Source organism: Trachemys scripta, chromosome 12 (genome assembly GCF_013100865.1).
Source record: "Trachemys scripta elegans isolate TJP31775 chromosome 12, CAS_Tse_1.0, whole genome shotgun sequence".
NCBI lineage: Eukaryota > Metazoa > Chordata > Testudines > Emydidae > Trachemys > Trachemys scripta.
The window spans coordinates 18,950,165-19,093,412 of NC_048309.1; the positions used below are offsets into that span (position 1 = coordinate 18,950,165).

Here is a 143,248-nt window from a genome sequence, read left to right on the forward strand (position 1 = left end):
TAGGGTTGTGCATGAATAGCCAGCCGTCTGGATAAATAGCTGTGTCAGAGCCTGAGTCTTTAGACTATGTAGGAAGCTGTCAGCATCTGGAAAAGTTGGTCCAATAAAAGATATAACCTCACCCACCTTGTCTCTGGAAAAAAGAATCAGTTCAGAAGGAGATGTCTGTCCATCTGTCTGTCTTTGCAGACATGAGGCAGAGGCTGTTCCAAAGAAATAAGATAAGGGCAACTCCATCCACCTCTGCTAGGGACTCCAGACACCCCTAAAATCCTCATGATCAATGGCATCAAAAGCTGCTGTCAGATCTAAAAGAATCAACATGGGCTGTCTCCATCCCTCATTAGCAAGAGATCAGCAACCAAAGCGGGCAGTGATGTCTCAGTTCAGAGTAGCAGCCGTGTTAGTCTGTATCTGCAAAAAGAACAGGAGTACTTGTGGCACCTTAGAGACTAACAAATGTATTTGAGCATAAGCTTTCGTGGGCTACAGCCCACTTCATTGGATGCATAGAATGGAACACACAGAAAGAAGATATTTATACATACAGAGAACATGAAAATGTGGGAGTAGCCATACCAACTGTAAGAGGCCAATCAATAGAGATGAGGTATCATCAGCAGGAGAGAGAAAAAAACCTTTGAAGTGGTAATCGAGGTGACCCATAGAAGGTGTGAGGATATTTTAACATGGGGAAATAGATTCAATTAGTGTAATGACCCAACCATTCCCAGTCTCTGTTCAAACCTAAGTTAATTGTATCTAATTTGCATATTAATTCAAGTTCAGCAGTCTCTCTTTGGAGTCTGTTTTTGAAGTTTTTTTGTTGCAAAATTGCCACCTTCAAGTCTGTCACTGAGTGAGTGGTTAGAGAGGCTGAAGTGTTCTCCCACTGGTTTTTGAATGTTATGATTCCTGATGTCAGATTTGTGTCCATTTATTCTTTTGCGTAGAGACTGTCCGGTTTGGCCAATGTACATGGCAGAGGGGAATTGCTGGCACATGATGGCATATATCACGTTGGTAGATGTGCAGGTGAATGAGCCCCTGATAGTGTGGCTGATGTGATTAGGTCCTATGATGGTGCCACTTGAATAGATATGTGGACAGAGTTGACATCGGGCTTTGTTGCAAGGATAGGTTCCTGGATTAGTGTTTATGTTGTATGGTGTGTGGTTGCTGGTGAGTATTTGCTTCAGGTTGGGGGGTTGTCTGTAAGCAAGGACTGGTCTGTCTCCCAAAATCTGTGAGAGTGAGGTATCATCTTTCAGGATAGGTTGTAGATCTTTGATGATGCACTGGAGAGGTTTTAGTTGGGGGCTGAAGGTGACGGCTAGTGGCGTTCTGTTATTTTCTTTGTTGGGCCTGTGATGTCTCAGATCACTCACTACCCAGGCCTGAAAACCTGATTGACTGAAGTCAAGGAACTTTAGCTGAGGTGCAGCCAGGCTCTTGGGAACACCTTTGGGGAACAGTATCACCATTGGGCATAGAGGAGGAGGGGGAAGGGGAAGAGAAGTGATGGGGATTCTAGGCCTAGACCAAGCTCAGGGTTCAGTGGATGCAAGGACGTGGGACACCCAGCAATGCAAACACTCGCCGACTGATACCATCTGTTATTTAAAATAAAAAGCGTTTATCTCAGACAGGCAGTGGCAGGGATTTGCTACACTTCTCAGACACAGAAATAGATCAAATTCAGACAGCTGCTCTCAGTGCCAAGCCCCTTCCGAATGCCTCATAAGTTCTAGCCTGCAGCTAGTCCTTAGTCCATCAAAGGAATTAATTTGTCAGCCCTGGGCATCTGTGAGGGGTTTTGCTCATGCTGGAATGCACATATTCGCACGTCGCCTATGGCTGCTGTTTGTAGTGCAGAGATCAGATGGGGGCGGGGCTGTCAAATTGAAGGGGATGAGCTCTTTCAGCAGCCATAGCAAAGCAGCAGGTATCACCACAAGGAGCACTTCCCTTCTCCCCACCTCATGGCCCCCGGAGGATATGGCTGAAAGAGCAAAGCAATCCATCCATTTCATATTTACTGTTATTCTTTGCGTTACGGTGGCATTGAAAGGTCCCAGCCGAGATGAGGCCCCCTATGTGCTAAGCACTGTACATACACATGGTAAGAGACAGTCCCTGCCTAGTGCTGCATTTCTCTACCAGGGAAAGCTAACAGGGGAATAAGGTGTACCCAGATTTGAATGTATGGCTCTGGGGAGCCTAGGTTTTCTGAAACTGATACATAGGCCACAAAGCCATCCCCCATCTGCCTCTCCAGCTGCCTGCCTGATTCCAGCAGGTCTGACCAGTACCACTGCATACTGGCCCACTCTGATCTTGCTGCAGGCACACTTGTTCCCCTACAGATCGACTGCTCGCATGCTGGCAGCCCTGCACTGGCAACTGGAGAGTTGGCACCTCCAAGGTAAGTTGATGTCAAGCCAGGACTCCCTTGGTGGCTGATTATTGTGTTGTAGCATCCATGGGGTCATCTGTTCCCAACCCTAGTCCATAGCAGGGGTGTGAAAGCAACATTTGCTATTTCTCTCTTCTCCTTGTGGCTGCAATCCTCACCCCTTCCACCCCGTTGCATTTGCAGGAATTTGATGCATGCTCCAGTTGGCTCCTGTGGCTTCTCCTGCTCCCTCCTCCCTCACACGCAGCGGGAGTTCTGTTGTTCCAACTAGTTGCTCCTGCTGGGGATCTCTGGGCATATGTCTGACGCCAGGGCTGTCAGCTCTGAAGGTCTCCAGGGGCTCCTTATAAAGTCATTAGATGGGGCCAGAAATAGCTTATTCTGTTTATAAGTTAAATCCAAGAGGAAAAAAACCTTAGATAAACATGGACTGAGTTGCCAAATGGAACGAGGACCATGATGGAATCTCAGGGCTGAATCCTGCTCTGTGCTGGGCAGGTGGGAGAGGTGGGAGCCCTCTTCCCTTTTTCCTCTCCAACCTCCATTCACAAGAGAGTGCTAGGAAGGGAAGCTGGCTCTCTGGCCCCCTGAAGCACCATGGCCTTGTGAGGGAAGGCGTGGCCTGTTGGCTAGATGGCATGGCCAGGCCCTTGGCTGGCCAATGCTCATGTTGCAGCTGGCAGCACGTTAGCAAGGGAGACATCCTGCTCCTTTACAAAACAAGTGCAACATGCACTCCCCCTACGCCCTGGGCCAGCAATCACCTCCTTGCACAAAAGTCTGTCTCCGGGAACATTAAAAGACAAAGAAACAAAAACATGATCTATCTCCTGCCTTGTCTTCATTCTGTCCCTCCATCCCCCTGGCCTGTCCACATCCTCCTGCATGAGATTTCTCTGGACACAGTGAGCTGAGCTGTGTGCTGACTCCCTATCTCTCAGCAAGTGGTGCCTAGCAGAGCTGGGTGAAATGCTTCAGTTTCCCTTACAGGGGTTTGTGCAAATTATTCTCTGTGACTTTGTTCCACCTGGGTTTGCAGCAGGATTCTCTTTTCCTCCCCCTCTTTTCATCACCCATCCCTGGCTCATGTCCACTGAAGTTTTACACTGTGTCACAGACCCAAAAAACGCAATCAAAATTGTCAAGATTCCCCAGGATTCATGTAGCAGCCAGAAGCGGGTAGGATGGAGAATTTCACCTGGTTTGTTGGGGATGTGAAACTAGCCATCAGCCCCAAAGGCCAATCTTTTGACAAACCTTGCCTGGTCTGTATTAAAGTTTATAACAGAACAGGAATTCAGGTGGGGTTCACATAGTTTTATTATAAACATTCCATAGAAACAAAGAGACAATAGGCCCAGGCCATCTAGTCAGTAACCTCTCTCTGACAGGGGTCAATGCCAGATGCTTCAGAGGAAGATACAAGAAGCCCAGACATGGATGTTTATGGAATAACTTGCCCATGTGGGTAAACAGCTCCAGGGCTTAAGCTCAAGAGGAAGGACTGCACGCCTGGGACTGAACGACGCTCAGGTCAGTTTGTTTGCAGAGGTCCAAGAGCTGTTCCATGGGGCACACTGAACAGCCATTGCCTGCACTGCTCAGTGTGTGGAAGGAGCCCTGGCTTCCATGTGCTGGCTGATCCCTAAGTTGCGGCTGTGATTGAAGATTCAGGGCAAGTCTACACTACAAAATTAAGTTGACCTAAGTTACATCGACGTCCAGCCACCGCAGGAATTACGTCGCTTTTGCATGTCCACACTACACTCCTTGTGTCAGCGGTGCACGGCCGCACCGGGAGCGCGTGCACGGATTTAACTGTCAGCGTGGCGCATTGTGGGATGGCCTCGGAAAGGCAGGACCAGTTGATGTAAGCAGCGCAGTGTCTACCTGGCACTGCGTCGACCTAGCTACATCGACCTAAGCGCTACACCTCTCACTGAGGTGCAGTTAGTAAGTCAGTGTCATGGGCGAGTTACATTGGTGGGAGCGACATTTTAGGGTAGACACTTACAGAGTTAGGTTGACTCAAGCTACCTTATGTTGACCTAATTCTATAGCATAGACCAGGCCTGAAAAATCAAGATGGCAAATCTCTCTCTCTCCACAGTCTATATCCTTAGTAAGTATTTTAAGCTTTTTAAACAGTGGCACTCATCACTTGTGTCCAGTCTGCATAGCTCTGCTGCACTGAGCTGTCTGGCTGGCACAATCCACCCTATTTCCATGCCTACAGGCCCTGCAACTGGCAGCTTCTTTAACTGCAGCATTTCGGATGGAACTGGGCAAGGGTCACTTTACAGCTGCAGAGCCCTTCGTTATCCACTTCTCAACACACCTTGACTTTGCAAGGCAGAAGGCGTTCCAGACTCTCTTGGGAACATCCTCACTGGAAGGGAAGGGCATCGGGATAGCTCCTCTGTGCAGTGCAGCCTTAAAGCTTTGATTTTTAGCTGAAACAAAATCACTACAGTGGTTCAGCTAGTGCATATAGAGAATATGATAGATGGGCCCAATCCTGCCCCACTCAGACAAAACACCCCAGTGACGTCAATGAATCAGCACAGTTTAGTGGAGAGCAGAATTCGGCCCCTTGTAAACGGAGGTGTTTGTCTGCAAGGAGCAGCCCTCGCTATTTTGCTGGCCAGGGCAGAAAAATGTTTCTGGCACCCCCGCCCTCAAAAGCTCCCCCCGCCCCCCAACAAAGATTGGGCAGTACAATGCCCCTCCCCCTGGAAGTTTCTGAGTGGTACAGTGGCCCCCTGTTCACCTACCCCTAGGACTTCTTTGTATGCGTGTTACTGTTGGGGTAGTGGTGTTTGTGCTTGAATCTGTGTGTGCACCATGAGCATTACAGAATAGGGGACCGATTCGCCACTGCATGGCACCTTGGGTAAAAAAATCAGAAGTATCTAAGTGACTTAGGAGCTCAGGCACTTAGCACCGGATTTTTAAAGGGATTTAGGCACCCAAAGAGGCAGATAGGTGGAGAGTGAGCTTTTCAAAAGCAACCTAAGCAGGTTATGCACCTAACATGTACATCTCTATAAGCAGCATCTGTTTGAGTTTTGTTGATACCAGGGCTGGGTAAGATCTGAACAAAGTGTTTCACCTGGAGTATGTCAATACCCTTTTGAGTTTTCTTTCTTTCCTGGGTTTTCTGTTGAGGTTAAGGTTGTTGACAGGCACATGCACGGAAACAGCAACTTTTATATGAATACCACAGAACATTCATAGACTACAAATTCCTACTTGCAAGTGTTCCAACTGGAAACCTGATTCTACGAATTACATTCATCAAGTCAGGGAGCAGAGACAGGTCATGTGACCTACTTGTCCAATCATAACAATCTGCCACATTAATCTGCCAGTGGTAAACGACTAACGGCTGTTAGTCTATTGGTGAATAAGTGAAGTACTAGAGCATGTCAAAAAATGGAATCTTGTGTCCTGTGAGAAATTCCGAGGTTTTTAAAATGTGGTTTCATCCCAAATTGGGACAAATGTCAAAATCTGGAAATTTTTTGCTAAACAAAATATTCTGAACTGTTTTGGTTCAACCTTATCGAAATGTTTCATTTCAATGTTATTGTCTAGAATATTATATTATATTATATTATATTATATTATATTATATTATATTATATTATATTATATTATACATGTTTTGATCATTTCCTACCCAAAGTTTCAATGAAATCAATACATTCCCACTAAATGTTTCAATTTCATCAAATCAGCATTTTCCGACAGGGGGTTGATTTCGGCCAGCTCAATAAAGTACCTTGCTATGATTTTCTATACTGTCTGCTGCCTATAGAGGGCACTAACTCCATGTTTGTTCCCTCATTCCCTTTATTGTCCCCTCTGAGTAAAGAGCTCACTTGCAGAATAAGAATTGTTCGCATTTCAGCTAGGAAGAAGAAGTTGGTTGTTTTAGACATGCATGTTGGAGGAGAAGGCACTGGCCTGTGGCTGCTGAAGCTCAAATGCAGCTAGAAATTCCACTAAAGAACTGATTCAATAAAACAAGTAGAGATGGAAACATGGCAGCGAAAAAGCCTTTTCTGTGAGCTTTAGGCATGTTCAGAATCTCTTGCCGTGCAGCCCCAAGACATACAAAGCTCAGAGCCGGAGGTGGGCGTTGCCAAAGTTCCTTTGACTCTGCTGAAAGCCCTGCTTAATGAAGCAACAAAACTACTGGGCCACCACCACCATTCCCAACACTGTCACCTCAAGCCTGGGTGGAACTGTCAGGATGGGAAGTGACTTTTCCCCAGGAAGTTCCAGTCATGGTGATCAGAAGACAAATTCCCAGCCAATTACAGCATCACTAGCCTCATCAGCTAGGTCAGCCACCAAGCAGCTGGTCAGACTTTTGGTCTCAAGCAGCTCAAGGTGAAAAGTGAAGTTCTAGGGGTTGTGGCCCATCACTCAGGGTATGTCTATACTACCCGCCGGATCCACGGGTAATGTTCGATGTATTGGGGATCGATTTATCGCATCTCGTCTAGACGCGATAAATCGATCCCCGAATCGACGCCCGTACTCCACCTCAGCAGGAGGAGTAAGTGGAGTTGACGGGGGAACCGCAGCGGTCAACTCGCCGCCGTGAGGATGGCCAGGTAAGTCGAACTAAGATACTTCGACTTCAGCTACGTGAATAGCAATGAAGTTGCGTATCTTAGTTCGAACCCCCCCCCCCCCCCCCGCCGCTAATGTAGCCCAGGCTCAGTCCTGCAGGGTCACTGCTCACTGAAGGACAAGGCTGAGTAAAAACAAAGGTGAGGAGAATGCAGATGAGATGGCTGGCAACTTAAATCGCTTCCTGGCAGAGAGACCTTTCCAAACATGTATGGGCGGGAGAGGCGGGGCTGTGGGGTGTAGCTGGTTTGGGATAGGGAATTAGTAGCATGTTTATAAAAGGATTGAAGGCAAACAAGAAAAAGAAAAAAAGAAAAACCTGCCAGAGGCAGGGCCGTCCTTAGGATTTATGAGGCCCTCTGCAGTATTATTAAACTGGTGCCCCTATGCCCGACGGCTCGCGTGTGTATTTTAGATAAGGGTGGACTTTTGAAGGATTTATTTAAAAAACTATATGTGTGAAGATCCAAGCATTTAAGGCTAAAGATCAATACTCAGATTGTGCATCTAAAAATCTATGCAAGACTCACCAGGCTTCAGCAGCCAGCTGTGATGGGAGCCTGCAGGAAGGGTCAGAACAGGGATGGGAAGAGGAGGGAGGGTGGACACTAAGACCCAGAGGTGCCCCAAATTTTTGGGTGTCCTAAGCAGCTGTGTGTGCTGCATATGCCTAAGGACAGCACTGCAATTTGAATTACGTGAATAGCATAACTCAAGTCGACATAGCTTAGATCAGTGGTTCTCAAAGCCGGTCTGCCACTTGTTCCGGGTAAGCCCCTGGTGGGCCGGGCCGGTTTGTTTACCTACCATGTCCGCAGGTTCGGCTGATTGCGGCTCCCACTGGCCGCAGTTCGCCGCTCCAAGCCAATGGGGGCTGCGGGAAGCAGCACGGGCCAAGCAATGAGTTAGTTGCCAGGAGTACAGCGATGGTGTGGACAAAAACAGCAGCCATCTTGTGCTGAGAAATAGCTCACATGCACCCGAGGCATGGGAACTTGTTAGGTTTTGTGAGAGAGGGAACATTGGCTAGGACACTGGGTTTATCCTGATTCTTTCCGATAATTGTGGTGAAAGCTTTTTCTTCCAGAAAGCCAATGGGAAAGAAGCAGAATCCCTGTAGCAGCCCCACTCCTGGCTAGCCTGGAGCAAGCAAGTGGATCTGGGTTTCTCTACAATGTAGAGTATTAGCTGCATACCCAGTGGGGATGCCTCCGAAAGCCAGGGGACTGGTTATGAAAAACATCTTCTTCAGGCCTTTTATGCAGCTGGAAACAAGACAGAAAAGACTCCTGTGTCTGCTGAAGCTTTGATGTTACCCAGCCTTACTGCGCAACAAGAACTGAGCATGGCAAATTCCTGGTTTAATCTCTGACTCCGGGTGTGGGGAGAGGATGCTTTGTCTGGATTTTTTATCCTGACAATTTAAGAGACTGATTTCTAGAGCAGCCAGGAGGGGCTTTGGGGAGGCAGGGCAAGGCAGACATTCCTCTGTGCTCAGTCACTTTGGAGATGAGCTGTTGGCACCCAAAGCAACATAACCTCCCTGAGATGGGCACGATGAGCTCTGCTGGAGGCTACCCTTGACGACCATTTGAGGACAACCCTACTGCAGCACATGACTATTCAGTTAGGGCCTGAGCCAGCTCCCATAGAAGTCAATGGGAGTAATTCCATTGGCTTCACTGGGAGCTGGGCCAAGCTCTTCAATAGCCATCTGCTAGGGTTACCATACGTCCGGATTTTCCCAGACATGTCCGGCTTTTTGGGCCTCAAATCCCTGTCCGGGGAGAAATCCCAAAAAGCCGGACATGTCCGGGAAAATAGGGAGGGAGGGCCCGGCGGTGCAGGGCCGGGGGCCGGCGCGGTGCTCGGCAGGGGCTGGGGCCGGGGGTGCGGGGCTGGGGGCCGGCATGGGCACTCGGCCGGGGGCGCGGGCACTCGTCCAGGGGCCGGGGCCAGGGGCGCGGTGCTTGGCCGGGGGCACGGGCACTTGGCCGGGGGCTGGTGTGGTGCTCGGCCGGGGGCTGGGGGCCGGGAGCCGGGGGCCAGGGCCGGCGCGGTGCTCGGACGGAGCTGGGGCTGGGGGCGCAGGCACTTGGCCAGGGGCCGGCGCCTCAGGGCCCGAGCCGGGCGGGAGACGCCGGGGACAGAGCCTCATGGCCTGGGCCGGCCGGCCACTGAAGGGAGCCGCTCAGCCAGGGGGGCTGGACTGGGCCGCGCCGCACCCCGCCCCAGCCCCAGCTTACTTGTTGCCTCCCTGTTTCAGGCTTCCCGCGAACATTTGATTCGCGGGAAGCAGGGGAGGGGGAGGAGCAGGGGGCGGAGCGTTCAGGGGAGGGGGCAGAGTTGGGGCGGGGCTGGGGGCGGGGAAGGGGAAGGGGCAGAGTTGGGGCGGGGCCAGGGCCCCGTGGAGTGTCCTCCTTTTTAAAAATTAAAATATGGTAACCCTACATCTGCACCATATTATCCTGTTCTCCAGAGAACTGGCCTGCGATTCACTGCAGCATGGAAGCCAAGGGGGTTGATTTTTCCCTGCACTAATGCCCGTATATGCCACTCCGGTGGCAGGCCCGTTCCTTGGAAAAATGGCCTCTGCATAAGGGACCTCTCTTCTGGCACCGAGCTGCCAGAGTAGCCCTACATCAGCCCAGCCCTAGCCTGCGATGTAAGGGGCATGTCAGGGAGGGAGGGGGCAGGTTTAATAAGATAAATAATAAATATTCATTGTTTCCCATGGCCCTTATGCCACAGCTCTACTGACGTGAAGGACCATGTCTGCCCCAGCTCCGTTCCTGTGCTTAGTTCAGGGAGTAAGTGACTGGGACTGAGGGCCGAGGAGTGGATACTGCTATGTAAGCCCCTCAATGGATTGGTCCCAAGAAAGACCAGCTGACACATGTGTGTCATGTGTCACAGAGGTCAGCTGTTGCATTCCCTAGGTTGGCTGCTCAGGGCAGGGCATTCTCAAAGGACAGCAGCTCTGACATTCACCCCACCTGGTCTGAGCCAGACGCTGTTGACCTTCCCAGCTCTCGCTTGCTGAACTCCTTGCTCGCCTTCTCTTCGAGGTGGCACAGTGGCATGAAGCAGCATGGGTGAGCTTGTCCTGCAGCCCTCAGCTTCCAGGGCTAGAACCCAGGACTGATTTCTAGCATGAAAGTCACAATTTTTACTTTTTAATTATTAGCAGTTGTATAGCAATTTTTCACTGCTTTAGTAGCAAGCTCAGTCCCCACTCCCCTGCCACCCCCATGCCCTGCCTTGGTTATGAGGAGTGGGAGTGGCTCCATTCACCAACGTGTGATTTATTAGGTGCAGCCCAACTCATATTACTGAGCCCTCCCCCAACCCTTCTCACATGGTGTGGATGAATGAGAGGTGGCTGGTTGCTCTGTTATTCCAAGGCAAATGCTCCTGAGAAGGAGAGAGAAATGATAGTTTCATGCAGTGTGAATGATTTCCTCTCCTCTCAATCTTAATTAGAACATCCATCCTCCCACCAAACCCCCCCACCAGCACCCCTAAGGCTTTCTGAAAGCTGCATGTGCACCTCCCTCCCTGCACAAGCTGAGCCTGTGTCCTTAAACTCAGGCGGCATGGTTACTCTGTCTCGACTGGCTGGTATCCGCGTCGGACACTCCAGAAATAGAACATGAATCTGAAGTTCCAGCTACTCTGGATTCCTCCACGGCTGTTAGCTGATCAGCCCCTGGTGGGCCCAGGAGGGCGGAGCTAAGCATTGCTCTCCTTCCTCACCCATAAATCTTCCCGCCATCTTCATGTTGATGTCATTGTTGCTTGGAGGGTTAGCAAACAATTCACAGCCATGGGGTTGTTTGGCAGATTGGTGTAAAAACCATCTCCCCAAGAGGAGCTGATATAGCGGCGAGTGCGGTGCACTGCATGGACTAGATTCATCACTGATTTGGAGATGCCTAGTAAGAGCAATGGTGATATCCTGTTGATTATTAACAGTGCAGATTTGCCACTGGACCGAAGCCAAACCCCCACGTCCAAATGCTCAGGACGAGGGTATGAATTCAATTAGCTCTTCCTGCTGCAGCTCAGTTCCATCTTTGTTTGCAGAGAGAGCCATGTCGGTCCCCTGGCCTCACAGCACTGCACTCACTCACCCCGCCTTTCCCTGCGATTTCACCCACTGCTTCCTATGCTGCCCCTTGAATCTGTCTGTTTGGTGGCCCCTGGTGTATACGCTCAATGTCTGCCTAGCAGGTTTGGGGCTGTGTCTAACTGGACTAGGTGGAACACCTTGAGAAGTTGGCATGCCCTGGACGTGCATCACAGAGTTGCATGCCACTGGCTGAGGGTCGAAAAGCAGAACAAACACATGGTTGCTAGGAACCAATGTGAGACTGGGCAGGGAAAGGAAGAAGCAGCTTCTCCCACTTGCTGGTAGAATCAAGGTACCACTATTCAGTGATCAGAGCAGGGACTGGGAATCAGGGTTCCTGGGTTAAACGTCCAGCTTTTCCACTGATTTGGACACCTTACTCGCTCTGTGCCTCAGTTTTCCCATCTGTAAAAGGCCAGGATAAGGCTCAAATGTGGCCGTCTTGCACCCGATCACACCCCTGTCTTGCAGCTGCTGGGGATGCTATGGCATTAGGGCAGGTTGTCCTAAATTGAAGACTGTCCTAAATTGTGTTCTGATTGTCACAGCCTCTGTGGGCCTTGGAGAAGCTGAGGAATTGGTGGGGTGTAGGAATATCCTGCCCAGGCCTCCTCCTGCCCCTGGTCTGCCCCCAACTCTCCTTCACTCCCAAGCCAGTCCATGCACAGACATATACCCTGGGACAGAGGTGTGATGCCAGCTCATGCCAAGTCCCCAGGCCTCACTGAACACTGACAAATGCATAGCTGGAACCAGTCTGGCTCCCCGGTGGGTTAGTATAGTTACAATAGATATTAGTTTTATAAGAATGTGTTCAGACTTTATGAAATGTCTGTAGGTTGCTGCATGTGTTAATCCTACTTATAATATCTGTATCCAGTGCTATAAGGTAATATTTAAATGTTTGCTCTGTAACTTTAAAAATGTTTGCTAAGACTGTAAAACCCCCACAGTCAGGGGAGAAGCATTTCCAAGAGTGAAATACTAGTTTACCACAAGAGGTGTCATCTCCTCCCCAACAAGAGAAGGTCTACAGACATCCGACAAGCCATTTTGGGCCTAAGACTTTGTTGATTGCTTCCCCCACACACCTGAAGAAGGCATGTGCACAAACCCTCATTCCCTCACAACCTGAACACTAGGGGAAGAGAATAAAAATGCCTGTTAAGGAGAAATTGTTATTCTTATGCTGCTTGAACTCTCAGGGGTGAAGATTTCTAAGCGTAAGCAAGGGATCTACAGCTATTAAGCTTGGGTTAGCCCTCAAGGACATATAAAGCTTGCATATTATAGCAGCTATTATCATCTTTTGGTACCTAAGACTCTATCTCATTTGAGTGTGTATGTTTACCTGATTTAATCTTGTAAATAATCCACTTATTTCTTTTACCTAGTTAATACGTCTTTAGTTAGTTTGTTACAGGATTGGTTACAAGTGTTGTCTTTGGTTTGAGATCCGAGTACAACTGACCTGGGGTAAGTTATTGGTCCCTTGGGACTAGGAGTAACCTGAATACTGTTGTGCTTTTTGGTGTAAGGGACCATCTATCACAGAGACAAGCTTGCCAGGATGGCAAGATAGACCGGAGTGCCCAAGAACAGTGTCTGTGACTCCATGTTAAGGCCATTAGCGTGCTTTAGGAGTTCACACTTGATACTTGGTTGGTGAAATCTAATTATAGAACATAAACCCAGTTTGGGTTTGTGCCCTGTTCCTGGACAATCTGCCCTGAGGTTGGCACTCATACTCCTGAACCACTCCAGACAACATGACAAGAGGGTGGAGGGGCAGTCTTACAACTGTTTTGTGGCTCCTTTGTGCTCACATCGCCTTCACAAAGGGGCCACAGGTCACCAAGGACCCAAGCCATAGCATTATTGAGCACTTTACACTTTCTCACCATACAAATAATCACTCATTCATGTTCACAATCCTCCGGAGTAGTACCACAGTACGATTATCCCCGTTTTACAGGTGGGAAAACGGATCCTGGAGAGGTGAAGTGACTTGCCCAGGATCACACAGAGAATCTATGGAAGGGCCAAGAACAGAATCCAGACATTCCCATTCCAGAGCTTCTCTCCACTAGACATACTGCCTCCCTTGCATATTTGCAAAGCATGGAGGGATGCTCACATTACAGACATCTATGCAAAGTGATATTATACGTGTGTGTGTCGGGAAATTTGCTTCACAGCATGTTCAGCTATTGAGTGGGAACATTTGCTTAATGACTAGAGTGCATGGTGTTTGGGCTGCTAATGCATCCTAAATCCTAGCAGCTAACTAGCTGTTGTTTTTAATTGCCATTACAGTGGAGGTAATTAAAGCAGTGGGTTCAGATGCTAACCTTTACTCCAATACTTTTAGAATAAATTTGTTGTTTTCTCTCCCTCTCTCGCCTTTGTTCTTTTACATTTCAAAGTCTTTCCCCTGCATTTGCTGCTCACCTTCTCTCTTTCACAAGCTTCCCCAGGGCCCTGCGGTGTGACTGCCTGTCTGGGAAAGAGATAAAGCCAAGCAACCATGAGGAACCCAAACTGCCAGGTTTTTCTTAGCAACAGTTACATGAAACATTCCACTCTTTCCTCTGTATTTCTGATCTCTTGGATGGTGCTGAGATATCAAGGTGATAGGTACCTTAATACTCTAGACAGAAAGGTTAGACAGACCATAAATGCAAGTGAATTATCCATGAGAAAGAGGGTGGGTTGGTTTGTACCAGTGCCCTGATTTCCCCTAATTCGGACAATGCCTGTTAAAGCTGAATGAGGAAGAACTTTAGGTACATTTTAAACATAGTGAATAATATTATCATAAAATGTTAACAATATTTTGCCCTTCTACAGCACCTTGCATCAGAGGCTTGCAGACTTAATACTCCCAGTACAAGCACTCATTAACTTGAGGCAATTGATGAAATACATTTCAGAGCTCCCCTGTGAAGTAGGCAAGCTTACACCCATTTTACAGAGGGGAAAACTGAGTCATGCAGCAGGTAGGGCTCCCATTTTCATAAATGGCCACTGATTTTGGTACCTCCATTTTTGGGTGGCTAACTTGAGACACCTACAGCCTGATTTTCAGAGGTGCTAAGCACCCACTGCTGGCTTCATTACAAACAAAAGCATTGCCTGAAATATCTTTAGTGACTAATTAGTGCCCTAAATATGGCTATAGTGTCTTTAAGGAAGCACAGCCCCCACCTACTGTGAGGGGCTAATTCCAGGACAGTTTATTAGTATGGGATGGGCAGGCCTGTTGTGTGGTGGTAATGTTGACTACTTGAGGAACCAAAAGTAGATGACAGTTAAGGGTAGCACTTGGCAAAAGTCTTCACTGAAGTGTCTGCACTGAAGCTCTACAGTGGTACAGCTGCAGCTGTGCGGTTGTAGCTTTTTAAGAGTAGACTTACCCTGAATTGAACACACCAGCCTTTTGTCTTGCAAATAGGGTGACCAGATGTCCCGATTTTATAGGGACAGTCCCGATATTTAGGGCTTTTTCTTATATAGGCTCCTATTACCCCCACCCCCTGTCCTGTTTTTTCAAACTTGCTGTCTGGTCACCCTACTTGCAAAACACATGACCATGGATGCTTTCCTATTGCAACCCTAAGCCTAGTCAATCTAGCAGATGAGCAGGGGTTTGCCATGAATTGGTCTATTCACCACTGGGAATGCAGGTGTGGATTCCAATAAGCTCTTTCAGAAAGGCATCTGGATAGTTCATTTTTCTTCTCATTCATTCCCCAGTTGTTTTACCCAATGTTTAATTAGTTCCCTGAGTCATTAGTTTTAAGACGTGGCTATACACCATTTCCTGATGCAATTCAGCAAGGAAGCATCAGAAAAAATGTTATTAACCCATTGACAGCTCTGGAGTCTCTTCAGTCTGTATGTCACAGAGACTCCCTCCTCTTCCTTTGTAACCTAGGAAACAAAAGGATTCCAGTTTCCCTTTGGTGGGCACTCACACTTCCACCAGTACTTTGCAGGTATATAACATATGCTTCTGTGTATTAACATCTGTTTGCACCGTAGTCTAATCTTAGAATTGAAGGGGATAGCTTTGCAGATGCAAGTGCTAATATTTCTGTGTTTGCAGCTGTTGGGCTGTAGATGTTTAGCAACAAGTATGTCTGCATACAAAATTGGGCAGTGATGTGGAGTACAAGTAAGGCCCCCACTGAAAATTGACCTCTTTGTCTGTCTTTCATATGAGATGCAAGACTGAGGCGCTTTTCACGAAATGAGAAATGTGAGCAAGGCTAAATTCCAATCAGGTAATTACATTCTGCTGACCTGCTTTCTCCCTGATTGAAACTATCAAGGAGATTATTTTCCATTTCCCCTTGTAGCAACAACTGTGTGGTGAATTCTTGCTATACTTCACTCCAGAGGATTGTGAATTTCAATGGTGAGTGAATAGTCCCTATCTATATTGTGTGTAAAGCACTTCGTGATCTTTAGAATGAAAGGTGTTATACAAGAATATATATATAAACTGCTATAATTTAAAATTGCAAGTACTGCAGGTGAAATGCAACCAGAGCATATGATTTCACTAACAAGTCTTGAAGGTGCATTGATATGAAATTCTAAACTAATATCAAATCTCCGTTCCTATCTGAATTTGACCAATACAGCTGTCTAGTTGGTTGTCAGTACTAGGGTATTGACTACATCATAAAGCCCTTAAATCAACCCACAAACTGGCTTTAAGGCAGTAGTTCAGAGAGAGAAAGAAAATTACTGTTCCACTTTATCTCTTCTCTGTAAATCCAGAGAGATTATGGAGACGAAGGAGTAAACTGAGAGCCAATGGTAAATTCCAATGTAATAGAAACCAAAGCACAAAACTGTCTCAGGAAGCCAGAGAGCAAGATACTCAGGAAACCGGTTTATCGGCTTTGGGATTGTTCAGTCCCCGCGGTGCAAAGAGGGATTGATGCTCTATTTAGAGCATTCTTCAGTCACTGTCCCAGAATTATACATACGTGCCTTTGGCCCACATTTATTCCTCCCAATTCAGCAAATCACTTCAGATATGTTTACCTCCTATAAAAGCACACATATAAGTGGTTTGCTGAATGGAGTCTAGGAGCCCAGTAGCAGTGAATATGAGTAGCAATTTTAGATGTCGACTCCCACCCGTTCTGCCAATGATGCCAGCCTTCATTGCCCCTTAAAACATTTTTAAATCGGCGCTTTCGTGCTTTCTCGCATGCTGCCCGTCACGTCTCCCTATGAACATGTGGAAAGCCACCTCATTGTGCTCCTTAAAACCCCTCCAAAAAGCTCTCCTGAGCAGGGATGCCTACAAAAACTTGGCAATGGTTAGACAGCTGGTTTGCAGAGACCACTGCTTTTCTCCTGACCAGTATTGTCTTTCTGTTTCCTTGTGCTCTCCTGTCTATATGCACCAGCTGTCTCTTGCTTATACTTAGACTGTAAGCTCTTTGGGGGCAGGAACCATCATTTTGTTGTGTTTGTACAGTGCCTAGCGCAATGGCTCCTTGGTCCATGACTGAGGGTCCTAGGTGCTACCATAATACAAATCCTCTTCTTTCGTATGTGTCACAAGTCGCTATCTAGACTGATCCAGCAGTCAGATGGCTGAGCATCGAGAGCGGCACAAGAGTGCAGTCCACTCATCTGTCAGGTTGTGTGTGTTCAGAATAGGTACCAAGGAGCTGGATGTAGTGTCAGGACCGGGCCAAGGACAGTGCTGAAACTGAGGCCAGGGGACAGGCTGTGGGTCAGAACCTGGGTTACCCTCCATAGACAAGCCAAATCGGAATTGTAGTTTGGAGTCCAGATGCAGGCCAAAGGTCAAAACCAGGTTGGAGTCAGTCCAAGGGCCTCAGGGTCAAGAGCTGGGTGCGGGGCTGGAGGGGTTCAGGAGCAGGGCTGGAGCGAGTTGGAATAGGTCCTGGATACGGTTGAAGCAGGCTGGAACAAGACTGAGGTAGGATCAGGGACAGGATTGAGGGAAGGCTGTAAACCTAGGAAGTTTGTAACACCACAAGGCAGTAGGAGGGTTCCTAGCGGAGTGGTGCTATTGCACAGACTAACTCATGGTGCTGGCGGTGAGAATGAAATACCTGTACCTGGCGGGGGGGGGGGGGGGGGGTCATCTGATCCAGGCCCTGCCCAGGGATAGGCTGCTGCAGCATGTCTGAGGGATGAGTCACTGCAGGCTCTGATGGAGGGGGGTGAGTCATTGAAGCTGAGTGAGCAGCCCAGTTCTGGCTGCAGGTTTGCCTCACACCTTCAATCGTACACTTCTCCACCACATGTATGACTGTCTGCATTGCTACCATGCAGTCAACAGGGGTGAATGAGCTTCCGTCAATCAATGTCTACGAGCCTCCATCCAGCAATACAAATAATTAATAGTAAATGAACAGCTGCAAGTGGCAGCATTAAATAATGAGAGGCTGTGAAGTAACCATCATCTTCTTAGGGTGTGGAAAGATCCTGGGGACTGGCAGCACTTGCAATATCAAGATACTTCCAATGAGCCTCTCCCTGGGACACATTCCTCCCAAAGACTCATCAGAGAGACCAATGAAGGAAGCTAAGGAATGGCCTAATATTGGCACTTCACCAAGCAGGCAGAAGTGACAGAATAGCAACAATTGCAGAATAAAAGGAGACAAACCAACAGGACTCCGTCTTTACCAAGATTATATGAACCGTGCCAAAGGCAGCGCATCGGGACTTCACAATATGCAACTGAGCTTGTGAGGCCAGTGTGGGAATGCAGATGTTAGAAGTAAAGTGCTCACGACTGGCACTAGAACTGAGAATCCTGTCTTTGATAGAAATAACTCCTGTGGGGGAAAAGACATTCAGACAAGATTTTCCTTCTTTAAGCTTGTACCTTGTACAATGAATAATAATTAAGGCTGAGTGTCTGTCATGGGGGTTGTAGAAGTCACGGATTTCGTGACTTTCTGTGACCTTTCTGACTTCTGCAGCAGCAGGTGCAGCTGGCTCTGGGACTCCCCGAGCAGATCAGGCAGCCCCTGGGCCAGCCACACTGGCTGCTGCTGGGGCAGTTTGGGTGGGGGAGGGGGCTCAGGGCTGGGGCAGGGTGTTGGGATGCGGGGTGATGCTTACCTCGAGGGGGGAGGGGAAGGCTCCCCGGAAGTGGCCGGCATGTTCCTGCAGCTCCTAAGCAGAGGGGCCATGGGGGCTCTGCGCGCTGCCCCCGCCCACAGGTGCCACCCCCGCAGCTCCTATTGGCGGGACCCCCCTAGCCTTTCCCCCACCCCCAGGAGCTGCAGGGACATGCGGAGCCGGGTAGGGAGCCTGCCAGCCCCACCAATTCTCCCCCCCCCCAGCACCAGCGGGGTTCCCGGGCCACTCCCGAGCACCTGGGGTGCCCCTGGACTGCTCCCCCTCAGGACACCCCTGGCTCAAGTTTTAGTTAGGGGTATAGAGTACAAGTCATGGACAGGTCACAGGCCGTGAATTTTTGTTTACTGCCCATGACCTATCCATGACTTTTACTAAAAATACCCATGACTAAAACATAGATCATTTGACACCACATCCATTATTATTAAGGCTGTCTTCTCACAAACTCCATTTGTGTTAGAAAAGGCTATGAAGTCTATCTGTGCAATGTGTGGCTGTGAAATCATAGAAGCATAGAAATTTAGGGCTGGAAGGGACTTTGAGAGGCCAGACCACTGTGCTGAGGCAGGACCAAGTACATTTAGACCATTCCTGGCAGGTGTTTGTTTAACCTGTTCTTAAAATTCTCCAATGAGAGGGATTCCATAACTTCCTTTGGAAGCCTATTCCAGAGCTTAATTAGTTAGGATTTTTTCCTCATACCTAACATAAACCTCCCTTGGTGTAAATTAAGCCCATTACTTTTTGTCCTGTCTTCAGTGGACATGGAGAACAATTGATCACAATCCTCTTTATAACAGCCGTTAACACATTTGAAGGCTGCTATCAGGTCCTCTCTCAATCTTCTTTTCTCAAGACAAAACATGCCCAGCTTTTTTTTTAATCTTTCCTTATAGGTCAGGTTTTCTAAACCTTTTATCATTTTTGTTGCTCTCCTCTGGACTCTTTCTCCAATTTGTCCACATCTCTCCTAAAGTGTGGCGCCCAGAATTGGACACAGTGCTCCAGCTGAGGCCTCATCAGTGCTGGGTAGAGCGGGACAATAACCTCCTGTGTCTTACACACAACACTCCTGTTGACACACCCCAGAATGATATTAACCTTTTTTGCATCTGCATCACACTGTTGACTCATATTCAGTTTGTGATCCACTGTAACCCCAGATCCATTTCAGCCTAGCCAGTTATTTCCCATTTTGTATTTGTGCATTTGATTTTTCCTTCCTCAGTGTAGTACCTTGCATTTCTCTTTACTTAATTTCATCTTGTTGATTTCAGACCAATTCTCCAATTTGTCTGTGGCTAAATGCTAGTACTTCAGAGAACTTTCTTTTTTTCTGCTCTTCATATGAAGTGGTTGGGCTGTATAAATGTTAAATAGACATGTTCTCATGAATCATCTGTTGATTGTCCACACTGCTCTCCTGTCCCATCAATTAGATTCTCCTGTAAATATGCAAATGGTGGTGTTAGCCATCCTTGAAGACCACATACCCAACTGAATACATTAGCAGTTTAACACCCTATTAAAACCATTATCATCCACAGAGTGGTAAGAATTGAATGACAACAGAAGAACAGTGAGGTCTGAAATATTCCTGTTATGATGGAGGAGGGGAAGTGAGAATGACATAGCTGAAGAGAAAGATGTATATGGTAGAGCTAGTGAGAAAAACTTCAATGGTGCCATCAAAACTAAAATGTTTCATGAAATTGTGTCAATTTAGCTGAAATTTTGTTTTGGAAAAAAAAATGGAAAAAAAAAGTTCAGAAGGATTTTTCAATATTTCATTCTAAAATGACTTTTTGATTCTTTATTTTTTCATTTTGTATGATACTATATACTATTATAATATTAAAATTAAAAAAAAGTCAAAATGAAACATTTCGGTTGACCCAAAACAATGTAAAAATAAAGAAGAACAGGAGTACTTGTGGCACCTTAGAGACTAACAAATTTATTAGAGCATAAGCTTTCGTGGACTACAGCCCACTTCTTTGGATGCATGCTGTAGTCCACGAAAGCTTATGCTCTAATAAATTTGTTAGTCTCTAAGGTGCCACAAGTACTCCTGTTCTTCTTTTTGCGGATACAGACTAACACGGCTGCTACTCTGAAAATCTGTCAATGTAAAAATAAACCCCTTTTGCTTTGCAAAGAATTTTCGGGTTTCATTCTGATTTGGAATGAAGCCAAATTTTGAAATGTCAAAATCCTTCATGAGATGGAATTACCATCCTCTGCACAACTCTAGTATATCTGTATCCAGAGTTATAGCAAATGAGTCTGAACATGGGTGGTTGTGGCTATGCACACACAGCATGATATGATATTTCCACTGTGTATTATTGCTGTCAAATAAATATATATATATATATACACATGTACACACATTTGTGAGTGTGACATTGCACCCCATATTCTTCACAGTGATATTATGATATGATTATGGCATAATTCTGATGTATTTTATGCAAGCTGGGTCATGTGAGATATCATTGGAAAGGTTATGATTTACTGAACATGAATTTGTATGCATGTATCATTTTTGTATCTGAAGTTAGGAATATTGACTATATATCTGTATTACAAATGTGTTTACATCTGGGGAATGCCCACTAGGCAAAAGACTCTCAGGCCTTGTCTATACTGCCACTTACAGTGCTGAAACACCCCTCTGAGTGTTGCAAGTTTCAGCGCTGTAAAGTGGCAGTGTAGATAGTGCTACAGTGCTGGGAGCCATGCTCCCAGTGCTGGTAGCCATGTTCCCAGCGCTGGTAGCTATTCCCCTCATGGAGGTGGTTTTATTACAGCCGCAGCAGTGCTTTAATGTCAACTGTGTAGACCAGGGGTGCCCAACATGGTGCCCGTGGGTGCCATGGCGCCCGCCGGGGCATCCAGGTGCACCCGCCTACTGGCTGCTGGACAAGCAGCTGCCGAAATGCCGCCGAGAAGTGGCAACATCAAGAAGCCTTGATAACGCTGCTTCACGGCGGCATTTCGGCGGCTGCTTGTCCGGTGGCCACGGTCCTCGGCGGCTAGTCGTCCGGCGCCTGCCCTACAGAAAAGGTTGGGGACCACTGGTGTAGACATAACCTCAATCTAGATGGCTGGCTGGGAAGGGCCCATTCAGGTTAATGAGCCATTAGGAAAACAATAGGCCTTAGAAGAAGCTTATATTCCTGAACCTGGGGAGTCTTTCTGAGGATGCTACAAACAGCCTCCGACTCATGGCCGCTGTGACACTACCAGATCAACTGGTGCCGGACTCCATCTTGGAATACCAGTGTTTTTCCATTATCTGGCGTGGGAACCAAGCTTTGAAACAAAGAGTTCCCACCATATGCAAAATCTATATAAGGCAGGGGAGTGACATCGTCAAGGTTCTTCACTGACTCCCCACCCAAAGAGACTCTTGGCAACACCTAAGGAACAGAGAGACTGAACTGGGGGATGTGCTGGACCCAGGCTAAAGGGATTTTTAGCATGTGAATGGAACACCTGGGGATTTTAAGCTGTAAATTAGTGCAGCTTGCCCCTTAAGAATCTGCAGTCTGCTGGTATCACCACTTAGGGTGAGAATCTGCTATTCATATCCAGTCTCTTTAGTATGTTAAGCTTAGTTTGTGTGTTTTGTTTATTTGCTAGGTAATCTGCTTTGATCAGTTTGCTATCCCTTATAACCACTTAAAATCTATCTTTTGTGGTTAATAAACTTGTTTTTGTTTTGTCTAAAACCAGTGTGTTTGGAAATTATAACTCGGGGCAGAAAGCTGTTGTATATTTCCTCTCCACATTGAGGGAGGGGGTGAATTTCATGAGCTTATCCTGTACAGTTCCCTGTGCAGCGCAAGATGGTATAATTTTGGGTTTACACTCCAGCGGGGAGTGCATGCCTGAGTAGCTGGGAGGTTCCTTAGCTGAAGCCTCCACATGCAGAGCTGATTAGAGCGTCTGTATGTAACTGCAGCTGGGTGTGTCCCTACTTGTATGTGTGCTGGTAAAAGTGCAGGCAGGAACCTGGGAGAGGGCTCGGCAGGCTGGTCACAGCAGTACAGTGTAAAGGCAGCCCAGGCTGGTGGATCAGGGGGCTAAGTGGTACTCCACTTACTTGTGCAGATCAGCCATGGGGGCATGTGGTGGGTGATTAGACCTTTAAACTGTTTGCATTTGCAAGTCTCCTATGAAAAAAGGCACATGGAGCTTGGCTCTCACTTTACATTCATGGTGAAGGAGGGAGAAGGGAAGGAACGGGTGTAAGAGTTAGAATGAGCTTTACAGAAATGCACAGTGGACAAGTAATAAAGCCAAGTAACTGTAACAGGGAATGGGATTCATGACCTAATTACAGGCCTGTTTCAGAGCAAAATAACCTGGATCAAGGGAGAGCTGTAAGTTTACCCTGTCTGGAGGCTATGGTGAGCTAGTCCCAGGAAGGTGTTGCTAAGATTCTGATTCCACTCAGCCGTTTGGGTTGGAGAATGTACATACACAGTCACAACTGCTGCTGAGAGAAAGCCACGGGGCAAACATGGTTACTCTTATACATGAGAGGCTGCTGCCCAGAGACACCTGTAGGATAGAATCTGCTGTAGGAAACCAAGGTTCTGTACATTGGAGAGCGCAGTCTGTGCACATCTTGGCTGCAAAACATCCTTTGTGCCACCCTGTGGCAAGGAAGGAGAAGAATCCAGCTTTCAGGCCAATGATTTCAAAAGTCAAGCAGTGAGCACAGGGTTTGCCAGCGGCCAGTGTGTGTATGGGAGGAAGAGAGGTCATCTTTTCAGGGAGTTAAGGATGGAAGGTCAGCCTCAAAAGTCACCATCCAGTTCCACCTTTAACATTACCCTGTGTTGTTCTGTTTGTGGTTTTAAGGGGTGATTTTTCAAAAGGCCTGAAGCCAGGCCACCTCCCGTCATGGGGGTGCAATGAATTCACACCCATCGTCTTCTGCTTGCAAAATGAATTGTGAGTGCCAATCAGACCACCTGCACTGTGCAGTTTTTATAGCCTCTTTAGATTCAATTTAAAAGCCTACAGGCAAGCCCTAGGCATCAGGACAATGCGCAAAATTCATAGTCCAGTTGGAATGATCACCCAGCAACAGAGCAGCCTTCCCATCAAATAAAGCAAATTAATCTCACTGGAAACGATGTCGTGAAAGGAGCAAGTGCCCAGATTTGTTCCTTTAGGTACAAAAATGTGGGCCCCAATTACACCCACAAGAAGGGAGGTGGGGCCTCAGCTCTCCTGAAACTTTGGTCCTACAAATAAGTATCAGAGAAGCCTCCGTGTGTGTCTATGTGTGTATGTTAGATATTACGAGAAACATCAAGGACAGTTCTGCACCAGAATAGGTTGCCCAAGGAGGCTGTGGGATCCCTGCCCATGAAGGATTTTAAGAACAAGTTAGACAAACACCTGTCAGGGATGAACTAGGTTTACTTTATTCTGCCTCAGCATGGTGGGCAGGACTAGAGAACCTCTTGAGATTCCTTCCAGCCCTACATTTCTATAGTGTGTGTGTGTGTGTGACATATTTGTACAATTGTGTGTCTGTATACCCATTGTCTGTGTGTCTCAATGTACAGGACGGGTTTGCATCTATGAGTGAATGTCCTGTGCTCATCACTGTAAAGTTGAACTTTATTGCATTTCCAAACCACAGTATATGAGTGTTCCAATTATGTTTACTGGCTCTATTCTTATTCTAGTCACTACTGTAGTTCTCATTCTAAATGTAGGAGAACACTGAGCTATATCACATCTCACTGTGTGGCAGTTGTTGGTAAAGGCTGACTTTTCAATGGTGACACGGCTGTTGAAACATATGCATGTGCACGTGGGTGCGTCTCTATGCATGGACGCATAAGACTAGCAACAAGTGGCCAGGATTTAGACAGCAGATAACTTGTTCTCCCATTGTGCACATTATGTGTATAGCCAGGACTTGTAAGGAATCCAGAAAAGGCAGCAGGAGGGGCTAGTGAAATCATCTGAGAGAGGCGAGGCACCAGAGCCCAGGTATGAAGTCTGCAAAGGTGCCAGCTCACAGCCTCCTCCCAGGGCTGCTGATTGTGAAGAGGCTGCACTATCATCTGTCACCTTGACTAGGCATAGACGCTGATGGCCAGGTTTTCAAAAGTGCTCAGGTCTCCGTCCCCCATCTGAGAATGATGGGAGCTGCTGTATGCTGAGCACTGTTCAAAATCTGGCCGTAGGGTTTTAATCCCACTCACCCACTCTTACCAGGATCAGTTCCCATTATCTATGACCTCACCATTTCCATTAGAATTCTGTATAGCGAAACCACGCCCAAAGCCATATTCACACCCTGCTCTCGTCTTAGTGTACATTCTTGGTCTGTGTGTATCGCCCTTTAGTATGTAATGGAATCACTTTTCCAGCAGAGGGTTCTAGCGCTCCAAATATAAGGGAATAGGAAGACAACTGCTGCCTTTGGTTGGCATGATCACTTTCTGCCCGAGAGTTATTTTACAGCTTCTCCATTCTATACTGGAGCTGGTATTTCTGGGCTGGAATCTCTGCGGGGTATTAGGTTTGGAATCTTTCCCTTGCAGTAACATGCATATCGTCTCACAGCTTTCAGATATGTCTTGATGGGGATGAGAGTCTCCTTTATTTCTCCCAAACTGTCCCCCTCCCAAACCAACAACCCGCGTTAGGCTGAACCAACCCTTCAGCTGAGAAAGGCAGCGAGTGTTCTGGAGCCAGTGAATAACACTGCAGGGGAAACTGAGGGGTGTGTGCGGGCCAATGGGCAGTGTAGGCTGCCTCTGTAGTGCTCCCAGGCCATCCACCCCAGTCCCCAGCCCTTCGAGTGACATTGCCGTTCTGGGCTGTACTCAAAGTTGCCCATTTTTTGAAAAGTTCTTCCTTGAAATTAAAATCGGTTCCATAAGTACAATGACTTCCCCTCTACTGTACCTGTAGGTGTTCATAAATTGGTTACTGTAGGTTGCTCATGAGCAAAGATCTGCACACACTAGCTTGTTATTTATTGAAGGGTCTCTTCCCTGAGTGCTGAAATGTTGTACTCTTATTTGTTACAGTGTTGTGGGGTCACTCATAAGCAGTGGGGAGCATGCCCTGCTTTGTTATTGTAGGATCTTTGCCATAATGCTGAATTGTGTGCGCTGATTTGTTACAGTGTTGTGGGCTCACTCGTGAGCAGTGGGCAGCATGCCCTGCTTTGTTATTGTAGGGTCTCCGCCATAATGCTGAATTGTGTGCGCTGATTTGTTACAGTGTTGTGCGCTCACTTGTGAGCAGTGGGCAGCATGCATGGGTTTTTTTAATTGTAGAATTCTAAATGGGAGCTGGGCTGCTGACATCAAAGTTTTTAAAAGCCAGAATTGACACGTGTTTTGAAAAAGCATTCCTTAAAAAAGCCATGAATTTTTCACACAGATGTAAGGGAACGAAGTCAGGTGTTATAAGTCAAATTCTGGGCCACACAATCCTAAGCATTCCTTTAACAAATGAAGTAAGGAAGCCACGTTACCATGTCCTAAACACACCCTCCCCGGTCTTTGACTCTAAAAATACACAATAAATAAAGTGAGCAGATAACTGTTTATTATTGCACGTAATCCAGCAGAACTGACTTAAAATTCTGGCCGGTATTACACCGATCATGGACAGTACACATCTTGCAAAATCTGTGAAGAAGGCAGTCCTGTGAAGAATGAAATGTATCTCTATCTTTGTAAGACCTGAAAAGTTTATCAAAATATCCTAGTCATTTTTGAAGGCATGCAGTTTGAGGTAAATCTGTTACTTTGCAGCTAAAGAAACAAAAGCCCTAAGAGGCTGTCTCTCTCTCTCTCTCTCTCTCTCTCTGTGTATATATATATATATATATATATATATATATGCGCATGTAGCCCCTTAGGGCTTTTGTTTATAAAAGCAAATCTATCTACTTTTCTCAGAACATTACTGGGAACAAAGCACATTACTGAGTGCACATCACATGCATACAAACTGGGAGAGAAATCGCCTTAGCATTTTTTACAAGATCCGGTTTTGTGCTTAGAGATAAATGAAGATCTCTTAGATCTCTCAATCATATATGTGGTTAAAAAAAGCAACAGGCATATTGAAACGGTACAGCTGGCAACTAAGTGCCAGCAAATGGGTCATAAAATTTCAAAGCAACTGAGCCTGGTGTTTACAATACATTTATATTTAGAAAAAGAAGACAGGTTCAAAAAAGATGAATTGCTGCCCCCCTGTGCTCTGTGAAAGTTCCTAAGAGATACTTCTCTGCTTTCTCAGGGCTGGAACAGACACATGGTTTCCAGACAGGGATCAAATTAATTTCTCCTCCCACAATTAATACCATGTAAGTGCTACTGTGGCAACATTCCTGAGCTAAATATAGTCACAAAATAAATGTGGTCGGGGGAGGGAAGGGGGAGAAAAGAACTATCACTCCTGTTTATCTGAATTTTATCTTTAACAACTGATAAATTATACCTAAACTGCACAGAGGATTTTACCCCCGTGTCTCCAATCTGTATTAACCCCCGCACATTTGCCACATTGTATCTCAAATCCTTACAGATTGGCATTTGGAACTGTTTTAATTTTTCCATTTATCCATCAGTTTTCTGCCATTCTTTTCTCTCTCTCATTTTCTCCCAGCTGGTACTGTGCTGTGGGACTTCAGGGTACATGAGGTGCATGATCTACTGTAAATACATTTTTAAAATACCTTAGAAATTGATACAAAATACATATTGATTTTAAAAAGAAAGAACTGTCCAAGCACTCAGTCTCACTAAACTGTAACTTCATCTGTGCCATCTTTGTATGCTTGTATTGCTAAGGGTCAGAACATATTGTGAAGGAAATATCTCATTACAAAAGTACAGTCGGACTGTCAGTTTGTAATTCTTTGTAAGGATTATTACATATCGCTAAGGCCTCTATGTCTAGAACACCAGAACAACGCCTAGAATTGTCCCCTCTTTATTTTATTGCTGGTTAAAGCCTATGTGCTGTGCCTTTTTCAGCCGGAGGCCCAGATACACTGGAGTCTGACTGGATCCCTTGTTTTGTTTTCTCACAAAAATACCTGACCTCTTTCATTTGAATGGTGCTGCATATGATTGTTTGGAAAATCCATTCGCTTTTGTTGGAACAACAAGGCCGGAAGGCCATGCCTGCAGCCCAAGGATGAGTGAGAGAAGACACTGGACTGGAGATGCGCAATAATGGCATCTCTGTATTTGGCAGCTAGTTGCCTCATTTAATAGCAACTTACATCAGGTTCTGAATGCAACATTTAAACTGGGGTTTGTTTGTTTGTTTGTTTGTTTGTTTGAAACAAAGGAATTCAGGCCAAATATTTCTTCATAAATTACAGCTGTGGAGTAATTTGCTGCAAAATGATCCTATCTAACTGCTGGTGTCGTGGACATCTCTCAGCAACAAGACCCAGTGTGTGCTGCATAGTCCTTAAGCGGACATGGTCTCCATCTGCTAGTATTTGCCCACTCAAGTGCCCACTGATTAGCCCATCTGTCAAGCATGTACAACGCAATGCAACCTGCCTACTGGTTCTTCAGCAGCAGCGTGTGTGATCCAGCTATCTGGTCTGAGGATGCTAGCTGGCTTTACACTCAGCCCAATTTCAGTTGCCCCTCAGCAGGAAATTATTACGGAAGCCAGGAGAGGAAACACTTTTGGTTTCTTCACCTTGGATGATATTAGATTCACTGCCTTCCAACTATGGGTTCCCTCAAGGCTATGCCTTGTTAGTAAATACTTTAACTCCATTTCTGTAGCAGCAGGGGAAGCAGCCTAAGGCTTTTGCTAACAGTGGATTGATAATACTCTTGGATTTAGGGGAGTGGTTGAACATCCCCAGCTCTGGCTTGGCTGTTATGACTGTTCCTGGCTAACGTGTGCATTGTATTATCTCCTTGCGTTTACTGACATTCTCTGGGAAAATCTCTGACGCGGGGTCCCTCAAGGGAGTCAAAGAACACAGGGCACTTAAATGTACATGCTTCTACAACTACAGATAAATCCCTCTTCCGTGGCACGATCAGTGACTTTGGTGAGAACACTTTAAGGCAATGGCTAGTTCCTACAAAGGAAAGAACGAGGAAGGGTTGCAAAAATCCCAGGCTTCTTTTTGTTGGACTGGAGAGTCACCCACCAACTGGGAGCAGTGATGCTAACCAGATAATCTGAAAGCTTTATTTTAAGGTTCATGTTTATGGTGCAACTTTAGGTTCTAAAGTCCTCCTCTTTGATGTTTCCATATGTCCAAGACTTTAATCCCTGCCAAGGTCCATGGTCTACATCAATGGTAACACCTGTTCCGGGCAAAGATCAATGGAAGAGTTAGTGAAGAGCAATATGTACAGCCATTCCTAGGTATGTTGTATGAGAGCAGGAGGAGGTTCTGGTCAGAGGGAGTGTGCTAGGATCGCATGTCCCTTTCTGCCTGGATCCTTTATAAGGGAGGAAGCTAGGCTCAGTCCTTGAGACCGAAACACATGCTTCACATGTTGCAACTTGTCTGTGGGCAGATTTGGAATGAACTTGAAACCTGGCCGCTAAGAGCTGCTGTTTATCCTATTGCAAAAGGCAGTAAAGACTATTAATGTATTTCCCCCCACAGGTTTCATTCACACCGTTGGAATAATGATTAATACATTAAGCTAAATAAAGCAGAGTTTAGCTGAGCTGTTTTAGCTACTGGTCGTCCCAACAGAACAGGAGCTTGAGTCAAACTTTGAATGGGCATGAGCTGAAGAAGGGCCTGTGAGCATTAGTTCAGGCTTGAGGCCAAGTCAGGACTAAGGTTAGGGTGAAAATTCAATAGTTTTCTTGCACATTTTCAGCCCAAGATGATAGAAAGCTTGTGTGAACTTATGAGAGATTTACAGTTTGGGCCTGTAGCCTCACAGGGACTGTGTGCAAGATTTTAATGCCACCAAGCCTAAGCTAAACCTTCATCCCCATTCAGTGTCCAGACCAGTCTCTGATCCCTAGTTTAACCCTAATCTGAACCAGGCTAGCTCTACCACAGCTGGAAATCTTACTCTGTAAGTCATGCTCATCTAACTGGGGTGGGGGAAGGAGGTTAAAAATATATCATGTGACTTACACTCAGTCAAAACAGTTCAGATTTGAATGTTGAAAAACAAAGTCCCACCCCCATGAAAAAACAACTGACCAAAAATTCTTCAACTAATGTTTTTGATAATGAATACATTTGAGAATCCCTATTGGTTTGCAAACTAATTGCAAACACAAAAAGAGGCGACACTTATTGAATAAATTATTGGCTGTGAATTATTGGCGCAGCCGGCAAAGTTGGCCATTTTAAAAAGGAAGAAGTTGGAGTCTTTCTTTAAGGAAATATATTCAAAACAGGAGCAGGGAATTTTTTCCCACTGAACTCATTTCAGTGTTTCATTTCCATGTATATGTCGATCTTACCTTGACTGAGGAGCACATCATGTCAGAAAATGTACAAATAAGATGGCCAGACCAATATTCAATAAGATGACCATGCAGATCATGATTGTGTTAGGTCCCTAAGGGAAAAAAACCAAAGCAAAGTATTAACCGCCATGATTCAAATGCAGACATATCTACAGTTCCCTGAGCTACCACCCAATTCAAAAGACACTTTTAAACCAATTTCTTTCAAAAATGGGTGCCTAAGTCTAGACATCTAAATAACTGGCCTAATTTTCAAAAGTACTGAGTATCCAGCAGCTCTCACTCTTGTCCTTTGATTAAATCTTCTTCGCTATGTGACCAGCCTGAAAAGACCATGTCAGTCTCTCTGGACTTGTGCAAACAACTAGTACAATTCATTTCAAGTTGTTTTTCAAAATTCCATTGCCTCTGCCACAAATTGTCCATGTTTGCAATGTTGCTGTTTTTAAGAAGAAAAACACTTTATTTTTGTTAGATTGTCTTAATTTGGGACTAGAAGAGAAAATAGCATGTTGAGAAAAGAAAAGCCATTTTCTTGTTATATTGATTTTCCGTCATTGTTTTATTGTATTATTTGATGTTCCAACACTGCCATGGGGCTGGGCAAAAACAATTTTAATTTCCTTGTAGGTTGAGAGAGAGATGAAGCACACGCTTATTTTACACACCCACATCTGATGTGTGAAAACTATTCCAGGAATAGAGAGAGACAAAGGAACATTTTAAATACAATGTTGGACAATAATTTTCTGTGTGACAATCTCTTTTTCATCCAGAGGCAGGACTGGCTGTGAAAGTTACTTTGGGAGAAAAAACAAACCAACCCCTCTTACAAATGGCTATGAGATCCAAAAGGGAACTGGATGCATGTAAATGATTACATTGCACAAAAGCCAGAAGTTGTGGATCAATTTTGGTCCCTTTAGTGTCACGCGTGTGAATTGCATAGCTAGACTGCAGCAGCAGCTGGGGTTACAATGACCGGGGAAAGGAAGGTCATTACCTGAACTGGGGCAGGAGAAAGCAGCTGCTAACGAAAATCATCAAACTGAATGCATATTACTTTCAGGCTGAAGAGTAACTGGATTCCTTCTCACTTTTATACAGTAACCTGAGGCTGTAATGATCAGTCACCCTCACATGCTTGTCATCAGGGCTGCCTCAGACTGGATCAGAATAACTTTTAAACTTCTGCCTTCAAGCCATGAGCCCAAACCACAACCCCAGATTCAACTGCCCCCAGGACTTGGGATCCTGATCTGCTGGCCAGCGCCTTCCTCTCTAGTGGGCAAACTTAAACCTGGCATCAGAACACAATCAGGAGCTTCAGGGAACATTCAGAGGGATGAGGGGAGGGATAGCTCAGTGGTTTAAGCACTGGCCTCCTAAACCCAGGGTTGTGAGTTCAATCCTTGAGGGGGCCACTTAGGGATCTGGGGCAAAATCAGTACTTGGTCCTGCTAGTGAAGGCAGGGGGCTGGACTCGATGACCTTTCAAGGTCCCTTCCAGTTCTAGGAGATGGGATATCGCCATTAAAATCCCAATTTCAGGGCAGGGGGCCTGTCCCACTATCAGGGAGGAATGACAGTCCAGTGGTTAGGGTGGTAGCCCAGAGCACAGAAAACCTGCATTCAATTCCCCACTCTGCCACAGACTTCCTGTATAACCTTGGCCAAGTCACTTAGGCCAAGATTTTCAAAAGCAACTAATGATGCTGAGTGTCTGAAATTTGGGGAGCCTAGCTTGAGATACTGGAAACAGGCCTGATTTTCAGGGGATGAGTGTTCAGCACTTTCTGAAAATGAGGGCCCTTTACATTATCTCAGGTTGAGGCACCCCAAATTGAAGCATGTGAAATCACCAGTTACTTTTGAAACTCACAGTTGGTCTCTCTGTGCCTCAGCTCCCCATCTGTAATAACACAGAGACATTGGGAGGTTAAATATAGTAAAAAGATTGTGAGGCGCTCAGGTACTATGGCAACAAGGGCCATAAAAGTACCTTAGATAGATTATGTGGACAGGGGTTTTGTGATGTGGGCATCCGTCCACTAGGCCACTATGGCGGCTTTAGACCACGGTTCGCTTGATACAGGCCATCAACCCATCTGGTGGTAACAACGGCTTTTGATTAGGAAGAGGTAAGCCAATGAGGATAAAATAAGAACCCGCCCTTTCAATCACCCAAACCTTGAGGCAGAAAGTCAAACCCAAACTTCATATGACAGTCAAAACAATTAATATTTGTAACAAAAGATTCCAAGCACCTCCTTCACCTGAGACTGGAAGCAGAACTATCTTTAAATCAGATGAGAAACACCATCTTTGTGGTATTACTGGTCCAGCTTAACCCGGCAGACACTGGGAAAGCCGCTTCTTATGAGGGTTCCAGCCTAATTTTTAGGCCGTAAAGGTTTGAAGAAGCCTCTGAAACTCTAAGTATCTAAAGCTTCAGACCCTTTTGAAGTTCACCTGTTAATATTCACTGCCCAGTTGTTCCAGATACAAACCAGTGAACTGGAGGTGAAAGGTCAATTCCCAATCTCCTGAGCCATCCTGGTCGCTAGCGAAAACCTTGCATTAGGCATGGATAAAACGATCCCAGAGATCTTTCATAGTTTCATAGATTTTAAGGCCAGAAGAAACGCTGGGGCAGCTGGTCTCATCTAAAGTTATATTACATTTAAATTACCTCCAGTTAACCAAGATACTGGCAAGATGCTTCACTAGAAGTTGAACTCTCAAACCAGCCTTCCAAAATGCATGTGCAGATTTTGTACCCACACTTGCACATGCAAATTGGTGAGAGGTGTGCAACCACCCCAAGAGAATGCACAATTTCAAAGGCAGCTTTGAAAATCTGGCCCCACACGCATAAAATTCCCATTCTAATAAGGCTACCATGTAACATCACCTCTTCAAATTCATCCACTTCCTGCGTCACTGCTTCAGGGGAAGGCTCCTTCTTAGCTACCACTGCAGGTTCAGGTTTAGCCAGAGCCTTGGTCTCAGTCTTTTGCTCAGGCTTGGCTTCAGTTGTAGCTTCTGTTTTCACGGCAGCCTTGTACTCGGCTACATGGTTTTGCTTCAGCTCTTGTTTATGTTTGGGCTCTGGCGCGGACTGCTCTGGTTTAGATTCTACTTTGGGCACTGGTTTCTCTTCAGGTGGTGGTTCCTGCTGAGTGATGGGTGTACCTCCCCTCCTCTGAAGTTCGGCTTTGTGTTCAATAGCCCTCACGTCAGTTCTTGGCTCTGGGGAGACCGACTTGGTAGGTGATTTGGGGACAGGGAATGGTTCTTCCTCAAAGTCCAAGGGGGGAGTGACTGGGGAGGTCCTCACTGCATAGCTGTGATAGCCTTGGTATAATTCGACATCAGGTTCTTGCACTATCCTCTGAAGGGGCTTGATCTCCATCTGGTCTGCTGAAGTCCTGGTATTGCTGAGCCGAATGGAGTTCTGTGAGGCAGGTCTGCTACTGGCTGCTGCCTTCTCCCCATGTGCCAACAGTGCATTGGATGGTGTGCTGGGCCTACTTCCTGTGAGGCTCCCGTCTCTGCTGTGATCCCCATTCCAGTTGCCAGGGCTGAGGAAGCCATCCCTCTGTGAACTCTGCTTTGCCCGCTTTGCCTCCGGCGGCGTTCCAGCAGGACTCGGAGATGGCATTCGGGCTGGATTTTCCTTGCGGTGGTCAGAGTCTTTCTCCTGGAGCTGAGGGTTTTCTGGAGGGGTTGACGGTGGTGGTGATTTGGTTGGTGGCAGTACTGCTTCCATGTTCGCCACATTCTCGACATTCTCAATGATCTCCTGGAGCAGCTTCCTCTTCTGGTACTCAGGGCCTGGAGGAGAAGAAAGGAAGAGATGTTCAGCATCCTCTATGAGTAGTTGGTCACCTTCTGCCTGCCTCTTGGTTCTCATGAGCTAAAGGGTCTACGTGAACACATGCTTAAGGGCCCCTTCCCATTCTTGTTATCATGTGGGAACACAAGGGACCTACTTTTCTGGTGCTCCATGACCTGGCAACTGTTTTTGAGGGTGCAAGTTTGTGCCTGCATAAAACTGCACCTACATTTTTGTGTCTGCACTTCACTGCAGGTGCAAATACTACACATCAAATGACCTGATTTGTAGGTACAAACAGGAAGTTAGATTCTCTCTACTAATATGCATCACAGACCCAATTTTGCACCTCCCAAACTAAATATCTGAAAATCAGGAACAGAGGGTTTTCAGAATCATAGACATTATAGATGGGAAAGATCCTGTAAGTCTAGTTGGATTGGCCAGGATTGCTCTCTTCAGTTAGAAGCAGGACCTGCTCACAGACTGTAATGTCTACATTGTCACTTTGCCAAGATCCTAGCCTAGGATAAGGTAAACAAGAGAGAAAAAGTGGGTGGGGTAATATTTTTTATTGGACCAACTGCTGTTGGTGGAAGAGACAAGATTTTGAGCTATACAGAGCTCTTCTTCAGGTCAAGGTAACGTAACTCACTCTGCGTGTGCTGGATGGTTCCTGCAGGCCTCCTGCCTGTACTCGGCCATGTGCCGTTTCTGACATGGACTCTATATAAAGCACCAGGTTCAAGTAACTAAGCTTTTACCTTAAAATATTCAGAAGCCCACTTATGGGGACTGTCTCGTTCCATGGGAGACTGTCTAGGACAATAGTTTGGATGTGACCCAGCAGGAAGATTGTGTACCACCCATACTATATTTTTAAGGACAGCCCTGATTTTATGGATTCATCCTGTGTTCTTCAAGGCCAGTCTGATACAGGCACCAGTCAGTGATTCAACACATTCCTATCTGAAACCGGCACACAGACCCTGCAGGGTTCCACTGAAAAAATAGATAATATGCAGAACGACAAGAAGGTTCTTCCCACTTAGAGAATATTATTGTATTTCATTCAAGTTCCTCCCAAACCGGCCTTTTGTTGCATTTCCCAGCAGCTAAACAGTCCTGCTGCATTTCTCCGAGTGACTTAACTAGCTGGGACTTTTACTGAAGATGACACCCTGTTCCGGGTTAAAGGAAACACTGAAAAGGCCAAGAGAAGATTCTCTCCCTCTCTGTTAATAAACCTGTCAACTAAAGAAAAATCCCTGCTATTCTAGGGAGAGGGAAATAAAAATTCTCCCATACACCTTTGTAGCTCCTTTCACTCCTTTCACCCAAGAAGCAAAATATTCTTTACAAACAATCAGCATCACAATCGCAGCTCAGTCGAAACACAGTGAGGTAGCTGCTGTTCTCTCCATTATGCAGATGGAGAAGCTGAGGCATAGAGATACAAGGTGATGTTCCCAGGTCACACAGTCAGTCACGTGAAGAGCTGGAATAGGATCCCAGAGTCCTGACTGTGAAGAGTACATACCCACTGGTTTGTACTTGACACGGCTCAGCTGTGCCTTGACTGCCGCTACTAGCATGATGACAGCAAGTGTGAGTGGAAAATCAGTGTAGACATAGCCTCAACTTCACCTTCCTGTCAGATCCCTTCACTCCCCTCCTTCTGAAACAAATGTGAATGTCTCTCACTCTTATATTCTTTGTTCTAGTCACTTGCCCTAGAAATGTGTTCCATGCATTGATTTCCCTTTGCCTAAAGAAAGGACTTTCTAACCATCTCATGTGAAAAGAGCCAGGTTGGATTTTCTGCAAAACATCTAAACTCCTAAAATCACAGTATGTTTTCAGAAGAGATTCACCACACATTGGAAACAGACACTTATCTCTATCTCTGACACTGCCCTTCAAACAGGCAGCTAAGGGAAAACTGAGACAAGGAGCAAAACAGGTCAAAACAAAAAGTCATTCCCTGGCTGGACTTCCCTGCACCTGTACAGGGAAAGCCAAATGAGTCATCCAGGCAAAAGGGCCTGCTGTGACAGCCAAGTGTGTAGATGAAGCCTGGCTCTGCAGACCTGTGCAATGTTCAGCTAAGTGACCTCTGGCACGGAGATCCTGTTCAGAACAGCAGAGCAAAGACCCATCACAATTCCACAAGGTGACTCCGGGCTTTAGATTTCACTCTGACGTCTGACCTCATCTGACTTGCTGGTGTCAACACATCTTAGATCATTGTTTGGCTATCAGTAAATCTTTGCTTCTCGGTAGCCCTGCACAAAGACTGCACAGCAAGTCCCCACCAAACAAACCTGCTTACATTTTGAAGTACAGTAGTACAATCTGGCCTCTTTAAAACAAACAACAAAACCCTACCAACCCAACATGCCTTGCACACGCTTCTCCCTGTGGGGAGATGATGAAAAAAACAAACAGCAAATAGATGCGTGGTCACATCGCTTAAAGCACTGCTGGAAGGTGCGATACCGGGGGCAGAGTGCAGGAATCTGAACAGAATAGGGCAGAGTCGTTGGCCTATGCCAGTTGTCAAAGGGCAGCAGGCAAAGGTGAGGATGCAGGGATGGTACTTTGGCCCCTGGTCTACAGGAGGGTGGTTATTGTTACTGATATTACCGTGGTGCCTAGAGGCCCCAACTGAGACCAGGGCGGCATTGTGCTAGGTGCTGTACATACACATTGTAAGAGACGGCCGCTGCCCAAAGCACCTGCAGTATAAATAGATAAGACAGACAAAGGGTGGGAGAGGACACAGAGGCACAGAGAGAGGAAGTGATTTGCCCAAGGTCACATAGCAGTTTAGTGGCAGAGCCCTAGTGCCCTATGCAGGAGACCACATCATGTTCCCACTGGTTGCAGCTTCCTTCCTCTCCACATGGTCCCAATCCAACACCCCTGCTAAGAATCCTTCTGAGAGGTAGTGGAGAAGATGGAGTCTGTTTCGTCTAGTACAATTGCCAAAAAATCCTGCCTACACTAGAGCAAACAACCCGGATTTAATTAGAGGTGGGTGCCTAAGTGAAACATGTCTGTGGCTATTCATCTGAGTAAAAGACTCTATTCACTCTGAGTTCACGCCCTTTTGTGGTCACTTTCTGCCAGTATTTCAGCAAACAAGTGTGCTGGCCGAGACAGTGAATTTTAAGGGACTATTCAAGCATATCATTCATGTAAAGCAAATTTTACATTTGTAATCCCGACTATTCAGACCAGAAACCTGATTCCAAGAGCTCTGCTTAGCTGATCAGGGAACAGAAATACTCCAGGGGTCCAGTTTGCATTTTGAACGTCGAATGCAACATGCTGCCTGTGACTGATCAGCAGAGCAAGAACCACTGGCAGTAATTACTTGGCTTGCTTTTGGCTCCTGTTCAAGCCATGCCACCTACAACTGCTGATCCTGAGAGCTTCTGGGGAACACAGAGATATGTAGCAGAGTATAAAGAACAGGAGTACTTGTGGCACCTTAGAGACTAACAAATTTATTAGAGCATAAGCTTTCGTGGACTACAGCCCACTTCTTCGGATGCATATCTAAGTCTCTAAGGTGCCACAAGTACTCCTGTTCTTTTTACGGATACAGACTATCACGGCTTCTACTCTGTAGCAGAGTATGTGCTCCAAAGGAACAGGGCCTTTCAGTCTCCCTGCAGTGGACTATCTAGCCGTTCAATCTCTTTTTCTCCCTTCCTCCAAGTATTAACTGAGGTTTTGAGCCTGGCCTGGAAGTTGATTGACTCCTGCTAAAAAATCAGTGGTGTGAGCAGTATGCTGCTAACTCTGGCCTGTATAGGGTGACTCCTACCAAAGGTGGGGGTAGGAGAGAAGTATAGGATTTATTTTAGCCACCCTGCCCTGCCTGCACTCTCCTGTCAATCATAAAGAGACCCATTCAGGACCATTTATTTCTGGCTGCAACTAGATTATTTGGAGGCCATTTCACCAGTTGTTCAGTCTCCTCAAAATAGCGCCCAGCGGCCTCCCCACCCGCCTTGGGTTCCTCGCCTCTCAGCTGGTGCCGTCTTCTCCCTCTGTGAGATTGATTTTTCTTGTGTGAATTATTCAAACATGCCGGCACTCCCCACCTCTCTCACTCTCCGGCGTTTGCTCAGCCTGTGCCTTGTCGCCTGCCTCTAAGTGGGACATTTCAGCGAGGCCCTTTCCCTGCAGGATTTTTGCCCCTTTTAGTTACACCCGTGATACTGGCTGGGACACTGTGCAGAATACTTACTAAAGGGCTGGTGCGATTTGCACTGGCAACGTAGGCACTCTTTTTGCACCCGTCTAAATGAACAGCACTTTGTATTTCTAACTACTTGAGTGGCACCCACAAAAGAGGGGCCGCCCTCTTGGGGTATGTCTTCACTGCACAATTACCAAGGCCCCTATGTGGGTTTTAGCCCAAACCCCCCAACTGTCCACACAAAAAAACCTCTGACCTGTGTTTGGAGGTGCTTTAAGTCTGGGCTGGTTGGCCCGGTTGAGAGTGTGGGTTAGAACCTGGGTGCTTCACTCAAGCTGGAAACTGCTCACCTTGTAGTGAGGATGCAGGCAAAATCACTCAAGTAACGACAGTCCTCCGATGCTTTCCCACGATTCCACCCAGGGAATAGACAAGTTCTCACACAATTGACATAATTAACTGGGAATGACTCCTAGAGCCTCTCAGCACAAAGAAAAAAAGGTTACCTGCCTTTCGTAACTGTTGTTCTTTGAGATGTGTTGCTCATGTCCATTCCATTCTAGGTACGTGCGCACACATGTGCGTGAACATCAGAGATTTTTGCCTTATTGGTACCGGTAAAGCCGGCTGTAGCGCCCTCTAGATTGCCGCACTTATGCCGCGGTATATCCCTACACCCTCTCAGTTCCTTCTTGCCGACAACTCCGACCAAGGGGCAGGAGGGCGGGTAATGGAATGGACATGAGCAACACATCTCGAAGAACAACAGTTATGAAAGGTAACCATTTTTTCTTCTTCGAGTGCTTGCTCATGTCGATTCCATTCTAGGTGACTCGCAAGCAGTATCCATGGAGGTGGGCTTGGAGTTCATCGTCATGCAGCTTGTAGTTCAGCTCTGCCAAAGCCGGCAGACCTTTCAGGAATCGCCCCTGCTGGGTCAGTGCGTAGTGCAATGTGAACGTATGGACGGATGACCAGGTGGCGGCCCGACAGATCTCTTGGATCGGCACCTGTGCCAGGAAGGCCACCAAAGACGCCTGAGCTGTAGTGGAATGAACCGTCACAACCACTGATGGGGGCACTGTCACCAGCTCGTAGCGCTGGCGGGTGCACGCCGTGATCCAAGACAAAATTCTCTGGCCTGACACCCGGCAGCTCTTCATCCTGTCCGCGACAGCAACGAACAACTGCATAGGGAACGGCCGCATTCTATCGATGTAGAAGGCCAGCACCCGTCTGAAGTCCAATGTATGCAACCTGTGCCCCTCATCTGATGCATGAGGCTTTGGATAGAGGACTGGTAAGTAACTGTCCTGGCCCATGTGGAACTGGGAAACAACCTTGGGCAGAAAAGCTGGATGTGGGTGCAGCTGGACCTTGTCCTTGTAGAAGACCGTATAGGGCGGCTTCGACGTAAGCGCCCTGATCTCGGACTCCCGCTGTGCCGACATTATAGCGACCAAGAAGGACGCCTTCCAGGGAAGGAGCAGGAGGGAGCAGGAAGCTAGGGGTTCAAAAGGAGGGCCCGTGAGCTTCAAGAGCACCAGATTCAGGTCCCACGGGGGAACCGGGTCTCGGACGTGTGGGTACAGGCACTCTAGACCTTTCAGGAATTGTGCCATCATGGGATGGGCAAAGACAGACCTGCCCTGAAGCGGAGGGTGGAATGCAGAAATGGCCACCAGGTGCACCCTGACCGAAGACAGCGACAAGCCCTGGAGTTTTAGATGCAGCATACAGTCCAGGATGTCCTGCAACGAGGCCTCCTCAGGACAAACACGCTTATCCAAGGTCCAACATGCGAAGTGTTTCCACTTGGCCACCGAGGTAGCCATGGTGGAAGGCTTCCTGCTGCCCAGCAGGACCTGCTGGACCGCTGCAGAGCACTCTCGCTCATCCATGCTTAGACACAGAGCAGCCACGCCGTCAGGTGCAGCGACGCCAGGTTCAGGTGCAGCAGATTGCCGTGGTTCTGGGATCGCAGATCCGGACGGAGAGGTAACTGCAGCGGGTTGGCCACCGAAAGACTCAGCAGCCTGCCGAACCAGTGCTGGTAATTCTCATTGCCACGCGGGGCAATGAGAATGGCGCACGCTCTGTCTTGCTTCACCTTTAGCAGGACGCTGTGGATAAGCGGCACTGGTGGAAAGGTGTACATCAGCGCTCCCGACCATGGGATCAGGAAGATGTCCAACAGGGAACCCTTGTCCCCGCATATATGAAGCAGAACACGTGGCACTTCCTGTTCTGCCTGGACATAAACAGGTCCACCTGGGGAGTCCCCCATCGTCAGATTGACCACCTCCGGATGGAGTGACCACTCATGGTGAGAGGAGAAGGCCTGCTGAGGCGATCTGTCAGGATGTTCCTGGTTCCAGGTATGTTAGCAGCCACCAGGTGGATGGCGTTCTGCATACAAAGGACCCAGAAGCTGAGCTCCGCGTGCCTGTTGATGTAATACATTGCGACTGTTGTCCGTGAGGACCTGCACCACCTTGCCTTTCAGGTGGGACAAAAATGCCTGATAGGCCAGGCGCACCATCTTGAGCTCCCTGACATTGATATGAAGAGCTAAGTCGTGCTGCATCCAGCGACCTTGGGTGCTGAGCTCGCCTACGTGGGCTCCGCAGCCCAGATCTGACGCGTCCGAGACCAGAGTGAGCGACAGTGATGGGGACACAAAGGGAATCCCCCGCAGCACTGACTTGGGGTCTAGCCACCAGTTCAAGAGCGAGAGGACGTGGTCCAGCACAGTGACCGCTCGGTCTAGGGGATGCCTGCTGGGAACGTAGACTGTTGCTAGCCACATTTGCAGGGGTCACAGATGAAGCCTGGCATGCCTGACCATGTACGTGCACGCTGCCATGTGGCCCATCAGCCGCAGGCAAGTGAGGGCCGTGGTGATCGGATGTCTCCTCACGTGGGCAATGAGATCCACCATGGCCTGAGAGTGTATTTCCGGAAGGAAGGCCCGGGAATTGAGAACCACTCCAATAAACTCTATGCACTGGACCAGTATTAACGTGCACTTTTCCGTGTTTATCAACAGGCCCAGGTCGCTGCAGGTGGAGCATACCAGGTCGAGGCTTCTCCGCACCTGTCCCAGAGACCTGCCCTTGATGAACCCATCGTCAAGGTACAGAAAGATCTGGACCCTCCAGTGTCTGAGGTAAGGCGCTACTGGCGCTATGCATTTCGTGAACACCCTGGGGGCTGAGGACAAGTCGAATGGTAGCACCATAAGCTGGAAGTGGCGCCCTGCCACTATGAAATACAAGAACCGTCTGTGTCCTGGGAATATGGAGACATGGAAATAAGCGTCCTTTAAGTTGAGAACGGAGTACCAGTCCCCTGGATCCAGGGAGGGGATAATGGAGGCCAGGGAGACCATGTGGAACTTCAACTTCTTGAGAGACTTGTTGAGGCCACGCAGGTCCAGGATGGGTCTGAGGCCCCAGGATGGCCTTCGGGATTAGGAAGTATCGGGAGTAGAATCTTCTTTCTTCCATGTCCTGAGGAACCGCCTCAACTGCAGAAGCTTGTCGATCTCCTGAACCAGGAGTTGCTCATGAGAGGGACGGGGAAGCAGGGGAGTGGGAAGGAGGGGTATTGACAAACTGCAGGGTATAGGCCTGAGCTACTATGTCCAGGACCCAGCGGTCCAAGGTAACCTGCGACCAGGCCGAGTGGCAGGGAGAAAGGTGGTTGAGGAAAGGATGGGCAGGATCCGCCCAGCTGACTGGGGAATCGCTCTCGAGTGCATCCTCAAAACGATCGTTTTTAGCCCCCTCGGGTGCTTAGCAGGTCCGGGTTGGGCTGGTGAGAGAGAGGAGGAAGGGCGGCGACGGCTAAACCCGGTGTCCCTTCTCCTTGCATGCCCAACGAACGAAGGGTAGCCTTAGTGTCCTTCAACCCATGTAGCCTGGTGTTCATCTGATCGGAGAAGAGCCCAAATCTGTCAAAGGGGAGGTCTTGAATTGAGGCCTGCATCTCCTGGAAAAGGCCCGCCATTTGGAACCAGAAGTTGCGTCGCATAACCCCCGCCAATGCGACAACCCTCACTGCCGAGCTGCTGCGGTCCCTTCTTATACCAGGGTACCAAACTCCTGAGTCTGATCCCAAGGAAGGGAGTCCTGGAACTTCTGGAGGCTGTCCCAGTGATTAAAATTGTATTGGCCCGGCAGGGCCTGATGGTTTGCCACCCAAAATTGTAAGCTGACTGTTGAATAAATTTTTCTGCCAAATAAATCAAGTTTCTTGGCTTCTTTGTTCTTGGGGGTAGAGGTAGGGGGGGACCTGCTTGTCCTTCTCATTGGCTGCTGACACCACCAGCAAGCACGGGGTGAGGGTGGGTATACAAGCACTCGAAACCTTTGGCCGGCACAAAGTACTTTTTCTTGGCCGTTTCGAGGTGGGTGGGGTAGAGGATGGGGTCTGCCACAGAGCCTTAGCAATCTTGAGGACCCCATCATGTACAGATTGGGCAATCCGGGGGAGCATAGAGGCTGAGAGGACATTGAAAAGGGTGTCCTCCTGCTCTGCCATCTCCTGCACTTCCAGCCCCAAGTTCTCGGCCACCCACCTGAGAAGGGCTTGGTGTTCTTTAAAGTCATCTGGGGGGCTGGCCCTGGAACGTTCCACGACCACCTCCTCCGGAGAAGAGGAGGCGGCCCTGGCTACCAGTGGAGGCGCCGAGGGCTTGGCAGCCACTGGAGAGGGAGGTTTGGGGGTGGGCACCGGATCCTCCACCCTGACCTCAGAGCGAGCTTCTGGTACCGGGCCTGGTGCTGGTGGGGCTGTCGATCTTCGCTCTGACACGGCCACTGATGCATGCTGCGAAGGAGGCATTGTCATCACCAGAACTCCCCATGCTCCCCAATATGGCCACTATGTTGGCCACTGGCCTTGCTGCCACTGCGGTGCCGTGGATGGCAGAGCAGTTTCCGGTGCCCAATCCCATCATGGAGACTGAGGCAATGGGCTGAATTGGGCCTCTGAACCAGAGGAACCACTCTCCAGCGACCAGGAAGGAGCCGTCGACTCCTGGGTCTGCTTGCTGTTTGTGGCTACTGATGAGCGCTGGCCACAAGTAAGTGACCGGTTGTTATACTGGGGAGAATGGTCCCAGTACCGGGGAGAACTGGCGTCGGGGGGAATGGTGCCACGGAGACTGGTAACACAAGGGGGAGTGGTCCCACGCTGCCGGCAACCAAGACCGACGTCTAGATGCGGATCAGCGAGAGTGCGAACTGTGCTCTCTCTGCGCCTGGGTTTGGGATGACGACGGTGCAGGCAGGATGGTGGGTCCCAGTCTGCTCACCAGAGTCAGTGATGGACCTTTAAGAGGGCTAAGAGCTCCAGCTGCAGAGGCAGGCTTGTGTTGCTCTGGAGAAGGTTGGCGGACAGGCCTGGTCTCTCTACTGGATAACCCCGGGCCTTCTTGCTTGGCACTGGCAGGTGCTTCTTTGCCTTCTTCTTCAGCAACAAGAAACAGCAAACGTTGCCAAGAGGAGCTGGGCACCGGTGGCGCACTGTGCACAGAGGCCGAAGTACTCAGTACGGCCTGTGCAGAGGGCTCGGAAGCCGGGCGGACAGCGAACTCCATCAGGAGAGCCCTGAGGCGAATGTCCCTCTCCTTCTGGGTGTGAGGCCAAAAGTTCTTACAGATTTGGCAACGCTCCTTGATGTGTGATTCCCCCAAGGCAGCTGTTGGGGGGGTCACTCACAGGCATAGGTCTGCCACAGACCGAGCAGGGCTTAAACCTGGGAGCTCGGGGCATGCCCCGCTTGGGGCGAAGTCCCCGCTGAGACCTTAACTATCAGCTAACTATGCACTTAACAACTACTTAACACTAACTACAATCAAACAAAGGCCTGAAGGCATGAAGTCCAATGGGAGAAACCGCTAGCTCTTGACAAGAGAGGTGCTCTGGCTGACCACCATGGTGGTAAGAAGGAACTGAGAGGGTGTGGGCTGGCAGTGCCTGATAAATCGCGGCATGAGCATGGCACTCTAGAGGGCACTACAGCCGGTCCTTTGGGTACCACTGAGGCAAAAATCTCTGATGGCCGCGCACATGGGCGCACGCACACCTAGAATGGAATCGACATGAGCAAGCACTCGAAGAAGAACCACGGGATATGTCCCCAGGGATGCATGGTCAAGTGCAGAACCAGTGAGGACACAGTAACATAGGTGTAGCTTTGCTGTGGGGATGCTAACAGCCAGGCTAGGCTAATCTGGGTGCTGAGACTTGCGTCCCAATCCCCCAAGCTAACTCTGCAGTGAAGACATACCCTTGGGAACATAGCTGTGTTCAGGACTCCTCTCACAAGAGCTGGGCAAATAATGGCCTTTTCAGTTCACTGATAGTTCTGAAAAATCAGGACAAAAATTGTTTCAAGTCTAACCAAAAATGAAATTTTTTTGAGTTTTCAGTGAAGCAAAGTAAAAAAAAAATCATTTTGGCTTGAAAGAAATATTTTGGTTGATCCAAAATGAAACGTTTGGTTTTTAATCTAAGCAGTGCTTGTACGTTTTTGCATTTAAAAAAAAATAAGACAGAATTGTTGCAATAAAAAGTTATTTTGACTCCAAAAACTCAAAACATTTCATTTTGAAAACATTGACGTAAAAGGTTTCGACTTTTTCAGATTTTTTTCCATCTGAACCAAACTGACAAAACTGACATGAATTTGTGAAACTTTTGCTATTGCCAAAAAGTTTCATCCAAAAATTTTTACCCAGCTCTACTTCGCACCCATAACAGAGGGGGAAGGATGCATCTACAATGAGACATCACACTGCCAGATGTGTGCAACCAATCATGGCCTGAATCCGGAGGAGACAGCACTGTGAATAGAAATGACTGATGTGTCACATGATGAGAAGTCATGGGAGTTACTGCCATGGGTTGAAACCATGCAAAAGTGAATAAATGACATTTATTTTCTCTTTTGTGTACATGTGATTTCTGGGTCTTTATTTGATCCCCATAAACTCAAGTCTGCAGATAAACTGGAGGTTGTTGTATTATTTAAAAATCACGTACTTAAAATAAAACTCAGTAAAAGAGAGAGGAACAGCTTAACATAAGAAAGATTGACATGAAGGAATTCCATTTGTATAACACTTGGTTGGAATTTGATTGCTAGTTGGCCAGATTCTCAGTTACGCTACGTTTATGCCCTTTTAAACTGGCAGAGTGGTATAAAGGGATTTGAATGTAAATGAAAATTCAGGCCATTACAGTTTTGTTTACAGATGCATGTTTTCCTGGTAGTGTTGTATCATTTTGCTTTTCTGTACTCCACTCTCTCAATAAAACATAATTTGCATTAAAAAGAGAGAAAAGAAGGAAAACAGGAATGCTAATAAAATATTAGAAGATGCAAGAATCTGATGTAACTCTAAATTCAAAAGGCGTTTAGCTGATTCAAGCATTTGAGGTTTGAAGCAGGAATGACATGCTGTTTCAGCCCAGGGGGGGTGGGGGGGACATTTTGCAAAGAGTGTACAAATTACATCATGGAATCACCACAGATGCAAAAAAATCTAAATATATACTTAAAAAAATCCCACACTGGGAATTCCAATTTCCTCTTACATGCATGCTATAAATACCCTGGTGTGTGCTGGGTGAATTGTGGAACCATAAGTGACAGCTGACAGTCTCATGCTGGGATCAAATGAGCTATTGTTAACTGAAGCGTCATATGTTGGCTCACAAACATGCCAACGTGTGATGGTGCTTCCCAGCTTAAAGCCAGCTACAACAGAATTGACCATGCTTTGGGTACCCAGGAAGTCCTCCCACAGAGTGATGTATCTCGGCTATTATAGCCAGGGACAACAGAAGTCTGCAGGGAATTTGGACGATATCTGTGGGGATTTTTCTCCTTCAACCTGCAGAATTTCTCTCTGTGTTGGAGAGGAGCAATTTTTCTTTCCTACTGTGTGTCCTGTTTTCATGTTAATACCAGAGATCAGTGTAATTCTCAAGGTATTCAAACCAAAGGAGAAGTAAGCATCACAGCCTACTGGTTAACGAAGGGGATTGGGAGTCTGGACACTTGGGTTCTATTCCCATCTCTGCTACTGATTTCCTGTATTACCTTAGGCAAATCACCAAGCCTCTTTGTAAATTCAGGCACTGAGAGGTGGAGTGACTTGCTTGAGTTAACAAAACAAGTCAGGAGAAAGATGTCAGAGTTAGGACTGCAAGTTGTCTGCACTAGCCACTAGATCTGCTCCCTCAGTCGACAAAGTCAGGTTTACAAAACGTAAGAAGAATTCATTTCCAGTTGGCTGTAGTTCGGGAAAGTTTCTGGCATTTATGACCAAGTTCTAGTAGTAAACATCACATCTATTAACTCCCTACTGCTCGATCTCAAGAAATAGCCTGCCAAGGATTTTCTTAACAGAATAATCTGCATCCGTGAGAAGAAATTAAATAGTAATGAATGATAATATTTTGCAGTAGTAACTTTCTCACCGCATTTTATAGGCATTAACTAGCTAAACCTGACAACCCCTGTCCAGTGTGGAGACACATGAAACTATGAATTCCTCTGGCAAAGCTGGACCAACAAAAATCAAGGTAAAGCTCTTCAAAAATGCAGGCCTGCATACGATGAACTGCTCCAACACCCAGTGCACAAGCAGTGGGTTATGGGAACACAATTGGGGCCCAGAAAAATCTGCAGCCAGACCTATAGAAAGGGCGGGGTGCGAGCACCAATTTCTTTAATTCTTTATTTGCTTCTTTTCCTCCAAGTCATTTCTAGCCCTTGCTGACCTGGGGAGCAAAAAGCTTTTGGGAAAGTGTCTTGGGTCAGTATCACTGAGTAAACTGGCCAGTCCACATTGTACCAATGGGCAGCGTTCGACCCCCTGGGAAATCGCAAAACACTCCTCTGCTCTTCTCAGCCTCGGTACCTCTTGCACCCTCCCTCTCCCTGCTGATTGGGGCACAGTAGAAGTTGCTCCCCCAGCTTACCTGGCTGATAGAAGTCTGGAGACAGTTCCCTGGCCATAGTCCTGGCTACGCTCGATTCACTGTTAGCTGCCTGAGCTGCTTGCTCAGCTCCATCTGCCTTGGCTTTGGCATGGGAGGTCCTGTGAAGAAAACACCACCACGACATTAAGTATCTCCCGAAGCTATGATCAGCATGGCCCAAGCACATGGCATGGGCTACACAGAGAACACTGAAGAATTAAAAATCTGGCACCTCATTTCCCAATAATCCCTTTGACAAGTGGGCTGAAGGAGCAGTGAAAAGTTTACCAGCCAACTAGTCATTTTCCTAGGATGTTTCCTGCCACCCCTACTGCCATAAACCTGGGCACCATTACGTAGTTAAAAACAGACATGATTGTTACCCATCGACAGGTGGCAAACTAGCACTGCACTAAGCTAACCCCACCTGCCAGCAAACAGAAGCCACCCAATGGAAATGAAAATCCACAGCCTATGGACAGCCAAGCAAAACGGAACAGACTGGCAAATAAGATAGTTGCACAACTGCTTAAGCATAGTGTGCGTCCACGTGCACACCTACCTGTGCATAATAGGGTAACAGTGCTTGCAAATGTGCCTAATTAGCCAGTAATTACGCTAACAAACGTCACAGCTCTATTGCATGGATTCCACACCTTCAACCTTGGGGACTTGGAGCAGGAGTGCCCCAGCCAATTACACCTGCTGTAGTGGGACACGGAAGGAAAGGCCCTCTCCGAGATGTAGCATCCTTGCATTCTGTAGGATGGGATTCCATTTCCATACCCAGGGAACACCAAGGAACACTCCTTTCCCCTACCTTTTGTCAGTTTGTTTGTATTTAAAATTATAAGTTCTTGGGGCAGGGACCATGCCCTCATATGTGTCTTGCATAGTTTGGGCACTTATACAATGTACATGACAACAACATTATGGCCTAAGGGCCAATTGCAGCCTCAAAAATCTCAAGTGTGGTACACAGAAAATTTCATCTTTCCTGAATAGGAGCAGGCTATGGAACTGCAGATCTCAGCATGAAACAGTGGGCAAAGTTTGGCAAGTTCTGTCCTGAGTGCCTCTCAAGTGACCATAAAAGAAACAAGAGTTCAGTCTTTCAGGCAGATTCCCCTATCCATACCAACCTCCAGAGCTGCCCTTGTAATATGAAAACCACCACGGTGGCACAGATGTCTCCTCTTCCATACCTTGGCTTCTTGAGTCCTGTAGAGAAACATCTCCTGCTTGCTTCATAAGGCTAACTAAGTTATCTGTCTGTCTGTGATATTGCTAAGATACCTAGCATTTTGGTCCCTATGATCTTCACATGAGAAGTTAAGCTAGCTTTGGAACAAAGATGCCTGTTTAGTATGAATAGGGTGACCAGATGTCCCAATAAAATCGGGACTGTCCCAATATTTAGGTGTTTGTCCCAATATTTCACACTCCAGTGAGGTTTTGTTTTTGTTTTTTTGCTCCGCCGGCAGCACTCCGTTTTTTGTTGTTGTTTTTTTCTCCGCCGGTGACCCCCTCCCTCCCATGTGTCCCAATATTTTCTTCCTCTCATCTGGTCACCCTAAGTATGAAGCTGACTTCAACAATGAAATTGAGCCTTCAGAACAGAAGAGAACAATTCTGTGCACACACAAGCCACCTTGTTCCATCCAAGGCTAAGAATACTTGTTTTCCTAACACAGTCATGAAGACCAGATTTTCAGCAGCTTCCAGAATCACACCAATCCATATTCGTGGCTATGTAAATGTGCATATACAAAACCACATGTATTTATATGCATAAGGACAGTTAGATGTATGATTATCGATCTGTATGTGTAAACATGAATACTATTAATTACAAGCATTAATTCAGCCTTGCAATAATCTGTGAGCTAGTTAAGTGACATGCAGTGATCCTTTTCCCCACACTGATACACAGACCCCTTTGGGGTGAAGTACAGATGCTGTTTGATGGCACACAATGGTAGAGCAACATCTCAGAACTGGAACTGAGGAAAGATACTCTATTCTGCAAAGGGAATTTTAGATAGAATGTAATCACCAGAGTTTCAATTTAGCCAGGACACCAGGATTAATTCTCTTTCACCAAATACCCATTTACATATGCATGAGGGGGGAGGGTGTTGGCGCACACAAATATTGCTGGTGCAATAAAAGAGGCTGCTCAAATTTTGCCCCCAAGTTTCTTTACGATGAAAAGCGAGAGAACTTCCATGATTCTTGGTTGCAAAGATTATGGAAAAGAATTAAATGGCTAGCATGTTCCCAAAACTTCATGCTCAGCAATGCTGTAAAATACCTGTGAACTAGAAGGACATTCTGACTCTTAACATGCAAATGACCACAATATACATCCCCCCTATGCTTCAGAATTCCTGTATCTGGAATCATCTCCCTTTATGTTGGAAACAGGAGTCATCCTATTGCTTACATTTACCCATCATCTTCCTTCTTAGCTTGTAAGCTGAGCTGTCTCAGATAAAAATTGTAGAAAACTGTTTTTCTGTCCAAAATTATTAGAGCTCCTGAAACATCCAGAGACACTAGCTGATGAGACAGAAGTCTGCAATTTTAAACCTCGACTGCATGCAGGAGATCACAGGAAGCTGTAAACAGAGAAAGTGTCTCCTTTTTTGGTAGCATATAATCAGTGTGATTAATTCCACTACAATCTGGGGAGGGCCTAGTGGCATATTTATGTGCTTTTCGTGCCTGGGGAATCGGGGTGGATTCACAGTGCTCAGCGCAGAGCCTGAAAGCAGCCTTCACCTTGCAGAGAGGTGCTCCTTTTAACTCTCCAAAGTAATGCTCCGGGAAAGAGTGCAGCTTGACAAACACTAACAGTTCCGTTCTTGCACTTGGATCCTGGAGGGGGCAATCCAGAGAAAGAAGCCCGGGCTTTAGCTACTAAATTAGGATGGGAATCTCAGCACTTGCCCTACAGTGTCTGAGGATGTTGTCTGCCCCATTGATCAAGTGGTTGAAGTTGCATGCTTGGGGCTAGAACGGGCCACCCTTGTGTGTGTTGGTGAGCGCTCATTCCCTTGTTGTCCCATTGAAGAGGATGGGCCAGATCTTCTGTTCCTCTAGCATAGGGACAGAGGGGTTTTAAGCCACCATTGCAACTTCCACATTCCTGAGCTTCTCTTGGCCCTTGTTTTAAGTCAGAGCTGCCTCATGGCCACCCTAACTTATATTCATGCTGTGGCCATGTCCCCTTCCTCCCCCAACACACCCTCTATGCTGGGGGCTGTGAGAGAGGCAGTGTAGAGCCATTCTGAGGTACCATGATCCCCAGAGGCCATCTCTGCTAGGTTTATTGCTGGTAGAGTGGCATGAAGAGGCTGGAGCAGAGCAGAGACTCTGGTCCAGTGGGACCACTTGTGGGAGCACGTGCTTGCCATGGCTAGGAAGGGCTGCACAAATCCAGCCCTTCTTGTGGTATCTGGCTCCTAAACCAAAGCCCAGGGTTTGTGAAGAATGGGGTATTGGGATGTTCAGTAGCAGAATGTCCAAGGGAGAGACATATGATAGAATAAGAAACAAACATTCTCAGACTGGGAGACATCAGGCAGGCACATTCCTATTTGCAGCCACCTCAACTTGCCATTCTGGGGCTAAATTGGATGGAGGGTCACCTCCCTATCATCAGGCTGCTTGCCTTTAGTATATTGCGGTATGGGCTAACATGATAGTAGGGCCTCGCCCTTAGGTGATTAACTTGAATGTACTTTTAGGGAACTAAAACTAGGAACCAGCTCTGGATGCATTAGGGCTTGTCTACACAGGGACATTGAAGATAATTAATCCAAATTAACTAAAGATCTGAATTTGAAGTGGATTAGTTAAACTGCATTAAAAACCCTGTGTGAACATCCTCATTTAAAATTAAAGTCGCCTTAATTCAGTTTAGTTTAATTCACTTCCAAAGTGAATTATGCTAAATCGAATTAAGGCCACTTTCATTCTGAATAACTGCATCCACACCGGAATTCAATGCAGTTTAACAAATCCACCTCAAATTCACACTGTTAGTTCATTCAGATTTATTTTCCTGGATGCCCCTGTGTAGACATGACCTCAGTCTCTCCCTGAAGGGCAAAGAGAGGAAGTGATTTGCCATGTGAAGAGGTACCATCTTATTCCCTTTCTAGAGTTTGCAAATTGACAAGGCCTGAGACATAGTTGCCATCAGTCATGTCACATACTGATTTATGGTGAGGTGTGGAAGGTCAGAGCTTTCAGATCTCCTGTCTCACTCAGCCTTGGTCAGCACAAACACCCCAAGTGGGACATTGCATGGCTCAGTTATTAGAACAAGCTATTCAAGCAGAGGATGGTAAGGGACTTGGAGCGGGTGCATACGGCTCTCTAGTGGGCGCCTGGTGCCACGTTGATACCCGAAAGTGGGCTTCCCTCCTCACTGGTGCGTGAGGAATGCACACGCTAACATGTTAGCAACAGCCAGTGCAGATACCCCAGCTCATTCCTTAATGCACCAGGATGAAACACAGCTACGCCATGGCCTGGGGGGTTACACCAGACAAGACAACTCCTGATTACGCTAATCCTGTGGCAGTCCCGGTTTGGTACACAGAGGCTTTCCCTCCTCCTAACAGGCTGCTGTATCTCGTGCTTATCAGGCTGCTGCGTGGGGCTCTAGTGATGCTTCCTCTGAAGTAATACAGTTCCTACAGGCCAAGACCCAGGCCAGGCAAGAACAGTACAGTAAAGGCAGCCTGAACCATGTGACCTAGTGCAATGATCCTGTCAGTCCTCCCAAGCTGAGCACGGCTGGGCTGAGTTCAGTGCTTGGATGAGGAAAGCTGCAGGGCCTGGTGATGGCGATCCAGACCTAACCCTAGCATAAGCGGGTGCAACACCTTTGAAGTCAATGGAGCAACTGCGGAGTTACACTGGCGTGAGAGCAGAGCCTAGCTACTTCCTCAAGGGGAACTGCACAGGAGTTCAGGTCTGGAAGAGAAGGAGAGCACACTACCCAACTGAAAGGGCAGCAGGTCTGTAGCTCAGCAGACTGTAGTCGCCTCACTGGGATGTGGGCGGGGCCAATCCTGAGCTCAGTTATTGCAGACGGTGGAGCGAATCTGGATTCTCAACACTGTAATTGGTGATCTGCCCCCCCTTCCCATAGTCTGAGTTTGGGGTCCTCCAGGTGCTGCGTAAATAAGAGATATTGTTATGCTGGCAGCTGATTCCCCTCGCTTTGCGAGGCTGGCCTTTGCCTCACTCCCACTGATGTAGCATTTTCCTGCAATTCTTCTAACACCATGAGCTTGGGGCCTAGGGCTACAACAGCGGCAGCATGCTCTGGAACTACTGCTTAGAAACTGGCACCTTACTCGCATCATGTGTCGAGACTACGAGTCTATGATCTGCCAGGCGCTGGGAGCCTGAGCAGCTGAGTCAGCTCTCAAACCTGTGCCTATGCAACTCAAACAAGCTCTCGTCCCCACGGGCTTTTGTCCACCGCTTCAGTGTCTGATTACCCCACACAGACATCAGGACCCTGCTCCCACCTTAAGATGCTGGCTCCCTGGACTTGTGGGCTACCGTGATTTAGATAATTTATTATAGCACAGGTTCTGGGATTAGTGCCTGGATTTTGCAGACCTTGATGGGCTTTGGAGATAAATATGTTGCATTCAGCTTCCACCGACCGCGTGCTCATAGCCAGGTGATCCTGGGACTGTAGCGGCCAGAGAGATATGAGTGGAGATTGCCACTGTTCATTACCATCTGAGGGGGACCGCTAAGGATTTATTAACATGCTGGACTGGTGGGTGGGGTGGGGAGAAAAGGCACAACTCTACAGCAGAGGAGCTTGTATTCAGCCAGCTGCACTAGGATAGGAACAGGCATGCAATCAGAGTGTTTGTTGGCCAGTCAGATGCTGGTTAGTGATTCTGAATAATAACAAAACCTAGCTCTTACAGAGCCCTTCTGAAATTATGAATTCTTTGTATTACCATAACACCCGGGAGCCCCAGGCATGACCAGGCCCCCATCGCGCTTGGTGCTGTACAAACACAGAACAAAAAGATGGTCCCTGTCCCAGAGAGCTTCCAATCTAGGTACAAGACAAGAGGCAACAAGTGGAGAGACAGATGGGAAAGCACCAGGAAACAACGAGACAATACTGCTCGCTCAGCAAGACGGGCAATGGACTCAGCACACCAGCCGCCTAACCATTGCTACATTTTTTGTAGGCATCATAGCCAAGGAGAGTTTTAAGGAGGGATTTGAAGGAGGACAAAGAAGTAGCTTTTCAGCTATAGACCTCAAAGTGCTTAAGAGGCAGCAATTTCCCCCAAGGCCAGAGCTGGTAAAAAACAGGAACACTTTTTGCAAAAAAATGTAGAAATTTGAATTTTTTCAGCCAGCTCTTTAGCTGGTCAAAAACAGGGTGAATTTTTCCTGAAAAAAGTGACGTTTTTCTACCAACTCTACACAAACATCTAGTGCCACACCAGGGAGCAATTCAAGGGGCAGACAAGCAGGGCAGAGTATTTGTGTGGGAAGGAAGGTGCTGCAGGGACTGGCACCTTTGAAAATTCCACTCTAAACTTACCAGTGCAGAAGTCAATAGCTCTTCTTCAAAACAGAACTACACAATCCACAATCCACATCTAATGTGTAACAGTAAATGGAAAGGAAGGAAAGGGCTCCTTAAAAATCATGACAGAACTCTCTGTCCCAACTAGGAAGGCAGTGATCTAGGAATGTGCCCCTGGGGACAGCCAGCAGCAACCTACATATTAGGGAGCACAGACTTCAGGTTGTAGCAGTGGAGAAGTTCTCTTCCTAATTTCAGCTTCCCAGTCGGCACAGTTAAAAATAGCTTGCATGAATTCTTTGGAAGGGGAGCACTCGTCTAAAGCAGAGGTCAGGAGGAGATGTGCATGTGATGCATGCTGCACACTGCCCATTGCCTCTGGAGTGCACTGCCCTGTATTTTAGTCCCCCTTTCTGGTGCTTTGGGGAGCTGGCATCCTACTATTGATCCAGAATCACTCTGTCCTGTATGGTGATGCTTTTTGCTGCTCTTGAGCCACCAGCATGGCTTGAGATTTAGCTAGCACTCCATTTGAGAGAGTAGAAAAGCTCTAATGCTGTAATAGTTTTTGTACAAGCGCAGGGATACAGCACCATTCCTCTCTCTTCTGGCTGACTCCCAGTAGTGCTGCCGCCCAATCCATTCCTCTGATTGCTACTAAAATCCTCTGAGGGTATCGGAGCTGAAGTTGAGCCCGATCACTAACAGGTGAGCCCATAAGCCAAGCCAATAAACCTGTCTTCTTGGACTGTTCTTGTGTTTTGCGCATCCACATTTCGTTGGACTGTAGATGAGATTAGAATGAGTAGAGCATACTGCAAATGCCAGAGACAGCCCGAGAGCCACTTACAACCTACAGGTGCTGAGTTGACCTTGTAGCCAGAAATAGTGGAATAACTCAGATGCCTGCCCCAACTATTTCACGTTCGGTAGGGAGAGTTATTCTGTGCATGGTACAGGAAGTACAGCCCCATTCAGCACAGCTTTTACCACTCAGTGTTTTGCCTTATCAGACTGATTCAGAGACCTCCATCAGGAATGACTAACTGAGCCCCTTTTTCCTGATCATTCCAAATATCACTGGTTCAAAAATGTGACATGAATTTTCACTAATTAACATGTTAATGAAAGGCAACTTGGCTTCTCTGATCAACCCTGTTTGTTCTATTGTTACAGTCTATTCTCGACACACACCTACCCCGTTTGTTTCATCAGCTTGTTGTGTCCTGTCTCGTAAGCTCTCTGGGGCAGGACTGTCTTCTTAGTTACTAGTTTGTATGGTGCCTAGCACAATGGGGCCCTGGTCCTCTCTGGGATTCCTAAGTGCTACCGTAATACAAATAATAATATGAATGCCTGTATATTACATGCATTAATTTGACAGGTCAGATAACCCTACATATCATGCATGTAACATGTTTGTTGGCCTTTGGTTTTCAGAAAAGTTGGATGTGCAAAATGAAGATAGAATTGCACATCTAACTGAATGCACAATTGCTGCACTTGCAAGTCCAAACTCGATAACTGTATATACAAATGGCTGATTATGTTCATTTTGAGTGTGCAAGTACCTGATTTTGCATGTACAATCACTCTAACTTCACCTGCAAAGTGCAAATCTAACTCTTCTAAAAGTCTGGGTCTTGATGGCTGCTGTCCATTTAATCAATAAATGCCATATTTGGTACATTGCAGTAGTAGTGTATAGGGGCGGGAAAGATATTGTATATTTCAAATATCAAGTCTATTGCATTTTGTCCTTCCCAGGACAATGGGAGCTACAGGAAGCGGCGTGGGCTGAGGGACGTGCTGGCCACTACTTCCTGCAGCCCCCATTGGCCAGGAGTGGCGAACTGTGGCCACTGGGAGCTGCGATCGGCCAAACTTGCAGACACGGCAGGTAAACAAACTGGCCCGGCCCGCCAGGGGCTTACCCTGAACAAGTGCGCCCCTAGTTTGGGAACCACTGGGCTAGATGGCAGCCTCACTATCCGCTCATCCTTTGCATATCAACCTTGTGTGTTTCGTATCTATCCAATTTAGACTGTAAACTCCTTAGACCTCCATCAGGAATGACTAACTGAGCCCCTTTTTGGTCCTGCTAGTGAAGGCAGGGGGCTGGACTCGATGACCTTTCGGGGTCCCTTCCAGTTCTAGGAGATAGGATATCTCCATTAATTAATTAATTAATTAATTAATTAGGGCAGGGTTTTTGCTGATAGTTGTTAATGCTCATGTACACCAAGGGTGCTGTGTAAGTAGTAAATACAATACAATCTAGCAACTACTTAATGCAGGAAATATACTTACTGTTCTACAGCATGTCACTGTATTTTAAAAAAAGATAAAACGTAATAACCTTGAAATTACTTCGATTTCCAATATCATTTCTCAAACAACCCATTTGTGAGATGCACTGGGATTTTCACTCAGTGGTACCAGCACTCAGCTACTGAAGTGATTGGCACTGTGTAAATACCTATGCTAGCTAAACAGTACCTTCTCTCCTTCCTTCTGGCATAAAGGGTAATGCCCAGACCATCTTGTTTTGGAAAAAAGCATTGTTTTTTTAGGGAATGCTTTAGGAGCAAGGAATTGTTGTCAAAGTTCACTGAAATTTAACAAGCTCAGCGAGCATTAGTCTTTATGATTACCTGGCGAATTTTTAAAATACTGAAATGTTATCCTCAGCCCTAAATAGCTCAAAGCCATTTGTATCCTTCAGTGAATGATACTTCCTCACAGAACAGTTAAAGCGATATTAATCTTACAGCAGACGAGTCGGCAGCTATCGTCATCAAGGCGTCTACCAAAGGATCCCCATTCTGAGCAAGGTAAACTGGTTAGCTAAACATTCTAAGGTTTTCTAATTCTCAGTATTGCTTTCTTGCTGCTTCATTAATATACCATGTTCTTTAATGCCGCAGCTCGGGCAGCTATTGACCCAGATGAGGGGCCAACATGAGCAACTGTCTGGGAGTCAGCTGCCGTTCTCTTTCATATAGAGATGCCGCTAATGCAGATTGCAGGCCCCAACATGCAATGCCCAGAGGCAGCTCAGGATGGAACGCTGCCTACTGGGACTTGCAGGCTCCATACGCCACACATATCAGAGATAAAGCCGGCTGTATTAAACAACTACATGGGCCTTGTTTGCCCTGCAAGAGTGGAGGGCCTCAGAGATATCAGTGTAAGGAATGTAACAAATGCTTTAACTCTTACTGCTGTCATCTCCTGCTCCAGGAAGAACACAGAGCCCTGAACTAGAGTTTCAGCTGGTGAAAAGCTTTTCCATTCACCCTCCAACCTGGCTGGAAAGTATGTCATGACAAAGTCAGTGCAGTTCTCTGCAGACAGAAGGGTAGATTCAGTCTCTCACTATTAGCTGCTGCACTTCCTTTCGCCCGATTTCTTGGCCTGCTCCCAGGCTGTTGTCTGCTGCTTTGCCTATTAGCATGAGTATATAACTTCTTTCAATCAGAGTGCACAGCCCAGCAACCCTATGATAACAAATCAGTCTGTGCAGCCCAGTGCCTGCGATCAGCCCCACAGTAATACGCCAAGGCACACTGCCCTCATGCTGTGAACAATCACTGCAAACGCTAGTGATTTAGATTGATAAATTATATAAAAAGATGCTCATCTCATGCTCTGGACACCCCTTTTATAATTATCTTTCACAGTAAGATCAAACTGGATGATGCATTCCACCGACAAATACATCAAAGACAATAAAGCAAAACCCCTTGACAGAAGTCACAGCAATCAAGCTCTTCCAATCTTCAGCCCACTCCCTCCCTGGGATGCATTTGGGCCTAACAGCATGCACCTTAGGTTGACAAATGTGGACTATTCCATACCAAGTGCACACACACGTGTGTGAAGGGGGGTGGAGGAAATCAATTCCAAAATCAAGGATCCCACATGGAGAACACCCTGCCAGCAGTCTCCTCTTGTTCATTTCAAGTGCAGTCTGACTCAGGGAGAAAGGTGGGGTCACAGGACTAAATAGATTCCATGAATGATGAAGAGAGCAAATTTCTCAGTGGTACCAAGATTAAATATGTTGCATTTATTAGTAAAGGTATGTTTTTCTGACTGACAGCCCTGCAAACTACTTGGGTTCAAGAGCTAATCAGGAATGGGTATTTTTGCCTGAGGAAAATGTTGATTTTTCATCAAAAACAAAACCCACATATTGCTCAGTTTTTGGCAACCATAAACCAAAAATATTTTTGGCCTAAAACTGTGAAAAAACAAAATATTTTCAGTATGGGTTTTTCTATTTTCCAACCAACAGAAAAAATTGGAAATTTTCAAGGACATCAAAAAGTTTCGGTGAAAAATGTTCCATTAAAGCAAAAGGGCAATTATTCATTGCAAATAAGCTTTGATACAAATTTTTCTACCAGCCCTTTTGGCCTCAAGGGTCAAAATTCACAGATTGTAAGTCCAGAAGGGACCATTATGATCGTCTAGTCCAACCTCCTGCATAACACAGACTGTGGAATTTCATGCAGTTCTGGGTTATCTCCCTCACAGTACCACCACCAGTCAGAAAGGTTGTGCAGTAAATATAGCCCCTCAGTGACACCTTGCCCCCTCCCCCGCCCCATTGTCTTTTGTGGGTTTTCCCAAGTGTCACTGATTGAAACTCAGGACACAATTCTGTTAACGATGCACATTAAAGACTAGAATCCAGCTCCCTGTCTTGTGTGTGGAGGCTCAGCAGGGCTAACTGGAATAAAAAAAGAAAAATCTCATGTTTGTCAGAAGCACAGTGGCTTTGGCTCTGCATACACACACAGCAGTTCTGTTGATCAAGAAGCTGACATTTTTACAGTCACTTTTCAGAGCGAAGCTGCATTTGGATTTTCCTGTATTTTTCCCCTTGAGATGAGGGATCTGGAAAACTGACAGGGCTGTGTGCAAATGCCTTTGGAAGATGAAATCCTTCTCAGTTTAAAAATGTGCTAGGCCAAAAATATATCAACACCTGTGGCTTTGATTCTACAGAAGCTGCGGCTAGTCTGCGTTTTAGATGAAAGCTCAGTTCTGGGGAAGATCTGAAAAGGGCAATTTGTATCAAGTGTCTTATTTACATGCATTTCTCTGGTGTTCATAACTATAGTATCTTCTCACACATCAAACATTAATACAACCCCTGTATTATCAGCCCCATTTTACACATGGGAAAACTGAGGCACACAGGAAGTATGCAGCAGACCAATCAGTAGAACCCAATTCTCCTGACCCCCAATCCTGTACCCTAACCCCAAGACCATATGTCCTGCTCACAGCGTAGGTGCATTGGAAAGAATGGTTAGGCTAACCCAAATTCTACCCTTTTATTCCCAGAATAACTATCTGTGAAAATAACCAAAGGGAATCTCACTTCTCTGCTAGGCTACCAAAGGAAAAGGAGAACAGGTGAGAGCAGCAAGGACTTTTTGTTATTCCATTTCCTTAGTACTAAAAAAGAAGTAGTGTCATTCCAGGATGACCTCTATGAGAACCCAGTTGGAGGAGAAGCCTCACTGAAATGATGAGCCTGCAGTAGACTACAAGGGATTCAGTGGAAATGGTCCTACAGGCCCTGGGCTACAATGGTGATTAAGGGAGGTAGGCTAAATGCCTTGGGGATCTAGTCCCTTTTAGAGAAGGATTTGTTCTAGCCACTAACTGTGCTACCCAACTGTTACTATTGAGAGGAGCAGGGGGAATCTCATCTGTGTGGCATTGATGGGCCCAGTTGAAGAGCCCAGATAGAACAGGGACGGGAAGGGATGGGAAGATACGACACAGGGTCTCCCTTTCAGAACACACCCACCCATGTCAAATGTCTGAAATCAGAGGAGCCTGGAGACCTCAGCTTCCCTCCCAGTCCACCCAGAACATTAAAGTTCTCCTATGAATATTTACTACTGCCACCAAGAGCAATGAACCCCACACACTGGGTGTCAGGACTGTGCTCATTAGGCACCAGAGAGGCAAAGTCTAGGAGCCCTGGGATGAGCACTCAGAAACTGTTAACACAAAGGGAAAGAGCTTTAGCTGCACCAATGGTAAAATATCACCCAGCCAAACTGCAAGGAACAAAATCCCCTTCAGCTACAGTCAGATGTGTAATGTTCACCCCCTGCCCACGTTAGAGAACCTGCATAAGGTCAGCTTAAGCTAGTGGTGTAGAATAGCAGCAAACACAGCAGTAACCCCCTCAGCAAACCTACTTTCTGTACAAACAGTACTAGTGCACCAGCTGAAGCTTATATGAGCCTGCAGAGTCCACAAACCAGGTGAATGTGATTTCCTTAAAGGGTCTGCTCTCCATTCACCAGGTTCCCTGCGGCATCATTTACCACACACACGGAAGGGAGTTAGTGTCATGCAGCCATCCTTCCTTCCAGCCCTGAATCAAAGGCATTCTACAGGCGAGATCATAGCTAGCTCAACTATCTGAGAGCAACTGGCACCTTCCAGAAACACTACAGTCCCTTATGGCCAATGTGAAAGGCATTGAGATGCCTAAAGATACAGACAGGCATCCGGTGGGATTTACAACAGTGCCTAGGTGCCCAACTCCCATAAATTTCAATGGGAATTAGGCACCTAGGTGCTTTAGAAAATCCCACTGGGCACCTATCTACATCTATTGGTGCCTCAATACCTTTAAACTCTTCATCCTTATCAATGCAAGCGAGATTCAAAAAGGAGAATAGAAATCCATGATGGTCTCAGTCCCTCCTTACAAAACCCGATTCAAAAGAAAGAAGCAGACATTACTGTAACCTGACTAAAACATTCTGCCCTTCTTCAGAGCTGTACTGAAGAACCCTTCGGTAATGACTAGGAAACTGCACTCACAAACACTGCCGACTTCTAATCTCATCTTTGACACTGAATTCCTCTGACACCTGTGGGCTCAGTCTCCCCAGGGATACTGACACTTCCTTCACAGTGAGGAGAGAGCAGTTGAAGTTTCTACAGTGCTTTGACACACACGGAGCATTTTATAAGGGCTCAGTATTGGTGTCTGGGAGCCGTACTGAAGAATACCAAAGTATTTCTTGTAATTTTTTCTTTAAGAAATACAACCTACTTCTGATTTAACTTCCAGCATTTTTGTAGCGACAACTGCCCTGCGCCGTCTCTGCAAACACAAGAATTGTTTCCCTGGGGTTCTTGGCTAGGTGGAGGGCCACACTCTTTGGTTAAAAAAAAAAAGAAAAGCCCAAACCAGCCCCTATAATTCAGGCTCATGAAGCTCAAGTGACCAGCTGAGTAGTTCCAGGACACGAACTGTGTGATAAGGGCCACTAGATTGCTGATCTGCCACTTTGGGGGAGTAGAATTGGGTAGGGAGCTCAACAGATCCTGTTGAAATATTCCTCCTTCTCTAGTAATCCCAAATGATGCAGCCAAACTTTAACTCACGATGGCCTTGCATATTCTTTTTCCAAGTAGATTTGAGGCAAACAGTGGTGCAAACTCTAGGAGAAATGTCACTTCAGGGAGGGGAGATAGAGAAGGTAGACGTGAGAGGAAGCACCAGAGAAAAGCAGGCCAGCAGCACGTACTGCCTAGCAATGCAGCCTGCGCTGTCCCGATGCCAGCAAGGTTGACCTCAGCAGAGAGTGTGACATTCACATCCATTCAACCACACAACAGCCTGGAAAAACAGAGGCAGGAGCTTTCTGCAGCCATCACACACGAGAGGGAAGGACTGCACCCACCCCAGCCAACACGGCTAATGTCCCAGCGGCAGCAGAAAATTTCAGACCACACGGTCCATGTGTGTGTCTGTACCATCCCCCCCACTCCCCGAGAGCTAAGAACTACAGCCCAATGTGTCTCAAGGCCAGGTCTGGCACAGGCAGTGACAGGACAGGTTTCCCCTGCACTGCTCCCCACCAAGTGCTCTTCATCCCTGGCTTGGAGGAACAACCTCTAAGGGTGAGAAAGGAGCGGAGTCGCCCTGGCCTATTCAGTGCTTGGCCTCTCTGCTGAGCTTTCTAAAGAAGGGACCAATTACTAGAGATAGCTGTCAAGGAAGTGGTGGAAAATGTTTCTTCAATACACATCAGAGCTCATCAGATCACATTCATCTATGTCAAAACATGCAAGGTGGCCTGGCTACTCCACCCATGACCACCGCAGCCAGTCTTGTTTCCCAGCTCTAGTGACCAAACCAATGAGCGGATTCCTCTAGGCGTTCCCGTGCTTGGCATCAGGCTTCATCCATGCTAGCAGGCTAATGGACTTTCCTCATGTTTTGCAGACAGACCCATTTTATGAGTCAGCCTGGAAAGGAAGTTATGGTACGTGAGACTCTGAGGCACGGAAAGCAAACAGGAGCGTGGAAGTGCTCTCTTTCTCCAAAATAGACACTGTGAACTACAATAACCCACTACGGTGCAGGCAGTAGATTCTGTGAAAGCCCCTGAGGTCTCTCTTGTCAGTGATTCCCCAGCCAAAGGCTCCCTCAGGCCATATGTCACAGGAGGCTGGTGATAGGTCAATAAGCTGAATGCTATGGCTGTTGAATGGGGTTGCCAACCCTCCAGGACAATCCTGGAGTCTGCAGGAATTAAAGATTAATCTTTAATTAAAGAGTATGTCATGTGATGAAACCTCCAGGAATATGTCCAACCAAAATTGGCAGCTTGACTGTTGAAGCCCACATGTTCAGCAAGCCTCCCTGTTCTGCTTGTGTGCCCTCCTTTGTATGCATAGCGCTTGAGTTTGCACCGGCAAACAGCACATATAGGATCATGTGTGCTAAGCAGCCCAGCTCATGGAGACAAACAGCGTCATGCACAGTGCAGGGCTCTACAGCTGCAAAAGGAAGAACATTCCTCGTTCTGCTTCATGTGAGAGAAACAAACATTTCTGGGGCCAGTGCAGCTGTAGCATGCCTATAAAAAGCCACAAACCAATGCAGTAAGGCCCCTGACTTCAGCTGGTGCTAAAATAAAGGCAGGTGGTTTGGGGATATCTGACTTTATGATGAATTAACAGGCTTTATTTAGTGTCACACCATTTTCAAATACATGGAATGTTAATGGTATGGGAGCTGTCTCATGGTACATTGACACTTCAAGCTGGAGGTGTAATTTCCAATGTGAGGAGACCTACCTAAAAATAAAGTGTAGCCATGGAGCAAGACCAGTTAGCTGCCCTGAGTACATACCTAGAGCCTCAGACAGGATCGTCCTTGGGGCAGCTAGCCTCTGCCACCCCTTGCGCTGTTGCTCGAGCACAACTAGCACAGGTATGTTTCCTCAAGCCGAAAACAACACCCCTGGTTCGACGCGTAGACATACACTCCCTCGGAAAAGAGAGTCTAAGCAGCTTCCCTTAACCACTGCATTCAGGATCCCGGAGTCCTGGGGCGTAGCACACAGGGTACAGGCGTGCGGGTCACGGGTACGTTCACATCTCCCTGCCCATATGTACAGTAACTCCCATGTGTTTGTGTCTGCTGAGCAGGGGAGATGTTCGTTCATTTAATTCCAGATCAAAGGACCCGTGGACAACCTGGCTGATTAGTGGAGGCTGAACATGCTGCTGCGTGTGGGATTTGAGTTTGGCTCCACAGTTCAGTCACTTACTCCCCCGCACAGCATGAGCTTGGGGTGCCTTTTGCAGACCTGGAGTGACTCCCCCTCTTACTGCTTCATAGACTTCAAAGCCAGAAGCGACCATTATGATTAGCGAGTCCGGCCTCCCTACGTAACACAGGCCAGAAAATTCCACCAAGTGATTCCTGCATCGAGCCCAATGACTTCTGGTTGAGCTAGATGGTATCTTATAGAAAATGTAAAGCTTCAAGTGATGGATACTCAGGGAAGCTTTAATGGGCTCTAGCGGGGAGTGTGCATAACCCAACTTGGCAAGGAGAAGGGTTCTTCAATGGAGCAAACTAAAGGACCGGGAATGATCTCTCCCTCCTGCCTTCTCAATGTTTCTTTGCTCATACTATGGAAACGGGCTGGAATGAGAGCGTGTGCCATGATGTGACCTGTGTCTCCTCTCATGGGAGCAGTGGGGACCGGTGACCACTGACTGCGGAACCGTAACTGGCAACAGAACTTTATTTCGGTCGACTCCTTTTTTTTTATTAAGGGGTCTGATCACGTTACTACGTAAATGCTGTTCCCAAGTATTCTGCCTCCCTTGTAACCCTATCTGGGAGGAGTATTATATCAAATGTCCCATGTAGAACTCAGCACGGGATTCTGTGCTTAGTAAGCAGGCTCACTTTAGTTCCTCCATATTGTCTTCTTGTTACATGGATAGACCGCAATTCTATTCATTACACATCCACTATGTGGTATCCAAGCCGGGAGTGAGCATTAAAGGCCACAAAAATCAGAACAATGCAGAAGGGCCCAGAGCCTTGTCTAAACTTGGGGAAACCTCCCTAGTACTGATGGGCCAGAACTACACTCCAGCATTGCCAACTCTTGCAATTTTATTATTAGACTCACAAGGTTTGGTTTTTTTCTCAAAGCCTATGTGAATACTTAGCTGTCATCACTATAATCCTAAAAAAGTATGTTTCTACCCTTCATGGTTGTGGAGAAGAGCTTACACCATGACCGGATTGCACACTGAACACCCACAAACCAGAAGGGAAAGAAAATGAACCCCAAATGTACTGTTATTAAAAATCTCTTTATTTTAAAGCCAAATTCACAATATTGAGGCCCAACAAGTAAGTTTTGAATGCTTGGGGCTGGCAATACTGAACCTCCCAGATCCACACGCTCCCCAGCTTTGGGGAAGTTTACATACAGATACAAACTTTGCAGTTATCACCTGCCTATATCATAGACTGAACTGGAAGTCCATACTCCAGGACTAGGCATCAGTTTGGCTCCAAACATCACAGGTGAGGTCCAGCTCTTTGAACATTATGTATGGAGTTGCTTTGTGAAAGGCTGTGAGCCATTCCTTTTGCTGTTTGATTTCTCTAGTGGCTGGTGTAACCCTTTCAAATACCCCAGAACAGAATGGATGGTGGCTCTTGAACTGTCAAAACTTTCTCAAGCCACATCCAAGTATTTTATTACTGGAACCATGAAGCTAAGGTCCACCTGAGTTGGCTCAAGTTTTATTAGCTAAGAGTCACAGGCCTTGGCTGTCAGCTGTTGCATTCTCCTGTAGCTCTGATAAACCATTGCTGTGCATTCCCTTATTTAGTCAGGGACTCTCTGCTGACTCCAGTGCTTTCAGTACGTCATTTACACCATACACGACGGTCCCCTAAGGAGACACTCATTCCTGCCTAGGTAACGTAAGTTTGAAAGGCTGAGCACTTGGAGATAGAAGTAACATTGCTTAAGAAAGTGAACAGGCAGAATAGTTCAGAAAACTGATATGAGAGTTTCAGTTCACATCTCAGCAAACAAGTGAAGGGAGAGCTCAGAAGTGCCCCACAGAACACAGACAGCAAGGCTATTTAGAATTCAAAACCTTGGAGTAAACCATTTAACTGGCAAGAAGAGAATCTCACACACAATTTTAATTGAGGCCAGGCTTTGGGAAAGAAAATCCCAGAGTGTTTTCCGGTACCCGCAACTTCATCCCATTTCTGTTATGCTATTTATACACTGCCTGGCCTCTCCTTAAATTATTTCAGTGTATTCTTGAGAGTTTTTCTATTATGTATTAAAAGGACAATGTGGAAGCACTTTGAATCTATGTTATAAAGCCGGGGAAAGATGTATGGTCAAATAGTAGATACCCTACTGATTTTAGATGTTGTATAGCCCAAACATAAAGCTGTGCTAATTTTGATTTGTGTTTGTCTCCAGTAAAAAATCCTGGTGCTTAGATACCTCCATGTAAGGCGCCTATAGATAAATCAGTAAAGTGTGGCGATGATTTCTTCCTGCTGTCGCATATCTGGGTTTCCTGGTGATAATAAATACTATATGTCACATGACAGCTATATTCTGGAGGATATTTGTTAACACAATATACAACTTTCAAGGTGTTCAAAAGACAGGGCGAAAGCTACAATGTACACATTTACAGAACACATGGAAGTGTCCCTTTAAAAAACGCTGCTTTCATTCCAGTTGGCTAAGAAGTGCTAGGATTTCGTTTGGCACAAATGCCAAATTGCAGAGACTTGATGGGGTCACGGAGAGCTGAGCGTGACCCAGAGCGAGAAGGGGTTGCTGAATTTTCATTGTAGATCTTGGCCCTTTTAAAAGCCTTCTTAGGCAAAGAAGGAAATTCACTCTCCTTAGCAACTGTAAGGACTGCTTTGTAGCTAATGACTTGAGGGGGTCTCAGACCCCCAGCAAACCAACCGAGCCGAATCACTCAAGTCTTACCCAGATCCAGGCTCCGGTCCTCAAAAAGCAGCCAGGCTCTGTGCCTCCTCTTGGGTTTTTATTTTTAAGGAGATGAAAGCTGTCCCTCAGCTGCCTGTTTTCGAAGGGATCATTTACCCTCTGCTTGACCAGTTAGCACATAGCCTGCATTCTAGCACAGATGCCGTCAGGTAACCGCACAGACATCAGCCTTCCTAATTGCACAACTCTCAGTAGCTCTGAGTTCTTTCTGCTGACCAGAAACCACAGGAGCTTCTCAGGGAAGCAGAATGCCAGCCTGACACATAAGCCTGTCAGCAGCTGCTCGAGGCCTCATGTATTTGGGGCCTCTACTGCACAGACTCAACAAATCTCGGGCTGGCCTAAGGGGAGGGCAGATTTCCAATTGCAACCTAGCAGCCTGGAGAGCACCTTTCACTAGGGTCACCCCAAACTGAAATACTGGCCTTAGATGCATGTGTACCATAGTTATTTCTCTCGCCTTAGTACTATGCCCCATGCAGAGGATCTCGCTCTGCCAGTTCACGGGGGAACATACGCACAGAACAAAGAAGGGAAAATCAAAGGCCACTCTTTGAATGGGCAACATTCCCTGGCACTGTGATTCCCACTTGAATGAAACATCCCAATACAGCTTCTTGCCATGTAGGCCTGTGCCTTCTTAGTTTATATAACCTGGTCATTTGCCTCTACAAGAAATTTTCTTTTCACTCCCCCTAACATGATGCTTGTCCTGTAGCCAACAGTTCTACACTGGTAATTGACAAATAACTTCCCATGTGCTATCTCAAGATCCCATTTGTCATCTTTCCTTAGCCACATTACCCGCACTGCATTATACATTTTCACTTGACAAGCCCCCCAAACTAGGGTAACTGATGAATGAAGAGGGCCGGTTGGTGCACAGCAGTTAGTGAATTCATGCTGTGCCACACCGCACCAAACATCTGGGTTGCAAGCCAGCATGACGGTCAATCTAGTTTGCACTTGACACTTGGCAACATCACAAACACATTAACTGGGCTTAACTGAGAGTCTCTGCTCATTAGACTGGCTGCTGTAGGTCTTGAACAAGATACACTGGCAAAGCTGTGTGGCAGATCCAGGACTGGAAAGGCAGGGAGGCAGCCAGGTAGGAGGGCAGTGCCCTTACAAAGCTGCGAGAGGGAAGCCTGCAAATAGCCCGTCCACACTTAGCCAGTACATTCAGGGTTACACTAACATAACCTCTACAGTTTTTTACTAAAATCATGAAAAGGAAAATCAAAATTTCTGGGAATACTGCTGGATTTCTAATTTAGAAAGAACTATAATGGGACCTGTCAGGGCCAAAACAATACAGTTCTGGAAGGAAAACACACTCAACTGTGCCATATTCTGGCAGGAGATGCTCAGAAGCACATCTGAGAAAATCCACTGCCAGCAGGGGGCAGAAACTGCAACCCAGTTTCTGTTCCCTTTGAAACTGAACAGATGCTGCTACAGAGACATTTCACAGCAAGAGACATGGAAGAGGTGTGACCCAGGGGTAAAGTGGTCTATGACATGTTTGTCCCCTGATCTGTCAATGCTTGTTACATGTAGATTATCATGCTCCAAATAAAGGTTTGGGTTTTTGATCAGAATGTGGAAGCACATTTGGGCATAGACTGTGCAGCATAGGCGTGGGTTTATCTTTCTTCACACCTCTGCAGCTTGCCTGAGCCGCCAAAGCTGCAAAGAGCTGGGGTTTGGGCAGGTTCTAGCATTTTGGGTTTGTGTTTCGCTGGTTTTACCATGCCTCAAGGAACCTTTCATGGGGCCAAAAAAAAAAAAAGCGAGTACTGGTCTTCTCATGATATTTCCCTTTCTGAATGGTGGAAATGCCAAGAGGAGGCCAGAACTTGCTCCTTAAATGGCTCCCTGAGGTGTAAAAAGCCAGTGAAAAATCATGATCATGTACAAGTATGCAGATGCTCAGATTTATTCACGTTCCTGCAGAATCTGACTGCTTGGCCCGAGTAACCAGACCCTAATGATTCCCACATTCCCACATAAAGATGAGCACTATCCTCTAAATAGAGGAGTCATGTAGCCTTCCCATGCAGCTAAAGACATTTCCATAAGGACCAGAAGCCAAGATACTGTTCATCAATTGGAACCAGGGTTTTGTGCTGTAAATTCTGCCCTGAGGTAAGGCCAAGCAGTTCCATTGACTTCAGTGCACTTTTATATCATGATTCAAGTGGCTCATTCTGTATTTTGATCCCCCAGCTTCACTACCCTAGAATTTGTGCATTAAAGAAACTATTTTACCACTCTGAAGCCACCTTCCCATTTCTGCTAAATTCCAATGTCGCTTCCTTCATAGTCCACAAATTTCAGCCGTTAATTTGCAGAGCCGTATGTTCCACCTTCGTAACATCAGCACATTTACCCAGGCTTTCCCCAGTTTGCCTCATTGGCAAATGCTCTGCTACACTCCCAGATGAGGGGGCTGCTGGTAGTTCCCTCCCTATACAGGCAAGGGGCCAACTCCCCTTTCATCACACACAGTTTTGTTGGCAGTGCAACTATCCTGATAGAGTCATGAGAACGTTCTTGTCCCAGGACATGCCAAGGTCTCCTGCTTCAGCAGGTGGTCACACTAGGCATTAGGATGGAGGATTTTGGCCAGAGTGTTATGGGTCACTACTGGCTGGATAGGGAGGTTTCCCCAGGGACCAAGAGTCTCTGGGTAGCTCTGATTGGAGATGAGGGATTGGAAATTCTCTTAATACGGAAAACAATTCCTGTCTCTCGAATGGTTTCGGGATGAGCTCCAGGAGGGGATTGTCTAAGTCACCCAAACACCACGTAAGGTCCCTGCATTGGTGTGGAGTCACTAGGGGGACACACAAAGGGAAAGGGAGTTGGGACAGGGGCTGTAGCAAGAAGCCAGCACTAGCCCTGGCCCTGACAGGTTTCCAAGTGAGGGAGGATGGTCCAGTTGCTAGGGAGCTAGCCTAGAACTTGGCAGACCTGCATTCAAGTCCCTGCTCCCACAGACTTCCTGGGTGTCTTTGGGCAAGTCACTTAGTCTCTCTGGGCCTCAGTTCCCCGCCTGTAAAATGGGGATTATAGAACTGCCCTGCCACACAGGAGTGCTGTGAAGATGAACACATTAGGAATTATGAGGTGCTCAGATGCTCTGGTGATGGGGGCCACATAGGCTATGTCTACACTGCACTTAAAAACTCACAGCTGGCCCTTGCCAGGTGACTGGGGCTTGGACTAAGGGGCTGTGTAATTGTCGTGTAGACATTTGGACTCCGGCTCTAGAACCCTGCGAGGTGGGAGGGTCCCAGGGCTCAGGTTGCAGTCTGAGCCCGCATTTCTGAACGTCTACATCAGTTAAACAGCCCCTTAGCCTGAGCCCTGCAAGCTTGAGTCAGCTGGCATGGGCCAGCCACGGGTGTCTAACTGCAGTGCAGACATACCCATAAATACCTTAGCTAGATAGATAGCTCCACCTGCGAAAGTGTACAGAAGCCCAGTGGCAAGACTGATGAGAGGAGAAACACTCTATAGTTAGAAGAAAGTGAATGATTACCTAGCACTTTATAAATATTAGTCAACTAGTTCTCATGCCCTCAGAAAGGCATTAGACTCATTTTACAGGTGGGGAAACTTAGGCAGAGAGCAAGTGTCTTGCCCAAGGTCACAGAGAAAGTCAGTGGCAAGGGTAGAGCTCAAAAGTTTCTCCAGTCAACACTCCAAGCATTAGATTTTCTCTAGCCCTCAAAGCTGAGATTAAAGGAGGGGGAAGGGACACTAACAAAGAAGATGCTGTGAGTAGGGATGCTAGCCCCTAATGAAGCAAAGGCAGCAATTATGGCCCCAAAGGTAAAAATTCACTGAAACTGTGACTTGATTGTGAAGTGAGCAGAAGACAAAGCTCTGCTCCCCCCCTTTCTTGAGTCACCACCCCCTCCTCGTCTGCACCCCCACATCCGGGCTGGATCGCCTGCAAGGCCAGTCCTCCCCTTGCAGCCGCTCGAACACAAATTTGCAAACAGAACTCATTGCAGGCAGGAGTCGGAAGCCTGGCTCCCTGAGCTAACTGTCACAAGGGCAAACCCAGGCACTGCAGGGGTGAGGCTGAAACTGCCACGTACAGACTAGGGCAGCACACGAATCTTGGCAGGTTCTGATCGGCGCTTTCAGTTTAGGAAAGGACATACATTTGGTTTTAGATCGGCGCCCAGCTGGAGAAGCAGCGAAACATGCTCAGAGGCAATCTATCCGCTGGCTCACAATGTACGAGAGGGGAGGACTCATTAAGGAAAAGGGCTGTAATGCCTTATTTCCTCTGACTCAAAAGTTCCCTTAATAGGAAATGGTTTCCAAGCTGTGCTAGCGAGGATGCCGGCCCCTGTGAGAGCAATGGATGCATTCCAACCCCTGATGGAAAACACCACCGAGTCTCCTTTGGATTTGAAGTGTAAATCGTATCTACTAAAAAGGGCCTTATATAAACTGACCAGTGCTTGGGGAGCAGCTTTGCCGCTCTAACAGCATTATTTATGGCCTCGCTGCTCCTTGAATGTGCCTTTTCCAGTACACTACAAAGCCACACAGGAATGAAGAGAGCACCAGGCCTGTCCAGATGATGTAACAGGGAGCACCTTGTGCCAAGACGAACATGGCCCAGTGCTGCTCGCGAGCTCAGACAGCAGCATGGATCTGTTATTCTGATCATCGCCGTCGCCGCAAGAGACTCTTTCGAAACTTGCCGATATTTTTCTGACAGTCTCCGCACTAACCGAGCACGCTAAAAGCAGCCAAACTCAACATTCCCTCAGGAGCCTTGGTTCAAAACTTTGAGCTGAAATATTATTGGGCAAAGGATCTGCCTAGCTTCCAAGGGATGTTGATGGTTTTTAAACGGAGGCACCGTGCTGTATTTCACCAGGTATTCCTCGCACCTGCCTGGCAATGAGGCAAAGTAATCAAAAAATAATCTCCTGAGAAGCTGAACAAAGTTAAAAGGGACAAGTCAAGAAAGAACCATGAGCCACCTCCAGGCCAAACTTCCATTGATTTCAATAGCCGTTTGCCTGGGTAAGGAGTGAGTACAAATCTAGTGCCAGATCCTACCACCCACACTCGCACTGAGCAGTACATTACTCATGCCACTGAAATCAAACTGGTAACATACAAAGGAATGCTTGGGTTTTTTAAATACATAAGGCCAAATCCTTTGGTCCTTATTCACGGCTAGATTCCATCACCATTACTCACACTGAAATCAATGGGACCCCGCCAAAGTAAGCAACTACTTAGCGTAAGGGTGGCAGAACCTATCCCTCAGTAAAGACCTAAGCACCTGGCCATGTATATTTTAATAAAATCCTCCTATTCTAGATTACCAATAACTCTTTTGATCATTAAAGCTGAACAAACTTTCAAAAATCTAAATGCCCTTTTTCACCACTGCTGCAGGTTCCCTTACACTTCACTCAGCTTGTCAGGTGAAACTAGATGGGTCAATTCCATCTTCTGTTTATAGCCCATTTCACTTTGCAGCTCTTCTCTGCCTTTGGTAGCATGCTGTTATGTTTGGGTCTCTAACAGTACAGGAAGAAAGATCAATTAAAAAACCTCCAGTTATTTTAAATGTTTGCTATTCTCTGAGGTTTTGCAAGCCCCATCTTTTTTTTTTTAAATACCAACCTAAATTTATGGCCTGAGCTACTAGCCAGTGTTGCTTTAAGCAAAGAGTCAGAAGTATTTATTTACAACCTGCAGAGGTATGACAAAATATTCTAAGTGCACAGGCAAAGCAGAGAGAACCTAGCCAAAGTATTTCATATTATTACTTTCCAGCGTATCTTAAACCAGTCTGAGCTGAGAGAGCAGTTTCCAAGCTGTCAGTAGTAGAGTTTAGCTGACTTCTGCTGCATGGCCCGTGAATCCTGGTAAATCATTCAAAAACCTGGGTGAATGTAAAGAGATCGCTGGAGCAGGTCCCTGCTCTCTGGAGTGATACATGGACTAGCAGTGGAACTCATTGCACCAGTCTGCCACCTCTCACTATTCAGTATGGTTCCCAACTCAGGGACCTGCCTCCTGAGTGGTGAAATCCAAGCAGAACCTGGCTTTAGCCCTTGATATTGTTTGGCTTGTTAAAATTAGGTTACAACAATAATCTTGTTCCCCCAAATCACTACATGCCCTGAACCCTTGTGGCACTGTGATAGGGGAAGGAGTGGAAACCAGGGTACAGCACACACTTCTCAGGAAATGCTGAGATGTCTGTTTGTAGCCCAATGTGACAAAGTTGTGACTATGTGCCCAACAGATGGAAAGCCCTCATTAGAAGACCCACACCAGCTGCAGCAGCATTGTACATTATTGACCCCGAATCCTGCAGTGACTCTACTGTAAGATGGAATGTTTCTGTAGTGGTGGTTTTGTTGTTGGGTTTTTCTCTTCATAAAGAAGGGGTCACCCAATTGCAAAACTGTCCCTATGCAGAAGGCTGTCCTGATTTATCGTAGCCAAAACAGACTATTTTTCATTCTGCCCTAGTAATAAAAAAAAAAAAATCCCCCTGCTCCAATGTGTTTCACTGGGGACTAAAGGCGCAGCCCTATGTTGTCATCTCCAAACATTTCTATAAATGCTTAAGAGTATTGGCATCTATTATGGCATCGAAGTTTCACACAGTGGACCAGATTCTCAGCTGGCATTGTCCCATTGGATGTCAACAGAGCCATGCAAATTTACAGCTAAAGAGCAGGCCCAGCCACCCCATCCTTTTCTGTCCTGTTGAGGTTAGTGTTAGTGGCTCACTAGCCTTCCCCCACCCGCTAGGTCCGGCCTCTGCTAGATTTGGGGGGAGGAGGGGGAACAGAGAAATCTGAAAGGTTCACAGGACTTAAGTAATTGAGCTGCGAGATGCTCAGACCAGAGCCAATCTTTCTTCCTCACCCCCTCCCCAAGTCTGTCCTATCAGCTGCAAGGGTTTTAAGTGATCAGTGCAAGCAGCTCTATGCAGCAGAGAGGAAGCATGGTTCAGTGGTTAGAGCATTAGTCTAGGACCCTGGAGATATGGGTTCAAGTCCCTGCTCTACCCCAGACTTTCCTGTGTGACCTTGGGCAAGTCTCTTAGTGTCTCCATCTGTGAAATGGGGATAACAGTGCTCCCCTAATGCACAGGAGTGCAGTGAAGATATCCAGATAGTGAGGTGCTAGATGCTACTGTTATGGGAGCCAAACAGACACTGCAACTAGCTTGGCTGCATGCTCCAACATATCGCTCTGCTCTGTGAAAAGGAGGATTCCTAGCTACTCTTCTATAAAACTGCAATAACAAACAAACATCACAAGCAGTAATGAAATCTGGTGCGTCTTTAGTGCCTTTGTCAGAGCCGGAGCTCCTACCTGGATACTGCAATCTCAGCCTTCTGCCGGGCGATAGCTGCGGCCCTCTGAGCCCCTTCCATGCTCCTGTCCACCTTCTGCCTGATCTTGGAGCTCTTCAGTGGTATCACCCGCTTCTTCATACCTTTGATCAGGACATTCTGCCGGTATTTGCCTTCCTCCTTCTTGCCATCTGGCAGGGTGGTGCAGCCGTAGCCGTGCCGCACGTTGTCCAGCCACTCGCCCTCGTACTTCAGGCCGCTCGACCTCTCGCTCACCCCGAAGCCCGAGCGCTTGTCGTTCTTCCACTCGCCCATGTAGGACTCCGTGGTGGTGGCATCAATGTCAGACTCGAAGGGCGGGAACTCCTCCCCTTCCGCCCCTTCGCCCAAGCTGATGGTGGAGGTGGCATCACTGGCAGCAGAGCTGATACCACTCTCGCTCTTGAGGAAGCTGACTCGGCTCTTCTGGCTGGCCAGGGAGGTTTTGGACTCCGATTTCTTCAGTCTCCCCAGCAGAGAGCCCCGTCTGAAGAGGCCCCCTTTCTTCGGCTTGCTGGCTCCAGCATCCGCATACAGACTGAGGGCAAAGCCTCCCCGAGTGATAGTGGGTGACATGAGGATGCTTTCTGGGCTGCCCGCCGGCGAGTCCTGCTGTGGCAAGGTGCCGTTGCTGTGCTCGCTACGGAGGGAAGAGAGAGAGGTTCGGAGAGGGGAGCGGACCACAGACGCCATGCCGTATGGGACGCTCTGACGGACGCCGTATCCGTGGCGCATGCCATTGGTGAACTGGCCCTGGTACGTTCCTAAAGGCAAGAACAAGGAGCTCGTTAAGCATGACACTTGTTTTCCAAACCGATGCCTCGATACAAAGAACGTGTACAGCAAATCAAACCACCGCAAGACATAACAGTTGCCCTCGTGCCTGTGCACCAGCTGCTGCCCTCTGCTGGGAGGGAAAGGTCAGAGCTGCACAAGTGATTCACATTATTGTACTGCAGACGGTGAAAACGACTAATGTTGTATACAGCGAACGCGCTCTCCCCAGGGACCAGCCACACATTGGGCTGCCCAGCAGAGGTGGGAAGTTAACTGAAGGTTGGGAAGAAGGATGATCTTGTGGCTGAGGCACTGGGGTCAGTTTTTGGCTCTTCCTGCGAGTCCTTGGGCAAGTCACTCAGCCTGAGTTCCTCATCTGAATAGTGGAGATAACGACACCCTCCTACTTCACAGGGGTGTTGAGAGGCTAAATACATTAAAAGATTGTGAGATACTAATATGGTTGGGCCCAAAGAAGCATCTAAATAGACCAAAACTGGCCTCGAAATGCTGGGGAGACTCTAGGAGACAACTCTAAAAGCGTCTGTCTCGGAGAGCAATTCCTGCAGCCCTTGAATACGCTGCCCTTCACTGTTCCCAGAACAAAGCCCATAACCTATTGTTACGATGGATAAAGCGCCGAGCTTTAGGGATAGGTAGAAAAGAGAGGCAGCCACACCTCAGAAGCCCTCCAGCACTGACCCAAGGCTGGGATGTTTGCAGGGTACCTCCTCCCTTCCCCTCACCCCTTTGAAGGATTTGCATTACACTACGCTTCCCTCTGGTTGAGGAGAGCTGAGGGTGACTCCCTCAGCATCCCCATGTGGAAGGGGACAGAATGGGGCTCATCAAGAATGACACCAAGAGCTCCCTTCCAGGGCCGGCTCCAGGGTTTTGGGCCATCACGATCTGCAGTGGCAATTCGGCAGAAGGTCCTTTGCTCCGAGCGGGAGTGAGGGACCGTCTGCCGAATAACTGGACCTGCCGCCCCTCTCCAGAGTGGCCGCCCCAAGCACCTGCTTGCCAAGCTGGTGCCTGGAGCCAGCCCTGCTCCCTTCCCAGTCAGGAGTGAGCAGGCTGCCTCCCTAGCACGCCCAGCTTCTGCTGGCCTGGGAGGCCAGTTTCCCCAAAGCAGCTCTCTGCTTGGCAGTGCTATGTGATTAGACGCCTGACCCAAAGCCTATTGAAATCAGACTCCCCTTAGTTTCAGTGGGCTTTGGATCAGGTTGCTAGGTGCTCTTACTAGACAACCAGGGAGGCCCTTACTTGTGGTCCCTTCATTTACAAAGCTCTGGATACATTCAACCCAAAACGATTCCGCTGGGGAGTTAAAATGTCCCTTCTGTAGCGGCCTCCCAGTCAGTTTTCCTCCAGCCATTTGAAAAGATGCCCTCAGATGTGCAGAGTTCAAAAGGCTGCCAGGAGCCAGCCATTCAGAGCGGAAGTGACTTGGCAATTCATTAGCAGGCGGGTCTGCAGTGGCGGGAACACAGTGTGGACTGCAGCCATCCCTCACTCATTACCTCAGTGTAGAGTCAAACTGCCCCTTAGATAAGCTACTGTCATTGAATCAGAGACATGTAGGGCTGGAAGTGATCTCTTGAGGTCACTAGTTCATCCCCCCACACTGAGGCAGGGTATATACCTAGCCCCTCCCTGACAGGTGTTTGTCTAACCTGTTCTTCAAAACCTATAGGGATGGGGATTCCACAGCTTCCCTAGGTATCCCTGTTCCAGAGCTTACCTATCCTTATAGTCAGAAAGTTCCTCGAATGTCAAACCTAAATCACCCTTGCAGTGAACTAAGCCAATTTACTTCTCGGGCTGCCCTTGGCAGATATGAAGAACCACTGATCACCATCCTCTTTGTAATGATCTTTTCCATATTTGAAGATGGTTATGTCCCCCCCTCAACGGTCTCTTCTCTAGACTTTGGGGAAGTCTCTTCTGCTCCTGTGCCACAGTTCCCATCGCTGTAAAACAGAGACAATAATCCTGCCTTCTGTCCTGGGATGTGAGTGAAGCTTAATTTCCTAATGTCAACCTCCACCCTTGGGAGGGCACTAGAGAAGGGTAGCATGGGCTACAGGGAAAACCTTTGCTTTTTGTGTTGGGGGCAGGAATATCATTGTGGAGCCTCAATACAGAGCGATCGGAAAAAAGCAGTTTCACTGCTACGGCTGCTTTGGAGGTTTCCCAAGGGGGAGCCCGTTTCCTGCCCGGCCAATACCCCAGAATGCTAATTCTGCTCACACCAGAATCCCTCTCTCCCTGGATTTCCCTCACTCTGTTGATACGGTTGCCTCAGTAACTGGCAAGCCACCAAAAACAAAAGCAGCATTCAGCTCTGCCTCCATTCGTCACTGAGAGTTCGGAATGGGTCATCCCTTTCCAAACCACAGTGCAGAACACGGTCCCCCACACCATGCTGCCCTCGATCAGCAGATGAAAGGTGCTAGGGGAGTGCAGATGTTAAATACCATTGCAAAGCATGACCACTCGCTCCTCCTAAGGGCTCAGTTTCTCATGGAAAAATGGCCAGCTGTGTCGGGGACAGTTATCAGCATCTGTTCTAAATGGGCCGCTTTCCATGAAATTGGGACAAGATACAGTGTCAGGGATTTACTGGCAGGTAGCAGAGTACAGTCACCCTTAGAGAAGCAAACCCTACACAGAGAAGGACACAGAAAGCATCCTCTCTGCCGTAGCATCAGTTACTGCATGATCCTCTGCAGAGGGTGCAACCACTGCTTAGCTAACTAGCGTCAGGTGAGGGTGGTGACAGCATGTGTGTCAATTCCATTCACTTTCCCTCCCTCCCCTCTCCAGCTCTCATCCAAAGGGAAAGATCAGCCTGGTTCCAAGAAATTAAATTCCACAATCTATTAGTCAACCCCAGGATAGTCCTGCCCAGGAGATGGTTTCTGATTCCTTCTTTGGCAATAATGGGAGTGAATATTTTACAGTCTCCCTGGCCAGTTCCGCCAAATAATCTTTACTCCCAAGCTGCCGGTTTCATTGAAATCCTCTTTGAGCCTGTCAGCAGGGTGTTAACTTACACACTCCAACAGGGAACAGAAGAGGTGCCCAGGTGCAGCAGCAGCACAAATCCCTCCCTTGTACCTCTCTCCAGCTATCTACGTTCTCACATTGTACTCCTCAGCATAGTGCCTGAACACCTCAACCCTGAGCTAGGAGAACCACAAAGGGAGGGGGGGAATCCAAACTTCACTTGGCTTTTGGTTTCTCTGTTGAGGCCACTAAACAAAGGGCTCAGTTAGAGCGAAGAGTTGGGGTGTGAAGTGGCCACCTGCCGAACGGGAACAACCTACCATGGCAAAATTCTCTTCATGCTGTTTCCTACCATGGTTTGGAGAAACTGCTTTAGAAAAGAGACAGCATGGTCTGGTGGGTCGGGCATGGATTGGGAGTCAAGAGACCTGGTTTCCATTCCCTGCTCGATCACTCACCAGCTGCGGGGGCTTGGGCCCCTCTGTAAAATGGTGACAATGATCCTTTATCAAGTTTTATTACTCATCTATATAGAAGTTCACATTCTGTATATGGATGGCCCTTGAACTCAACCACTTTGTCTCTGCTTGTGCTGGGGTTGCAGCCGGAAAGCGGACCTGACACATAATATGGAATGACATTAGAGACCTTTCTGTAGGACATTAGTGACCTTCAGCCTCTTTCAATGCCTTAAGGATAGCAGACTCCATCCAATATTGGTTCAATATTAACGAGCTTGAAACAGAATTCTAGCAAGTTGCTGAGGCCCAGAGAGTTTAAGCAACTCCCCCAGGGTCACACAGTGAGTCCGTGGCAGAGGCAGAACATGAACACCTCCTGCCTCTGCCACTGACAAGATCCCCTGTCTACAACTGTGCCCTGACCACTAGGCAATGCTACCTCCCAGCCACATTCTGTAAGCACCTGTCCACACTGGAGGGGCAGGATTTTTAAAAGCTCAATTATGTGCCCATCTCCTACTGACTGTCAAGGAGATGTGTGCCTAACTCCTATAGGCACTTTTGAAAATCCCACTCTGGGTCTTTAAGTGTGTTCACTGGATCATTTTAGAGCTGGTTTAGAATGGTTCAGCCCACTCGATTTACATCTAGACTGGCCGGCCAGTGATTCTACACTCAGTTTAAGCTGGTTTTGGTGCTGACCACGCTTCCCAGCCCACTCTTGTTAAAGATGAATTTGTTTCAAACAGTTAAGCTCACGTGGCTAAATGCCTCTTGTAAATGGGGCCTGAGCACAAACCCCAGACCGAGCAGGCAGAGAAGATAAGGCACTGAAAGTCCTTGACTGAGCTCACAGCATGTTTTTGGACAAACTGATTCCCTGTAAAGTGCCTGGACCCAGCTTTGTGTTTTTCCATGTCACTTCCTAAACCATGATTTATAGCCGCTCTCAGAGCTTCCACCCTCTTACCCAGCAAAAGCCATAAAACAAACTCCAGAGCCTCCTGGGCAACTGCTGAGAGTAGTTAGAAAGCCTGAGGTGGCCACTGCTGTGTAGCACTGAATAATGAAGTCAGTGAGCAGCAGAAAGACAACTTAGTCCTGCACCAGCCAGCCTGTCACATAGCAAAGGACAACATATGGGGATCAGTCCAGGAGACAGAGATGCCCATATCCTCTTCCTAGCAAGATCCCCGATCAGTGCAAGGGGAGCAGGGAGAAAGCCAGGGAAAGGAGTGTTGACGAGATGGAATCAATGTTAGGGTCAACCTTTACTCACAGCTCACGAGCCTGTAAAAGACACAATTCTCCTCTCACACTAGTGAGAAACAGAAGCAGATTTCATTGCAGTCAGTGGAATTACAGTGGCAAAAAAGCAATGTTATAGGAGAAGGATGCCCAGCAGTTAGCCCAGGCCACACAGAAAAGGAGGTGTGGTCAACCATGAGTAGGGGTGAAAGGGAAACAGCACTGAGTCACCTAGTGACCTTGTTACTTACCTCGCTGTAAATAACCACCTTTGTGACTGTGAAGACAAAGCCAACATGGACCTAGCTAACACGTATGTAAAGGCTAGTCTGGGTATTTGCCAAATGTGTGTTCCAGGCTAACGTTAGGGTCAGCCTATGGTAAGCCACGAACACCTGGAGCCTGGCAATCAATTAACAAGGTATAAAACTATAGTGAAGACATGCCCTAAAAAATGAGGCAATGTCTTAACTAGGGAGGAAGTTTGTAATTTTAATCCATAATAACCAATATGGAAAAATCTTAGTGTAGACAAGATAAGCGTGGTTTTAACATATGTTAGTGGGACTCCTCTTTAGGGTTTAAACGGACAAACTAACGTGCCAGAACTACAACTGCCTTCTCAACATTAGGATTTTAACACATGGAAGCTACTCTGGGTTAAAAATGCACCGACCTTTTATTTTCCTAGTGTAGACATGTGCAGAGTGTGCAGACAGGGTTTTGTCCTGGTTTAACTAAATTGGTTTAAAAACACACCTTGCACTAAATTGCAGCAAGTTTGTACAGAGCCAAGCCCTTGGCTAATTAGTATGTGTAAAGCCTTTTAAATTCCCTGGATAAAAGGAGCTGTAAAATGGAAATATGTAACTATTTATTCGGAATCATTAATACATGTGGGATTAGAACCATGTACAAATCAGCCATCTTCCACTTCGTGAAGATCAAAGCTGGTTGCAGATTTTTTAAAAGTTAAAAAAATTAATTACGAATAGGGGTGGGTTGGAGGTGGGGGTGTGGACAAAGTGTGTAAATTTTTTCCTAGATATTTCCCCCTATTCTGGCCAGCTTTAGTGAAATCCACATTCAGAAATAGCTATCTGTCTACACTCCCCACAGCAACAGCTTTCCTCCAAGGAAATCACAATATTGTTCCCTCTGCCTGGGCTGAGCAGAGGATTTGTACCTGACCAGGTTAGACATTTTAATGGGAAAACTTCCTCTCCTCTTCCTTCACCTTTAAAAAAAAAATAATCAAATACACTTTTTTTTTTTTTTTTTTTATGGTCACAGTAACAGATCCCGGCCTCTGAAATCTCCCATTTGCTTTCCCCCAAAATCAGAGGCAATAGAACAAAAGTGCAACAGTTTGGAGACCCCTGAAAATGTGAATCTTGTCCCTGATGGGGCAAAAGCCTTGAGTACTCTCATTAGAGTCAGAATCATAGAAATGTAGGGCTGGAAGTGATCTTTTGAGGCCACTAGTTAAGAGTCAGAAGCTTGGTGCTGGTAACCAGGGATTTAGAGCTGGCAACAGCTAAAAAAAAACCTAAAAGTCTTCAAAGCGGTTTTGAAAAATGCTGCTTAGTGGCATAATCTTCTTGGTATGAAAAATTGTCTAGAGTTGGAACAGTAGATTCCCCAGAGGTGAGTGGAGGCAGAAGGGAAAGGAACAGAGACCTGAGCTGGAAATCACATCTGAATAAAGGCACAGCCCTGATGCAGTCAACCTGGCCTCTTTCCTCAGATCCACAGAGCTGGGATAATTCACACACACTAGTATGAATGTGGAGCATCTCATTCCACAGCACAGAACAGGCATGCCTCTCTCCACTGCTCCCTTGAGAAATACAACTGTTCACAGGACCAAGGGTGGCCGCAGGAGAGGAGCAATGAAAGGAGACACACAGCTGTGTTCTGTCCAGCCTCGCTAAAAACACCCACTCATCACTGAGCTGGAGAGAAAGCAACGGCCCTCTCCTGCCAAGGCCCATCAGGACAAGCCCAATGATGCAAAGCAGGGAAAGGAATGTACAGAGGCAAGTGGGAGTGGGTAAACAGAATCAGATTTTCTTTAGTTCTTCTTAATGGCTTGTATAAATTTGTGAACCTGAATAAGGGCACTGGCCAGAATGAGATCTGGTGCAGGCAGCTATTGAAGTCTCCACCAGCAGAGCTTCGCCAATGCATCTTAGCCCTGACATACGGTAACCTCTGCTACTCCAGTCCTGAGCCCCACACAGATCCACCCTGACCCTCAGCTACTGCAGCCCTGGGCCCCAAAATCTCAGCCAACATGCAGTGTATTTTGTGATGTGGAAAACCCTGTATTTAGGACTAGGATGGGCCACAGCCTCGCTTTCCCTTGTGACTTAAGTCAAAGCTGGAACACACAGATCTGCAGAGGTGAAAGGCCAAAATGTTAATTTGCAGAGTCACTCAATCGCCAAGAACGTCCCATTGGTATTAACTCCCCCGTTAGCAGGGCCAGGGCAGAGGGCTGATAGATGAAGTAACAGGGTGGATGGAGAGACGTGTAGATTGGAAAGAAAAATAACAAAAAGCCAAAAATGCCCCTTTATGTCATCATCAGTGGAAAGCTTTGCTGTTTTTTTAATGACAAGAAATCCTATAAAATGCCCGCCTCCACTCTTACACAAAAGATACCATACCTGGCTCTTAGTAACTCCTGTTAGGAGGCACATATGGGAGTCCGGCGGGTTTCTGTGTTTTTGCTGTGTTTCTAGAGATTTCTGGGTCTGCTCCTAAATGGAGCTGACCCTTTCTATTTATATACGCACAAGATGGGAAGGATCAAGTTGCAGAGCGGATTAATCATAGTCTCTGGAGACCTCAGTCTCAATCACTCTGATTCACAAATGGATTGTGTGTACCCTCCGCTTAGGTCAGATAATATATCACACCTTCCATAAGTAGCTGTGGTCAATTAGTACAGAGGCAGGATGATCCACAGGTCATTGATGGGCTCAAAGGCCAGAGCTGAAATTTGAGTGTCACACAGTGTATCTCACTTCATGAGCCAGGGTCCATTCTTCAGGAGACACCACCCTCTTCCCTTTCCACACTGGGCATAAGGAAAAAAACCTCTCATTGTAGTTTTAAAGAGCTTACTTGCCAGCTTACTGGCAACAGCCAAAGTAGTATCCCTAATTCTTACAGTCATAAAGTTTCATGCACAGATACCATGATGATAGACATGTTAGAAATACTTCGTGTGATGGACAGACAGATTAAATAGACACGCAAGTAAAACAAACTAATGAAAACTTAGTGCTTATTGTTAGAACAAGTCATCTGAGTGAGGATTGATTTAAAAACGGTGCATAACTAAAAAGCATCAATTTGGGGGCCAAATTCAGCCTTGGTAAAGCTCTGCTGGAAAGACAACATGGGCTAGTGGACAGGAAACTGGATCCTGAATAGGGCGACTGGGAGTCTGTTCCCACCTCTGCTACTGACTTGCTGCATGACCCTGGGTGAATCTCTTATCCTCAGTTAAAGGGTGATGCTTTCTTTGTAAAGCACTTTAAGATCTATAGAGGAACTGTACTATATAAGCCCTGTTATTGTTATTTTTGGGGTCAATGAAGTTACACTAGGGCTGAGTTTTGCCCAAACTTCCAAGTCCCTTAGCTGTCTCTGAGGACTGTAGCTCAGAAGCAGTAGGAAGCGTGAAGAATTCCATATACATTTGCTATCTATTGTCTGCACTTGGCAATACTCAGAACTAGCAGCAAAATCATGGTTACTCCCTCAGCGCCAGCTCTAGAGAAATCCTCCTCTAAGCTTCAGTCCCCTCTCAGCTTGATTACTGCTGCTAATTCCCTCTTTGATGGCTTCCACATGGCCCAGGTGCTCAGACTCCCGAATATGCACAGCCCTACTGCTGCTCACCATCTGGTACACACGAAGAAGCACGGCTCTATCACTCCTTGGTTCCCTTTCCAGGTTCCCCATTCACTTCAGGGTCCAAAAAATTGCCCTCCCTGTTTTTAAAACTCTGCACAGACTCACCTTGGCCAACCCCATAGACCTTCTCTCTTTTCTTCTCCAGCCTCCTCCTCTCAGCACATAATTTCACCACTGTTGGTGCAAGAACCTTCTTCTCTGCACCTCTAATCAGCTGAACAGCCTTTCTTTACCTCTTCACCTCACTGAGTCTTCAGCTCATTTCATAGCTCACCTGAAACTCGCCTCATCATTTCTTTTCACCTCTCCCACTGGTCTCATGACAACTGAATTTAATTATTTTCCCATGAGATGAATTTATACCAGTGCTTTCTCCCAGCTCCCCAGAAACAGTCATGCACTATTTAATACTGTTTTCAGGCCACAGCTTGAACGAAAGACATTTTAAAAAGTTATACAATCATTGTATTGCAAAACAGGGGTTGAAGACCAGATTTTTACATTAGCAGCTTCTTCTGTGTGGTTTAGTATGATCAAACAAACACCCAGAGCCCCTCCAGACACCCCCAACTCTTCCTTGCACAAAAAATGATGGGGTTTGGAAATAATGTCAGAGACTGAAGCTCAAGCAATCATTCACTCAATGCTGTAACATGCTTAGCTTATTCACACACACACACAGGGCATTCCCTATCCTAGATCACCTTCCCCTTTACCTATAAAGCACTATTCTCTTAAAGGGCTCCAGTCTCACTCTTTGTCAACAGAACTATATCATGATGTCTTGAGTTAACCACATTTAAAAAAACCCAAACATTCATGTTCTTATATGTGTTACGGATACATTAGGTGGCACGGTTCCTAATGAGTCTGGGTTCTGATTTAATGTTGAACCAGACCCAATGAGTGTAAGGCTTGGTCTACACTACCCCCCCCAATTCGAACTAAGGTACGCAACTTCAGCTACGTGAATAACGTAGCTGAAGTCGAAGTACCTTAGTTCGAACTTACCTTGGTCCACACGCGGCAGGCAGGCTCCCCCGTCGACTCTGCGGTACTCCTCTCGCCGAGCTGGAGTACCGCAGTCGACGGCAAGCACTTCCGGGTTCGACTTATCGCGTCCAGACTAGACGCGATAAGTCGAACCCAGAACTTCGATTTCCAGCCGTCGAACTAGCTGGTAAGTGTAGCCAAGGCCTAAGTGACACTACTCCAGGGGAAATTCTGTGCCACTGTGCACACGCAGAATTCATGACCCCCACAGGTCTTTCCTCCCCCCCCCGCACAGAAAATGGATTCTGCTGGGGAAGCACTGCAATTATACCTTTCATTCACCAAGGGCTGCTGTGGCACCAGAAGAGAGGGCAATTGGCTCAGGTCCAGAGCAGCCAGCCACGGAGAAGGAGGGGTCAGAGGCTGCATCCCTCAAAGTGCCCTGCCCATGGGCCCAGGTGAGGAGGCACAGATATGGGGGGAATGGACAGAATGGGGACACAGGGCTCCTGGGGAGTCACAGACTGGGGTTCAGAAGGGCTACTGGGGGGAGACTGGTGTGGGGACACAGGAGCTAATGGGGTGACAGCATTGACCCCAGAGCTGAATAGGAGTGGGAGTGCAGGACCACATGGGAACAGAGAGGAGGAGGTGGCTGAATGGGCATGCAGGGACACATGGGGACAGGGGGGAGGGAGGTGCAGGGACACATGGGAATAGGGGGAGGAGGGGTAGCTGAGTGGGGAGGCAGGGACACACAGGGATGGGGGGAGTGCAGGGATACACAGGGAAGGGAGCAGATGTGCCTGACTGAATGGGAGATGCGAGGGGGTCAGCCAGGCTCTGCATGGGAGAGGCTCCCCACCAACTCCCTAACAATCCCTTTGCCCCTCCCCCCCCAAAAAAACCCTGTTCCACACTTCTCCCACCCACACCCAGCAACCCTCCAGGTTCACTCCCAGGCTCCTTCCCAGCAATTACTTGCCACTCCCTCAGCTCTTCCATTACTCCTGACTCCCCCCAAGCCTTTGAACTGCTTTTAAGGGGAAATCCATTTCTGTATTGTAGTGTACATGAATTATTACTCAAAGTTCTGTATTAATATGCCTAGTATGTTATTTATCAAAAAACATTTCCTGAATCTTTTCTGTTGTCTGTACTGTTACAGACATACTTGCTGACAGGTATTTTGAAATAAATGACCAGAATAATTGAAACTGGCATGATTACATTGTGTTTTGACAAATAAAATATGCAGAATTTTAAAATATTGTGCACAGAATTAATTTTTTGGCCCAGAACTCCCCTGGAGTAAAAGTGAGCACTATCGCCAATAGAGGGGTTTTGTACATGCAAGAGTAGGGAAGTGTTCAAGTGTTAAACTCCAAGTTTTGTGCCTGCCTAGATGCCCTTCTTTTGTAGTGCTAATGTGAGCTGTTGAATATCTTTTTAATATATGGAGATATACCTACCTCATAGAGCTGGAAGGGACCCTGAAAGGTCATCGAGTCCAGCCCTCTGCCTTCACTAGCAGGACCAAGTACTGATTTTGTCCCAGATCCCTAAGTGGCCCCCTCAAGGACTGAGCTCATAACCCTGGGCTTAGCAGGCCAATGCTCAAACCACTGAGCTATCCCTCCCCACAAAGGTAGCTGTATTTCACTGGTGGATGAAGCAATCAATGGGTATGGTTTAAGGCAGTTTGACATCCTTCAGAATGAAAGGTGTTATATAAATGAAAGATAGTAGCTGGACAACAGCTGTATTAGTGTGTCATTACACTAAACATATATGTACTTTACAAATGACCTAAAGATCCTCATGTCAATAGTTCAATTCATTACAAACACATAGTTTAGTCCCTGCTCTCTTTTATCACTGTATAGTAAACTGCATTGGATTATTTAACAAATCACATAGCCGGAAGATAGAAGAAGGATGAAGTTTAAAAAAAATGGACAAATGAAATTGGTCACCTCTAATCTGCAGCTTTAACTGCAACTTCATGTGCCATAAGTGTAAGAAATTCACCACTTGCTTAAAGTTAGGCATGTGCTTAAGTAACTTGCTGAATAAGGGCACATTAAAGCAAAGCCCTGGAAAGCCAATACTGTAGTTTGAACTCTCCTATTATTCTAAGGGGTTCTCACAACAATTTTTTTTTCCTCACCAACAAAACTCTTGCTGGTGGCCACTCAGACAATTTTTCCTAAAATGCTTAATTAACTTTAGGAAAAACAAATACATATGCACATATATGTGTCCCAATCATTGTAATTTATGTATGTTGGGGTTTTTGCAGACTCAATAATAAAAATAATGTACAGTTGTCTCTATTCTTTACTGGTCCTAAACAGAATAGAAACTCAAATAAGGTGCTTTGCGTGTTTTGCTTTTTTGATTGAATATTTTTTTTTTTAGACTTGCTAGCTAGTAAGTCTGCTACTGTGAAAAGCAATATTTGTAAATATCATTTTCACAGCAGACTTACTTAACCCCAGAAAGCTGGGTGACCAATTAAACCCTGGATGGGGAGTTGGCTAGGGCGGCTGGGATACCAGGGGTGATGTGGGGGCTTGAGGTGGCAGTGGGAGTTGGGGCAATGGAGGGCAGAGGTGAGCCCGGAACCTGGGATCCCGCTGCATGGCTGGAGACTGGAAGAGGCAGGAAGGGCTGGGGTGACGTGCGGGGGGTGAGCCTGGGACCGGATCTCTGGGGCCGGAACCCAAAGCCCTGTGGCAGGGGGCCAGAGCCTTATGCCACACGGCCAGCAACTGCCACCCACCACGCCAGGGCTGAAGCCCAAGCAGCACCGCCCCTGGGAAGATGGAGAACTCACACTGGTCACCTGATCCTACAGTGGTTGTGCCTTCAGAAGGGGGCATGGACCAGCACCTGCTGGTGACACTGGGAGAGGGATTGCTGCTTTGCCCCTCCCCAAATCGGCACCCACGAGGCTGTGACTGCAAGAAAAGCCCTTTGTGGCCGCAGTTGAGAAACACTGTAAATGTGATATGCCTTTTTATTATGAAGAGATACATTTCTCGAATGATTTTTCTTCATAAATAATTGGCATTGTGGGTCCTGAATAATAATAATGAAGTGCAATCCTCAGGAATATATCCACGAGTACTCCCCTCCCCCACAAATCACCCTCTTGACTAGCCATACGAAACATGGCAGCACGCACTGTTCCACTATTGAAGAGTTGCAGAATTACTTGCACAGGATTCCTGTGATGTTGCATTATGATTGTTCATCAGTTTCAGAAGCTTCCCACCTCATCTAATTAGTTTTTTTCTTTACCATTCAGAGCATTTGCAAAATGTCTGACGAATACTTGTATACTGAGTGCCTCTGTGCGTGAACACGGGCTGAGATTTTCAAGGTCTAGGGGATTTATACTAGTGGGAGATAGGTGACTAAATTCTCTAGACAGCTTTGATAAACATTCGGGTTGAGTTTTAGTCATACACATGTTCAGTGCATTCATGCAATTTGGTATTTAATAAATAGACACAGAACATCAAAATGCTGTAGATGATACAGTGATGTATAAGGCAAAAACATTCACAACTCTTTTCCCAATGAGAATTAATTCTTATTACTTTATAGATTGCTGTAGTCCTGGGCCCATAATTCTTCAGAGGTCTCATAATATAATCCAGTCTTTCACTAGCCTCACGCTGTAGAAAATAAAGTTTTGGGGGGGAAAATCTATAATCAAGACATTTGAGGAAGTTTTTCACATAGAAAGCATAGTCATCCAGAAGCTTTACAATTATTTGAGGTCTGTCTCATTTTTCTGGTGTATGGAAAAGGGAATGTGTGTAGATTACTGAGTGTTGCAATCTTCCAAGGGGCAGCCAGACTATAGAAATGAGGGCCTAAATGCGAGTAGATTAAAAAGATGTCACACACAAAGCTCGCTCACACACAGAAGTATATGAAAATATATGGTAGAGGTAGAATGTTCTAGTAAAGTGCCTTGATTTCTCCTCCCCAGCTTTTGCTACTGGTGATCTGACTTGAACTCCCTCTCTCCTGGGATGATTTACAGTCTCTGGATTTACAGGTCAAATATCATGTTGCTCACTGACCTGACCCCAACTGGTCCCTCCAGTGTCACCCTTACCTCCATCTGCGTAAGTCTCAGTGCCATAACCGTCCTGCAGCCCGTAATTCCAGGTGCCTTCGTACTTTGCTCCACTGCTCATGCTCTGCCTTGTCCCATAGCGTCCCTTAAAGCCATGGGTCCATTCGCCTTTGTAAAGCCACCGTCCTTTAGTCTCGATCCCCAAACCGTGCCTCTTGCCTTGCGACCAGTAGCCTTCATAGGTGTTGCCACTGGGCCACGTGTATATGCCCACCACTTCAAAACCATAGTTCCACGAACCCGAGTACTCCCCTTGGCCCTTGGGACCAGTGCAGATGCCATGGCCATGGGCTTTCCCCCCTTCCCAGCCCCCACAATATGCTCCTCCATCATCAAAATCAAACCTTCCTCCACTCATGGTGCCATCGAAACTCAGCAAGCCGGAATCTCCACTTTGCTCCTTTCTTCCTTCCTCTTTCTTTCCCTCTTTCCTTCCTACTTAGCTGGACTGTTTTTCATAAGCGAAAATTTGGGGAGTTTAAAATGTTGCCACATTTCCAAATTAAACATGCTCAAAGCAAGGTGCTGCGCCAAGGGGATGATTGCCTTGTGCTGCCCAGCCAGAGGATAGAGGGAGGGAGGGATTTGGGATGGGATCCTGTCTTGGAGAAGGATCTGGTGAGGACACTGCAAACACTGTGAACGCCACAGGGACCTTTCTGCAACCCAGCACCCACCTGCCACCTAGGGGACTGGACAATCAAGCATGGACCATGCTGTGGGACTGGGGCAGACTAGGGGGAGAGGGATAAAAAGTCTCAGTTGCAAGATCTGACTTGTATCTCTGCAGGCTTCGCGTTTCCCGGACAGTGCATTGGGGAAGCGTCCGGCCCCTTTAAGAGGCTCTTCAGGAAAGGGCGGGGGGGGGTCCGGGCTTCTCGGGGGGGTCCCCCTTTCCTGATCATACCCGCCCAGGCTGCTATGCCCCACGGCTCCTGCTGCTGCTCCGGCTGCCTGCAGAGTCCCTCCCTCCTCAGAGTTCCATTGTGTGTGTGTCTGTCTCTCCTTCGCAGCCCCTTCCCCCTTCCCTCTCTCCTCCTCCTGCCGTAGAAAGGTCAGCGCTGCCCTAACAAGGCCATCGGATCCCAGGAGCTGCTCCCAAAATAAACCCCCACAGGCCCAGCCCCTGCTCCAGGGCCCTTTTATGAAGGAGGAAAGAGACACCCCCCCACCCCCTTGGGCAGGAATCCAGAAAGAGGGGAGGGGAGAAGCTGGGAAAGTAAGTAAGTGCCTGCTTAAAAATAGACCCTGGGAAGTAGCTAGGGGAGGTGCGTGTGAGAGGGGGGAGAGCTTCTGCTAGTTACTTGGGCATTTTTCCTCCATTGCACAGAGATCTGCTCAGTGGCTGGGGCATGTTTCCTGATTTGGGGCAGGGAGGAACTGGAGGATGTAGGGGGCAGGACATGGACAGATGACTACAGGTTTGTTCTCAGAACACAGTCATCCCACAACAATGGCTAGGACTGGGGGCGGCGACGGTGGGGGGGGGGAGCAAAGGGCCACCACGTCCCCCAAAAAGTCAGTTCTGAGGTCCCAGCTGCTGCTGTCCTGCTTCCATCCTTATGGGGAGCAGAAACACCACAGGCAAGGCAAAAAGCTCATATAAAGCTAGTGTTTGAGGCAGCGCTGTCCCCCCAACATGTGTCTGCAAACTGCTCCCACGCCTTCCCCGCTCACTGAAGCAAAAGGATAACAGCTTTCTAAATATCCCCTCCCCTCCTTTTTCCAGCACAGTTGAAGAGCAAGAACTAGACTCAGACCAGTCCCACAATTCTCAGGATAGGAGGCAGCCTTACAAGACCTCTGGCTGCCTCTCCTGCTAAGCTGGACACCATAGGACCTTTACCATCTGCAGGGAAGTAGCTCAGGTTTCCGTTACCTGCCAATTTCACCCATCCAGTCTTTGCTCCCCAGTAACACCATTCCTTCCACCAAAGTTTGACATAGTTACGTGAATGGGGCAGAGGCCACATTGAACGGGCAGTTGTGTTCAGATGACAAAAACTTTGGGGAATGAGATGAAGTATGCTGCATGAAGCACTAAAATTTTAAATTAAAGCCCATTTATTCACTCACAGGCAGTACTGGGGAGAGGGGGGCAAAAGGAAGACAAGAATATACACATTAAAGTGAAACCCCAAGAAAGGTTTTGAGTTACAAACATTATTTGAAATTATGCTCATCTCCATCACTCATGCCAAGGGGTGTCAGTTGCCCTGCTGACAATGCAGTGTCTTGTCACCAATAGTACAGGTGTAATTGAGCACTGCACTTTCCCATTTTCATGCTGTGATGCGTAGTACGAGCCAGGGTTCTCTTAAGCCTGTCTGCATTGAAAAAAATCTAGTTTATTCAAGCCACTAGTGTAGATGTGTTTAAACCAGTTTTGCTTGTATCTGTAATTTACAGAATTAAACTAAACAGATTTAAGTAAGGTTTAAAAGCAGTTGAGGTGGATCTAGAGTGGGAGGGTTTGCACGTTTTAACATCAATTTTAAATCTCTTTAGCTAGCCAGTGCATGTTTTCAAATATAGACAAGCTCTCAATGAACAAACAACTGTAAATGCATGCGAAGCATCTGCTGAAATCAAGTTTGCACAGAAGACGCATTCGTCTCCAAAGAGAGGTTGCTGGCTGCCCCAATGTTCCCTACCTACTTCAGATGGGCCATAGACCTACTTTTAAAAAATAAATAAATCACATGTCTGGAGGTGTTTAGCACATAACTCCCATCTTCAAATACAAGACTGGTGAGTACACAGGAACGAGAGGGGGAAGTTATCGCAGCATGTCACACTGATCCAAATCTTTCCCTCCTTCAACCTGTCCCATACTCCAAGGAGATGCTTAGCAAGGCTATAAAAGGATGATGTGCTATTTAGTGACCACCATATTACTAGGAGCAGGAAACAATGGCAGCTATGGAGCCAACTTGTGATACTGCTGGGACATTATGCACCCCTATTAAGAGGTAAAGTATTGCGGTAGGAACTCCAGAGTTCTAAGCCCCACTCTACCCTGATTTGTTGTATGGGTCCAGGCACGCTGCAACATCTTGTCTCATCTGTAAAATTAAGACAGCCCATTGCATGGTTGTACAGCTTTACAACTGATGCTATCTTTATGGGCTTCAGTTTTTAGAACTGCAAAAGTACATGTAACATGGTGCCTAAATGCAGCTCCACATGCAAATACACCTAGCCATTTGCACATGCACGCACAACAAAGTTAAGCGCAACAGTCACTTAGGCTAACCTTGTTCTAGAAGAAAACACAGCACCAGCTTTAAAGCATACTTTTGGCCAAGGATCTTCCCTTATCCAGCCATTCAGGTTCTTAGAGACGTCATTCAAACAAGGGAACTAGCGACAAAATTCTATTGTACATAGTTTCTTATACTGCACTTATCACCATAATATCCAAGCATCATATCTGAGGCTCAGAAATGCCAGGTGCAGAACTGTCAACCCCAAGCATTCAAACATCATTAGTTAGACCTCAAGTTATAAGACTGGCTTAAAAATAAGATTCTAAAACAGTAAGTGTTGGGTTCTTTCACTATCTTCTGGGTTGAGCCTTTAGGGTACAGACAGGTCACATTTTCAACTCACTCTGCTCAGAGGGGTAGATTTTTTTTTTTTTTTAAATAAGAACGGAGATTCTCATGTAGCCATTTTACTCCAGGTGCTGGGACTTTAAAAGAAACAAAATATTGCAAGACTTGTGATAAAATTCAAGAGTTAACAACACTGAAGTGTCTTCAAGTACATCTCATGCTGTTCTAGAAGAGCAGAGTTTATTATTCCTATCTGGTTTACCACCAATGATGTTAATGCCTTAAAACAGGGCAAGTTCAAGACCATGAAAGTTATTTACATTACAAACTGCAACATTATTCCACAACAAAACTGTAATCAAAATTATATTCAAATATGCATTTTAAGCACCACTTGGCTGTAGGACTCCTAAATGACTGAACTGATGCACTACTTAGAAAGTTTAGGGTAAGTATCAGCCAGTGGGTCTATATTGTCATGGACATGGAGTCAAGGTGACATCTAGTGGTGAGACATGGATTACCAACTTGTTTAGATGCTTTTCCTTCCCTAACCATAACAGTTCATACCCAACTACTGTACAGTTTTCCTTTAGGGTCCCTACTAGATATGGCTTTGTGCTGCAGGATTCACTCATCAAATTCAGGACAAAGTAATTGACTGTACCAGCTCCACCACACTTCACTTCATGTACTGCAGAACAGGGCAATCAAAATATTACCCCCAAGTCTATGGGACACCAGTGAGAAAACAAAATAGTGGAATGGTAATTGGGTCCTCCTCCCTATAAAAGGTATTACTCCCATTCCCCAGATGTCATACCTACAGTATGAATTAGAAGATGAGCAATGCAATGAGCTGGTACTGGCATATTTTATATATATAGGAAAAAACCAAAAGAATGAGCAATTGGGGGAGAAAATGAAATTTTGGAGTTTACAATTCTAGTTCTATTCCTGCAGCAGACCACCACATACAAGGAAATGGAGCTACTTTACATTCAAATATATGTGACAAATCTTATTACGTTATCTGAATGCAGGGAAATTGAAGGGGAAAATGGACCCAGAACAGCCTGCCTATTTAGCATTTCTTAATGTCAGAAGTCCTAATTAGTTTGGGATCATCGAATCAGTCTTAATAGTGAGGCCACTTCACTAGGACAAATTATAACACCAATAGACAATGATCATCCTAGGTCATTAAGCCATATCAAGCTGCAGATAATGGGGCAGGGATGACATTGTTAATAACCAGAGGTGCCAATGGAATTTAGCAAGGAAGTGTTTCTCCTAAATTCTTCTGGTCTCTCACACGAGGCACAGAACTACAAAAGTATCAGCAATTGATAACACTGGTTCATGCCCTCCCCACAAGGGTTATTTCAGTACCTGGCAGTATACTCCCTTGCACCTCTCCACTGCTAAACCTAGAACAGGAGACAGCTGTTGGTGCTGCTTTGACGTGATTACATGCAGATTTGAGCTGCAGGTGCTCTTCTGTGCAGGGAGATATGCACTACAGGCAGTGGAGAACTGTACATGTATCCATCAGCACTCTGCCTCACGACAAGACAAGGATCACACTACCAATATTTTTATGTTTTAGTAAATGGATTGCCAGAAGGGAGGGAAAGGAGAACACATGGATGCAGTAGGAAGGCCCAAGATGTCCCGGCTTGGCAATTCACCAAGTGTTAGTTGAAGCCTGCAGATCTGTTATGTCTCAATTATGTCAAAAATGTGTCTCAAGGGGCTGGTCTATACTGCCACTTAAAATCGATGTAAGTGACATCACTCAGGGATGTGTAAAAAAAATCCCACCAAGTGACATAGCTTACATTGACCTAACGTGGTGTCTACACTGCACTACTTTGGTGGGAGATGCTCTCCCGCCGACTTCCCCTTTCCGAGAGGCGGAAGGTAAGTACTGAAACAGGAGAGCGCTCTGCCATTGACTTATTGTGTCTTTACCAGACCTGCTGGATCAATCACAGCAGCGCCTATCTAGCATACCAGTGTAGACAAGAAATGAGCAATTGCAGGGAGGACAAGTTTGGGTATTTTTGTCTAACAATAATCAGGATTACAGTGGGGAAGGACGTGCAGACAAAAGCACACTGAAGAAGTTGGCAAATGCTATTTTTGGTCTTTTGATGCACTTTTTAAAAAACAAACTGCAAAGGAGTCAACTCACCTCATCAATTGCTTTTCCTTTAGCTATTAAATGAGGAACAATTACATTCAAGACCCAAAGCCATCTACTTCTGCTGCAGCAGACAAAGGTAGAAGCCCTGATTACCTGAATTATTTCTGATTAGGAAGCCTAATGTGATAATACCTCTTGCAATGTGTTAATACTAGCACCTGATACTATACTAACGTGGAGAATAGGAGAGCTGTGAAGAAAAGAAAAGGGAAGAAAAGGTCAGAGAGTATGAAGAGAAAGTTTATCCTGCTAGAAACAAAACTGCTCTTTAATCATAAAAAAACAAACATTGCACCCCCCCAGAAAAGCAAAAATTCAGGCACCTGGAAAGAATTAGAGCAATGGATATAAAGTTTAAGGAAAAAATGGGGCATGACCCCCACTTTTAAAGTGTTCCCATAATTTGGTGCTATACAGCCCCACTTAACAAGTTTCCAAAGCTAACCCTGAATCCATAACTGCCTGCATATGAGTTGCAATCAAACATCAAAAAGGTACCTCAGATGAGCTAAGATGCAGCACCAGGCTTCCCAAATAAAGAGGTCTGATCCCATATAGTGCTTTCTATGGACCGGTCTGTGCAATAACCCAGAACTGCAGGGTTGTTGTTTTTTTTTTAAATAAGACCTTTAATCAATGCAGAATTTCCCAAGTTCTCTTTTCCATAAGCAGATATGGGAAGAGACAGTTCTTTAACCAAACCAACCACCATTCTAGGGTTAGAGCTGTCACGTTTCTAAATTAAGGTGTTTTGTCTGGTTTAAATAACAAAAGTTAGCTGAGATGCAATGAAGTGTTTTTATTGCAAGCATGGTAAGCAGGGAGTGGATTGCTTCTCATGTGGAGCGTGACTGAGGGCAGATTTCAATCAAACCCTTTCTCTAAAGCCCATTGATGTCAGGTGTACATCATTTCTGCCATGTGAGACATTTTCTTGGGAATATACAAGTAATATTCCATGTATCCTGAAAGGTCTTCAATAGTCACATCATCCACATAGGCCCTTGCTTGCTCAGAGCAAGATCGTGGAGAGCTTGAGGGAGTTCTTGATGGCAAAGGCTGGGAGTGGTCCTCAACAACTGTTCTTTCCGGTGACAATGGGATGGTGTTCTGCAAGCCGGAGAATTTGTACACTTCCATGTCTTGCCACTGCTTACACTGACAGGCCTTGTCCATGCATGCACATGGCTTACTCTTGTTTTGTTCGGACACTGACTGGAAGTCAGAAAGATCTGTGGTCTTTAGACTTGCTTTGGACATCAGAGAAACAGCAACAGAAGAGTCTTCCTGTTTGTTCTCTTGCACTGGCTCTGCAACAGAAGCCCCCGAATGCTCAGCACCAACTCCCTTGTGGCCAGCATCATCAAGAACAGGACTGGATTGTTCATTTGCACAGAATTCCTTTGGGATTGGCACCCCTAGCCCGGTGCTGTTGTCCGGAGTGTCAATCTGGCTCTTGTGTACCAGATGGCTGCACACAGAAGGCGTTTTTGAACTGCAGTGGATAAATTTAGGAGGATGAAGGATTGGAGACTTAGAACGCCTCCGACGCTGGGTTCTCACTGCCCCTCTTGAAGGTTTCCTCATAGACCTAGCAGTAGAAGATACACAAGTGAGTATTTACTCTATAATCAGGAGCAAGTACTATTTTCTTTCTGTGAATCAGAGTAGGAAAATTTAAAAAGCAAACTCCTCCACTGTACAGTAGAGCCTCCAAGTCACGAGCTTCTCGGGAATGGAAGTTGTTTGTAACTCTGAAATGTTCGTAATTCGGAATAAAACATTATGGTTGTTCTTTCAAAAGTTTACAACTGAACATTGACTTAATACATCTTTTAAACTTTACTATGCAGAAGAAAAACACTGCTTTTAACCATCTTAATTTAAATGAAAAACAGTTTCCTTACCTTGTCAAAGCTTTTTTAAACTTTCCTTTTTTTTTTTTAGTAGTTTATGTTTAATACACTACTGTACTGTATTTGCAACAACAACAACAACAACAACAAGGAGTCTGGTGGCACCTTAAAGACTAACAGATTTATTTGGGCATAAGCTTTCGTGGGTAAAAAACCCACTTCTTCAGATGCATGTACTCTATTTGCTTTTTTTTGGGGGGGGGGGTCTCTGCTGCTGCCCGATTGTGTACTTCTGGTTCCAAATGAGGTGTGTGGTTGCCCCATCAGTCCATAACTCCGGTGTTCATAACTCTGAGGTTCTACTGTATTTATATTACATTTTAATGAGTGTCAATAGCATCCACTGAGCTTTACAGAACAGGTATACAAGATTGTACGAACTAACTCAGACAGACATGATACCAGTTCTGGTAAACTAAGGTGTGGAGCTAGCACCTGAGAGATCAATGTAAGAGAAAGAATAAATGTGGTTTTAAGGAGGATTCTGAAAGAGGTGAGGGAGGGTACTTAGCACATGGGATGAAAGAACAACACAGAGGCCACATGAAAATAGTAGTGATTCAAGAATAAGAGTACTTGTGGCACCTTAGAGACTAACAAATATGCATCCGAAGAAGTGGGTTGTAGCCCACGAAAGCTTATGCTCTAATAAATTTGTTAGTCTCTAAGGTGCCACAAGTACTCCTGTTCTTTTTGAGGATACAGACTAACACGGCTGCTACTCCGAAACCTGTCATGATTCAAGAATGTTTTAACAGCAATTTGAAAATGTAAAGTGCTGCATAAGCACTAAGCATTAAGGAAGCAAAAGGCAAAAGATTCAGAGATAGAGGTGCCTTAGAGGTGTCTCTACGGTATGATGCCAAATGATCCTGCAAGAAAGGATTCATGACTTAAAATGACTCATTTCCAAGTACAGCAGCTTGCTGGATAAGTTTACACGGCTCCTGTTCCTAATGCTGATGCAACTGCAGCATTCAGAACTTCACCCACAGCTCAGAGGTGTTTCACTTTGTGTATTTAGAAACAGAACACCAATGGCATGGGAGTGAGGGGAAAGGGATGACAGGCATGTTTGTTTTAAAAGGGAAACTAAAAAATGTAAAATTTCTGTGAACAAGTCTATTTAGAATCCAAAACCAGTAATAGAATTCGGTAATTAGATTTAAAATAATTCCAGTTCATTTACATTTAAAAAACAGTTCAGTCAGTCCCAGGCTGCCCTCTGCTTACCCATGCCAGGCTTCTTTAGATGTGCACACATTCTTAGATTTGGTTTCGTCTGTAGCTGTTCTAACCAGTGCTCTTGGAATTGTACCCTCACCCACAGGAAGGGAAGCAGTGGACCTGAAAGAGGAACATAAATACAGTGCCATTAACTGAAGAGAATGAGAAAGATATATGTCAAAATACTGTGGAGAGGCTATGAATTTTCTCTCTCAAAAAACACATTCTTCTGTAACCAGAAATGCCTTAAGCAAACTGTTTGTAAATGGTCTCCTAAAAGCTTCATTGAAGCACCAAACCAGGAAAGACAAAGTGTTAAAAATTCACAGTGAATTTTCATAATGAACCACCAATATGTGAACATACATCAATTAAGTAAGCATATGATGGTATTGTAGTAACCTGTGTCCTTCCTCACCCTATTACACTCATCTGTTATATCACATGTTTAATTTTGAAGTCTAAACTTTGCCGGGCATGGATCATGGTTTTTCATTTGTCCTGTTACGTTCTTAACACACCTTTTGGCACTAAAATTAATAAATATTAAATAAGATGAGAACAGTTCCAGTCAGCCTTATTTACCAAACCATATCTTGTTGCAAGCTGTTAGCCAAAACAATACCTGCAATTACCCATTAACAGGGGGCAAGAAAACACCAATAAATATACAATAGAGAATAATGTATATGAGCCAATAAGTCTTTGCTATAGCTACATTCTATAAAAATGCTCAGATATCACACAGTTATAAAATGGGTTAAGTGTGGGCAAACAGCATTACAACCATGTTCAGGCAGGTGAAAACTATTTTAAAAGCAGATTACTAACAGTGGAATGGACAGGGGCTTATATAATCCAGTTTCTGTCTGAAGTTTATGTGTTGCTGCTCATTGCTGAAGACCAGAAAGAAGTAAAGTTGGATTTAACCACAGCATAGCTCCCATGACCAATGAATGAATGCTTAAAACCCATGTTTTCTGAATCCACTAAGTGTACAAATGGATTAGTTTTCTACCGAGAGGTTTTCAGTATGAAGAATCTCAAAGCACTTTACAGATTGGTTGAACGTCAATCAACTATCAAGGTGAAATGCAGCAGCTCTCAAACAGTGTACAACACTACTGTACTAGTAGGAGACATGAAAAAGCTTACATGTCTGTGAGCTTTTACTAACTCAAGTCTACTTCAGCACCATTCCTTGCATATTACTAAAATACTTAGGCCCCTAATGCAAAAATTTGAGTTTCTTTAAGTGCAGGGAAAATCTCCCCACAAAGTAGAATCTGAAGACTCTGTATGATTTGGAATATATGAAATAGTAAGCCTGCTCCATTACCCTTTCTTGTTGGATGACTTCCACTTGATCCTCTGCAAAAGCAGAGCCAGTTGCTAAAATAACATATCCAATGTAACTTGATGTAGAGTCCAGAATAGGAAAGCCAAGCGTACTTCAAAAAAATTAAGTATGGAAGTCCAATGTGATTAGCAAAAACACCAAACTTAAGATCTTTAGAAGCAATATTATAAGTGTCCTTATATGGAGCAGGGTTCTGGAAAAATAGGACCAATGCGCATTTGAACAGCTTTCAATGAAACTGTCTGCATACAATATTCAAACTAAAATGGACTGAGAGTAAGTAAAGGAAAGGTCCTAGAACGGGCACAACCACCTACAAGTAATACAGACTGAAGATGTCTCAGATAGGTCAATTTCAAGAATACCCTGAATAAGCATTTCTAAGGGCAAGAGACACAGAGGCATGTTCCACAGCATAATAGGGGCTGAGGAAGCATTATTACATCTGAATATAAAAAATCGGGATAAACAAGTCTAGGATAGGGATGACTGGGGCTGTTTGACTTCTGCCTTACGCACTTGATGGTGTGGGAAGAATGATGAATGTAACTGAACAAAATCTTAACAGTTAGAAGAAAAATCAACCTGAGTAACAGGGTAGAAAGAAGATTCTGTGGGTGAAAGGACAAAAACTGCTGGTGTCAATTACACTTATGTGGAAATTGGTGGGTGTGTGCGCGCGTGTGAGAGAGTGAGAAAATGATGTCCATGGAGTTTCTCTGAATTTTGATTAAATGCTTAGGAGCATTATACGGATACAATTTTTAACAAATACTTGGAATGGCAGCTGTTTAGCTACTAGCTTTTAAATTAGACCTTCACACTGCAACTCTAAGCTATACACAACAGCCTTAAATGGAATTTTTCCTAGAGAAACAGACTCCAGAAAATACCTAATTTTTTAGAGCCACAAAAAAAAAAAGTCTTAAAGCCAGTCTTTCCTAAATATAAACATTCCTTTGATATAAATAGACTGTTTAACTGGAACCACACTAGTCCTTGTGTACAGGGAAAATGTTAGCTACAAGAAACTCTTCTCCCTATTGTAGGTTTGGCCAACAGAGCTGAAAGGTTACAGTACATTACATTCTCAGAGCCTTGGCTTAAATAGAATTTGAAGATCTACTGGCTTCCCGAGCCCACATTTTTAAAGCTGCCCACAGTCTGTACATATAACTACAATTGTGTATGCAGTTACTCAAAGGGCAAGTGCAAATTAGGCTTGAAACTCTGAAAGTTTAGGCCCATGTCTATCAACCTTCTGGAAAGTCCTGACAAGTCAGGTCAGGAAAGCATACTTCCTCCTCTCCCACTAACTCAAAAGACTGTTCATACAGTTTCATACTGAGTTGCTCATTCAACTCTCATGACAGACACCAATTAATCTGGAAGAGAAAATGGGCAGTAATGGACAAGGAGGAGAAGGTGAAGCATGGGGTCAGGTAAGAGTATAGCAGTGGGGAAAACAAATGACAGTGCAATAGCTGAAGGCACTGAAGAGATGGGTTTTGAACTGCATTTTAAAAGGGAGTAGGGAATCACAGTGAAGCAGAAGGACCAGGGCACACCCAAAGTAGTCAGTGGAGGGGCAGTAAGGCTTTAGAAGAAGAAAAAATGGCTCATTTAATGTAAAGACCAGTAGGGCCTGAACTAAAACTGCTTTAAGATGAAGACTATATATTGGCAACCTAAACTATTTAGCTCACTTGACAGATGTAAAGCAGCTCTGAGCTGCTGCCATGACATTTGAGACTAGTAGGAATTTATGATGTAGTAACCTCCACTTAGTAACAGCAGTGAATCACCCTTCCCATTCATCACCACTGTGTCCTCCAGTTTCCATATATCCAATCCATTTATCATTCATCTTTACTAATAAGGCACTTTGGTGGAAAGTCCGAGTATTATACAGCTCCAAGAAGCACTGTTTGTACAAGGACTTGGATATTTTAAGTTTACCGAAGTGGCCTTATCCGTACGTATTTTGGTCCTCTCCCAAACATGGGAAATAAGGATACTAGGTATGTTTTACTGTACTGCACTCGCAAAGAAAACTCCATGTGGACATTATGTTTGTAAAACTATTGTTATAATAATTCACTCCTAAGTACTTTGAAATGAGGGTAATACCAACATTTATACAGACAGAAAAACTTAGGTACAGAGAGCTAAAGTGAATCAGGTAGGGGAATACAGTGATTGTCACGGTCAGGACCAGAATGCAAGATGAGAATATATAGGTGTGTGACATTTCTCAGGATTATTTTCAGGCTCTTTAGTCAGTTGCAAATGTTTGATTTTTGAGATTAGGACTCATTTAATCTGATTAAAAGGAGCCAGCACCCAACTTCAGATTTTAAATGAGATAGAACTAATTAGTTAAAATCAAAACAGAAATCATTGGATTAAATATGCTTGGTATGTGCAGCGTGTTCATTTATTTATGATGCTCCTTAAGTGTCAAAGTAGAACATCACAAATCCATCCCAAACCCCATTTTCAGGGAGTTGTAATAGTCCAGAGAATCCTTTCAGGTTGAGGGTTGACACTGTGGATTTTAGCCAACCAGGGAATTATTTTGCAACACTTGCACTAAATTGGTTCAGACTGGAGGTGGAGGTTTCCTGTGAAATGAATTTCAGTCCTTACACTCTGTCCTGGGCTCAGGACAGTTGACTCGTAGAAAAGACCAAGATATAAACATTCAGAAAGAAACTCCTTTTTCTACTGTAACTGCTATGAACACAGACCAGTCAAATGGAGACTGAAGGTGGGAGAGATCACATCATCTCTTAGAGCTCGCTTTACTGGAAAAGAGTTGAAGCATATTGGAGAGAGGGGCATGTGCAGGGAAGGGGTTTGTCACAGATTTCTAGTGAGCCTGGTCAATTGTATTGAAAGACCCTGAATATACTGGGGCTCTCTGCAAGGCTTCCAGTGTCACCCTAACCATCTTGAAACTGAGGCCTTGTCTATACTTGGATTTTAACCACCTGTTCAGTTGCTTTGGTGCAAATAGCTTATACAGGAGTTATTTACACCAGCCCAGTTTACATTGTTTTCAAAAAAAAGGAAGGCTGCATCACCGCACATCATGTTGCTCTGATGTAAACTGTACCTACATTAGGCATTTGCACTGGTGCAGCTACACCAGTGGCTCAAATTCCAAAGTAGACCAGGTTTGAGAGTTGAGACTTGGTAATTGTATAGAATGTTCTTTTATGAAGTAGGAAAGGATTGCCATTGTGAGAATTAAAAGCAGATGGACAGATTCTTTGTACTCTAGTATCGTGGAGCAGTGAATCAAGTACTGAATATTATCAGATCACCCAAGTAAGGAGAAGATGTACACAACATCCTCCCTTTCAGTGTTTTTGTTATAAAAATGGTCATTCCCGGACACCAGAGTCCAATGGTGGCAATGCTGGATTCCTACATCACCTCACCAGTATCTTCAATACTGATGTGGAAAGACCATCTAACTCAAGGGGCGTAAGACGAGAGTCCATCTCCATGGTTCAATTCAATGGTTGGCCTGGCTGCCGGTATTGCCAATAAATACTAGTTACATTAGCAGCATTCTAATAATGTGCACGTGTCCTCTGATAACCAGGGCTCAGTCCAAATTCATTTAATATGGGCAACCAATTGACAGCTATCAAATAGTAGCCATTTTTGGTCACTGCTAGCCCATGTTGGACTTGAACCAGCAACTTAGATGGGAAGTGATCTGTATCCCATTTACTAATCCCCACAGCTAAACAGCCCTCTGATTACAAGCACACAAAAAAAAAAAAAAAAAAAAAAGAAGACTTCAATTTGTTGTGCTACAGTTAAGCCTTCCACTACCTAATCATTTGGTATCTACCTCAAACCCTTCAGATTTGTAGAGTGATTCCCTAGCAATTCACCAGTCATATAGTTTCTCATTACCTCATTATATGCTTGCTTACCCTGCTGCATCAACTCTTAGCTTTTTGAAAGCTGTCTGAAGACTTTCCTCTTCTCCATCCTTAGCTTCTGTTTTCATCCTTGGCACTGTGGGTGCTGACAGAGTTACCTTATGGTGCTGAAAGCAGAAAGTGAGTGTTTGAAAATAAAATGGAGACAACTAGCACTGTGTTCAAAACTTTACTATAATGACCCATCATCATCATCACTCAAATAAATTCTGAGCAGTAAATTGTAGCATACACACAGCCCTGGTCACTATACTAAGACACTTCCATGAGATGATTCAGAAAGAGGAGCAGGAAGATATGAAAGAATGATAGAGCCATCATCATGTGTAACAGCTCAGGCAAATAAAAACCTTTACAGTAAAATAATTTGGTGTCAATTCTGAGCCAAGTGGGGGCAAGGGATAGGATAGATCTCTTCAATTAAGGAGATTCCTATACTTAGTTCTACTGTAACCAAAACTCCACTCCAGAAGCAGAAGAGCAAACAAGGAGGGCCAGTACCACCACACCAATCAACTTTCTGTGGGCCACTGTTGGTACAGTTTGAGAACCGCTGCCCTATAGTACAGTCTTTGGGGTTTTGTCCTGTTTTATAAAAGTAAATTGATTTGGTTTCCACTATTTCCTTTGAAGACTACTCCACAAACCAGGGGTATGTCTACATTACAGCAGCACAGCTATGGAGCTACAGCTATGCTAGCGTAGCACTATAATGTAGATGCTTCCTACACCCAATAGAAGAGGGTTTTCTGTTTATGTAGTTAATACATCCCTCAGAGACAGTAGCTAGGTTGACGATATAATTTTTCCATTGACCAAGCTGCATCTACACTGGGGGTTAAGGTCAACCTAACTACAGTGCTCAGGGCGGAAAACTTTTCACAGCCCTGTGCAACACAGATAGGTTGATCTAATTTTTAAGTGTAGACCAGGCCTAGATCCCAGTCTCAAAAAGTTCTATCAGGTTTTCAGGCTGAATTTACCCTTTCTTAATTTCAGTTTTTTGACCCTTGTTATATCCAAGCATTTCATACTAATTATCTCCTCTTTGATGTTTAAGGCCCAAAAACTATTTCTAAACTTGTGTCCCTTACTTCTCGTGCAACTAGCTGTCAGTTGGCCTAGCTGAACGTCAATCCTTACAGTCTCTCAATCATTTTAACAATCTCTGTTGCTTTTCTCCAGCCCTTCCAATAGGTCAATATTTTACTAGTAATCAGTTGCCCAAAAGCAAATTAGTAATTGTTCTAGTGCTTTCATCAGTTTAAAACAAGCTTTTAACACCTGGTGTTTAAACTGAAGTTTTCTTGATTGGTAAAGGAGTACTAGACCAGTAAGTATAGTTAAAATGATTCTTTTAATTTGTAAGAACTCCATATACTCCCGTGGGCGAGTCCTCATACACAGACATTGTCTCCCAACTCCTTATGAAGCTGCTCTTTGATATGACTGATAGAAATGGAATATTGCTCACTACAGAGCTGAGTTCTCAAGTCACTAGAGAGATAGATGCCTAAGAGCAACAGATATCAACTACCATAATAAGGCTAATTAATAATAGCTATTAAATCAAGCTATCAGTACAATACTACTTATATTGGTATTTGAATAATACATTTGCTAAATTAATTCCAACTCTTTGATATGCTGGAAAAGAGAATACATTTAGATAAAAGAGGGCTGCAGCTACATAGTCACACATTCTCAAAAGACAAAATGAAACAAAGAAAATATGAAGAGTAAATTCTGCTACCTGAGAATCTCATTTCTACTGCCCCCTCCCACCCCCTCAGATCTGCCAGCTGGTGTGTCTGCTGCTTGCTCTGCAATGATTTCATTCAGACATATTCCTTAGCTGCTAGTTGGGTGCCATTATGACACATCCAGAAAGATGGATGTGTCATAATGTGTTTGATGCACATACTATGAACTGAGTCAGGCAGCAAGTAAACACCAGGGACAGTGGTTGAATACAATACCGGTCACTGTGATGTTCATCTGAGCAGACAAATGAGAAAAGATTAACAAAAAACAGGCTGGCTATGGTACACTCTTAATTGGGTACTGTTACCACTTTAACTGGATGTTTGTTTACTCAAGCTCCATTCCCATGGATGAAACAATTTCTGTCATAAATACAGCGTGGGGACCTGCCTCCATAAAATTATTCTTCTCTGGCCCAAAGAAAAGTTCTCCTTAAAAACAGCTTATACTTTCTTGCCAATTTTAGACTGATACCAAGTTAAACTTGAAGCTATGCCAAAACACTTCATATCACAGCAGCCTGAGAAGCATAGCAGCAGTTGGCTGTAGCAAGGGGAATGGAGCAAAAGATTTTTAATACAGTGACAGTTTTAGTTTGGGTGGAATTTTTACAGGATGTGATCCTGTTGCTTTTATTCACTGGCAAAACACAAAACAGTACTGAGCAAAATTAAACTGATTGTGAACTTATGCAGGGCCCTTGGACCAGAGGTTAAAAACCACTATTCTATTGCAGTCTCTGAAAAGCCTCATGGGGACACTGGACACGAAAAGATAAGGCGTTTGTAAGTGAATAAAACGGAAACGAGACATCAGTTCGCCCGTCCCCTGAGATACAGAGTCTAGCCCGGCCTGAAGGAGGCTCAGACACTTATGAACATCAGCGTTACCTCTAGGGCCTGAAGCTGCCATGAGAGCCCAGCGGGAATTTTTAATTTAGCGCTTTTTAAACCCGACTCGTTCACCGCCCTTGGCCGGCAGCACCCGACGGGAGCTCGGTGACTGAGGTCCCAGCCATACCCCCGGCTCCGGCCCAGCCCTGGGCTCCCAGCCCTGGGCGATGTGTCGTCCCCCGCAGCGGGGACCGGGCTGCCCGGCCGGGGTGACTCAGCACCCACAGCCACGGTCACCCGGAGGAAGCCGAGAGCTGGGGCCAGCCGGGGGGCACCGCTCGGTCAGGGCGGGGAGGAACCGAGCTTGGCGGCTCCCGGCTGGCTGGGGACTGCGCTGTCCCGCCGCACGGACACAGCCCGCTGGCCCGGGGGAAGGGCCGAGCCGCTGCCCGAGAAGGGGGCACCTAGCGGGGAGGACGGGCCGGGCAAAGGGGGAGTGGGTGTCCCGCCCAACGCACTTACCGCGCTCAGCCCCACAGGGAAGGAGCCGCCGCCGCCGCCCCGAGACCCAGCGGCTTCTTCCGGGGCGGGGCGGGGCGGGAGTCACCGTTTGGGTCGAATAACCCGGATGGGAAAACCCTCAGCCCCAGGAAGGGGACGGTGGCTGGCTGGTTGCACGCATGCGCCCTCCGGGAACCATGGGCGCAGAAACACAAATGGCGCATGTGCGGCCCCCTCCCCCGCACGATCGTTCTGCCGCGGACGCAACTGCGCATGCGCCTCGGCAATCCTGCTCCTCGCGTGCGCTGACGTCAGTTCCTGTTGTTTTTATCCCCTTTCGGCGAGCGAGTTGGAGGCCCTCTGGTGAGTGACGCAGCTGGGCGGGAAGGGCCTGTCTTGCTTCCCCCCCTCCCCGGTCTCCATGCCCCTTCTCGTGGAAGAAGGATCGGGGCCGCGCAACCCCGGAAGGCCCGGAGGTAACCCGGCGGGGTCTCGTCCGGGGCATAGGGCCGCGCTGGCTGTGAGGGGAGCCCGCCTGAGCGCTGCTGCTGCCGCTCAGGGTCTCCCAGCGGGCAAGCATCGCGCGCGTGAGGAGGAGGGGTCAGGGAACGGTGCCCCCTCGGCTGCGGGCGGCAGGGAGCGTCCACAGCTCACCTGGCCTGCTGGTATTGGCCGAGCCAGGGCCCTGGCCCCCGTGTGCTCGGCGCTGTAGGCACACCGCGAAACGGCGGCCGCCCCCTGCCTCGGAGAGCTGCTCTGCCCTTCGGTTCGCCCAATGAACCTGGCAGCAGCGCGCTCTGTGCCCACCCGCGCTCTGGCATCGCCCCCCTCCCGAGCCAGGCCCCTCTGCGGGTTGTGCGGCTCATTCCTCTCCAGCGCAAGGAGAGACAAATGCAGAGAACAAGGGGCGCGGGGAGCTGCTGCTCTTCATGCAGCACCGGGCCAGGATCGAAGGGTCTGTGCAAGTGAGGCTTGAGCTACACACAGGGGTTTTGCAGTGTAACCCTCGGCCAGGGCTCTGGTTTTTCATGTAAATAATTATGTGGGTACAAGCCCTAGTGTAGACACAGCTATGCCAGTATAATGCTACCTTATACCGATACAGGTTATTCCCCTTCATATATGTGACTTGGGGCATGTCTTCACTGGCAACGTTAAAGCGCTGCTGTTGCAACGCTTTAATGTGGCTTGCAGCACCAGTACTGGTAGAGAGCTCTCCCAGCGCTCTTAAAAAACATCTCCATGAGGGGCGCTCCCAGTGCTGGTGCACTGTCTACACTGGCACTCTACAGCGCTGAAACTTGCAGCGCTCGGGGGGGTGTTTTTTCACATTCCTGAGCAAGAAAGTTGCAGCGCTGTAAAGTGCCAATGTAGACAAGCCCTAAGCTATACCACACCACTGTAAGCACGTTTGTACTGATATAACTGTGAGGATTGTAATGCTTTATCTATCCTGGCTTTGTTAAAGCAGTACCACTTTTCTGTGTAGCAAGGCCTGAGTCAAATTTGAAACAAAACGTGTAGGTGGGTGGGAAATAAAATCACACTTTTCAGAGAAGGCTGTGTGGAAGAGTCATTGTGGGACTCGATGTTTGTGTTTCAATGACTCCTAGTCAAGTGTGGCCTTTTGTACTTGTAAAGTGAGTGTTGGGGTGGATGTTTCCTGCGTGCCAGTGCCACAAACTCATCCAGGACTGAGTCAAAATAAATTGCAGGTTATGGAGATTAAATTATGCCTTCACAGGCATCAGTGTAGCATCATTACCTTGAGTTGTCTTTCATGGTTTTACATACCCTGAGGACAGAAATTGAGCAATGTGGTTAACAATTTGTTGATGCAGGAGCTCCCAGAATAGGATCTCTTTTCCTCTGCCAGAGCTGCACAGAGCTAACTGAAGTAAACAGTAATAAAAATGTGGTTTTGATAGAAAACTAAGCATGACTGAATACACACAGATCTATAGGGTAAGAAAATGGCATTTTATAGAGTTATCGTTTAGAGAAGAATCATACTTCACATTGTGTTATTTTCTATTTGGCTATGAATATTTTTATCACACCTTTTTACTTTGCAGATATATACAACATGATATGATGGTGCTCAGATACCATGGTGATTAAACTGTAAAAAACCTAGATAGATACAATGGAAACCCAGCAACACAACAGGTGCACATGCTGAGAACACTCCCCTTGAATACATTGGGGATGACAGGCTGAAGGACAGCGCAGCTGTCCAAAAAGCATGGTCGTTAGCATTGTATGGCATGCAAGGTTTTATTGTATCTGTTAAATGTAATATATTTACAACTGCTTATTAAATTGAAATAGTTGAGTTTTCACTACAGAAAGTGTCAAGTTGTTGTCGCCTACCTTCCTGTCTAGTCCAGATCTGAAGGTACATTGCACACCTTTAAAAGGCTTAAATAGCCTTTGGGATGCTGTTAAATCAGGGCAGAAAGAGAGTGGCAGCACCTTGCTCCAAGCCAGGAATTTATAAGCAGAGAGTACAACTGAGGCATTTTTGTCCTGGTTCAGCTCTGAGGTGACTAACTTTGTCTTTCTACTTCCACCCTGATTTGTTGTCTCTCCTTTTTCCTGCATGTCTTTTTGCCATTTAGCCAGTTCTGTACGTGCACTATGAACAGCAGAGGGAAATGTACCCAAGCAATTTGTAAGTTTCACTTTGCAGCCTATGATGCACATAGAGCAGTGTTTCCCAAATGGTGGGTCCCAACAAAGTTCTAAATGGGTTGTGAACCTGGTGCAGAGGGGAGATTCGTAGATGGAGGGTTGGAAAGTGAGCCCACCCTGCACTCACCCCAAAACTCTCTCTCAGGGGTGGGCCCAGTTCCTTGCTCCAGGGATTGTGACCTAATGTTTGGGGTTGCGTTGCATTGCTACTCGGGGGTGGCTTGGCCAAACCTGAATGGCACCGCAATCCTATGCACCAGATCACAACACCCAGAGTGGGTAACTGTCAGGAGCATCTACCGGTATGTGAGTGCAGGGTGGGCTTGCTCTCCAACCTCCTTCCCCCAGGCCTCTCCTCCACACTAGGCTAAGATTCGGGTTGTGGGGCCAAGGCAGAGGGTGCTGGTGTGGGTGGTTGGTGCCCCCCAGCAGGGTGAGGAGGCCTCCCATTTTACCCCTCCTCCCCCCAAATATGACCCCTGAGTCAGTTGCAAAAAAAGACTAAATGCAGTTGGTGGGTCACCTGAGTAAAAAGTTTGGGAACCACTGACATAGAGCATGAAAGAATAGATATTGGAGAACATAGCTCATGTTTGAGGACCCAGATCAAGGTGCTGGTCCTTCTGCTGCAGTGGAAGGAAGTGATCCCTTGATATTAGCTCTTAGACCTATGGGAGAGCTCTCCAGTAGCAGTGGGGCAGTGTACAGAAGAGAAAATCCACCTAGGACAACAGATAGCAGTGAATTCTTAATAGCAAGCATTATGATCAGCCAGTTTCTCAATAGCGAGCACTATGCTCAGCCACCTCCTTAAGATTCAGACAGCAAAATGCTTTCATTTGTTCTCTATAATCTTTATAGCCCAGGACTGATGGGATAGATGTACACAGAGGTACTTTCTTCCAATGTGGGCTTTATTGTCTTCTGCTCCTAGTCCAAGCTAGGTGTGGCAGGGAGGAAACCTGCCTTCAAGTCAGGGATCAAGTTGCAAGAGCAATATACAACACTACCAACTGTTTAATGGTAAATTTTTCTACATTCTGTCCTTCCATATAATTATGCTGTTTATGCCCAACACTTCAATTCCTATTATTGGGGCCCAACCAATTTCACAGCCATGAGAAAAACACGTAATGGACCATGAAATAAGCCCAACCCTGTGAAATCAGATTTCCCAGAAATAAACCGGGCAGTGGAGGTACAAGACTTGTACTTCCCCTGCACGGCTGTTATCGGAGGGAGATCAGATCTACCTCCACAGGCAGCGCAGAAGTGAGTACCCCCTTCACTTCTGCGCTGCAGCAGCCCTAGAACTGGGCTCCAGGCTGCCACCCCCCATGGCTCATGCCAGTGCTCGGGGCACCCAGGCTGGGGGCTGCTGCCACCTGTGACTCCTGCCCAGGCTTGGGGCAGCCAGGCTGAGGGTTGCTCCCCCCTCCCGTGGCTCTTGCCTGGGCTCAGAGACCTGGGCTGGGGGCTGCCACCCCCAGACAGCTCCAGCCCAGCTCAGAGCTGCCCCCCTTTCTCTCCCCCCCAATGGGTCCTGCCCAGGCTCTAGGCACTCAAGCGCAGGGCTGCTGTCCCCCCGCCAGTGGCTCCCGCCGGGACTTGGTGCTTCCACCCCCTGCGGTTCCAGCCCCCACAGCTCCTGTCAGGCTTAGGGCTGCCTCCACCCCCCCCAAGGCTCCTGCCCGGGCTTGGGGACCTGGGATGGGGGCTGCCACCCCGCACGGCTCCAGCTGGGACTTGGAGCTTTTGCCCTCCACAGCTCCTGCCTGGGCTCCAGGCTGCCCAGGCTTGGGGCTTCTGCCCCCACTCCTAGCTCCTGCCTGGGCTCAGGGCTTCCGCCCTGAGGCTCCTGCCAGGGCTGGGGCACCCATTTTTCAAATTGGCCCGGGGCCCATGCATTAATCCATCACTAGCCTTGACTAGCAGCTAGGAATGCCCGGTTGGAGTGCTTCCAGCAACATTAGGGAGATCGGACCTACCTCCACCTCTGGGAGCCTCCTCCAGCTGCAGGAAACTCTGCAGCACAGAAGTGAGAATGGCAATCCTGTTACCCCTCTAGAACAGGTTTGGGACCCCCACACAATCCCCTTTTGGATCCGGATCCCTGGGGTTACAACACTGTGACATTTCAGATGTAAACATCTGCAATCATGAAATTTACTTTTTTTTTTTTAGACACCCCCCCCGTACCCCCCTCCACACACACACACACACACCCCGTGGCAGTGAAATTGACCTAATTGAAGCCTGAATTTGGTAGGGCTCTACCTGTTATTTATATCTCCTTGTCTAGGCTAAGTGTGGCCTATCTAAAGTAACAGGTTACAAAAGCAGTACAACTCAATTAACTGTTTAGTCTCTAAATCCTACACTCCTGTCTGTGGTGTAGCCCTATAGACTGAAATGAACTCTTCTCTGTATGATTTCAAGCAGATAACATATACTTTTTATAGGCTTCACTTCTCTTACTCTTTCTCGGTAGCTTCTCTTTAGCTTATTGACACAAAGGTTCCTCCGTGAGTTGGTTCAGCATGCTGACCAGAAACTACTCAGTAGGGCTGATTGAGGTCAGTATCCCTTCTGTCAATGGCAAGTGCTTAAGTGAAATTGAAATGGCAGTGTCACTGTTTTATAAACTAATACCAACTGCCAAAGTACATCTTGTGTTAAAACGGCGTGTAGAGACTTGGCAAGACTTAGATTGTAATTCTTCAGGGCAGAGGTTGTGTCTTCCTCTGTGTTGTGAACAATGCTGAGGACACAGTTCATGGTGAATATATAATATTAATGGAATGGTTTTACTCTGAAGGCAATGGGACTGACATTAGAGGAATGAGTCACCATGTTGTGTTTCATTTCAGTTGTGTGGAGTTTTATTCAGAGACCAGTAAGTCTTTAGTTCCCAACATCAAATCACAATTTGTATATTTTTCAGTGCACACTTCGATGGCCCAATCAGTGTTACTCTGACAGCTCATCAATGGACTCAGAAGATAAAGACAGAGAGGAAGAGAGTCTGCAGACAGCTTTCAAAAAGCTAAGAGTAGATGCAGCAGGGTAAGTGAGCTTGTAGAAAAGTAGCTCAGTTTATCAAGTTTTAATAAAATGAAAAACACTTTGTACTTCCATTGTTCAATGCTTTAGAGGCATTACCTAAGTCTCCAATCTCCCCTCAGGTAAGTAAGGGACATAAAGGAGTCATTTCAATGACCAATGCAATGTAGTTACCTCTGGGGTGGAAACACATGTTTAATCACAGGGTTTGTATGTATAGATGGCTCATTAGACTTCTGACCGGCTATTTGCATTTACTGCAGTTGAGAGAGTTAGGCAAACAAGGCATTTCTGGTAATGGAATTGTATGCTTGCAGTTCTGAAAAACAGGGCCTAGAGTCCTATAGAGGAGTTGCCTTGCATTTCATTTCTGTCTGAGAGGAATAGTGGATAGGTAGCCTCTTCACTTCTCTTGCTACATCTCCCTTCCTTCCCACTGGCTCCTTGGTCTCCTGCTATAGACATCCTGTCCTCAGTTTTCAGTGAAACCATAAGTCTCTGTTTAGCAATGAACCTGTGACAATAGAAATTGGAACATGGATTTACATTCCATTACCATTAATGTAGCCTTCTGAGAGGAGCAGGGCGCAACATCAATGTGGAGACACTTTGAGACACATGTTGTGGCACTGTCTTAATGTAGCATTTTTCCTCTTACTCAGATCTACCGCATCTCTGTCTGTGGATGAGGCAACAAGTCTGAGAGCACCGATAAGAACAGCTATGGATGGAACCAAACCTCAACCTGTCTGTGCCAAAGAGACTTGGCATGGGTAAAACACATTGTTAACTGAACTGTATATTTATTCCTTGTTAATTAGAGATGATGAAAACATGCATAACATCATTTCAGACAGGGATTGCTTGTTTAATTAAGCAGCTGAGCCATATTATTTCCCCCTTTTTTTGTTTATAGAAACCTTAACTTAGAGTTCATCTTGATTCTTTTTAATAGCCTTTTAACAAACCCTTGAAGCAAATCCTGTTTGATTGTCTCCCTTCAAGAGATACTGGTATCTATCTATATGTGTCACAGTTACTGGGCTAACTGCACCTCTGATCACTCCTGATGTTTTTGAGTAATATCATCCTTCAGCTCTCAGTTATCTAGCTGCTATCTGGCTCTGAGTCGAACTGTGTGATTCTTCCATTCTCAGACCAGGCTTCAGGTATCAGTCCCCTGGTACTAACTGATTACCTCAGCAGATCTGATATATTTTCAGACCCTGGAATTCTGTTCCCTCTGGGGCAATGACAGAGGTAAGCAGTGACCAAACAGCCTCCTTAAAGCAAAGTATTAGTTATTTAGCACAAAAGCGTTTCATAGAAAACAGATCTTAAAAAATATAGGACAGTCTGTACGTATATCTAGCTCTGCCCCTTCAGGCTTACCACTTCTTAGATCTGGGAAGGACCAGTTCCTTCAGACTCCTCCACAGAGCCTGTCCAGGACAGCTTGTCTCCTTAGACAGATGCTGACCAGAGACATCCCTCTCCATCTTCCCACGAATCAAAATACTTCCTAACTGTTTGTAGCCCTTTGATCTGGGAGGTTTGCAACTTGATGAAAACAGAGGAGACAGGATCCCTGATCCTAACACCATGGCTCATTGTCTTTCAAGTATGTACCTAGATGTTCTTATCTGGGAAGCCATTGTTTTGCTTCCCTGTTTGTTCTTCCTACAGCCCCTATTGAAGCCAAGCATTATAGTGTGCAATAAACATTCCACTACCCCAGTAAAAATTTATACTCTCTCAATAACGAGGTTACATATCAATACATTTCTGCTCCTACAGTATTTATAACAATATTCCATATCAACTCCTCTTCTATCATATCAATTACATCCTCCTGAGTATCAGTATCTGTGACAATTGTCATCTCAGTCCTTTCCGCTCCTTTCTTCCACCCAGATCCTTACGTGTCCTGGATGATCATTTTGTAATTCAATATAAATGAAATAAAACCCAGCATCAGTTCCTTTCTCCTGAGTCTGTTGCTGCTTCCCTCAACAGCAACTTCAAAACCTCCTCAGCTTGGTGTGTTCAGTTACAAAAACAATCTTACAGCAGGAAAGCATCCTTCCTCTGGGGTATCAGCTCCCTCACAATCCTTCTTACAATCCTCTCTAGACGCTGTTCTCCCACTTTCTTCTGCTTCCAGCATAATCTAGGGTGGAGGGAAGTTCTCTCTCCCCATTCCCTTTTATTTAAACACACAAGAGTTTAATCACCAAAACACTGGCATTTGTAGCTATTGTAAATGTGCATTCCAAATATCTCTTGTCAATTCTCTTCTGTGATTTAGTCTGCTGAGGGTATTCAGATACCAGTGGCGTGCTGGGTTTTTCTGTAGCTGTACAGATAATCATCATTCAGGTCTGATACGTGACACTGTCTTGCTGTACGTGAGGTCCTGTTTTGGAAAGCATTAGGCTCCGGAATTGAGTTCTGAGTTACCTAATTGTTCATATTTTGTTCGCTAACAGGTGTGTGAGGAAGCCCTCCAGGGGGTCATCAAGAACCCAGCGTCGCAGGCGTTCCAAGTCTCCTGTCCTGCATCCTCCCAAGTTTACCTACTGCAGTATGAAAGCATCTTCTGCCCGCAGCCAGTTGAAACACAAAAGTCAGCCAGATACTTCAAAAAGTAATATCAGCTCAGACATTTGTGTTGCAGAAGGACCGTGTACAGGGGACAAGTATGATTCCTGCTTTGATGCCAGTGATTGCAGAAGAGCCAGAAATGAACCTTTGGGAGCTTCCACAATTGAACAGCCTTTGGAGAATTCAAGAGAGAATTCTGCTGCTGTTTCTTCGTCCTTTGAAACCAACCTGGATTCTAGCCAGCCTTCAGATTTCCAGTCATTATCTGTGCTCAGCGATAGCAAGCAGTGTCCTTGCGAGGGCAAGGAATGCCAGTGCAGACAGTGGCAAGACATGGAAGTGTACTCTTTTTCTGGCTTACGGAGCGTCCTGTCAGAATGTGAAAAGGCAGTGCTAGAAGTCCATTCCCAGTCTCTGCAGAACAAATCGCCCTCTGGTGTGGCTTCATCAGGTTCTCCCCGATCTTGTTCTGAGCAAGCTCGAGCCTTCGTGGACGATGTGACAATTGAAGATCTTTCAGGATACATGGAATATTACTTATATATTCCCAAGAAAATGTCCCACATGGCAGAAATGATGTACACTTGACTATAAGGAATCTATGGAGAATCATGGGCTGGAAATTCAGTAGTAATGAGTGGATGACGTGCTCCCTCAGAGCCAGGGGTGGGAATTTGGCCATTCTCATTGCTGTGTATTTGATCAAATGTTTCTTTGCACCATACAGTGTAGTTTTTTAATAAAGTGAAAAACAGACAATAGCCTCTGAGCTTAGTGTTTTAAAAGAATGCATTAAACTCTGCAAAGCTCAAAGAATTCATTGTAGATCAAATAAACGCCCTCTGTTCTTTGGTCTGTGCTGTGGACATTTGAGCTGCCTGTACTGCTTGCGCTATATGTCTTGGAAGAATAGCCTTTTATGATTGAATCAGGGGATTTGTGGTGCTTGGGAGATCCTTTCTCGTTTTAACTGCAACATACTTAAGACAAAGTAGGGCCCAGTAACTTAAAGAAACAATATGTAGCTAGGGCTCTGTCTTAAACCAGCCTACTTGTGGGAGAAGGATAAGTAAATAATCTGTGTGTTGGGCAGGGTGTCCTTTCATTGCTGAATCTGAATATTGCATAGATGGTTCCGCTTGAAGCAAATTTTGAAGGCTTCTTCCTCACAGCTATGTTTAGAAGTGCAGACTGTAGTAGACCATGTTTCTGCACCCTATATAATAATAATATTCACTCTTTCATAGCACTGTTCATCTGTACATGTTAAAGCGCTTCGCAAAGGAGGTAAGTATTGTGTATTTTATAGATGGGGAAATTGAGGCAGAGAAAAGTGAAGTGACTTGCTCAAGGTCACAGTGCAGGCCCATAGCAGAGCTGGCAATAACTCAGATCTGAATCCCAGTCCACTAGGCCACACTGCGTTTGTAGGAGAAAATCAGCACCTGTGTACATCAACTTACGGGTTTTTCCTCACTGGTTGTTTCTGGGCCAGTGTTGCCATAGGCAGAGAGTCTGGAATGGAGCAGAGAGACTATATATACATCATACAAACTAGATGATGAAGGGCAATAACACTGAAGCTGAATGAAAATTTTCTGTCAAAACATTCTGTTGGCAGAAAATGGCACTTTTGACTAAACTGAAATTTTCACCAAAAAACACACTTGAAAACTGAAGGGTCTCTGTTTTTACATTTGTCAAAAATCAAAACCTTTGGGGTTTTTTTAAATGACCAAATGACACCCTCCGCGCCTCCTCCCCCCCATTCCATTTTCATCTACTTTTTTTCACAGGGCAAATAATTTCCCAAGCTCGCTCCGCACTGAACACCAGCTACAGGCCTGTGATAGAAGGGCCAACGGCCTGCATGTACCCTGCCAAGCACTATTGCAATCTCTACTTGTAAACCTCAAGATCGGTGGGTAGCAGGTTTGAGAGCTAATGCAGTTTCTTTACAAATAGGTTGTAGCAGGTGTATGTGTCTGTACTTTCATTCTGTGGTGCGGAACCTCAGTGAGAATTCCCCGATAAAATCTACATACATCTGGAGTTCAGGCTGAGTATAGATCAGTAATTTATGGATAAGTATATTACAGGGATATTGTAATTATCCTCAAAAGCATTGCAAATCCAGGAAGTTCAGAGTTAATGCTTTTAAAAGAAATCCAAACATGCTGCAGTCTGGAAACACACAGCTAAGGCACCTAAAGAACCATAACTTTCCCCGTGGTGATTTATTTTATTTAGCATGTGCATAATCCTCTAGCCAAGCGATGGCATTTTCAGTGGCGTGATGCAGTTCTTCTAGGCCACCGCTGAACCTAGTCAGCAGGCATTCATCAACAATGCGTCATCGTCTGTGTTGCGCACATCATCTGTGTTGCACCGCAGCTCCAAGCGTCAGCTTGAACCAACAGGTTCTACTTCTAATGATGCCATGCAATAACTATACGACTATTATTAATGCATAGTAGTGTTTGTAGTCCCAGATTAGATTAAACTGATTTTTAGACAAATTCATTTTGTTGACTTTTCTCCCTCATCATGTCACTAGAAGGCACAATTAAGGTTATTTGGGTGCCTTACCTGTGCATTCCATTCCTTAACACGGTTTGGGTTTCTTTTAAGTTTAGCCTTAACTCTGAATCTCTTGGGCTTTCTGATAATTACAAAAATCCCTGTCATGTTGTTACCTTTTAATTCCAGCTCAATGTTTTCATCTGGGGATTCCTTTGTATTGCTTTTTATTAAAAAGTTTCATACATGAACCCTAAAGAAATGCAAAGAGAATGTTAAGGCTATTAGATAGCTTCAATCTTTTTTTTTCTTTTAACTTTTAGGGCCAGATTCCAGCAGGAGGCTCTTTCTGCTTTTACCCTACTCTGGAGCAGCACAAACCAGCCAGAGTGTACTAGCCAGTTCCCCCAGCTCCTGGCCTCCACATTCCCCTGTACGGGCACCCAAGTTTCCCTCATGTCCCCTGCGTTGCTCTGCGCATACCCACACCCATTTTCTCACTCTCTCCCTCCCACATCCCCCTGCAAACCACATTACTCAATATCCTCTTCCTGTGGCTTTCTCCTACCCATATACACGCTCCCCACCCTCTCACGCCCTCCCCAGTCTGTCCCTTTCCTTCCTTTTGAGTAAATCTGTCACAGGTGGTGGTTTTTTAGGATTAATGATTTTTAACCCATTCTTCAAAAAAGAACATTTCTCAGCAGGGGGCCAATGGAGAATGTTCATCTACAGAGAATTCCGTGAAGAAATGTCCTCTGCCATTTCCTGTTCTCAAGGGGAGTGAGACTGCAACGCTGTCATTAGCAAAGATACCCTCTTATAAAATGGTGACTGCCTGCCATTGAGAGAGGTGCCCAAGATGTTAACAAACCCATATTATAAAGCATCCATGTGACGTGTTTTCTCTTCTAGGCTATGCCTGTATTCCCCTTGAAACTCGTATTCATTGTCTGTGACCCACAGCAAACAAACATCAAACAAAAGCCCACTCTCCATGTACCAGCGGGAGCACTGAGAACTGGCCCAGCCATTCCGTTTTCCCTGACAATGAGAGCTCCATTGTTACTGTGTTTGGTGAAAGGGAATCCCAGGTCACCTTGGGACAGTGGCTCCTGCTAAGCACTACAGTGGTGCTTGTAGACCAACTGCAATTGAGCAATGACCTTGCTGCTGGGAAGATGTACAGGAAATGGGGGGAGCCTGGACTGACAGGCTGATACTATGATAATTTGGCATCAAACTCAAACATTGTAAATGCAGCAGATGGCACCAATCATAGCAGATTTCTCAGCACACAGCATGGATCAAGTCCTGATGCTATTTGATCCGGGCTGGGGAAGAAATGTAGGAAAGAGTGGAACTCAAACCATTCCAAGAAACATCCTAAAGTACTAAGAACCTTGGAGTTTTATTTGAACTCTGGAACTTAGCTCTGCAAAACAGGTAGAAATAGCATGAAAGCAAGTTCTCCAATGAAGTTTCCTGTGTGTCCTGAGTTAGATGGAATTGTTCACAGCTTGACTATTTCAGCCTGGTTCACCTCAAGTCCATCCAGAATACTGCTGCTAAGATCATCATCATGGCTTGTCTCTCTGATCACATCAGTCCCTTCGTTGGCTCCCTCTTTATCTCAGCCTAACTAATAACTCATGGTGGTGTCAGCTGCTGCCTTCGATCTGCCAGCATCCCCTGGCTGCCTTGCCCACCATTCAACTTCTTCATTAAACACCATCCTGCTTTCTTCCATGCTGCCTGGGGAAAACTCCTGAATATAATTCATAGGCCTCACCTCTACCGTAGTGCCTACAAAATCCTGTTGGTTGGTCGTGACTAGACAAGGCAAGTGAGGAGTTGCGACGGCCCCTCTTCCCCTTCCTTCATTTTGGTGCTCTCTTATTCTTACAAGCTCCTCCATTCCTGCTGCTCCTCACTTTTCCTCTAGCCACAGCTCAAAATCATTACAAAACAAGTAGCTAACAAAGCTGGGCTAATTCTTCACCGTGTTCATTTGCTTCATGTTACTTTCACAGCATGTAGAGTGCTGCAAGACAAAGGCATCAAATAAGTTAACTCTTGCCAGCCTCAGCAATGGCTCCATTTGAGTGTGGTGCAGAAGGGCAGCTGGGTTCACTGAATTATTTTTCTCCTCAAAGGGGGAGGGATGAATTCCACTCTCAGAATAGGTTAGATAACATCTGGCAGGTATAGTTAATCCTGCCCTGGCCTGGGGGTCATGGACTTCACTAGACAACCTCCTGAGCTCTATGTTTATGATTCTATAGGATACATGTTGGCACTCACTGGCTCAGGCCAGCTGGAAAAAACACAGCAGCTGATTCCCACCATTTTTTTTTTTAAGTTGGGCCATGTTTCTGTTTTTATGAAGTCCTGGATTCAGCCTTTCACCCACCTTTCAATCTCACTCCTAATCTCCGAGCTAGCGAGCCCACAGTAGTTCAACCTTTTGCATGCCTGCAGTTTGCTTTCCATTTTTCCAGTCATCACCTTTCAGACACTAACAAATTCACTTCGCAATAGCTGTTAGGGAAGATCAGTCTCACCCCCATTTTACAGATGGGGAAACTGATGACAGGAGAGGGAGGGAAGGGAACTTTCTCAAGGTCACACAATGTCAGCATCAGAGCCAAGAGTAGAACCCAGCAATCCTGCCTCTCAATCCTTTGCTTGGTTTGTTAGGCCACACACTATCTGACTGCCAGCCACGTACACACTCTCAAAGGATGTGAATATCTGCAGGATTCAGAAAGATACAGAGAGTGTCATTTTTATTCCTGACTGCACAATATATAGTATAAAATCAAATAGTCCACTAGATGGTGCTTGCTGGACAATGATCTGGTCTGATAGGTTTATACTGAGTGGCTCCCCTTCTCTTCTCTTGTTCTAAGCCCAAAACAGCGGCACCATTTGATTATGTACTTTGTCAGTGACAGTTATTAATATAAAGGGATCTGGAAAGATGCTTTAAGGGCAATGAAAAAGACCTCTTGTGCCTGGAGGATAGAAAATGCTAAATCCAAGACTAGGATGAGCTGGGAAAGGTGGCAATGCCTTTCTTTGCACTTCAGACTGTGCTTCTGTGTAAGCTGCAGATCAGGAGTGCACAAAGTTTGTGACAAAGAGGGCCACATCAGCAACTTGCCAGCTCCCTAAAGGCAGGCCCAAGTTTGTATTTATATACACCTCTACCTCGATAGAACACTGTCCTCGGGAGCCAAAAAATCTTACCACGTTATAGGTGAAACTGCGTTATATCAAACTTGCTTTGATCCGCCGGAGTGCGCAGCCCCGCCCCCCCCCCGGAGCACTGCTTTACCGCGTTATATCCGAATTTGTGTTATATCAGGTCGCATTATATCGGGGTAGAGGTGTACCTGTAATACAGCATGCACAGCCTCAAGGCTGCGGGCTGGATCTCTCTTGGTAGTTGAGTAGAAATTGACTGCTGCTTGAGTTTCCCTGTCATAAACGCTAGAGATGAACAGCTGTTTCTGTTAAGTCTTCCCATCTCCGGCTGCACTTTGCAAGCCCTTGCTATAGAGAGAGAATCTCTTCCGTGATTGTTTCATGAGACTGAAGAGGATAAAGGAGCAAGGGCAGCAATAGCCCTTCCTAACCCCCAGCTCTTCCCTCTTGTGGGACACAATGCACTGCGAAATGCTGATTCATTTTAACTCTTTTAACCTCCCCCAATAAATGGTTTTTAAAAGAAATCTGGCTCATTTAAAAATCTATTTGTGGAGGCCAGACCCACCTTGCACGTCACCCCATAGACAATGCCTGTGGGGAATGAGGTGGGGAGCTCCTGTTAAATGCTCTAAAGCAGGGGCACAGTTCACCAAATGTCTCAGTCCCCCTCCAGCCACCCCTCTCCCCAGAGGGTTAATTCTACATTTGTAGCATTAGGGGCAAAGTCGGGATCAAAAGAAGCTGGAGATGGGAAAGCCCCATGGGGACCGGTCTCTGAAAATGCCCTAGCAAAATGTGCAGGTCTGTCCTTTCATGCATTCCAAGCCTAGCCCTTGTGCACACAAACCAGCAGCTAGACACAATTTGTTACAAGGTTTTCACATGTGCAAACGTGCACCAGCACATTTTGCACGTGCATCTTGTGTGGGCACAGATTTAGTTCCCCTCAGTGATTGAGCTCATCCTCCCAGCCCATCCAGCATTTATTTTATTTTCCCAGACTTTAGTCAGTCTAATCTTAAATGGTGCTTCTAGCATTTTTCTTGGGAGACTGTTTCAGTGGTACAGATGACAGAGCACACTGTCAGGAAGCGTTGCTAGATATGAAGCCAAATAGTGAGGCATATAGGCCCTGATTCCAGAACTCTGTGTTTGTTATCATGTGAATGTGCACAACCAATCTGTATATCCACATACAGTGAAAGTACTCGAAGTCAAAATAATTGCACCTACAGAAGGCCCTTAGATGTCTAGCCAGACATTGACATGAGCATTGACTCTAACTGCATGCACAATTACAATAATTGCATATGAAAGGCATGTTCCCAATTCTGGAAATTTGAGCCATCACTTCTGTAAATAATTGTAACCCACATTTGTGAGCTCTTTGGGGCAAGGACTGTCTTTTTGTTCTGTGCTGGTACACCACCTAGCACATTGGGATCCCTAGGTATTACCGCAATACAAATAAATCGTAATAATTAATTAATAGTTAATCGGAACATACAGAAACATGAGACCATTTGACGAATCCTTGCTTCTTTGTTCCATACAGGGCTGTAGGTAGGAAAGCACCTGCTGGACATTTTACAGACCGCATTTATTTATGAATCAGTTTATTCAATATCTATCAAATATAAAGTGATCCAAATGTTAGTATCAATTGCCAAAACATTCCTAATGAGATGAGGGGTTTGGAGTTGCATGTGGACTCCTGAGTGGGTAGCACAGGTAGCAAGGACTGTTTCTGCTCTGTTCCAATGAAACAATGCATGCCCAGTGTAGTATGTTTCAGTGGAAGCCCTGGCCTGAGTGTAAACGGGCTGTGATTTAACACACACAATCCCCTGCTTTTGTAAAATCAGACCTGATTCTGATTCTGCTGCCTGGCGTCCCCCACCTAATACCGAGCGTGTAATGAAATTCAGTCCACTTGCTTGAGTAATGATGCTGTTTCCATGAGCCCATGTGATGCTTGGATAGTGCAGCTGCTGCTGCTCTCTCCTTCCCCTGTTCTTCCAATCTCAGGCTGTCATGGCGACTCCCAACAATGCTACTCCCACCAACTGCAGCTGGTGGCCCATTTCAGCTCTTGAGAATGATGCAGGGAAATCTGCGGAGGTTGAGGACAGCCAGGACCCAACAGACCCCGCTCTCAGATCCAAGGATAGGCTGGTTTTGTATCACTGGACCCAGTCTTTCAGCTCACAAAAGGTAAATGCTGTGCTGAATTCCCAGGGAAGAATCACCTCCAATATCCAGGGCATATCCCTGACTTGGGAGAAGAGCTTGGATGGGTGTTTTGTGGGATGAGTAGATTGGCTATTCAGAGATGCATAGGGGTGCAGCTGGCAACCAGAATATCTAAATAGCGGTGTGTTTTGTGCCTGTATTTCTGTATTTTGACAGACTCTGTCTGGGGTGGCGGGGGGGGGGGGGGTTTCACTGTAATTCTGCCTTTGCTCTGGGGTCAGATTTTGTACTGGGAGATGTTTCTGATTTATGATCCTGCTACATCTAACACCTGAATCTCACCTGCGAGGGAGAAGGGTAGACAAAGACAATTGCATTGAAATATTGGCTAGCTAGGATTCTCCTGGTGTTGGGGGAGGGGACGGTAGCCATATGTACAATGGTCACCATTAAGTCCTATACATCCTGGTACAGAATTGTATCCATGGATTTGAAAAGCGGACTCAGCACTGTGCCAAACAATGCATTTGCTCCTGATGCTGCAGCAATGCTACTGAAATCCTGTTCCCTCGACTCTCTGAGTCAGTTCAGAGCTGCCATGCACGGATTTTAGTAACAAATAACAATCAATCATATTCTCCAGTCAATAGTGAATGTTCTATTCTGCAGCTCAGGATAGCAGCCAGCGTTCAACAAACCTGACCTTATTTTCTTAGTCACCAACAGCCCCAGTTGTTCTCCTTACATTCATTATATATGTGAGCTGAATTATTCATAGTGGAGAAGGTGAACATAAAGTTTTCAAGCTGCAAGGGCCCTGGGTTCCCATGAGAGCAGAATGTTCTCCCTTCACCCCAAGCACATTCAGTGAGGCTGTGGGGGGAAGTAAGGAGGGGGGAGGACGGGTTTGGGTGTGTGCACAGAGAAATCCTAGGGCACACAGTGCAGCCAGATGTCTACAAATGTTGAGTCCTTTCTTCCCTCTCTTCTAACTACGGTGTTTATTCTGCATTAGCAGAGCTGAGTCTTTAGGGTAAACAATCTGACTCCCATCTTTCCTTCCTTCCCTGCATTGCAATGTCTCCTTTGGGAGGTTGCTATTTCTATCTTTATCTATTGCTTTTCTCATTTGTTTCCCAGCATTGGGAGGGAAACAGTTAACCAGCCACTCACACAAGATTTTCTACAACCAATCCAGGCCTAACCCTACCTCTGCCAGAACCACTCCATGAACACTATAGGGCATATTTAAAGTCACAGTGCACAATCTCATATTATTTATTGAAATCCCAATCTGATTTTTTTTAAAGTCACTTGCAAAGAAATAACACCCTGAAACATGTTCACTGTAACTAGGGATTAACTAGCAAGACAACCTGCTAAATATTACAGTGCATAGTACTGTACATGTAAGTGTAATGGACACAGCATGCTGGAGAAAGCAAATCCATGCCAGGTATCTAAATATCCTTCAAACCCTCTTTCTGGTAGGAAATTTCCTTTATGTTAGAGGTGTTGTTAAAAGTCCTCTAGGAGTAAAGCTGTTTCCAATCCCCTGTCTCCCTGATTAATTACACAGGTCAATCATCTTGCTGCCAAGGTTGTTGAATATTGACTAATTGGGTGGGATTCCAGGGGCAAACCCTAAGACATGGGGAGCATCTGCTGACCCCTGATTTGGCCCTCATTGCTGCAAAGTAGGCTTTTAATTTGAAAAGGTTTCTTCCTTCAATCAAGGTGTCTGGCACTATACAAAACTTCAAATTTCTGGGCAGCTGCCTGATGATAGAAGTACTCTGACATGCTCCGCACAGCCAGGCCACCTGATCTAGCACCATGCAAGGAAACACCTGGGGTTCCTTGTTCTAGGTTTGGGTCCAGCCTCCCCATTCAGCACCATGGCCAGAGCATAAGACCGTCTCCTACAGAAACAAGCTGGGGAAGATGGGGAGGGAAGCAGGGTAACTTGCACAAGCCAAAGAACCAGATTCACTCCTGTATAACCCAGCTGGGTTAGTTACACCAGGTATACATTTGGCCCAGTGTTTCTAAACCAGGCCTTGGACCTTCTGCCGTTAATTGATGGTCCCTCTCAGACCTCAGGGGTGAGTTTGTGGCCTATTGATGTCAATGGCAAAGCACCCCTGGACTTCAGTGGAGCCAGGATTTCACCCTAGGTCTCTAGGATGCAGATGTATTGTCAGTGGCTCTTATACAGCTGTGCACATCTGGAACCCAGACCTATGATTTTTCCAAAGAAATAGTCTAGCTAGGCAAGGTCGCTGGATCTGGTGGCCGAATCCCTTGCAGGCTATTACAGGCAGTTTCTCAGCAGCTGACATGGAGATTCAGGGGACTGCTTTGATTAGTGAGCACTTCGCAGCTTGGTTATCAGTTCACATCCAACCCAGGTCAGTTGTAACCCAAAGTAATTACTTCCGACAGCTCTTTGGTGTCGCTTGTATGAAACGAGTTGGTGGGTCTTAGTCCAGTTCCTAGCAGATCAGGTTTCTATGTGATAAAAATTGCCATAGCAATTAGTCTGAACACCCTCCTTCTTGGCAGCCTCAACTGAGAGTTCAAGCACTGAATAAGCCTGATAGAATGAATTCTTCTCTTAGCCTAGATGCAGTTCCTGACCTGTAGTCAGGGTGGAGCTACACTGGTGGAGGGCGCTGTGTGTGGGAAGGCTGCCCTGCTGCTGTGCGTGCTGTACGTGTTCTGTGACTAGAGGAGATCCATCTCCAGGGCTGTCGAGTTTGCTGCTTGCATCAGAACCAAAATGCACCAAAGGTTATTTCGTAGAGAGAGGCTTGTCCCAGCACGCCAGTGCTTGTTATCATAAGAATCCTCTTCCACTCCGGGCTCTGAAATGGAGTCTGAGCTCATGGTGGCTCTCTCTTAGCTTGAGTGGAAGCCTCCTCCACATCCAGGGAGGAAGCATGGTCTAATGGTTAATGGACAACTCTGGGAGTAGAAGCCTTAGAGTCCATTTGTGATTTTGGCACTTATTCACTGGGTGACCTTGGGCAAGTCACTTCCCCACTCCAGGCCTCAATTCCCCATCTGCAAAACGAGGATAATCGCACCCACCGACCTATGGGCCTGTGAGGTTTCATTCCTTAATGTTTAGAAGATGCTCTGAGAGCTTGGGATGGGAAGTGCTACAGAAACACAAAGCACCTGATGACTATTGTCAGGTAATGATGGGTAGCAGATTGCTGTGCCAGGGATGCAGTGGGCACAATTGGCACCGTACCTGCTGGACCTGTGTGATGACCCCTGCTGCAAGCTCTGCTTCTCTTGTCAGCTCTAGACCAGACCACTGGCTTCTCAATGGCTCATTGATTAGAAAAGGGGAATGGGGCAATTGTCCTCAGTGGAAGGACCGGTTAGCCCAGCACTGTCCCTTCTGGGTTTAATTCCCTTTCAGCAACACAGGGGCAGAGAGAGAGGAATCTGAAAATGAGATCCAGTAGCTCTGTATGTGCACCATCTGGGCAGATGGGAGCAATATGGTGCCTTCCATCACCCTAAGACAAGCATTTGAACTGTACTAGGTATGGCAGTGTTTTCTCTCTGGCAGCTTTAGGAAGATTTCCAGAGGTGACTGTCTGTACCTTAAAGAGAAACACATAAGGAGCAGCGAAAGATGGAGAAGCCGGACAAAGGGTCTGAGTCGTGCTCCCCAGGAGTGAAACTGCTGAGTAGTGTGGGTGGTGTAGAAATGTGCAGTATGTCTTCCTGTCCTGTCTCAGCAGATCCCAGTGTTGGAAGGGAGGGGGGACTAGATTGGCAGATCAAAACACCACTCTCACAGTGCGACTGATAATCGGGTGATAAAACCGTAAATCCAATCACACAGAAGCTTAAGGGCTTTATAAGCATTCACTGGCCTTTACCAGCTGATAGTGATAAGTCAGGACACAGTCTGAGCTAAAACACAGAGATCTGATTAGTCCAAACCTTTTGCTCCAAGGAGTGCAAGCAGTGCATGGCTGAACATCAGCCAGATGCTTTGCTTTAACACACACGGGTATCTGCCACCCTCACAGAGAAGCACACAGAAATGTGCACACTCACTGAGACAAGGCCTGTTACGCAGATACACACACAAGCACACTAATTGCCACACTGACAAATGCACGGTATTTTGATTAAAAAACTAGAATATAAAATTAACATGGCACACAATAAATGGATTAAAAACTGGCTAACTGATAGGTCTCAAAATATAATTGTAAACAGGGAGTTGTAATCAAGCAGGTGTGTTTCCAGTGAGGTTCCACAGGGATCGGTTTTTGGCCCTATTCTATTTAACATTTTTATCAATGACCAGGAAGAAAACATAAAATCATCAGAACTAATTAGTCTTGGCTCCCAGTTCCCTGCTCTAACCATGTAGCAGGAGCATTCACAAAGCCAGACCCTTCTATAATGCAAAATGTCTCTAGCAACGAGGGCCAGGAGAAAGGAAAGAGAGAAGCTACAGGCTACAGGATACGAGGGACCTTTATGTACAGCATCTTCATACAAAGCATATCACCCCAAATCCTTCACAAGGATAAATAATAGGAGTCAGGGAGCGAACAGAGGCAAAGGAGGAAGGAGATGCAAGGTGGAGGGATGGATGGAGACTGTCTCACAGAGCAGGAGCTGTGGAGTATAAGGCTCTCTGACCGCATGGAGGGACAGAGAGAAACGCTAGTGCTAGGAAAACAAAGGGAATGGGAAGGGGATTGCAATACGTGGCAGGATTCTCTCTGTTGGACATTTGCATTCTCCTCTCCCCATGACACTCCCCTCTGCTTTTGGAACCAGAAATATTCCCAAGGGAGCACTGACTGGCAGGAGCGAGGAAAATAGCGAGCCTTCCCCTGCTGTGGCAACGATACTCCATGTATAAGTGACTTCAGCCACTTCGGCATGTAAGGGAGGTGCCCGACAATCACCTGATACTGTCCTATCCTAGATTTGCAATGTGGGCATCATGATGTGTCATTGTGTCTCAGGGATATCGTGTTCAGAGGTGCCATTGTGATGAAACATAATGGCACAAGAGGAGGACAGCATGCTGAGATTACTGCTGTCTCTGATCAGCCCGTGATGCCAACTGCCATCACTCATTACATTTTCAAATGAGCACCTTCACACTTTCTCCCAAGCTGCCCCTCATGCCTACGAGAAGCTCCCCATAAACTTCCACAAATCCAACTCATTATCCACCTTCAAAACCCTCCTTACAGCTCTCCTTCGCTGCCAGGCCTACAAAACACTTGGCTGCTAGTGTGCAGAGACTACTGCCTATCGTGCTGGTCAATATGGTCTCATTGTTTCCTTTCCCCCATTGGTCTGTATTCATCTGTTGTCTGGTCTTATATTTAGATTGTAAGCTCTTTGGGGAAGGGGCTGTCTGTTCTGTGTTGTACAGCACCTAGAACAACAGGGTCCTGCTCCATGATGGCTGGTCCCAGAAATTATAATATAAATAATAAGTTTCTGTGACAAAATATCTCCTCTGCCTTCTACCTCCTTCTTGGCTGCTGGGAGAGATGCCAGAGACTCTGGTATGTTGGGCTTAGGGCTCCTCCTGATGTCCTACTACATAGTACAGGTCAGGTGGCTCGAGGAATAATCCCAGGATGGGCACTCTACTGAATGCCCTTTGGTAAGAGGAGCTCCAATCAGCCCTGTGAACTCTACAATGCAACACAGGGCCCCAAAGAGCCACAAGTGGCTGAGCATCACTGTCCAGTAGATCTTGTGGGTATGGGAGACCATATGCAGTGCCCGGTGGGCAGCAATGAGACTTCTCTGCCCTTGCTTCCTGCTGTAGGTCCGCCTGGTCATCGCGGAGAAGGGGCTGCCATGCGAGGAGCGGGATGTCAGCATGCCCCTGACTGAGCACAAAGAGCCCTGGTTCATGCGTCTCAACCTCGGGGAGGAGGTGCCCGTGATTATCCACGGAGACAACATCATCAGCGACTACAACCAGATCATTGACTACATGGAGAAGAACTTCACAGGAGGTAAGGAGGGGTGGGTCAAAATTCATCATCAAAATGGGGTTTTGATGGAAAATTGGATTTCGGCTTAAGGAAACTGTTGGTGAAAAGGAAATGGGTTTTAGCTCACGAAAGCTTATGCTCAAATAAATTTGTTAGTCTCTAAGGTGCCACAAGTACTCCTCGTTCTTTTTGTTGGTGAAAAGTGTCTGCTCTTCAAGGAAAAGTTCAGCTTTTCTTTGACAACCAAACATTCCAAAACCAAAAAGCTTACAGCCGAAACTTAAAACTTGCAGTTGAAAACCAAACATTGCAATTTGGAAATGTCACCACAGTGCCTCATGGGAGTTGTAGTTCATGCCCCTCATGTCCCCATTCTCCTTTATGAGCCAGGCTCCCCAGCAGGACTACAGTTTTTGTATTTGGTTTGAGTTTTGGGCTGTGTTCCAGGCCTCTTCACCATCCCCAGCTGTGACAACTCTATTATTTCTATACATTGTCATTATGAGAGTGCATGTGCAGAGATGTGGTGAAACTGGAACCACTTATTCAACTCTCCACCTCAACAACCTTTATGAGTTTGGATAAAATAGGGCCTAGCTCTGATCCAGCCAGGGCCAATGAGGTTTGGCAAAATCAATGCCAGTTGTGTTTTTTGCTCAACCTCTGCTTAGACCTAATAGTCCTGCAGAGTTTTGCCACCTAGTGGGATGTCACACTGTCTGATGCGAAGCTTTCATAGCCTGCCAAAAGCAGCTTGCTCTGGTGTCCTGGCCAGTAGCACCGGGCTCTGACGTTCCTCTCCCTGGAATGTGCCTGGGAAGGGCTTTGCTGGTGCTTTTAGTGCACAGGGGCTGAGCTGGTGAGTGACTGCAGTCAGAGAACAGGCTGGTATATTGCCAGTTTGGAGGGGATGGCAGCTGTTAAGGAGGGCTGGAGGGGAGATGTTTATATTTGGTGTTACGTGAATGCAGTGCTAGTGAGTAGCACAGAATTGCCAGCTCTGGGGATTGAATCCCTTTATTTATCCAGAGCAAAGGCAGCCTGGTTAGTGGCAGGGCGAGCTCCCGCACACTGCCCTGCCCTGGTGCTTCACCCAACAGGTGCAAGGAGAGAGGGCCCGGCTCTCTCTGCTAAGGCAATGACTCACCAGTGCTTTCCTGAGCTCCCTTCATTTGTCAGAGCAGAGCTGGCCAGTTCAGGGCCGTCAGACTGGGATGAGCAAGCCGGGAGACTTCAAAGGCTTAGGAGGCAGGTTTTAACTCTGTCATCACGACACTCATCACAAAGCCTGTCACCTTAGGAATGGAGAGACTTTAAAAACCATCTTAAAATAGATTCCAAAAACAAGGGAGTCTTGGCAGATCGGCGGCTGTCCTCCTCTCCTCGGCTCCAGCACTCCCTTCTCACGCTGCTCAGAGAAGGCATTCAGCAAAAGCAGGAAGGTTCCCACTCATTCGGAGGCCTTCTTTTAGGTTTAGTTGGACAGGCTGGTCTTGCTGAATCCCCAAAGTTTCAACAAATGCATCTTAGACAAAGCAAAGGACCACTTGTCACTAACCCTCCTAGCTTCCCAGAGGTTCCTGCTTATGGACCAGGCCAGGACCCAGAGTTGGTTCAGTCTGAAAGACTCTTCTCAGACACTTGGCTCAGCGGGCTATATTCTGTTCTATTAATGCAACCCCACTGAGCTCCCCCTTACAGATGTGACTTTACATTGTCCCCATTAGGGTTGCACACATCTAGATGAGGGCAGACGACGCACATGTGGTAGCATCCTGTCACCAGCAGAAGGCATTGACCTATCCAGTGACATGGAACAGCTCCTAGAGTAATAGATAATTACAGCTCTGCCATGGTGCTGGGGCAGGGGGTGGGAAGGGGAAAAAAGTGCTCTGACCCTGGTTAGCAATTCTATTAGCCATATTAACAAGCTCTGGAATCATTTCTAGCCCATTCTGGCTTTGCTGGCAATGCCAGTTTTTAGAGGCTGATGCTGGCGAGACAAATCACTCACCCCATAAAAATGTTTCAGTCCTGGAAGTGCTTTTTATACTAAGGATAAATATCTGCAAGGCTTCATTTTGTTACAGGCTTGAAGCAGAGCCTAGCTCTGTTAGTTACCAGCCATACCCTGTGAGGTCACATATAACATGGCATCAGCAGCAATCAAGCCAATATGTGGAGTTAGTTCAGCCACCAACAGGGAGAACAGGTGCCATTCCGGTGAGCTAATGCCTCCAACACCAGCTGAAGGGAGTGGGTCCACAGCCAGAGCTGTTGCATTTCAGTGTGGTTACTGAATAGCCTTGCTTGAAGAGCTGACTATTCTGAATGCGTTGGGTTCCAGCCCGGGAAACCTCGGCATGAACTGATGCGATGCTGGCTGGGAGCCACGCGGAAGCATGCGCGCTAGGGAGTCTGTATTAGTATTATTTCATTTCATTGGTGATTGTTCTCAAATGAAAAGTCCCCATTTGTGGCTGGGATCCAGTCTCTTGTACTTGGTCCAAGGGCAGCATGAAGGTGAACGGCAAACTAGCAGCCCCATGAGGGACTTTGGCTCAACCACGTCATATTTAGAAGCTGTGAAAATCTCTCAATCTGAAAAATTCAGTGGGAAAGGGTTTAATTTGATAGAATCCCCAAAACTATCAATGGAGAGGCCTTGCTTGGTCCCACCCAGTTGATCCCTGGGAGCCAGGAATGTTCTCTATAGTGCATTTACTAGTACTTTATAGAGTCTAGATTTATATTATCCTAGGGAATAGCCAGTTCACTTATCTCTCGGGACAAGCCCTTCCCATTGTTGCTGATAGCACTTACTTACCCACCTCAGAGGGAGGTGATGAGGTTTAATTAGGTTTTAAACAGGGTACAGGTTTGGTGCCAGTTTGCTTTCCTGGGAACAGAACTCAGCACCTGATGTTTAGAGATGCAGAGACTTTGCAACCACCACTGAAGTCAATGAGAGCTGCAGATACTCACTAACTGTGAGACCCACGCCCTGAACATTTACGCTCAGTGGGTGCGAGGGAGGGCATACTGTGCATGATCAACCTAATCAACCAGTGCATAAGAGGGACCAGTCCAACCAAAACCAGGAAGGCTTAGCTCTGGGGTTAATTTCACTTGAGCTCCCAACATTCCAGGAAGGTGTTTCAATTAATGGTTTGATTGCATCTCTAATCAGAACTAGCACAAGCTAAACACAAACCAGTGTCACAAAACAGGAAATAATGAGCCAGCCTAAATCAATCTTTGATCATCCCAGTGGCCTGGGGACAATCAAGTCACATGGGAACAAGTTGATGTATCGTAGCTGTAACCAATGCCAACTTTTTGTTCCGTGTTTCAGAAAATGTTACCCAGCTGATCCCCGACACCGGGAGCATTCTCCACACAAGAGTGGTGCAGTACAGAGAGCTCCTGGACTCACTGCCCATGGACGTCTATACTCACGGCTGTATCCTCCATCCCGAGCTCACCACTGACTCCATGATTCCAAAGTACGCTACAGCTGAAATCCGCAGTAAGTTGCCTCTTTAGCAGGGCTGCCTACCGCTAGTGAACAGTGGCATGGCGTGGGATGTTTATTTCTTTCTATCTTGGCCCTTTGCAAACTCCACACCGACAGGTGCTGTTGACACACATTTAAAAACACAAGGGCATAGGAGATGCAGAGTAAATCAACCAAAGCAGCAGCTGTTCTTTTCCCTGCGCTACTGCGCATCATTTGGTCATGTGACTACATTTCACCTTCAGTGACTTCAGCCTTCCATCGGGGCCTGCTCAAACAGATGTGCCCAGGAGACAGAGCAGAACTCTTCCTTGAAGAACAGGAGACAGTCTCGCGGCTTACTGACCCAATACAATGGCTTCTCTGGAAGCAAATGTCAGGTGTCGCTCAGACTCCTGTATGCTCTTTACTTCAGTTGCTTTCTCCGGGAGCTTTACTCCAGATGTTTATTCCCTCTGGTTCAAAGCCATTCTGCATGAGTTCCAAGTCACTCACATTTTACACTGTGCCCCTCGCCAGGGTGGAAAATATATCTTGTGAAACAATGGAAATCCTGCCACTTTGAAAATCTCAGTCTCCTTTGCCCATGATGAATCAACCCTCAACCATTCCCCGTAGCTTACAGCTAGAGCTGGTAGAAACATTTTGGACAGAATGGTTTTCCATTGGAAAATTCCATTTAGTTGAACCCGCTACTTTCCAGGGGATCATGTCAAAATTTTGTTTCGATAATGTTGGAACATTCCATTTTGGCATTTTTGAAATGGAACATTGTGATTTTTCATTTCACAAAATGGAAATTCCGGTTCCCGCACAACTCTACTCACAATCAACTGCTGAGTAGCGAGGAGCATCCCTGGTTCCCTGTGAGACAGTGAGAAGATGGAGGGTAGCCAGCACCTTCCAGGATGGGACCATTAGATCCTCCAGACATAGTATCACCCTTGCTTCCTTCTGGGTCCCCTTCTCTAGGACAATAATCTTCCCGCAGCGTGCTGCCCAGGGCACTGCTTACAGGATCCCAGATGGGGCTTATCATCCTCTCCAAGATGATTGTCTCTTTCCTGTAGGATATTTGTACCCTGTGACCAGAGAGGCAGATGGGGATTGTGAACCTGCTGCAATGGGAGCTGCAGGACTGCTCTCATGACCAGGCACTGAGCATGCAATGGAGTGCACTGTCAGCATCAAGAAGAGCTGCTGTCAAAGCCCTGTCATCATAATAGATACAGACATAAAAACCCAGAGGGCCAGGGCCAGTCCTGGCGCAAGCAGGTGCTAGTCTGTTGGGCTTCAGTGGAGTTGCATTATTTTAAGCCAGAACTGAACCTGACCCAGAGTGGCTAACATCCAGGCACTACGTTCTGCCAGTTACCCATGACTAAGATGCTCAGCCAGTGAGTAGCCTCTTTACGGCTTTCTATGGCATTGTAATTCACTTGAGATAATTATGGCTTGGTGGTTCTGATTCCAAACAACCGGTCTGGAAAGGGGACAGAGAAATCAAATGCAGCCTTTGGGACAGAGGGTATTTAGTCCGTCTAGTCGCGGTTCAGAGGGATCAGCCTCCACGCGTCCAGGACCAACATTATCGCTGTCAGTTACTGGGCCCTTTGCAGATGTTTTATTCATACATGCGGGTGGAGGACATGCTGCGCCCTTCATTATTTTATAAAGCATATTGCATTCAGATGCATAAGCTGATATTGCTGAGGGGGCACAGCTAGGAGAGATTGTTATCCCGCACATCACAGCCCAGGGACTGTGCCAAACAGGGCATGCACTGCACACGCTTAGGGCCCGGGTTTCCGTGATTGCCGAGCGCATTCCATTCTAACATGTGCTGTCCATTCTTGAGGACTAAGACAGCCCTTTGAACCTTACGCCCCAGTGGGGCTGTGAGTTTTGGCGAGTACAGACTTTGGAGTCCTGGCCACAAAAGGGTTATCTGTCCCTCTTCGCACCATGGAGGGGGATCCACACCAGTATTAAACAGGCCAGCATGGGTGCAGGGCTGTGTGTGGAAGAGGCCTGTGGGATCCAGTGGCCCGCAGGGCCCAGGTAGGTGGAATAGCAGCCCTGGGTGTGTGAGTGAGGGGGTGGAGGGTATATTAGCCCTGTGGCCTGCCTGTGGGTTGGGGAATGGACTCTACCCCCAAAGACTGCCTACTGCCTCCAATGAAGCCCTAGTACTTTCTCTTTGAGCAGGAGGGGGAATATCATAACGGACCACATCAAGTGTCCAAATCACAGCCTCTCTTTCTTCCCTCTCCTTATCTCTCTTTTTCTCCCTCTCTTTCATGCATACTTTCTCCCTGCTGCTCTGCTCCTTTTCATGTGCGCTCTCTCCTGCTCTCCTTCTTCCTTTCCTTCCCCACACCTCCAGTGGGCTATTTCATTATTATTTTCAATAATTTAAAGGTCATATGGGGGAGACTGCACAGGGATTCAATTACAAACACTGGATGAAGCGACGTAAGACTGTGTACTTGACCTTCAAGCATTCATGAAACATTGACGATACTTAATATAACTCAGCTGCAAGGACTACTCTTAAAGTACGGTTCTCCTCTGGGAAGTGACTTTGTCAGAATGACACTGGAGGGCCCCACCATTATTGTCTCTCAAGGACTCTGGATCAGAATTGCTCATGGATCACAGTTTACAAGTACAAGATTTTTAACCTTTGACAAGCCCTTCCTAGGATCTGGAATTAAGCTGGGCTCATGTATCACAGACAATCAAATGTCTGCTGTTGATGATGTCCTTCTCTGCCAGGTTTTCTTCAGAGTCTTTGCTGTTTGTGTCCCATCCCCATCTAGCTGGGATTCTCTCACATGCAGTCACAGCCTTTTCTCATATGGGTGCCCCATCTCCATCTTCTCAAATGTGCCTTTGCCAGGGCCGGCTCCAGGGTTTTCGCCGCCCCAAGCAGCCAAAAAAAAGCCGCGATCGCGATCTGCGGCGGCAATTCGGCGGAAGGTCCTTCGCTCGGAGTGGGAGTGAGGGACTGTCCGCCGAATTGCCGCCGAATAGCTGGACCTGCCGCCTCTCTCCGGAGTGGCCGCCTCAAGCCCCTGCTTGCCAAGCTGGTGCCTTGAGACGGCCCTGGCCTTTGCATCTCCACCCTGCCTTTTCCTTGTGCCACAGGCACCTTGAAGTCTTCTCCCTTCCACCCTCACTGAAGTTCTTTTGTGATCTGATCTAGACTTCCCTCCTGCTCTCAGTCCTGAGGCTTCACATCCAGGACATGCCCTAAGTACGTAAAGGGAGTATTACAAAGTGCAATCTGCTCATGCAGATATCCCATTGGCACACATAGGGCCAAATTGTACTCTCAGTGGAGCCGGTTTAAATCCAGAATAAGGCTAATGGAGTCAAGGATGAGAAACCAAGTTGATGAGAATTATACCAGGAAGAGTCAAGCACAGAACAAACTGGTGCTTACAGTATACTGTTGAGAAACACATGAACATTTCTTACCTTGTCAGTGAAGTGAAAGGGAAAGGGGGAATTGCAGTGAAACAGTTCTAACCACAGTGCTAAACACAGGGGGTGAACTCCTAGCCCCACTGAAGTCAATGGGAGTTTTACCATGAACGTCAATATGGCCAGGTTTTCACCCTGGGAACACAGTGTACATGACAGTAGTGTTCATCCCAGAGAGCACCTTGAAGCTGTGCTAGGGACAGAGAGCACTGCAGGGCTCTGCATAGACCAAATCCAGGTCAACACTCTCGGAGCACAACAGCAGTCATAGAAAGGATTTGAGCACTGTGCATGTATAAAGAGTGGGACCCACCCCCTACTGGGGGAAATGAAGGTCACACTATGTTAACGGAGAGATCATTTCCCCTACATTCTCAACCACATTGAACTCAGTTTTGGCCTTCCACCTTGATGGAACAATAATTCAGGCCCCCTGCACTAACAATTCCATCATTGCAGAGTCTGCCTCAGAAAAGATTGTATAGCAATCGACGTGGGGAGACAGGCCCCCTTCATTCTATTCCTGACTTTGCCACAAACACCCTTTGTTACTCCGGGAAGGTTCCTTGACCCCTCAGTATCGGTCTATCTGGGCTACTTATCAGGCCCCATCACTGTAGTATCTGTGCACCTCAGGTTAATCTCCACCTCCTTTTCTATCTCATTCCCTTCTCAAGTCTTCCTATTGGTCAGTGCGTATGGTGGGCTCTTTCTTGACATCAGTGGGTTTCTTATGTTGAGATGGTTGCACTCCATCACATGTATGTGTTTCTATGTGCACACGTACACTATTGCTTTCTAATGGGTGGAAGCAGATCTGCTCATGTGGCTAGCAGTCCCTTCTACTGGTTAAGTTAGTGCCACTACTGCAATTTACTGAGTACCACCTTGTGGTTTTGGAGCACAGTTATGATTATCAGTATCTATTTATATTGCGGTAGCCCCTAGGAGCTAGGCACTGGACAAACACAGAATACAAAGATGGTCCTTGCCCCAAAGAGCGTACAATCTAAGCAAGCATAAGAGTGTGGGTTCTTTTCCCTGTGCTGTGTGTCTATGAAGACTTGATGACAATGGTGTTGGCTGACCACAACTTAGTGCACAGAAGATGAAGTAAAAGGCTTCCAGCCGTGTGCCTAAAAGAAGTTCTCTAGGATTGGGATTATACCAGTCCATTGGATCAGCGGTTGGCAGAACCAGGAAGCCAGGATGCATTTTGGACAGAAGCTGCTGGGCAGTCACCTGGTCAGTGGGAGAGAGATGCAGAACAGAGAGAGAGGGACATAGGATGAAAGAACATACAACTAAAGCCATTCATTATTTACCATTATAATTCTGAACTCCTCAGCTCCTGGGATGGCACATTCATTAGAGGGAGAACTTCCCCTGGCAGGACGACTAAGTACTCCTTGCTTCAGAGATAGATGTTGGGATGCTTTCTTGGGGTGACCGGAACTCCAGGTGACCTTGTTACCCCTTTGCCTTAGCACGAGAGAGATTTGTGAGTGTCACCCCCAGGTTGCTAGCCAGCCAACCAAGTTCCCTAGGACTCTGCCAGCCCTCTTTTCCTTGCAGGGAACACTTGATACACCCTTGTCCCCAACCCCCCCTAGAAGTGCATTCCTCTGCAGTGTCCAGCCCCTGCCACTGGACATTCCCAGAGATTACCAAGTCTGCTGTCTCCAAAGAGACCGTATACACACCAGCCTGTTGGCTCGGCAGAGGTTTCGCACTTTACGTGAAAACATTGCACTGGGATGAACTTATAGTAAAATGAATAACAGGTTTATTAATAGTGGACAGAGATCTAAGTAATAATGAGCAAGGATAATAGGAACAAACTGGTTACAAAGAAAACAAAAGTATCATGAGCTTTTGAGTGACTAAACTTGGCAGCCTACAAACCTTGTCTTAAGGCAGTTTTCTCACCTCCCACTACTTCTTAGCATCACCAACCCATATGGTGGGGGATCCAGAGTTCATGGATCCAAAGAGTGCTGACCTCTTTGTTCCCTTAGTGGTGGATCACCAACATTTCTTTTTGCTTCTCTCTATATTCCCCCCAAGTTTATCGTCTTTGTCACCACTGTCAGGATGAACCCCTGGCATTCAGACTCCAGCGTCTTCCCATGCTAGGGTGACCAGATGTCCCGATTTTATAGGGACAGTCTTGATTTTTGGATCTTTTTCTTATATAGGCTCCTATTACCCCACCCCCATCCCGATTTTTCATACTTGCTGTCTGGTCACCCTATCCCATGCTGAGTTCACATCCTCATGTTAATTTGTTCCTCCTGTTTACCTCTGATGCAAATGAACTACCCGTTGTCTCTGGCATCACCCTGCTCAAGTTACATTAGAGACAGGGAGATAACTATCCTGCCTCTTGTCTGGAAGAAAACCTGTTTCTCCCTTTTTCTGGTCACAGACTTTAAAGCATAATATTGGTAGTTCCTAATATAGTGTTAATACATACACTTCAAAGTGATATAAATGACCAGTGTGTCACTGGCTTTCGTTTGATATCTCACACAACATTCTTTGTAGATAAATATCATGACAGCAATGTGTTAGGTGTAGTGAGTTTGTCAGGCTTGATAGGAGTTGCTGTTACATGACAGTGGCATTGAGGGGCTCATAGGGGCACAGATGTACAGAATTTCAAGGGTAGACTTTGTAATTAATAAACCATTTGTTCAGCTCTTGTAAAGGTCCCAGCAATGTCTATTTTGTATGCACAAGGCAAATGAGGGTGAAAAGAACACAACACAAACTGCTGATCTGATGGGGATAAAGCTGCAGGTACAAGGTATGCAGCAGCAATTGTTCAGGAAAGCTTTAAAAAGTACGTATGCTGGCAGTCTAACAGGAATCCAGACGAGAAAATGAAGAGCTGAAAATCATTTGAAGTCCACTGGGGCTGGGATGAACCTGCTGGGGGATGACATGGCATTTAGCTTTTATTATGATATTGGGACTATGCCACCACTATTGTTAAGGCTGAAGCCAGCTTACTGTTTACCAGCTGGTAAGTGCCTGAATTATACAGCAAGTATGTTTCAGCAAGGGCTGCCCTTGGGCTGCAGGTAAGAGGCATGACTTGGTCAATGTGGCATTTTCTGCAGTGTGTTGTGTCCCACAGAATTGCATTTGCTCATTCTTTGGTATGCACCCCAACTGTCCTGCACTGTGCTAGGGACAGTGTATTGCCTGGTGCAAGGACTGCTTGCAGCAGGTTGCTCTGTGATATGAGGAGAGGTGCATCTGAATCCAGAGAGCTCCCGGACTCCTTATTTCTGTGCTGAGCCATGGGGGTTGTTCAAGAGGAGCAAAATGGTATGTTCTTGCCATGGGGATTTGTACCAGTGTAAGAACAGAAGAATGGCCATACTGGGTCAGACCAATGGAATCCTGTCTTCAGACAGTGGCCAGAGCCAGATGCTTCAGAGAGAATGAACAGAACAGGGCAATTATCAAGTGATCCATCCCCTGTCGTCCAGACCCAGCTTCTGGCAGTTGGAAATGTAGGGACACCTTGAGCATGAGGTTGCATCCCTGACCATGTTGGCTTATACCCATTGATGGACCTGTCCTCCATGAATTCCTCTAATTCTTTTTTGAACCAAGTTATACTTTTGACTTTCACAACATCCCTGGCAACAAGTTCCACAGGTTGATTGTGCGTTGTGGGAAGAAGTACTTCCTTTTGTTTGTTTTAAACCTGCTGCCTATTGATTTCATGGGGTGATCCTAGTTCTTTTGTTGCTTGAAGGGGTAAATAACACTTCCTTATTCACTTTCTCCACACCATTCATGATTTTATAGACCTCTATCATATCTCCCCTTAGTTGTCTCTTTTCTAAAATGAGCAGTCCCAGTCTTCTTAATCTCCTTGTATGGAAGCTGCTCTGTATCCCTTATCATTTTTGCTGCCCTTCTGCACCTTTTACAATTCTAATAGATCTTCTTTGAGATATGGTGACCAGACCTGCACACAGTATTCAACGTCTGAGAGTACCATGGATCTACATAGTGGCATTATGATATTTTCAGTTGTCTTATCGATCCCTTTCCTAATGGTTCCTAACATTCTGTTCGCTTTTTTGATTGCCACTGCACTTTGAGCAGATGTTTTCAGAGAACTATCCACAATGACTCCAATATCTCTTTCCAGAGCTAATTTAGATCCCATCATTTTGAATGTATATTTGGGATCATTTTTTCCATTTCATCTGCCATTCTGTTGCCCCAGTTTAGTGAGATCCTTTTGTAACTCTTTGCAGTCAGCTTTGGACTTGACTATCTTGAGTAATTGTATCGTCTGCAAGTTTTGCCACTTCACTGTTCACCCTCTTTTCCAGATCATTTATGAATACGTTGAACAGCACTGGTCCCTGTATGGATTCTTGGGGATGCTGTTATTTACTTCTCTCAGTTGTGAAAACTGACCATTTATTCCTACCCTTTTCTTCCTGTCTTTTAACCAGTTACTGATCCATGAGAGGACCTTCCCTCTTATCCCATGGCTGCTTAGATTTCTTAAGAGTCTTGTGAGGGACCTTTTCAAAAGCTTTCTGAAAGTCCAATACACTGTATCGACTGGATCACCCTTGTCCACATGCTTGTTGACACCCTCAAAGAATTCTAACAGATTTGTAAAGGGAAACCATGTTGAGGCATGGTTTCCCTTTACAAAAGCAGTGTTGACTTTTCCCCAACCTTTCATGCTTATCTATGTGTCTGCTAATTTTGTTCTTTACTATAGTTTCGACCAATCTGCCTGGTACTGAAATTAAACTTACCAGCCTGTAATTACCAGGATCACCTCTGGAGCCTTAAAAAAAAAAAAGATATTACATTAGCTACTCTCTAGTCATCTGGTACAGAGGCCAATTTAAGCGATAGGTTAAATACCAGTTAATAGTTCTGCAATTTCATATTTGAGTCCCTTCAGAACTCTTGGGTGAATAACATCTGGTCCTGGAGACTTATTATTGTTTAACTTATCAATATGTTCCAAAATGTCTTCCACTGACACCTCCATCTAGGACGTTTCCTCAGATTTGTCACCTAAAAAGAATGGCTTGGGTGTGGGGATCTCCCCCACATTCTCTGCAGTGAAGCCTGAGGCAAGGAATTCATTTAGCTTTTCCACAATGTCCTTGTCTTTCTTGAGTGCTCCGTTAGCACCTTGATTGTCCAGTGGTCCCACTGACTGTTCGGCATGTTTCCTGCTTCTGACGTACTCACTACAATATTTTCTGTTAGTTTTTGTGTCTTTAGTTAGTTGCTCTTTAGATTCTTCTGATAGCAAACATAACAGTATGGGCAGGGATAAGTGCAGGTGATGTTCTAGAGGGAATCCTTAGGACAAGTGTCAAAGGGTGGAAACAGCTGGCATCTCTGGGATGGTTTGTGCAGAGCAGGTGAAGTGGTTGGGTATAGGCCAGATAGAGACAGCTTGTGATCACTAAGCCCACCTTAAATGTGACTTTTGCCTCAGCAAGGACATGGACTGAGAGTTTTTGTCTCATGCTCCATGTCATCCAGAAGGATAGTGAGCTATGATGTCTGCCAGGGGCGTGTTATGGCATCCCTTATAGAGGAAAGAGTTAAGATTCTGGGGGCGGGACTGGCATGCACCTTAACTCTGTATTTCCTGGTTTTCAGAGGTTTAAGTCTAGGTGCACTCAACATTCTGGAAGGGCACGAAACCCTGATGGTCAACCTTGACTCTCATTAAAGAAGTTTTGGGTGATGAATGAAGAACTCTCTCTCTCTGAGTTGTTTATGATCCACAGTAGGAAGCATATGTAAATCATGGAGTAAAAGAACTGAACTGAGCCAGGTATAGGGGAAACGTGGGGCAGATTCCATCCCTATCTTCCCCGGTCCCCGGGGCTCCTGAGCTAGCGAGAGAGGTAGAGAGAAGGAGGATGGGGGGCTTTACTGATCATCTCAATCCTGACCTGCAGCATGCCCTGCTATTCTGGGTCCTAGGCTCCCCACACACTGCTCTGCCCATGGCCCAGTGCTGCCTGCAACTCACTCTGTATTCCACGGCTGAGTTCTTCTTGCACAGAAACTACCGATTCTACCAAATAGCATAACTATTCTTTAAAATCAGTCCATGACCTGGATAAAAAGCCAGGTCCAGCTTTCACTTGCAGCAGAGTGAGGGGGATGGATAAGGAAATATCTGTATCATACTCGCAACGCTCTTCCCAACCCCAGGCAGCTATGCCAGGTACACCTCACCCCTCTCGAGGAGATGAGCAGTGGGCTGGCCGTGATACTGTACAGGCATTAATAACTCTGGCTGTGCTGGGGAATGAAGGGAAGGCCAGAGGCTGATTTATAGACTAGCCCTGCATCTTGCTGAACCACTGATGTTGTCATAATTACCAGTGATCATTTAAGGGAGGCACATGAAAGCAAGGGGGAAGCGAGTCATTACTGGGCTATCTTGTTCACTGAGGAGCCCCCAGAGGTGTCTGTTTTTAATCTAGTAACCTGTTCACTGCATCATCAGCTACCAAAAGCAAAGTGTCCTGGATATGTGAGTCTCAGAGGAAGGGTGAATGTGCACTGCAGACCTTGCTGTACATCTATCTATACTTAAGGTGTTGTTATTATAGGCCAGGGATCAGCAATCTTTGGCACGTGGCCCATCAGGGAAATCCGCTAGCGGGCCGGGCCAGTTTGTTTACCTGCAGCATCCGCAGGTTCTGCCAATCGCATCTTCCACTGGCCGCGGTTCACTGTTCCAGGCCAATGGGGGCTGCGGGAAGTGGGGGCCAGCACATCCCTCGGCCCGTCTGACGGGCCGCATGCCAAAGGTTGCCGATCCTTGTTATAGGCCAAGTCCTGCATTCCTGCCACATCCCCAAATCCCAGTAACTTCACTGGGAGTTTGGGATCCCAAAGGCAAGCAGAGTCAGGCTTAGGCCATCGAAGTGCCCAGGGAGGCTATTAGGACTCCTTGCTGATGGGGTAGTACGTATCTTCCTGGTACAATGGAGCTAGCCATGCTTCTTGCTCAAAATGGAAAGTGTTCCCATCTCTAGCTTAAATCAGGCTGTTGCTTATTAATTATCAGTGATCATTATTATTAATAAACCAGATTCAGTTCTCAGTTACACTTCTGTAAAATCCGGAGTAACTGCGTTGAAACCACCAGCGTGACTGAGAACAGTCTTTCGCTTGACAGGCCCAGACTGAGAAAAGCCCCAGTTTCAATGGGATTTAAGCATATGCTGACGTGCTTTCTGGTACTGTAAGTTCTTGCATATTCACGTAGCACTTTTTACACAAATGAACTGCACCTCAAGGTGATTTATAGACTAACAGCCTTGCTTTCAAACTGTTCTCTAGATGATGCTCGCAAATCCCTATCAATTACACTCTCCAAGGGTAAACCCACCAGAGCTGAACAAAATGTCTCGGCAAATATTTACTGTGAAAGTTAATGGGCCAGATCCTTACTTGGTGTACACTGATTTCAATTTACCTGGGGATCTACCTTCATGTTTTTACCAGTATTTGCACAATCACAAGGTCCATGGGCAGCTGCAGTTTTTGGCTGCAAGAAGATCTGGATTCTGCCCCCCACCCAGGGTGGTACAACTCTGGAAGTTAGACCTAAAGTTACATCTCCTTGCACCAAGGCTGATTGAGGCCATTATACAGACAGGTGTGCAGTAGAAACCACTTCTCCGGGTGTAATGATTGGGGGGAGAATGACAGTTTCATAGCCAGAATGAGGCTCTTTTCACACAGTGCCAGGTCGGCATCACCGCTGCTGAAACTAGCCTTCCATCCACAGTGCGAGAGGATGCAACAGCTCCCCCGAACTGTCCTTCTGTCTCCCCCCAGGACACTTAGCTAATGCCAGTACGGAGCTGATGAAGCTGGACTACGAAGGGGAGCCCCAGCTGACTGAGCCATACCTTTCCAAGCAGAAGAAACTCATGGTAAGACATCTACAGCAACACATGGGACTTTATTTCTAGGAGGGAGAGGGAGGATGGACCCCAAAGAACAGTCAAGGGCGCCCATTGCTGGGGCCCTGATACTACTGAGAGACCAGGTCCATTCTAAAGTGCTGAATATTTCCTCCCAAGTCACCCTGATGTTGTGTCTGTACCACCTGGGGACTAGACTCCCAAGTGAGCTGAAACCACTAGTAGAGCCTTTCTTTCCCCTCACCCCTCTCTGGGGCTGGACTCACAATGGGGCATCCTGAATTTTACTGCAACTGGGATGCCAGCTGGGGCTTGTGTGGTCTCCAGGAAGCAGCTCCGTTAGGTGAGCCCAAAGGGTGCTTCGCTGGCTGATCCAGTCAGATCTATGCTGAGCTACTCTTACTGGGAAGTTGCTTCCCGGGGCCAAACTGGCAAGAGCTCAGCTGTGCTAGTCTCACCTGGGAGGCCTCCACCCCTTGCTGAGCCTTGAGGAGCTGTGCTGCTGAGCTGGAAGCCACCTTGGGCTAGGAGTTGCTTTCTCTTAGCCAAAGCTAGTAGGAACTGTGCTGAGCTGGGCTAAAATGGAAGTTGCCTCCCCATGGTTGAGTAGGTGTCAGCAGGGGGTCACTTTTACATGGATGAATCTTCTCTCCAGAGTCTGGTGAACTCCTCCTGCAGCTGTTGAATAACTAGAATGACGAAGAGGTTTAGAAGGTGTTGCGTATGTTCTGCATTGCACCCTTTCTAGTGCCAAGAGCACCTGCCCAAGGAACATATGGTCTCAAGGCCACCCATTCAGTGTAAACCTGTGGCTTTTATCTAGGCCAAGATCC

General features: G+C 46.4%; 4 protein-coding genes across 12 annotated transcripts in view; 2 read left to right on the forward strand and 2 right to left on the reverse strand.

Annotated features, from left to right (window-relative positions):
* Window positions 1–25,918: 25,918 nt before the first annotated feature.
* On the reverse strand, window positions 25,919–88,881 carry JPH2 (junctophilin 2). 2 transcript variants are annotated; one of them, XM_034787632.1, is made up of 6 exons: window positions 87,801–88,866; window positions 73,225–74,008; window positions 46,882–47,000; window positions 32,746–33,668; window positions 29,826–29,923; window positions 25,919–28,693 (listed from the first exon to the last, which is right to left on the reverse strand). In XM_034787632.1, the coding sequence occupies exons 1-5, from the start codon at window positions 88,177–88,179 to the stop codon at window positions 29,843–29,845; spliced, it is 2,286 nt and encodes a 761-aa protein (XP_034643523.1). In that variant the 5' UTR covers window positions 88,180–88,866; the 3' UTR covers window positions 25,919–28,693; window positions 29,826–29,842. The 2 variants fall into 2 exon arrangements, with proteins under 2 accessions (XP_034643523.1, XP_034643524.1); XM_034787633.1 differs by lacking the exons at window positions 25,919–28,693; window positions 29,826–29,923; window positions 32,746–33,668; window positions 46,882–47,000; window positions 73,225–74,008 and adding an exon at window positions 86,738–87,351 and having other exon boundaries at window positions 87,801–88,881.
* Window positions 88,882–93,837: 4,956 nt separating this feature from the next.
* OSER1 (oxidative stress responsive serine rich 1) lies at window positions 93,838–105,279 on the reverse strand. 2 transcript variants are annotated; one of them, XM_034787245.1, is made up of 4 exons: window positions 105,172–105,279; window positions 102,044–102,159; window positions 96,737–96,850; window positions 93,838–95,178 (listed from the first exon to the last, which is right to left on the reverse strand). In XM_034787245.1, exons 2-4 carry the CDS (start codon window positions 102,118–102,120, stop codon window positions 94,485–94,487), a joined length of 885 nt encoding a protein of 294 aa, XP_034643136.1. In that variant the 5' UTR covers window positions 102,121–102,159; window positions 105,172–105,279; the 3' UTR covers window positions 93,838–94,484. The 2 variants fall into 2 exon arrangements, with proteins under 2 accessions (XP_034643136.1, XP_034643137.1); XM_034787246.1 differs by lacking the exon at window positions 105,172–105,279 and having other exon boundaries at window positions 102,024–102,152.
* Window positions 105,280–105,322: 43 nt separating this feature from the next.
* On the forward strand, window positions 105,323–114,270 carry LOC117885792 (oxidative stress-responsive serine-rich protein 1-like). Of its 7 annotated transcripts, none has more exons than XM_034787241.1 (6): window positions 105,468–105,513; window positions 108,706–108,867; window positions 110,336–110,420; window positions 110,789–110,910; window positions 111,570–111,680; window positions 113,397–114,270. In XM_034787241.1, the coding sequence occupies exons 3-6, from the start codon at window positions 110,385–110,387 to the stop codon at window positions 114,097–114,099; spliced, it is 972 nt and encodes a 323-aa protein (XP_034643132.1). In that variant the 5' UTR covers window positions 105,468–105,513; window positions 108,706–108,867; window positions 110,336–110,384; the 3' UTR covers window positions 114,100–114,270. The 7 variants fall into 7 exon arrangements, with proteins under 7 accessions (XP_034643128.1, XP_034643134.1, XP_034643132.1 ...); XM_034787240.1 differs by lacking the exon at window positions 105,468–105,513 and adding an exon at window positions 106,476–107,695; XM_034787237.1 differs by lacking the exon at window positions 110,336–110,420 and having other exon boundaries at window positions 105,323–105,513; window positions 108,779–108,867.
* Window positions 114,271–121,249: 6,979 nt separating this feature from the next.
* The window catches only part of GDAP1L1 (ganglioside induced differentiation associated protein 1 like 1), a 31,760-nt gene continuing 9,761 nt past the window's right edge, over window positions 121,250–143,248 (forward strand). Inside the window, exons 1-5 of the mRNA XM_034787950.1 lie at window positions 121,250–121,458; window positions 127,274–127,466; window positions 130,801–130,974; window positions 142,327–142,424; window positions 143,239–143,248. The exon at window positions 143,239–143,248 is cut by the window's right edge and continues 105 nt beyond it. Of these exons, the coding sequence (XP_034643841.1) occupies window positions 121,279–121,458; window positions 127,274–127,466; window positions 130,801–130,974; window positions 142,327–142,424; window positions 143,239–143,248 (655 nt within the window). The 5' untranslated portion in view covers window positions 121,250–121,278. The remainder of the gene's footprint in view (window positions 121,459–127,273; window positions 127,467–130,800; window positions 130,975–142,326; window positions 142,425–143,238) is intronic.

Excerpts from the sequence above, each read along its gene's own strand:
- JPH2 (XM_034787632.1), bottom strand. The coding sequence starts at position 88,179 with ATGAGTGGAGGAAGGTTTGATTTTGATGATGGAGGAGCATATTGTGGG. Across the intron at positions 33,669-46,881 it reads TCCAGACTTCTATCAGCCAG|GCCCTGAGTACCAGAAGAGG; the intron begins GTAAGCTGGGGG and ends CTTCTCCTCCAG. Across the intron at positions 29,924-32,745 it reads AAGTGGATGAATTTGAAGAG|GGACCTAACACAATCATGAT; the intron begins GTGATGTTACAT and ends TTTTTCCCTTAG.
- LOC117885792 (XM_034787237.1), top strand. The coding sequence starts at position 105,330 with ATGCGCCCTCCGGGAACCATGGGCGCAGAAACACAAATGGCGCATGTG. Across the intron at positions 108,868-110,788 it reads ACACTACCAACTGTTTAATG|TGCACACTTCGATGGCCCAA; the intron begins GTAAATTTTTCT and ends TATATTTTTCAG. Across the intron at positions 110,911-111,569 it reads CTAAGAGTAGATGCAGCAGG|ATCTACCGCATCTCTGTCTG; the intron begins GTAAGTGAGCTT and ends CCTCTTACTCAG.
- OSER1 (XM_034787245.1), bottom strand. The coding sequence starts at position 102,120 with ATGAAAACAGAAGCTAAGGATGGAGAAGAGGAAAGTCTTCAGACAGCT. Across the intron at positions 96,851-102,043 it reads CTAAGAGTTGATGCAGCAGG|GTCCACTGCTTCCCTTCCTG; the intron begins GTAAGCAAGCAT and ends TTCCTCTTTCAG. Across the intron at positions 95,179-96,736 it reads TCTAAAGAAGCCTGGCATGG|GTCTATGAGGAAACCTTCAA; the intron begins GTAAGCAGAGGG and ends TTCTACTGCTAG.